This window comes from Zingiber officinale, chromosome 2A, assembly GCF_018446385.1.
Source record: "Zingiber officinale cultivar Zhangliang chromosome 2A, Zo_v1.1, whole genome shotgun sequence".
NCBI classification, from domain to species: Eukaryota; Viridiplantae; Streptophyta; class Magnoliopsida; order Zingiberales; family Zingiberaceae; genus Zingiber; species Zingiber officinale.
Window position 1 is genome coordinate 2,204,527 of NC_055988.1, and position 143,612 is coordinate 2,348,138.

At 37.6% G+C, this 143,612-nt stretch overlaps 8 protein-coding genes and 1 pseudogene across 11 annotated transcripts; 3 read left to right on the forward strand and 6 right to left on the reverse strand.

Moving 5' to 3' along the window:
• Nucleotides 1–13,347: 13,347 nt before the first annotated feature.
• On the reverse strand, nucleotides 13,348–18,459 carry LOC122040510 (probable proline transporter 2). Of its 4 annotated transcripts, none has more exons than XM_042599851.1 (8): nucleotides 18,304–18,459; nucleotides 17,926–18,229; nucleotides 17,285–17,509; nucleotides 16,623–16,717; nucleotides 16,238–16,427; nucleotides 15,000–15,124; nucleotides 14,499–14,714; nucleotides 13,348–13,931 (listed from the first exon to the last, which is right to left on the reverse strand). In XM_042599851.1, exons 1-8 carry the CDS (start codon nucleotides 18,307–18,309, stop codon nucleotides 13,554–13,556), a joined length of 1,539 nt encoding a protein of 512 aa, XP_042455785.1. In that variant the 5' UTR covers nucleotides 18,310–18,459; the 3' UTR covers nucleotides 13,348–13,553. The 4 variants fall into 4 exon arrangements, with proteins under 4 accessions (XP_042455785.1, XP_042455786.1, XP_042455788.1 ...); XM_042599852.1 differs by having other exon boundaries at nucleotides 17,926–18,207; nucleotides 18,304–18,452; XM_042599854.1 differs by having other exon boundaries at nucleotides 17,926–18,207; nucleotides 18,299–18,412.
• Nucleotides 18,460–19,119: 660 nt separating this feature from the next.
• LOC122040512 (reticulon-like protein B12) lies at nucleotides 19,120–23,046 on the reverse strand. The gene is made up of 4 exons (XM_042599855.1): nucleotides 22,633–23,046; nucleotides 22,251–22,431; nucleotides 19,969–20,180; nucleotides 19,120–19,627 (listed from the first exon to the last, which is right to left on the reverse strand). The coding sequence occupies exons 1-4, from the start codon at nucleotides 22,724–22,726 to the stop codon at nucleotides 19,443–19,445; spliced, it is 672 nt and encodes a 223-aa protein (XP_042455789.1). The 5' UTR covers nucleotides 22,727–23,046; the 3' UTR covers nucleotides 19,120–19,442.
• Nucleotides 23,047–24,044: 998 nt separating this feature from the next.
• On the reverse strand, nucleotides 24,045–28,823 carry LOC122040513 (probable anion transporter 3, chloroplastic). The gene is made up of 8 exons (XM_042599856.1): nucleotides 28,233–28,823; nucleotides 26,202–26,428; nucleotides 25,715–26,057; nucleotides 25,239–25,283; nucleotides 25,011–25,157; nucleotides 24,745–24,882; nucleotides 24,627–24,660; nucleotides 24,045–24,455 (listed from the first exon to the last, which is right to left on the reverse strand). The coding sequence occupies exons 1-8, from the start codon at nucleotides 28,692–28,694 to the stop codon at nucleotides 24,283–24,285; spliced, it is 1,569 nt and encodes a 522-aa protein (XP_042455790.1). The 5' UTR covers nucleotides 28,695–28,823; the 3' UTR covers nucleotides 24,045–24,282.
• A 589-nt stretch (nucleotides 28,824–29,412) lies between these two features.
• Nucleotides 29,413–33,273, reverse strand: LOC122040514 (thylakoid ADP,ATP carrier protein, chloroplastic-like). Its single transcript, XM_042599858.1, has 10 exons — nucleotides 32,907–33,273; nucleotides 32,660–32,716; nucleotides 31,585–31,647; nucleotides 31,441–31,497; nucleotides 31,267–31,350; nucleotides 31,048–31,116; nucleotides 30,856–30,968; nucleotides 30,591–30,760; nucleotides 29,907–29,985; nucleotides 29,413–29,817 (listed from the first exon to the last, which is right to left on the reverse strand). The coding sequence occupies exons 1-10, from the start codon at nucleotides 33,222–33,224 to the stop codon at nucleotides 29,715–29,717; spliced, it is 1,113 nt and encodes a 370-aa protein (XP_042455792.1). The 5' UTR covers nucleotides 33,225–33,273; the 3' UTR covers nucleotides 29,413–29,714.
• A 1,161-nt stretch (nucleotides 33,274–34,434) lies between these two features.
• Nucleotides 34,435–38,146, reverse strand: LOC122040515 (serine/threonine-protein kinase BSK5-like). The gene is made up of 10 exons (XM_042599859.1): nucleotides 37,672–38,146; nucleotides 37,375–37,595; nucleotides 37,157–37,292; nucleotides 36,722–36,855; nucleotides 36,541–36,646; nucleotides 35,820–35,905; nucleotides 35,381–35,569; nucleotides 35,153–35,317; nucleotides 34,949–35,062; nucleotides 34,435–34,883 (listed from the first exon to the last, which is right to left on the reverse strand). Exons 1-10 carry the CDS (start codon nucleotides 37,757–37,759, stop codon nucleotides 34,638–34,640), a joined length of 1,485 nt encoding a protein of 494 aa, XP_042455793.1. The 5' UTR covers nucleotides 37,760–38,146; the 3' UTR covers nucleotides 34,435–34,637.
• A 6,537-nt stretch (nucleotides 38,147–44,683) lies between these two features.
• Nucleotides 44,684–47,864, forward strand: LOC122040516. Its single transcript, XM_042599860.1, has 3 exons — nucleotides 44,684–44,809; nucleotides 47,297–47,456; nucleotides 47,547–47,864. Exons 2-3 carry the CDS (start codon nucleotides 47,298–47,300, stop codon nucleotides 47,592–47,594), a joined length of 207 nt encoding a protein of 68 aa, XP_042455794.1. The 5' UTR covers nucleotides 44,684–44,809; nucleotide 47,297; the 3' UTR covers nucleotides 47,595–47,864.
• A 12,350-nt stretch (nucleotides 47,865–60,214) lies between these two features.
• Nucleotides 60,215–60,340, forward strand: LOC122044509 (annotated as a pseudogene).
• A 4,612-nt stretch (nucleotides 60,341–64,952) lies between these two features.
• On the forward strand, nucleotides 64,953–66,756 carry LOC122040375 (tropinone reductase homolog At5g06060-like). The gene is made up of 7 exons (XM_042599691.1): nucleotides 64,953–65,060; nucleotides 65,130–65,337; nucleotides 65,439–65,655; nucleotides 65,736–65,842; nucleotides 65,937–66,068; nucleotides 66,539–66,620; nucleotides 66,701–66,756. The coding sequence occupies exons 1-7, from the start codon at nucleotides 64,990–64,992 to the stop codon at nucleotides 66,754–66,756; spliced, it is 873 nt and encodes a 290-aa protein (XP_042455625.1). The 5' UTR covers nucleotides 64,953–64,989.
• Nucleotides 66,757–108,869: 42,113 nt separating this feature from the next.
• On the reverse strand, nucleotides 108,870–115,074 carry LOC122040376 (tropinone reductase homolog At5g06060-like). Its single transcript, XM_042599692.1, has 5 exons — nucleotides 115,004–115,074; nucleotides 114,730–114,937; nucleotides 114,441–114,657; nucleotides 109,116–109,222; nucleotides 108,870–109,046 (listed from the first exon to the last, which is right to left on the reverse strand). The coding sequence occupies exons 1-5, from the start codon at nucleotides 115,072–115,074 to the stop codon at nucleotides 108,870–108,872; spliced, it is 780 nt and encodes a 259-aa protein (XP_042455626.1).
• Between the last annotated feature and the right edge of the window lie 28,538 nt (nucleotides 115,075–143,612).

Here is a 143,612-nt window from a genome sequence, read left to right on the forward strand (position 1 = left end):
GTAGACACTACTTAGGATATATACTATCAAGGAAAAATATTTTTTTTTATAAAAATACTTCCTATTTTCAAAGATTGACACAAACTTGAAAACTCTTGAAAATTTCAGTATTTTCTTCTAGTTTATGACTAACTTTCCAATGATGATTACTATCAAAAGATAGTCTTCACCAAGGTTTTCCAAAAGTATTTTTAAAATCATTTTCAAAACCAATATCCAACCATGTTCTTTGGACTCAATGCACATGACTTGTACATTAGCTTTCCCAATGATTGGAAATCACATGACTATATGCTTTGATGAACCTAAAACTCAACAAGATGCACTAAATCAACATCTTGAATTTTGTTCACCATTCTAACATCTCACTTATATCTAACGGGTATTAAAACACATTCAAGTCACGTTGTAGTTCTTGTGAGATCTATATTTGGTTTTGCCCTAAACTAAAGGATCATGCATATCTATTGAGGCATTATGAAATTTATGATCATCCACCTAGGATGTCATTTGGTATAATCCCACTTGTTGGGATATTTACCATTCTTAATAAATGCCTTTTGTCCTCAATTATAAGGAAATTGACATAATGCATGAGAATTAATGACATACATCAAAATAAGCAATTTTTAAAAGAAAAACATGTTATAGCTACATGATGTATGTATGACATGACATAATATTTTTGTGTTTTTCATAATCAAAATAAGTGCAATGCATGATGTCATGACATATGATAGACAATCATACATGACATTTTAGCATAAATAAAATATGTCTAGATAGGCTATCTAAGCATCCTTAATCCTATGCTAAACCTTAAAATTTAATCCTAAATTGCCCATTTCTTGAAGAAATGTCAAAACCCAGCTTCACATTTCTTTTACCCTTTTCTATTTGTGCCAATTGAGATTAAAAATTCAATCCTCAAATTTTTGTTTGACATAAATTACTCCTCTTAAGGATTAAACGTTGAGATTTAAGATTTAAGATTTAGATTTGCTCTTAGTTCCTTAAGAACATACTAATATCTCAACTAGACATTTCTTATCATTTCTCCAAGTGTGCCAACTTAGCTTTGATGTGATTCCTCAAGGTTTGGCACAACTTACTCTTCCAAAGAGTAATTAATTTGATTAAGGTTTAAATTTTCCCCTAACCCCTCAATAGAATACCAAATTTTTAACTTGGTATTTCTTTTTGCATTTGTGCCAATTTAAATTTAAGTCTAATTCCTCAAGATTTGACAGATTTTACTCCTCCAAAGAGTAAATGAAATCAAATTAAGGTTTAGGATTCGCCTTTAACCTTCTAAGAAAATGCCAACACCCCAACTTGACATTTCTTATCCTTTTCTAAATGTGTCGATTTAAATTAAATTCAAATCCTCAAGGTTTGACACATTTTACTCTTCTAAAGAGTAAACATCTTATATTAGGACTTAGATTTTCCTTTAATTATCCTAAGAAAATATCAAAACCCCAATTTGGTATTTCTTATGTTTTTCCAATTGTGCCAAGTTAAATTAAATCCAATTTTCTTAGGTTTTGACATATGTTACTCTTTCCAAGAGTAACAATTTGGATTAAGGTTTATATTTCCCTTAATTCCATAAGAAAATGTCAAATTTCCAATTTGACATTTCATTTTGCTTCTCTCAAGTGTGTCAATTTAAATTAGATTCAACTCCTCAACTTTTGACACATTTTACTCTTTCAAACAGTAACTCAATAATCCTTTTCATTTTCAAAGGTTAATAATAACCTTGAAAATGCTCTCAAGTGTCAACTTTAACAAGGTTGGGTTAACTACCATTCCAATTGGAGTTGACACTCTCTAAACCCATCTAGGGTGTAGAGAATATGCTCCTAGGATCTATTGGTGCTCCTTGGGTGCTCTAGGTACTCACTAGGGATAACTTCCCTAGATACCCTCCTAAGGACCTTTCTTGACTTCTTAGAAGCCTTGGTCACTTTCACTAGGTCACTTCTAGGGCTAACTTCCCTTGTGACATTCTTTGTGACTTTGTTAGACTTCGTAGAAGTCTTAGTCACATTGGTCTTGCCAAAAGTACTTTTAGGAATTCTTTCCCTAGTATCTTTGACTAGACCTCTAATCCTAGGGTTGGTTCCATAACTATATGGAACCCTATGAAATGAAGTCACATCCTTCTTGGCTTTAGACTTGTATCCTAAACCTTTATAGCCATTGGATGACTCTTGTTTAGCTTTTCCTAGGTTGTGCACATTTTGACCCCTAAGTATATTTTCCATTCTTGCTAGGGTCCTTTCTAAATTATCAAGTCTTGACCTCAAGACTTGGTTCTCCGTCATTAAATCCATAGATTTGGATTTTTCTTGACCCTTATGAGTATTTTTATATCTAGGCATATATCTATAGTCCTTAGAGTTATTGCCTAACTTGTTATCTACCTTCCTAACCTTAGGTGTGGTAGTTCTAACACGACGAGGAATGTATTTTCTCTTAATACTATCATGCTTTCTCTTTTTATAATAATTTGCATTAAAATGATAAGAATTATTTGTAACATGTGTTTTATCATGACTAAAAGGAATTACACTATTAAAGGTTACCTTTGTTAGGATCCTTCGTACGAAGGCTAGAGAGGGGGGGGGTGTGAATAGCCGACCCCAAATCGTCGTGTTTCTACAAAACGTGTTAGCGCAGCGGAAAATAAACACAGAAACGAAAGGGAAAAAAGACAAACCTCAAACAAACCGATGTAACGAGGTTCGGAGATAAACTCCTACTCCTCGGCGTGTCCGTAAGGTGGACGAAGCCTATCAATCCGTCGGTGGATGAGTCCCCGGAGAACCGGCTAATAAATGCTCCTTGTGGGTGGAGAAACCTCGCCACAATACTTGTAACAACAAGAAAGGAGTACAAGGAAAGCAAGAAGCAAATACAAACAACAATATGAATGCAACACTCGCTTGCCTTCTCTGTCGATCGGAGGCGATGAAGCAGCAACTTCACAACCCAAACGCAGCAGGTGATCCAGTCGGAAGCTCACGCGAAGCTTAAGCGAGCTCAACAAAGCAGAACTCAGAAGCAGAAGCTTCAATCCGAGGAAGAAGAAGAACTAGAAGAAGGGAGGCTCGCGTGACCTCCTTTTATACCGCGGAGAAAGAAGCACGAAGAAATCTAACGTTGCGTCGCAGCAGCTAGTGCCGATCGGTCGTGGACCGATCAGGGAACCTCTGATCGGTCCACGCCGATCGAGGAACTTCCTGATCGATGCGGGGACCGATCGGGCTTTGATCGGTCCCGGACCGATCGGCCCCTCTGCGCCTCGCTCCTGTTCGATCGACTCACGATCGGTCACCGGACCGATCAGTTATCACATAATTTAGCATGCCCGATCGGTCACCGGACCGATCAGAATATTCCGATCTTTGGATCGATCACGGATCGATCCAGCTCATGGTTTTCCCCCAAACCAAGTCCAAACCAACATCCGGTCAACCTTGACATGTTGATTCATCATTCCTAGCATCTGGTCACTCCCTTGACCTGCTAGAATTCTCCACCAAGTGTTCGGTCAATCCCTTTGACCCACTTGGGCTTTCCTCTTCGTGCCAAGTATCCGATCACTCCCTTGATCTACTTGGACTTCCCAACACCAGATGTCCGATCACCTTTGATCCATCTGGATTTTCCCTTGCCCGGCTTCACTCACCAGGACTTTCACCTAGCTTCATTTACTAGGGTTTTTACCTGGCTTCACTCACCAGGATTTCCACAATGCCTGGCTTCACTCACCAGGACTTCCACTTTCACCTAGCTTCACTCACTAGGATTTTCACCTGGCTTCACTTACCAGGATTTCCCGACTGTCTGGCTTCACTCACCAGGACTTCTCCGACTGCCTGGCTTCACTCACCAGGACTTTTCCCCGTGCCAAACTCCCTGTTTGGACTTTCCCCGTGCCAAGTCTCCATACTTGGACTTTTCCGGTGCCAAGTCTCCATACTTGGACTTTTCGCGTGCCAAGCTACCTGCTTGGACTTTTCCCCGTGCCAAGTCTCCGTACTTGGACTTTTCCAGTGCCAAGTCTCCATACTTGGACTTTTCACCGAATCAGGTCAACCAGGTCAACCTTGACCTACGGTTGCACCAACAATCTCCCAAACATCTATTCTTGTCAAACATCAAGAATAGAACTTCTCTTCTCGTCAAATATCGTCAAACATCAAAACACAACTCGAGTCAGGTCAACTCGAGTCAGGTCAATCAGGTCAACCTTGACCTAAGGTTGCACCAACAATCTCTCCCTTTTTGATGTTTGACAAAATCCAAAATCAAGTTAGGTTAACCCGATAACCTAACTTAGGTTTTCCAATGTTCTTTCTTGAACATTCTTCCAAAACCTACACTCTCCCCCTTTGGACATCTCTCCCCCTTTTTGACACACATCAAAAAGAGGGAATCAAGGTCAAGAGTTTCTTCCTAATGAAAGTCCCGTACCTTTCATTGAAACCCTTAATTTCCCCCTTGATACTCAACACTTAACTTAGTGACAATCCCTTATCACTAATCCTCAAAAATCTTAAGGAGTAAAAACTCCCCCTAAAAGTCAACTCCCCATTGACAATTAGTTAAGACTCCCCCTAAAGGTCAACTCTCCCTTGACCATTGCACCAACAATGTCTTGGAGAGTTTCAAACCTTTAGAAACCCGAAACTCAATTCCCACAGCTGAAATTTCAGACCACAGTCGAAATTCAGCAAATTCAGCGCGCCTGATCAGGACCCCTCTGGATCGGTCCCCAGACCGATCCAGCCTTCCCTGGATCGGTCCAGTGACCGATCCAAGTTCAGATCAGGCGGTTTCTGATCTCTTCTCTCCCGAAATTCAGAAACTCACAAAAAAATCCAAAAAATTCGAAAAATTGTGAAATTTTGAGGATACATTCCTCATACCATATACTATCAAGGAAAAATAGTTTTCTATGAAAATAACTTCCATTTTCAAATCTTGATACAAAGTTCAAAAACTTTGAATTAGTTCAAAGTTAAGTCAACTTTGTATCAATTTGCTCAATGATGAATGCTATCACTAAAATAGCTTCATCAAGGTTTTTCAAATCAATTTCAAAATGATTTTAAACTTTTTAATTTAGAACCATAATCTTAGGGCTAAATGTACATGACTTGTACAAAAGCTTTCCCTATGATCCCCAATATCGAATTAGGCTCATCTAGGTACAAGAACTATGCACCTTGATCCTAACTCATGATCCTAATATCTCACACACATCTAAGGTGTATAAAACACATCCAAGTCAATTTTGATGTGAGATATGAGTTTAGGTTATCTTAGGCTAAGTTTTCATGCATTTTCTAAAACAACAACTTGATCTCCATATCAAATTGTGTTGTTTATCCTTAGATCAATTTCATTGATTATACATGCAAGAGATGATGACATGGCATGAAATGATATCATAAATATAAGCATGTGCCAATGTCATGATGTCATGGCATAAAGTTTGGAACTTAAATAAACATGACATAAAACTAACCTAAGCATTATCATGACATTTCAAAAGATAAACTTAAATATGATGTCATGACATGTGAGGGCAAACAATCATGGCAAGATTTAACATGAATAAGACATACCTAGATTATCTATCTAAGTATCCTTAGCCTTAGCTAATACTTAAGCTTTAACCCTTGATTGCCCTAATATGCCAAAATCCTAATTTTGACACTTCTTGAACTCTAGATTCATTCATGCCACTTAAAGATCAAAATTTATCCTCAAATCTTGGCATGTTTCATTTTTCCTCAAGAGTTCTCTAGATTTTCCCAAATTGTGCCAATTGAAATTAACATCATCATTTTCCATGATGGCACATTTTACTCTTCCAAGGAGTAAATATTCCATTTCATTTTCAAAGGTTCCCAAAACCTTGAAAATGCTCCTTGAGCGTCAATTTCCTCAAAGTTGGGTTAACTACCCTTCTAATCGGAGTTGACACTCTCTAACCCATCTATGGGGTAGAGAAGATGCTCCTAGGAACCCAATACCTATTTGAGCTCATTTGGTTCACTAAATATTCACTAGGGATAACTTCCCTAGCAACCCTCCTAATGACCCTCGTAGGCTTTAAAGCCTTGGTCATTTGGGACTCATCAAGATCAACTCTAGGGGTGACTCCCCTTGTGACCTTGGTGTTGGTCTTCCTAGCCCTAGGTGTTGTTCCATAATCGAATGGAACATTATGATAGGTGGGCTTGACCATTTGGGACTTAGGTTTGTGACCCAAACCTTTCTTGTCTTTGGACATTGGTTTTTGACCCTTAAACCCTAGAGATGACTTCTCCAAGTTCTTAAGAGTCTCTTCCAAAGTATCAAGTCTTGACCTCAAGACTTGATTCTCCTTCTCTAATATCTCAAGTTTTAATTTGTCATTGTTCTTTGAGGCATTCCTAGGCATGTGTCTAGTTCATTTGGGATTCCTACCTAGGTTTTCCTTAGCCTTAGATGAGTTAATTTTAGAGTTGGCTTTCCTAGTGTTATCCTTATCTAGGCTCACATGTTTGGCACCTAAGCATATATATTGATTCCTAAGATTATCATGCTTATCATTCTTGACAATTGCAATAAAACTACTAGCATGAGTCTTATTATTATTGCAAGAATGTGCCTTAAATGTTACCTTAGGGTTTGCCTTAGCTCCCCCTATCGACGTGCTCGGTCTCTTGTCCTTGTGAGGTTGCCTCCCCCTCGGACATTGACTCCTATAGTGTCCCCTTCGCTTGCATTGGAAGCACACCACGTGCTCCTTGCCTTTGCGTATCGAGACTCCGGCTTCCTTGACCTTTGGCGCCGATGGAGACTTTCTAATCCTCTTTGGACACTTACTCTTGTAGTGCCCAAACTCCCTACACTCAAAATACATTATGTGTAATTTGCTTGAAATTAAAGTGCTTGAGTTACCTAGGGTTAAGGATGAATGTAGACTCTCTCCTTCATCCCTTCCGGAGGTAGATGCTTCTTCTTACTCCAATCTTGAAGAAGTGCTCTCCTCCTCTTCTTCCTTAGATGTTGAGTAACCCTCAACTTCTAATTCCTCTCTTCCATGGTGTGAGCTACTTAGCTCACTTGACTCTTCTTCATGGCTTGAAGTGGAGCTCTCCTCATGGAACTTGACCAAGTTGTTCCACAACTCCTTGGCATTGTTATAACCACCTACCTTACACAAAATGTCATTAGGTAATGAAAATTCAAGAATTTTCGTTACCTCATCGTTGATTGTAGATTGGTGGATTTGCTCCTTTGTCCACTTTTTCTTCTCTAGGGTTTCTCCGTCTTTATCCACCGGATGAGTAAACCCTACCTGCACACAACTCCAATTTTCAAGGTTAGTCATAAGAAAATACCTCATTCTTACCTTCCAATACTCAAAGTCGCAGCACTCGTAGAATGGTGGAAACGTGATGTCTTCTCCGAGTCGATCCATTCTCTAGCTTGTGCTCCCCCGGGTGTTAATCCGACGAAGAGCAACCTTGCTCTGATACCACTTGTTAGGATCCTTCGTACGGAGGCTAGAGAGGGGAGGTGTGAATAGCTGACCCCAAATCGTCGCGTTTCTACAAAACGTGTTAGCGCAGCGGAAAATAAACACAGAAACGAAAGGGAAAAAAGACAAACCTCAAACAAACCGATGTAACGAGGTTCGGAGATAAACTCCTACTCCTCGGCGTGTCTGTAAGGTGGACGAAGCCTATCAATCCGTCGGTGGATGAGTCCCCGGAGAACCGGCTAATAAATGCTCCTTGTGGGTGGAGAAACCTCGTCACAATACTTGTAACAACAAGAAAGGAGTACAAGGAAAGCAAGAAGCAAATACAAACAACAATATGAATGCAACACTCGCTTGCCTTCTCTGTCGATCGGAGGCGATGAAGCAGCAACTTCACAACCCAAACGCAGCAGCTGATCGACGACTGGAAGCTCACGCGAAGCTTCGGAAGCGAGCTCAACAAAGCTCAGAACCTCAGAGCACAGAAGCAGAAGCTTCAATCCGAGGAAGAAGAAGAACTAGAAGAAGGGAGGCTCGCAGCAGCAGCCCTCCTTTTATACCTGCGGAGAAAGAAGCACAGAAGAAATCTAGCCATTGCGTCGCAATGGCTAGTGCCCTGATCGATCTGTGGACCGATCAGGGAACCTACTGATCGGTCCACAGACCGATCAGGGAACTTCCTGATCGGTCTGGGGACCGATCAGGCTTTGTGCTGATCGGTCCCCAGACCGATCAGCCCCTCTTGCGCCTCGCTCCTGTTCGGCTTCTGATCGACTCCTGATCGGTCACCAGACCGATCAGTTATCACATAGTATGCTACTGATGTGTTACTAATCGGTCACCAGACCGATCAGAATATTCGCGGTATCACTGGATCGATCACCAGATCGATCCAGCTCATGGTTTTCTCCCAAACCAAGTCCAAACCAACATCCAGTCAACCTTGACATGTTGATTCATCATTCCTAGCATCTGGTCACTCCCTTGACCTGCTAGAATTCTCCACCAAGTGTTCGGTCAATCCCTTTGACCCACTTGGGCTTTCCTCTTCGTGCCAAGTATCCGATCACTCCCTTGATCTACTTGGACTTCCCAACACCAGATGTCCGATCACCTTTGATCCATCTGGATTTTCCCTTGCCCGGCTTCACTCACTAGGACTTTCACCTAGCTTCACTTACTAGGGTTTTTACCTGGCTTCACTCACCAGGATTTCCACAATGCCTGGCTTCACTCACCAGGATTTTCACTTTCACCTAGCTTCACTCACTAGGATTTTCACCTGGCTTCACTCACCAGGATTTCCCGACTGCCTGGCTTCACTCACCAGGACTTCTCCGACTGCCTGGCTTCACTCACTAGGACTTTTCCCCGTGCCAAACTCCCTGTTTGGACTTTCCCCGTGCCAAGTCTCCATACTTGGACTTTTCCCGTGCCAAGTCTTCATACTTGGACTTTTCGCGTGCCAAACTACCTGCTTGGACTTTTCCCCGTGCCAAGTCTCCGTACTTGGACTTTTCCAGTGTCAAGTCTCCATACTTGGACTTTTCACCGAATCAGGTCAACCAGGTCAACCTTGACCTACGGTTGCACCAACAATCTCCCAAACATCTATTCTTGTCAAACATCAAGAATAGAACTTCTCTTCTCGTCAAACATCAAAACACAATTCGAGTCAGGTCAACTCGAGTCAGGTCAATCAGGTCAACCTTGACCTAAGGTTGCACCAACAACCTTGAGTTTGCTCTTAAAAGCTCCCCCTTGACTTGTGCTTCCTCCTTTGACTTTGGTTGTTTTCTTCCCTTTAGGACATTGACTTCTATAATGTCCTCTTTGATTGCATAAGAAACACACAATGTGCTCCTTGCTTTTGCGTTCCATGGGATCAACCACCTTAGGCTTCTCCTTAGCCTTTAGTGTCATTTGGCCCTTCTTCTTGGTCAACTTGGGACATTTGCTCTTGTAGTGCCCATGCTCCCTACACTCAAAGCAAATGATATGATTTTTGTTATTTACAATTGAATTTTCTATACCTTTGCTTGTAGGGATGATGCTTGATTCTCCATTTGATGTAGCTTGAATTGTGGAGGTAGCATCATCTTCTAATTCTTCTCCTCTTGAGGGTGTGGGTGCTTCCACCTCTTCAACTCTTGAGGATGTGGATGATCTCTCCTCATCTTCCTCCTCCTCCTCTTCCTTCTTCTCCTCGAATGTTGACCTTGTGTCAACATCGAATTGGTCCTTCTCTTCTTGGACCAATGAGCCCTTCTCCTTGGACTCCTCCACTCCTTGGAGTTGTGTAGGGTTCTCATGATAGACAATGATCTTTTTCCAAAGATCACATGCACTTGTGTATTCACCTACACTCAAAAGGATACTAGAAGGTAATAAATTTAACAAAATTCTCGTTACCTCCTTATCGGTCTCCGCTTGCTCCCTTTGTTCCTCACTCCAATGCCGAGATCGGAGGCACTTCCCCTTTTTGTCCGTTGGAGCTTCAAATGGGTCCTCCAATACCATCCATTGGTTCCAATCCATTTGGAACCAAGTCTCCAATCGGTTCCTCCAAAAATTGAAGTCCTCTTTGTCGTATGGAGGTGGAATCCGGATATCCCATCCGAGCGGTCCTTCGAACTCCATCTTCTTCTTCCTCTAGCTTCTTGCTCTCTTGGCGGTTAGTCCGTAGAAGAGCGATCTCGCTCTGATACCAATTGTTAGGACCTTTGTGCCCTCTAGAGGGGGGTGAATAGTGGCTCGTCGCGCTTGCGTCGATTGCATCTTGATGATGTGCAGCGGAATATAAAATACAAAGACAAAAAAAACGACAATGCTAACACCTAGGATTTACTTGGTATCTACCTCAAGATGAGGTGACTAATCCAAAGATCCACACACTCGAGCACTCTCCACTAGTAAACAACTCCTTCTTGGTCGTAGCCAGAGGCGGAGAAGCCTCGTACAAACACACACAACACTACAACACTCGCACAAGAAGAAAATACACGAATACAACTGAAATACAACTTCTTCTTGCTTACTTGTGTTTGTTGTTGCCTCTTGAACCTTGGGAATGCACCTCAAGAGCTCTCAAGAACTGACGGAGAAGATCGCTGAAAAATCGTTGTGAGCTCGTGGGAGATTGCAAAGATATGCGGAGAAAACGCTCCGTCAAGGCTTTAAACAGTGCTCTCAATCGATCCAATTCAACCTCAATCGATTGTCATGTCAGCACCGCTCCATCCCAGTCGTCCATCGCTCGTTTCCTGCGCAACGGTCACTTCCCAATCGATCGACCGATCGATTGGGACTGCCTGAATCGATCGCCCGGTCGATTCAGAGCCTTTCTGTGCTCTCACGTCCGCACGAGAGCTTCTGCTGCCCAATCGATCGACTGATCGATTGGCAGCTCCTAATCGATCATCCGATCAATTGGGAAAGCCTCTGTGCTGCGATTTCACCTCCCAATCGATTGGGCCTTCCCACAATCACAACACACTCCAATCGATCGACTGATCGATTGGACCATGGTTCAATCGATCGACCGATTGATTGAACAGCCTGGACTTGACTCAAACTCAAGTCCAAAGTTTCCAACCCAACTCTTGGTCAACTGTGACCTGTTGGGTCTCCATGCCTAGCATTTGGCCACACCCGACCAACCTCGAACTAGCCTTCTAGCCTCCTCCATCAGCCTTGCGTCTCTCGAATATCTCCCATCCTTCACGTCTTGCCTTCAGGAGCTTCCTTCGGCCTCATCCTAGTTGTCGAGTTCTCCTTGCCAAGTCACACTAGGACTTACCTTGCCAAGACCACATGCTTGGACTTACACCCTTTGCCAAGATCATACTTGGACTTTCTAATTGTCTTGCTCCTCACTAGGACATTCTCCTTTGCCAAGATCACACTTGGACTTTCCAATTGCCTGGCTCCTCACCAGGACTTTCTCCTTTGCCAAGATCACACTTGGACTTTCTAATTGCCTGGCTCTTCACCAGGACTTTCTTGTGCCTAGCTCATCACTAGGACTTTCCCGTTGCCTGGCTCCTCACCAGGACTTTACCACTGCCTAACCTCTAGTTAGGACTTCCACCACTGCCTAAACTCCAGTTAGGACTTCACTACTGTCTAACCTCTAGTTAGGACTTTCAGACGCCTAACCTCCAGTTAGGACTTATAGACGCCTAACCTCCAGTTAGGACTTACCCAGTCAAGTCTCTTGTCATCCCTGACCTACTTGACTTGTATTCTCATCAACCTGGTCAACCCTTTGACCATCTCCATAATCAACCTGGTCAACCCTTTGACCATCTCCATAACCAGACGATTGCTCCAGCTAAACTCTAACCTCTGTGAGTCTAAGGAATCATATCATATCCATTTTGGGTCTAATACGAAATTATATTAGGGTCACGTTATATATGTATATATATCTAAAAGAGAGAAGAAAGATATATAAAAGAGGAAAGAGAAGAGTAATTATATGTATTGGAGAGGAAAGAGAAAAAAATAATTGAGTAAGAGAAGAGGAAGAATAATAAATTGAGTGTGGCTTGATAAATAATAAAATATAATACGACCAATTTATATTTAAATATGAGTATCTCCTTTAATAAATTACCATTCTTTATATTTAAAAATAGTACTTTTATTGTCTAGACACGGCGCAAGTGGGAAGACATGAACAGTCTAAGTGGGATCAATTTCTAGCAAAGACATTATTAATTCTTAGAAAGTCTGGCCGCAAGTGTCGATACAATTATCGCTTTTTGAATTTACCCTGTGAGTGTCACACCACTCATTGGTTCTCAGATTTATCCTAATGTCATGAGAAATCTCGTAAATTTAACGAGACCTAGAATTAATCAATTCAAAAAATTAGGACATGATTAGTCACATACGAAATCAGGCCCAACAGCCAAGATACCAGAATTAAAAAAAATATATCACATCATCACATTCATAGGGCGTTTTCATGTGATAACTAGATTATTTACAAGGAGTTCTCACTAGATTATTTACCAAGAATTCTCAGAACATAACATATATGATAGATGCATGACATCTCTGATATAATGATCAAGGGTCGATTATCAAAAATTGACGATTAGAGATTTACCCACTATACACCTGATGCCTGTGTACCTGTATGTACCTTCTTCCATATCCGTGGGACTGGTATTAGGGGACCGTTAATATAGTGGATTGTAGGGTGCTTTCATGTGATAACTGGATTGTTTACAAGGAGCTTCAGGGCGTAACACAGACGATAGACGCATAACATCTCTGGTATAATGGTCAAGGATCGACGACATGAGATTTACTCCATCATGCGCCTGATGCATATGTACCTATATGCACCTCCTTTCATATCCATGAGACCGATACTAGAGAACTGTTAATATAGTGGGTGGATTGTAGGGCGCTTTCATGTGATAATTGGATTGCTTACAAGGAGCCTCAGGGCGTAGTATAGACAGTAGACGTATGACATCTTTGGTGTAATGACTAAGGATCGATTCTCAGAAACTAACGATCTAAGATTTACTCTACTATGTACCTAATATATATGTACTTATATATACCTCCTTTCATATCTATGGAACCGATATTAAAGGACTGTTAATATAGTGGATTGCTTATGAGGAGCTGCTTGAGATTTGTTGTCGTTGTTGATCACCATTTCGATCGTGACATTCTGACATTTTCAAATGTAAAATTCAATGCCATTTTGACGTTTTTTCACAAGTTCAAAGAGGAGAGTATTTTTATTAAGCACACAAGAAACATACGAGTAGAAGATGAAGTAACAATTTTAATATACATTGACTAGCTGATGCAAGAGAACCCCTCCAAAAAAACAAGAGGGGTAATTTGCTCAGCGCCCCTGTCAACTCGTCCCATAACAGTTCAATTATGAGGATACATACACTTGCTTTATATTCACATCATAAATACTGAGGACCCGATCACAAGTTATACACTTCTGGATCAAAAATACTCACAGGTCCGCAAAGAAATGATATGTTTTTGAATCGTTCGCAATGAGCCATAGGGCCGCGATTGCTGCAGCAAGGGACATGGCGCTAAACCCCACAATGTTTAGCCAGTGCCAAGACTTCTGAGGCAGGGAGAGCTTGTCCTTCACCTTCAAGTACATGTGGTTTGCGAGAACGAATGTGAGGGGGAACGTGCTGAGCGCGCCCGTGAGGCTCATGAAGTCGCCGAGGAAAGGGAGGAGGGCAGCTACAAATGTGTTTATAGTGAGGTAGCCCCCTCGCACGACGACTCTGAAAGAGACGTTGTAGAAGGAAAAGGGGTTCCCTTTGCCTCTTCCAAACTTTGTGTCCAAGTATTCATACATAGGGCTTGCAAATATCTTGTATAGATCAAGTGGAACAATGCGATAAGAAAAAAGACATTTCAAAAATAAATCGAAGGTAAAATTTTTAGCTCCAAAATGAATGAGGATCAACAATACAAAGAATAGATCTTATCAGTCAATATATAACCTAATAATGCACAGTTAACCAGCTAACTATTCTACCTGTAAAATTTATTAACCCTCTTTGAACATATCTGTATCATAGCAACTTATTTTCTCTCTCATTTAAAAATCTATTGGATTTACACCTGATTTCTCTCAAGTATAGTTCAGTTTTTTTTAATTGTACCCATCCATCATATTTGGAGTGTGACAAAGCCTAATTATGCATATGTAATTAACAAATCTCTTGATAAACTGTAAACATTTGAAGCAGTCTAAACTCTAACGATGATCAGGTGTGAAATGTTTTTCCTTTATGAACTCTAAACAAACTGAAACAAAGAATGGTGTTATTTGTGAACTAATACAGTTGCCTAGGGAAAAACCTGTCAATTTATCTTGGTATCTAAATTAACATGATGTTACTGGAAAGCATCTGGAGTGGTTAGAGTATATTACATGTAAGGCAATCACTGTCTGAAGAAAGGCCGCAGCATTTGCGACCGACTTCACCCAAATTGGGCCATGGACACTACTGAGTAGGTATGTCGAAGATGAAGATCCGTAAGCCCAGTAGCCCGTGAACGTAACAGCATAGAGTGGCAAGCCCCCTATTATAAACTGAAACCAAAGAGCTTTCTCCATGTTTCTGACAACAGGTTGCTTTATTGTTGCCTGAAGAAAAGACAGTGCAAAATTTATACTTATTCTATGATAGAAATCACAAGAAGAAGGGGCATCTCATGATCAAGAAATCTAGAGGCACAGCCATCTTATGACCAATAATTGAAAGAAATAAACTAAGTTCTGAACAGCATAGAGTATTATGAATCACGATTTTGCATCTTAAGATCGCTCATGTTTTCCAGATGAAAACTGTATACAACGAAATCAAGTCTCTATATTGATAAACATAACATGTTCCTATTGCATGAGGTATAAGCATCTTGAACCTCTCACCTGAATCTCTGGCAGCATGCCTGTATTGTAAGCAAAAACAAGACTGGCAGCTGCACCAATGGAACTGAAAATCTTGTTAGTATGTGATCCTGGAGAAGTGTAATCTCGAGGGGGAGAATTAATTCCTGTATTAAGCAAAATTATATAAACAATCTATATCTTTAGCTGGTTTACTTGCACACAAGCTGCACGTATAGAACAGAAAGTATTTTATAAACGCAAAGTGCCTAAAGGAATAATAATAGAAAACACAAGGAGTCATTTCATAAATTAGGAGGCTGTATCAGTATCATGCGCTACAGCAGTTTCTGAACTTTATAAGCATATTCATGCTTGATGGACAGAAGGAGTACCAAAAAGAGAGTACCACTTCATAGTTGCTTTCTGCATCTGATTCTAGGAGTGACATAAATGTAAGTTGGCCATTAGGAATTGAGATTATTTGATAGAGCATATAAAATAACTGCTAATGTTCATTGCATAATGTCATGGGCTTGATTTTCTCCAGGGCTTGAAAATTGATAGGCTGTGACAAGAAGCTCATAGACAGATAATTAAATTAAGTTCTATGGATGTTTATATTCATCATCTTTTTTCCCCTTCACTGTTTTGGTATAAATTTTTTCCTTACAAGGGAGTAATAAATTGATTGGCTAGGAGTTGATTCCCAGTTGGCTTTTCAGAAATGCAGGAAATTAATGGTAAAATACAGTAACATTAAAAAAAAAAATGCAGCCCGGTGCACGAAGCTCCCGCCATGCGGGGTTCTGAGGAAGGATCCATTGTATGCAGTCTTACCCTTTGCAAGAGATTGTTTCCAGGATTCGAACCCGTGACCTTTTGGTCACATGGCAACAATTTTACCGTTGCGCCAAGGCTCCCCTTCTAAAATACAGTAACATTGTGAAATGAAAATATTAACATCACATGGATTCGGTGGAAGTGCATCCAATCAACAAAAAAATCGACTCTGAAATCTTAAGGAATTCCAAGAATGACAGATAAATTCTAAACCTGATTTCCTAATTAACAAGATAAATGATTTTGTATGCAATTACTCCAGCAAATATGGTTACATAATTATTGGCCAGACATTCTTGGTCCTCTTTGCAAACTCTTTAGTCTTTCCCCATGTAATCAGTAGATATAATAATTGAAAGTGTGAAAAACTTTAGAACTATGTTGAACGTATCACTATTGAAAGTTTGAATAAGGGAGTCAAGGTAAATTCATAGTACCATCACTAAGAGACAGCATGAATGCTACAATGATATATATGAGGCTGAAAAATGTTGAAAACCCCAGCCAAACTCTGAGAGCTGACAAATGTGGTGTGCTAAAAGCAAAAAGTGCACAAACAAATCCAGCAATTGTTATACAGTAGGGTAGCTTCAAGATATCATCATCCCTGTAAAGGACATACGTGGCCTGCATAACAAATGAACAATATCAAAATAAGGAGATGCGCAGCAAAGGAGGTACTTTAGTGACATAGGAAATTACGTTTACAATGGACTAGCATCCATACCCTCAAAAAAATAGAAGATAATGGATAAATGATTTTACATAATAACTTGTATCTTGGCAACAAGATTGAGACAATAGCAGGTAAAAAAATCTCACCTTTAAAGCTTGCCCAGCCAGAATGATATATCCCGTGTTGATCATGAAAAGATTAACATATTGTAATGCCCATGTAAGAGAATACATTTTCCTACCTGCGATATGCCACCAAATAAAAGAAATCACTAAAAAGTTGTTCCTGGTGCTCCCCCATGATCAATCATAAGACAAAACAAGAGACGAACATTGGAACATCGAAGGATTAAATGTCTCATGAAGATGGTGATTGCATTCTCTAGATCATTGAAATTACCAAGATCTTAAGATAATAAGGGATTGTGAATTAGTGATATTGATACTTTTGTAAGATTTTATGGAATAGTCATAATAAAAATATTGATTGTGATTGTTAAGTTTACTTAATACATGATTTTTAACATTACATTAGGATGCTTTCATATACTCGAATTTATTTTGCATAGATTTTCTTATTACTGGATAATGTTTAAATGCCATGGTCATGTAATTATATATCATAGATGGAAATCATATACTTAATATTTTGAAAGTAGGTGTCTCACTTTCTTCTAGGCATGGTTTGCACCTTACTTGTAGACCCTATGACTTCTCAGAACCTAATTGCATCTAACGCATTTTAAAATATTAACTAGGACAAGTTAAGAAACAATTGCGAATGAATAAAAAAACGTTGCTGTCAATACCATATATGTGGCCGGCAAGATCTCTGTATCTGATATGTCGTTTCCCACCAATTTCATGGAGGCGTGCTAGAAGAACATTAGCATAGAGAGATATTGCAGCAGCCAAAATTAAGCCGGTCGTACCAGCAATCCAACCCAAAGGAACCATTATCGATCCAGAATAACCTAAGACATAAGCACTGTTTATCCCAGTTGTGAGCACAAAGGCAACTTGGTACCAAGGATCTGAAAATTCATCAGATGAAAAGGAACGGTGGGTGAGTTGTAAATTACAGAAGTAAAGAACAGACAACTTTCCTTGAGTTATGACAGCACATTAAACAAATGATACTCTAGAATAACTGGAATATGAAAACTCCAAACTGAAAAATTCATACTCTATAGACTGCGAAACAAAGTTTTGGGAAATCTAATCACAGAAATGGAGGATAAATTCCTTTAAAATGAGCCATGTTATTGTCAAGACTAGAAACACAACTTGTTTTTTTGATGATGAGTGCAAATTTTTGCACGAAATGTAAAACATAGTCAACTTGAAAGGCACAAATCATCAGAAATGCAACAGTAAAAAAGCAGGCTTTGGAAGGAATGGGAGAAAAGCACCCTGAGTAAATAAGAACGAGCACAAGAAGGCAATTTACCGGTGCTAATCTGATGAGCCGTATCGTCCGACACATCGATCCGCATCTCCGAGTCACACCGGTCCCAGTCTTCCTCTCCGGCCCCGGCCGTCGCCGCCGTCATCGCCTCTTTCCCGGGTTCCTCCCAGTCGCGTCGTGCCACCAACAGCGAGGTTTCCTCTCCCCCCTCGTCCACAGGAATTTCGGAAGAGGTGGTGGCGTGAGAAAAGCAGGAAGATGAGGAGGTGGCGAGGATACCAAGAGCCTCGATTCCTCGAATTCCAGTCCCGGGCAGTCCGGAATCTGCACGAAGAAGGGAGCGGCACTTCCGGAGTAAAAGAATCAGGGACCCTTAGAAAAGAGAGGAAGCAAAAGCGACATATCGAATCGAAACCTTACTCCCATGTCTTGAGCGCGACGTGGATGGAGAATACGGTAGGAAAAGCAGCGGCGGAGCGACGATGGAGCCACCTCGACGCGGTGGCGACAAGGTCGCGGCCGCTGCTTTCCAATAAGAACAGCAGGTAGACCTTAAAATTAAGCAAGGGTCAAATTAAATTTTTGCTAAACTTTGGGTGATTTTTAAAATAGCCCAGGTTTAATAAGGCACTGTGATAGTAAAGGAGCTTTTTCATATTAGCAAAATTTTGGAGGACTTTAAAGATATTGAAGTTGGGGGTATTTAAATGATTTTTGTAAAATTTGTAAAAAATCATAGAGCAAAAATAAAAAGGGAAGAGAGCGCTCTAATTTTAAAATATCAGAACAATATTTTATTACATTTTTATTTTAACTTTTAGCAATTTTAAAAAAAAAACTACTAACATGTCCTTTTTGCAAGAAAAAAAAAAAACCTATTGTAAAAAATATTTTTGAAAAATTAAACCATATCTATAAATTAAGTATAAGTTTTACACTATTATTACTGGTTTATTTAATGACTAATACAAGGTAACTTATGAACTTCTGTTTCTATTTAAATTTTCATAATAACTAAAAAAATCTCTAGTAAATAACTAAAAATTATTAATTAATTCTAGAAAAAAATCTCTAAACTGTAGTTAATTTTATAAAAAAAATGTTAAATTCCCTTCTAAATTAGACACAATAGCGTAAATATTAAATTAATTCAAAATTTATTCATTATTATAAATATTAAATTATAAATTAAAATGTCACTTGCATTCTATGAAATTTAAGAAATTTAGAAACAAATATCTTCCAAGCTTCCGCAAGGTTATGGATGACCTTCAAAAACTTAATAACAATAGTTAGAAATAAGCTAAAGAATACACACACACCAACCAAAAACACAAAACAAACTGCACAAAACTCTGATGTATGCTACAAACTTCGCTCACAATCTTGAATTATGGCAAAATCAAGGGGTGAAATTGATGAAATCATACCGAAAACACTCGTCGGCTAGTAATTTCTTCGCGGCTAGAAGCGAGTGTTAGTTTTGATGAAGCACTGGAGGACACAGTGTATGCTATCATATATCTTTAACTTCCATATGCATGAAATTATACCACAACTCATGCATCGACAAGCAACTTCTTCGTATCGAGAACCCACTTGTTAGCTCTGAAGTACTTGCTGAAACACTGAGTGTATACTCTCTCATACATCTGGACTTCCATATGAAGGAGCTTAAAATATCTGTCAACACCGTCTTCATACTTCTCATACAATGCAGGGACTGTGAGAATGAGTACAAGGCCTGCAGGAAGAAAAGAAGGGATTAAAAAGTTGTATTATTTATGTGGAAGAGAAATGAATCCTATCTATTTTGTTAGTCTACAAGAGTAGGGGAAACCGATGAGCAGTCAGTTTGTTCACATCTTGAGAAGATCAATTCCAGAAGTGATGTTAAAAAACCAATGCTCTTGGAAAAATAATCTATGAAACCATCCAAATAGGCTTGCAAATGCAACATTGCAGTTTTCCAACACTTTCAACCTTGTAATTTCTCACATCTTTAACAAAAATCTATATTAATACGTTGATTTTTCAACTTTCTTTAGCTGATAAAGAAGCATCTATGCCATGAGAAGCACTTACTTGAGTAAGCCAATGTACGAAGATCAACAAAACCACTGATCAGAGAAATCAACCATAAATACAAAGCTACTCTAAAGAAGACTTTGGTATCTCTTTTCTTTACAATGTCGTTAAAAGTTGATAGGATCACATTCACATATAAACCAACAAAAGCTGCAGCTTCATGGGCCATTTCTCCTGTGAGGTGTATTTCCGGAATGGATGGAGGAGGTCTGAATTCATGTCAACAAATAAATGAAGATTGTTAAACATGCACCAAGGTTAGAGTAGAAGTGGGATGGGAAATACAAACTGAAACGAATTTTTCTAAAGTAACCAAATTGCAAATGGAAATAAGAAACCATTTGATTAGCAACTCATTTTATATGTAAAAATTGGTACTCCTAAGATTCAAGTATGGTAAAAATTGGTACTGTTAGAATTCAAACCGTTCCTTATGTGACATCAAAGCCATGGAAAAATTACAAATAGCTTTTGGTAATCAAAAAGATGCCTTTTGATTGGCACTTTTCTAAAAAGAAAACGCACAATTCATGTCATTCAACAAATATATTCATCAGTTTTTATTTATAAAAGCATTGGAATACATGGGAGAATATTCGTCTCAACTAAAGAACCCAAGGAGTTTTTATATGCTTAACTTTACCTGAATTTACCACCACCTCACAATTGACAGATTTGTGTTTTTTCAAGAAAAAATAAAAAATGATATCAAAAGTTGATTTTTTTTTAAAGAAAATGACCTTTTAAAAACAGCAAGTCAATCTTCTTTTCTGGCTCCTAAGTTCCTCGTTTAGCAGAGCAGAATTTATATAAACCCCTGTAAATGAGTGCATATTATCATTCTTGTTTGCTATTTCTCTTCCAGAGAGTTCACATTTGTTTCTGCTGAGATTTATTTTATCAGGGCTGCCATGATTTGTTTCGAAGTGAACAAAGGAGTCCTAATTTTACTGTCCTATTATGCTTAATCTTTACACCAGAACAATTTAGGAGTGCCAAAGTTATACTTTTCCCAATTAATGATTGGTTCTTGAGCAACCCATATTCTTTCACTGTTTTGCAGGATGATTTATCAATAGAGAATTCCTGAACATTCTTCCTGCTAATTCTATCCCAATCTGCCAATCAATTGGTACTGCTAGGATTCAAACCGTTCCTTATGTGACATCAAAGCCGTGGAAAAATTACAAATAGCTTTCGGTAATCAAAGAGATGTCTTTTGATTGGCAGTTTTCTAAAAAGAAAACACACAATTCATGTCATTCAACAAATATATTCATCAGTTTTTATCTATAAAAACTTTGGAATACATGGGAGAATATTCGTCTCAACTAAAGAACCCAAGGAGTTTTTATATGCTTAACTTTACCTGAATTTACCACCACCTCACAATTGACAGATTTGTGTTTTTCAAGAAAAAATAAAAAATGATATCAAAAGTTGATTTTTTTTAAAGAAAATGGCCTTTTAAAAACAGCAAGTCAATCTTCTTTCCTGGTTCTAAGTTCCTCATTTAGCAGAGCAGAATTTATATAAACCCCTGTAAATGAGTGCATATTATCATTCTTGTTTGCTATTTCTCTTCCAGAGAGTTCACATTTGTTTCTGCTGAGATTTATTTTATCAGGGCTGCCATGATTTGTTTCGAAGTGAACAAAGGAGTCCTAATTTTACTGTCCTATTATGCTTAATCTTTACACCAGAACAATTTAGGAGTGCCAAAGTTATACTTTTCCCAATTAATGATTGGTTCTTGAGCAACCCATATTCTTTCACTGTTTTGCAGGATTATTTATCGATAGAGAATTCCTGAACATTCTTCCTATCCCAATCTGCCAATCATACACTGATACACTACAAATGGTCCATACAAATGCAAAATTATGCAGAACTATCAAAAGGAGAATTTTGAAAAATGAATGGTAAGCCAGGTGTCTTCTCGACAGAGAAGTTGAGCTGAATTTTTCCTTACTGATCAAATAGTGTCCTCTAACATAGACACAGATCCTTGCTAATGAAGAATTCTAAGTTCAGAACCCTTTCAGTGTAAGGTTATATTTGTTCCAACCATTAGGCTACATAGATCTTATCCCTCATTGAATTCTAGGCAAGACTGTATTAGTAGTTAGTACACTCATAATAACCAAAATATTTTTACCACATCAACTAGGTCAAGGTCACCATCTACTCTTGACATATTATATCCTAATTGATTCAACCAGTGCACTCATAAATTGAAGGACGAAAGCAACAACTGCGTGAATTGAAGGACAAGTTACCTGTTGACAATTCTTGCAGCCTTCGTCCACACAAATAATATGGAGAACAAGAGTAGCAGAACGTTCGACACAAGCGATACCACAGTGTACCCAGATACGTCAAAGAGCAACCAAGAAGACAGTGCTCCAAGCAGAATCCCTAGCGCGACATCCTTTCTCCTCCAAAGGATCACATCGGCAACTGCCACACATAGTTCCAATAGATCCATTAACCTCCATACAGATGTTAACAGAAAGCCTATGCAACCCTAAAAAAAAGGCACTTGGGGCAAGATCATGCAACCTTCAAAATTAGACTCTACCCAACAAACTTTCTTAGCGATTTGCATTCAACAGCGAATTCCACGAACGAAAGGAAGTAATCGAGGGTGCAGCGACTTACCGATTCCTCCACCAAGAATCTCGTGAACAGGGCGTTGCCTCTGCAAGGATCGAAGCGACGCTTCCAGGGATCGAGGGTACTGAACGAAGACCATGATCGGCGTGCGACGGATCAGGCCAAAAAAAAATCAGTTTTCGGACTTCTTCCTCGTCGTCGTCGCCTTCGCCGCTGCCGACTTCTTCTCTGGATTGGGTGGCTACAGCGGGTCGAAAAAGGAAGGCGGTGGGCCTTAAAAAGGGCAGAACAGCGCCGCCCCATGGTTTCTTTTTTGGATCCCGTCGTTTTCCTTACGTATTTTTATTCGTCGCCCACTGGATATTGGAAGAAGTGGGACAGCGGCGAAACAGCTCAGCCATGGCCACCGCTGCTTCGCTCTTCCGAGCAGAGTAAACACGCCCGCGAAACGGATGGACCGCCGGTTCCGATTCAAGCGAGAGAGGACGGAAAAAATGAGTGTGATTTTCAATCTGCTCCCTGAACTTTATTAATTTATTTTTAAAATTTCCAAACGGATTCATACTTTTATTTTTAGGCCGCCTCTCTGTATGGACTAGAGCGGGTAAACCCGTGGCGGGGCGGGTCAGTCCGTGACGAACTAATCATTTGACAGGATGGGACGGGACGGGCCAACCCGCCAAGTTAGCGGGTCAACTCGTGGACCTATCAAAAAATTTTTAAAAAATAAAAAAATATTTCATATCTTCATCATTTTATTTCGAAAAAATTTTCTACAATTAAATATATACATAAACATTAATTTTAAATATAAATGAACAACGAGTACTTATGTTGGATGAAAAGTATTATTTTTATTTCAAAATTATAACAAAGATAGATAATAAATTGACGTAAAACTTAACTTACATATGTTTATCAACCCGCAGGTCAATCCAAGCCCGAGCGGGCCGACTCACACGGATCGCGGGCCTAGGCGGGTCGGTCCATGGCGAACTTGGGTTGATAAAATTCCAATCTAACCTGCTTAAATTATTTGATGAGGTGAGTCAATCTGACGGGCCCAACCTAAATTGACGGTTCTAGTATGAACTTCAAAACTGAAATGAAATGGACTTCCGTGCAATTAGGGAAACAAAAATTTAACAAAATTGAATTATTTAAATCACTCGAATTAAAAATTTTGATTTTGATTTTATAAATTCGATTGTATTTCCGATTAATTCAATTCGGATTTTAAAATTATTGGATTAAATCGAATAAATTGAATAGACCAAATATAAATATTAATTTAATTATTTTTTATTTAAAAATATAATTAATTAAATAAAATATACAATTAATTAAATAAAATTTTAATTGATTCAGTCTAAATTTGAATTAACTGATATTAATCTATTCAGTTTATTTGATATTAATCGTACTCATGGTGTTCAAATCGATGTTGGACCATCTGCTGAGATTCATCTGCTTCCAAATATACTTTATGAGTATTCAGACTACACTGTAAAATTTAATTTTAGTTGATCATCAACATAAACAATTGATAGATGGATTGGTCGCCTATTATTGGTGCTTGCCATCTATCAATGGCAGACACGAGCGATCAATATCATTCATGATCCATCAAAAATTGCAAATTTATTCGACGAATCTAACAATCACTAGTAAATAAATAAAAATAACTACAAAAATTTAGAAGAATACTTGTTCAGCTGTGGCATGCAGATTGTAGAAAATTGTGGTGGTCAAGTAGACAGCTGCTGTGAGGGTGAGGAAGACATGAAATGATCCAAGCCATTGGACAAAGTAACCTGTTCCTGCTGTACTGATAATTGCTGCGAATGTCCCCGCGGAATTCGTTATTCCTGTTCAGACATATACGTTAGATGTTAGACTATATCGTATTTAAATTCGGAGCTATAAGTTTAAAGCAACACATAGTATCTCAAAAGACTTTAATCGATCAAAATTTTAGTCATTTGAGAGTGGATAGCGAAGAATTCCAAGCGTGAACTTCTCTATCCAAAGAAACTTACCATGTAGAAATCCTGCATACTTTGGAGCAATGTCCTGTGCATACACAAATTAGGAAAAATCTAGTAAGTCAACAATGAGATCAGACCAAGTAACCAAAGAAGTCAATTTAGATGGTACCTGAATATTGAGCATGTAACCAGCTTGACTAAAAGAGCTGAAGCTGAGAGCTAGAGTCATGAGCACTGCTGCTCCTGTTGATGTTTGTGCATACCTCAAGCTCAACAACGACAGAGCTGGTCCGATAAAGCCGATCGACTGTAACATGCCAAGACAAAAGATTTGGTACTAACATTTGGGGTTTGACGGTTTCCCTACTCATGATTTTCTAGATTGACTCAGTAGTTGAAGTGTGATTTAGAGGTGGAAAGAAAAGATGGGGAAACCTGCATGATCTTTCGCACTTTTATTATGCTGCAGCCAGATTTGATCATGAAGTCCGAAGTAGTTCCTGCAACATAACCAGACAGAGCCATTGCCCCCCAAGGTACAGCACTGAACCATGCCGCTTGTTTCAGATTCACATCATAAACCTGTGTGATCAAGAAGAAAATTAAGCAAAGAAATAGGTATAAATATAGGTATCTATATACACAGAGGAAGTTTCGACATACAGTCTTGAAATACATGGGCATCCATGTCAGAAGTACAAAGTAGCCCTGCAGTGGAAGATGGATTAGTTAAAAGTTGCAGCTTGGCCTTGAGATAACAATGATTAAGAGAAAAGCCGAAGAAGATTTTAGTCACTTGAGAGGGAGAAGCTCCTCTAATACATAGATATAAATAGATCACCATACTTAATCCATGTGAGACTAATAGGGTATGGAGCATCCTTGATTCAACACACACCTTTTACGCAAGAATTCATTCCTTCTCAAAATGAATACTCACATTAGAGGACATCATTCTAAATCATCTGATATATAGATATAATGGATCACAGTACATGCCCATGTGGAACAAATTTTTGCTGATTAAAAGAACCCTCATGTTATGTCTTTGAACCGGATTTCAAGGCAAACTTTAATTTGTTTGAGTATGTACAGGGCAATAGAGGAAGTTTAAGAAGAGAAGTAGAGATTGAACTCACCCAATTGTTAGTCATGTTGGCAAAGATGCATGACCAAGCTGGTAACTTGGAGAGTAAGTAGCCAAAAGATGGGATTTTCTCCATCTTCAAGTCCTTCTTCCCGGCCTGAATCAACTGCAGCTCGGCCAGGCTAATATGAGGGCTATCACGAGGATCATTTGTGATTCCAACCAACCATACTAATACCCAGAGGAACCCGAGTGAGGCAAAGAAGGTGAAGGACCCGTTAAGCCCAATGCTTGACAATATAATTGGTGATGCAAGGAAGCTTATTACATTTCCCAGATGGAAACCAGCCATGGAAATGCCAAGTGCACTGGCTCGTTCGTTGCAGGGAAACCATCTGAATCAAAATAACAGTATAGCAATCACTGCTAGATACCAAAAAAACAAATCTAAATGCATTATTTCAGTACAAATGAATCAATGTTTTTTAACAAGGAGACTTGTTCTTCAGAAACAAACTCACGACAGATAGGTGGCTCACCGGAACAAGAGAGTGCTCATGCAAGGAAAGGCAACTCCTTCAGCCAGGCCAAAAAGTGCACGAATGGCCAAAAGCATGGCAGTGGAATGGTTGGCAGCCCAAGGAGTAAGCAAGGTAGCTAGTGACCAGATTGCTGCACCACATGCCAAAACCCGCTTGCCGCCATATCTATCTGCTAGAGCTCCTCCGGCAATGGATGAAATCAGATATCCCCACAAGAATGATGACTGTCAAGCTTATGAAAAGTTTAGCAATGAGATCAAAAGGTGAAGTCATCAACATAGAGATAAAAGAAACAATTAGGGCATTAATGGAGGATCCTCCCTTTCTCTTTCTGAAAGAAAAAAGTAATTCTGAAAGATGCATAAAACAAACCTCACCAAGGCACGCCTAATGGTATGAGTTTCAGATCAATCAACAGAACAGTTTAAGCAGCTGCATTATCCCTCAAACATTTATCACCTCACTTAAAGTTAGTCATATGTTATCACAAGACCTACATTAATATTTTAACAATGTTTTGGGCCAATCCTGATACACCTGATTCCTAGTTTTTCTGACTAAATTTTGGAAATGCATGATAATACTGACGACCATTGACAGTGAGGGTTTAGGCTCTTGGATCAGCTAATCATTCACACTCTACTCAACCAGTTCGACAAGGACGAGAGCACTTTGGCCAGTTTAGCTGATATAATCTGAAAACTCATGTAAATTTCCAGCATGCTTTCCTGATTTGCCATAGCACACTGTAAGCTCAACTCAAACCCTTTCCATTAAATAATGAATTAGGAAGTAGTCACTATAGACAGACGGCCTGAAAAATCCAGCAAGAGTTGGCATTGTGGACGGCGATGGATCTTTCCATGTGGATAGAGACGTCAATTTGGGTTGGGCCCGTCGGGTTGGCCCGCCCCGTCAAACAATTTAAGCGGGTTGGGTTGGAATTTTATCAACCCAAGTCCGCCGTGGGCCGACCCGCCTAGGCCCGCGACTCGTGCGGGTCGGCTCGCTCGGGCTTGGGTTGACCCGCGGGTTGAAAAACACATGTAAGCTAAGTTTTAGGTCAATTTATTATCTTTCTTTGTTATAATTTTGAAATAAAAATAGTACTTTTCATCCAACATAAGTACCTGTTTGTGTTCATTTATATTTAAAATACATGTTTATGTATACATTTAATTGTAGAAATTTTTTTTGAAGTAAAATATTGAAAATATAAAAAAATTTTAAATTTTTTAAAAAATTTTTAATGGGCCCGCCCGCTACGGGCCGACCCGCCCCGTCACGGGTTGGTCCGTCTGACAGCTCTACATGTGGACTTATTGAATCTGCATTTAGAGATCTGGTTAGAGTATTGCCTTCTCAAATCATAAAAATTTAGTAGGTGAGAGGCGACAAACAGCTACCTACCTACCTACCTACTCCAAGTTGCGTGGATCCAACGCCAAAATAAGTCAGCAAGAATTTATTAAGGGCGATTCAGTCTAAAGATGTAGCAATTTTAGGCTGAAGCAGAAAGATGCCTGCCCTCCCCAGATGAAGCGTCAACCATGCGTAGGATCCTAAGAAATTTTCTTTGAATTAGTGCGACGACTGCGGGATCGGGCCGATCGGCGTCCTCCGAATTCCTCTCACTTTAAGTCTCTGACCAAGAAAAGGCCAACAAACTCCTGAAAGGGCTCGCCTCCATGATCCACATGGTGGACCGACGAGATAGAGCGACGGAGGAGCAAAAAAATGGTAGAAAAGGGATTTGGGAATTGGGACTGGAAACATCATGCCAGGAAGTGATTATTTATTTACTATCCTTTTAGAGACTTCTTAGGTCTCCTCACAATGTTCAAGAGTAACATCGATTGATCCAATAAATTTGCAATTTCAAATCATCGATGAGAATCGAATCTGAGACGCGTGCAAGAAAGATTAGCGCTGGAGAGTCGGAACTTGGAAAATGGAAGATAGAAATCATCGCGAACAAAGAGGTTGGGAGAGACCGAGAGAGAGAGAAGAGATCGCAAATTAGGATACCTGTACAATTCCAAAGAAGGAGCTGCTCCAGCCGTAGCGGGAAGCGAGCGGGACGATCGCCACCGACATCACCACCCGATCCGCGTTGCAGAGGCACATGACCATCGCCAGCAGCGCCAGCACTTTGGCCCGCTCCGGGATCTGCGTCGCCTGCTGCTCCGCCCGCTCCACGATCCCCTCGGCACTGCACTTCGCCACCCCGCCCTTCCTCCGCCTCGTCCTCGGCCCCACTCCCTCTCTCCCCCACCGCAACGCCTCTGAATCCGCCACCCTTCTGGCACCAATGACGGCGATCTCGCTGTGATCCTTCGCCTTCGAGTCGAACATTTTCGAGAGGATCTGTAGCTTGGAGCCGCCGCGGGGGCTACGGAACGCGATCGGACCCCATACCGACGGTCTCGGAGGGGCAAGGTAATGCGAGGAACCGACCGAGTTGAGGACAGGGGAGGAGGCGACGGCCATGGGCAGGCGACGGAGGGGTGAACAGAGCGGTGGAGCGCGCGAGAGATTGACAGACGAGAGGGAGGGAATGAGCTTTATAGAGAAAAAAAAATGGACGGCCAGATGGGACTGAGACCGTGAGATGGAGGGAGAGGACGTGATGATGGGAACGTTATGATTCGTGCGAGGACGTGATGATGGGCAATGGACGGATAGGATAGGTTGGATGGAATCAGGAAAGGAACAGAGTCAGCGAAGTCGCCAAACACTTTCCAAGCTAGAAATTGCTATAATATTACATTTTTATTTTATATTTAACACAAATAAATGGAGTTTCACTTACCTTCGTACTCATAAAGGAAGTAATCGTCAGCCTATAAAAAAAAGTGACCTCTTAAAAGGAAGGGATTTTAATCTTTTACGTAAATTAAAGTGACCTCTTTAAAGGAAGGGATTTTAATTCCTAAAGGATTGATCCTAACCGTGGGGAAAAATGAAAAGGATTCATGATGGTAAAAAATGAATATATTCATCCTTAGTGTCTTCATTAATTCATCTCATACGGAGGAGATAAATCATGAACGATTATTAATCTTTGGAATAGTGACTAGCACGTAACGAAAAATGGAAAGAGTTCATGACCTAATATATAGAAGGGTTTAATTAATAGTAAATGAGATATTTACAAGATCAAAATTAAGAAAGAAAAGAGATTGTTCATCTAAACACAAAATAGTCATAATCTCCTGAAAATATGGACTATCCAAACAAGATTTTTAGAATAAAATCAGTAAGTACAATTACATTGGTGATAATATGCAACAGTGTTTCTCATGTAAGAAAGTATCTGAGAAATACATGACGAAGAAAATTTGTGTTCAAACTGCAGACGATCTCTGAGAAAGAAAAGGAAAAAAAACAGCATGCCTTTCATCTAAATCTATCCAAAAGTCAGTCATTCCTAGTTCAGCATCCAACAGCTTGAATCCCCTGTTAGAATATGTAAAAGAGATGACTGAATGAAGTGGCAAGATGACTGAACTAGTTCGCCAATTTTTCCTTGTTGCTTTCAGTAATTTTCTCGAGTTCTTTTCGCCCGGAGGCTATTAGACTCTTCACAATGTCAAATGTAGTGAGCTTAATACTGCAAACAATTACTTGTCTTCATCAACAAAAGGGCTAAGCAAATGGAAAGGTAAATTGCAGAAATATGTCTGGAAAAACAATGACAACCTGCTATTTGGCAGACTTTTCAATGCATTAGGCACAAAACCTCGATATAAGCCGATAATGCCGTCACGTTCCACAATTCCTGAAAGTTTCATGGTTATAGTTAACATCATGTACAATGGTCTGACCACTACAGGGCAGACTAGAAGATAATTTCCACTTGAGCAGTTGGTCCATGAGTGCAATGAGCAACCGCGAAAGCTTTTCAATAGAAGAGGAAAGAACTAACAGATGAATATGAAAAACACAATTCTCAGATGGCAAGACCATAGCACTGTATTTTGGGTTGAGCAGCATACTACTTGATGAAAAGAAAACTTCTGCAGTTCCTTCTTCATTCCACATCGATAACTACCAAATTTATTATAGTAGTGCAGAACTTTTGCTAACGGTTCAAACCCTTGGTAGAAAGTGCTCCAAATAATTTTAACTGAATTCAACACCTGATATAGCATGATTGTTTTTAAGCTTTCTCATGCAATCTAAACATAGTTGTTTTTTGATGGTCAAATCTCTGCTTACATAAGCAACTTTAAGGTGATCCTAACCATCTTCTTACCATCCTAAACTTAGATGTGATCACCATCAGGCAAATCAGAAATGGGCATCATAGATTTCACATTAAAGAAACCAAAGTATTCATCAACCATTTAGCATCAATAAAAAAAATGCAAATAAGTCTATTACCTGGGATAGCATCTAGTATAGTGTTGTAAGGTGAACCTTTCATTTGCATCTGTCTTCTCACAGTGTCCAAAGGATAGCACATAAAGGTAGCAAGTGTTGCTGAGATAAGAGCAGTTGCAAGGGATGTTTCTGGCCTCTTTTGGTACTTTTCTGGAAGTGACTTCTTGAACCTAACAATTGCGATTAATAATAGCAAGATCAACAAGATTAATAGTTGAGTAAGCTTTCACTTAGCAACTAATGGAAATAAAATGAGTAACCTCACAAGTCAAAAACACAGAAGTTAATAGCAATATAAGGTGCTATCGATATGAGAGAAGGACCAAGACCAGCATAAAATGATGCAAACCCTTCTTCTCTTAGCATGTTAAGAGCCATCTGAAAAAAATAAGATTTTTTAGATAGATTTTACACACATAAACTAGTAAACAAAGTAACAAACATTAACAGCCATTACCTGGGACATGGTCTTAGAACCAGGTTCCACCGCAAGCCTAAGCCTTAGGACATCCAGCAGATATGTTACCTAAATTACCAGAAGTTCCAAAACTTTGGCATTATTACAACACATCTCAATAGGCAATATAGTAATTGATCTAGTCATGCAAAATGTAGAAAATTTACACAAGTACAAGCAGTAAACAAAGTGTTACATGTTTTGCCTACAAAAACTCACTAGAGTGGATGTCATCCCAGCACAGGCCCCTGCAACAAGCCTACCAAGAACAGAAAGTTCCCCGTCCTTGTTCCTGAAGAGTCTCTAAAACCAAATGAACAGAAAAATTATCATATGTCAAGAGTAGATTAGATAAGATAGAGCAATGGTAGACAGCCATGCAAGAATCTGTACCTTGTAGATTTCATAAGAAAAGAGTTGAACCGCACTGTATGGTAATATCCGTATCACCTATAACATTTCAAGAATTGAATATTATCAGGAAAAGTAAAATTAATCTTTGATATGCAACATGACTGAGGGAGAGAAAAAAAGTACCTGTGGTAAATTTCCTTTCCAATAGCCTTTAAGCCCCTCCTCCTTCCCTATCAATGTCATAGCCTGAATGAAAACAATAGATTAAACATAAACAACCATATTTTGGTCTCTGAAGAGCTTCAGATGCCATATGATATGTTGTTTTAGCAATAAATGGCAGAGGAAAAAAACAAGGAAAAAAAAGGTTAAAACATGCTAGAATATGTTATCAGTATAAAAAATTACTTTCCAAACCAAAAAAGGAAATAAAGTTGATAACACATGAAGAAAGGAAATGCCCAAAGGAAACTGAAGCACAAAAAATATCAACACAAGTCGGCATCTCAAATCCAACTTGGGGGATTATATGCAAGGATGTTTTTGCTCCATCTCTTCAAACTTCAAACCTAAAACCTTGATTACATATTAGACAAACTCAAAGCAGAGGCCAGTCAAATGACTAGCTATGCACTAAAGATCCATCAGTTAACCATTTACTTTCACTGTCTAATCGGGAAAAACATTTATGAACTTTTCTTGAATTATTAGGAGAGATCATAAGGATAAATAGATTCTTCCAAACTTTTTCTACATTGAAAGCATCACATTGGTTCTTGATAGACACCACATCAGCTATTTTTTAATCTACTCATCAATAGTAGCATGTTGTGAAAAAAAAAGTTCACAAAGTCTATTAGAGCCATGATGCGCTTGTCAAGTAAATTCATTCCCTGTCTAAATAATCATCTTTGCACACTACAAGAAACACCAAGGTTTTCCATATTAAATTAATGCCTATAATGCTTGTTTTTTCTGCTTGTCTTTTCAACAAGTACCCCAATTTCAAGCCTGACATATAAATTTATAAAATTATAATATTAATATTAGAACATAAAATTGGCGCATTCCAAAGATCTAGACAACTCAATCTACTAAAAATATTACTTTTAACACTTAGCTGTTGGAAAATATCCTTCATCGAAAACAATTATCATATTTGCAGTCATAAAGACAGGAGATAACGAAACAAGATGCACAAAGAATAGAGGTAGGGCATAATTGGGATCACAAAATGAAGCAGCATAGAAGTGCATACATCAATGAAGCTAAATGCCTTCTTTCCAGCTCCTTGAGTAACACGCAGTCCATGGGTCTGCAGTAAAGAGGTATGCTCATTAAAATAATTATTCCACCATATTAACAGAAAATCAGGAAGATAAAGCACTGTGTAATCAGGAAACGTGCACGAGATTTGCGTAAGGAAACGATTTTTTTTTTTTTTTTTGGCTTCTGTGATAGGAGAAAACAATTAGGACAGATGCAGAATCAGTCACGGGAGCAACCTGCATGAGGAGCTTGACGCGGTCGAGGGGCGCGGTAACGGTCTTTGCGGCAGCACCGGAGATGGCCCCGGCAGCAAATAGCGACGCCCCATCTGGAACAAGCGCCAGAATCGCCAAAGGATGCCGAAACAGCTGATCCGCGGACGGGAACGCCTCCTTCTCCCGCGCGTCCTTCTTCTCCCTCTCAATCACAGGCGAGGCAGCACCGCCGTTGGACACGGACGCAAACAGAGCGATTCGAGCTGGAGTACGTTCCTTCTCCGCATCACGGAGACCCGGAATGGGACGCCATACGAGCGCCGCCTCCTTCCTCGCCATCGCTATCGCCCTCTTCGTAGAATGGAAAGGAGAAGCAAGCGAACGAGAGCGATGCGATAATAGAACTGGGGTAGTTTCGTCTTTATGGTAATTTTTCGATCTAGCCCATAAATTTTAACTTATTAACATTCAAGTTCTTGACTTTCACAAATTTATTCACGCTACTCGCTACTCGCTAGGCAGCGAATTGTAAATTCGCCTTCTCATCACTTTTTCTAAATTACGCTATTATTTATTATTATTGGCGAATTGCTCCTCATAACATTTAGCTATCTGACAACTACATCAATATGTGAGGATAAGTTTGATACTACCATACAGGCACTATCTGAACCACTCAGGTAGTGCCATGTGTATGCTAAAGACCAACTTATATGTTTTTTTTAAAAAAAAATAAATATGTAAGATATACAGTCTAATATTTATATTGGTGAAAAACAATGACTCCCACCTGCTTAACAGGTAGGGCTCATTGCCTCTCACCTATCCTCCTGTCCTGGTCTAGGAGAGGACTAGGATAGACCGTCCAGAAGATTCGTCCCCTTTTCAAATAATATCTTTACAGATGGGATCAAATTTACTATATATGAGATAACTATAAATATGAGATTCTTTGATCAAACGACTACTATAAATATGAGATATTATATTGTTAGTTGTTGGGCCCCGAACAAAGATGAGCAGATTAGTTTGATCAGAACATAAGACTAGCACTGACATATAACTTTTTCGCTCGGATAATATGGAAGACTTATCTACAATCGAGTCATGCAACTACCTTTTGGATATTGGCACAGAGACATCTCCCTATCCGAAACAAAAAAGATTACTTGGAGGATCGATAGTACATTTTCTATGGTCAGGCGTTAGAGACACAGAAGTCTATTCTTCGAATGTCCTCTTATTACAGGATTACGAAGGAGAATCAGAAAATGACTTCGTATACGATCTGAGATGTCCACCTAGATACGAATGTTAGAGAGTCTTCAAAAGTATTACTATGGGAGCAAATGTTGACAAGGGTTAATCATCTTGCCTTGTAATTTATTTTATATGGAGAGATCGAAATAGAAATTTCTTTACTGAAGAACAGTTAGAAATTGAGAGGATGTATGTACAAATTCATATAAATTGGTCATTGGGTGTTTACTCTGTTCTCATATTTGGTCAGACATGAGTAGTGACGTAAAGCTTGGCTTTTTAACTCTTGACTAGTGCTACAAAATTTTAATTATCCAAAAAAACTACAATCTGTATGCAAGTGTACAGGAAAATTTAGTTTTCTGATATCTTTCCTTTGCTGCTCTACTTGCTAAACATGTAAACTACAACGCAAGTCTGCAAACTCATGAACAAGAGAAGAGTAGACAGCAAAAGCTTAAACACAAGGGAATTGAATCACATTTTCATACATCAGTTTCTGTTGTTCCTTTTGTACTCTATTCTGGAGCCCTTCTTGATCATTTCATCGGCTTCACTACCCATTCCAAGCCTGAAAAGGGCAGCAGCTTGGAGATAGAAGGCGGTAGGCCAGTCGGGTGATAATACTTGTGCTTGCTCAGCATCTCTAGCTGCTTGTTGTAGCAGATTGGTCATTAGGTACGATAAGCAACGGCGCGCCAACACTGTCGGAGAAGTCATTGTGCCTTCGTCAATGAACTGCAAGTCCATAGACATTTGGTCAGTTTACATGAAAGTTAAAAATCTGACCATTTGCTTAAGACCTGTGAGTAGTGAACGATTGCGGTTTCAAAATCTTTTGCATTAAAGGCATTGTCCCCGAGCTTCTTAAAGTTCAAAGTCTCCTGGTTTTGGCTATTCCAGACTCGGAAACAAAACTGCAAAAGAGAAAAAACTAAACCCGTGCATCAACCTCGTCATCCTTGTGTCGTTGATAAAGAGAAGATTAAGAAGAATCACTTGCTTACATCATTGGCTAACCCCTCGTCATCCCTGTATCCAACCTTCTCCATCATTTCATATATAGTGACATAATCCGACTTCGCACAAGCTTCAGCAAAAGGTGATAGTTTGAGCAATTGCTTGGAAGTCACAGAAGAATCGACAAGCCCCATTAGTGTGTATGATGACACCTGCATATGTTACAAAATTTGTCATTTGTTCATAGAATGATTTTATACTACGCAAAGCCTTACGCTTGCATCCTTTTGAAGAAATCCCAAACAAGTGAGGAGCCACTTCAAATTTGGCCTCTCACGAGGTTCGTATTGCAAGCAGCGAGAAATCAATTGAACCAAATCAGTCGCATCATGACTCGAGAAATGCCCCTCCAAGCAAGAGTCCACTAGCGATGAATAATTTTTACCACTAATCATATCAAGTGCCTGCAAAGATGTGAGAACATAAACAGTTAGAAGAAAGAGGAGCCAATCATATGATTTGGCATTGCCATGTGATTTCCGTAGACAAAGGCAATGTGAAAGTTTTTTGAGGGAGATAAACCACAAAAGAACCGGATGATAACATTAGAAGTCAAACATTTCTAGCACTCGATATTTCAGTCCTTAATCAGGGACCATAACAATACTACATCTAGCTCAAAGTGCAAAGAAGCTTGGAAGGGAAAAAAACTACATGGCTCGGAGGAATATGCTTCCCGCTAAGAAGGTCCAGAAGAACAGTTCCAAAGCTATAGACTACACTTTGTGGTGTCACTCTCCCTGCAAAATCAATCCAAGAAATATTGATAGTGACTAAAGAGATAAAATCTTTCTATATATGAATTCAAAAAATAGCTCGTTTAGTATCTTAGAGCACAACAGTGACAATTCATTTTGTAGTGGATACCCTAAGTATGGTCAACATTTAAAAGGAAAGAAAGATATGCAATATCTTGGTTCCCCAGAAGTAATACTAAGTACATTGTGTATCCAAATACTGAAATCCTACATTTAAGATTTGAATAAAAATGTCAAATGCCCTAAATTTTTCTGAGTTTATAATGATAGGAGAGACCATCCAATCTCATTCCGATTATACTCATGACTAATGCTTGAAAATGAACTTGATACAACTTCAAGCCCAGAAATGCTACCTTTGAGGATCAATTGCGTGGAAAGTAAAGCTTGTTTTTATCAACTTGAACCATGACATACTGAAACATCTAGCTGTCCATAAGTTGGAGGTCACAGTTGAAAACATTTTATATTCATACATATTCAACTTAGGACAATGAAACAAGCAATTAGGGCAAGCATTGACTTTTAAAAAACAATAAAAAGTGAATATTTTAAGTTTACTGCCTTGCTTAAACGAGAACATCTAGAACAATCTCAATACTTTAAAGAATTCTAACCCGTCTTAAGATACTCTGGTGGTGTGAAAGCCAAGTTAGTACTGTAACTCTTCCCATCACTACTGTTCTTCATTAGACCAAAACACGACAACCTGGGATTACCATCCTGTCAATGGAGGTGGTGGATGATTACATTCTAAGTGTCAGAACAAAACAACAGGGAGAGTTACGGCAATATCACCTGATCAAAAAGAACCCTGTAGGCATTGAGATCATGATACAAAACACGACCTTTGCTGCTGCAATATTCAAGTGCCTGTGCGAGGTACAGTGCCACCCTTATCCTCATGGGCCAGCACAAAGGTTGCACATCCCCTGTAAAGAGTAGCATGGCAGCTATCAATTATGTTATGATATTAATCAACCTGATGGGAAAATTCAGGAAACGACATTATCCAAATCGAGGCTATGAGGATTGATTTTTGAGTATTATGTATTCATCAATCATAGCATGATGCATAATCCGATGAAGCAGCCGATAATGATCAGAAGGGTCAAAAATAAAACCTTTGTGGTAGCATAGAAGTCAAATTTATAGAAGCAAATGAGAATTAATTTGTTAGACTAGTACTAAAGCTTGAAATGCACGCGTAAATAAAGCAAACATGTCACGTACAATGAAAGAGGTGCTTAGCGAGGGTATCCCGGGGCATGAACTCGGCCACCAGCAGCCTCTCATCGCCCTCGCAGCAACACCCGATGAGATTGGCGAGCCAGCCGCTCCGGAGCTGCCCCACAGTCCTCGCTTCCTCCTACGCCATCGCAACCAAATTCGAATGGGTAATTGAAAAAAATCAACATAGCCAGAGAACAGAGGAGGGCGGACGGACGGACGAGGAACTGGCGGGCGTCCGGCCACGCGAACTTGTTGAAGCGCTTGATGGCCACGTCACGGTCGAGGCGGCCGAGGTAGACGACATTGGGCGCCTTCTGGCCATGCTCCGACACAATGCGATCGGAGGCGAAGCCGTCGGTCGCGACCCGCAGCTCCTCCAAACTGTACTCCCTGAACAAAGGCTTAGACTCGCCACCGGTATCACCTCCGCCAGCAATCTCTGCATTCGCAACGGATGGGAACTCAAAACCCCTCGCTGGGGCAAATCGTCGAACAGTTACACTGCAGCTAAATACCTAGATCGTCGAGCTCCAGCGCGGACGACTTGGAGCGGGCACGAGCGAGCCACCAGCATAACGACCGTCCGGAGCACCGAACTCCCATCGCCGTCGGGCCGAGGCGTCAAAAATCTTCTCAAAAAGCAATCTTTGCCTCCGCATCGACGCCCCTTTATATAGCTAGAGAAACGATCCCGACGAAGGCGTGATTACAACAGCGCGGCGCGAGTTCCTCGTGAACTCCGTTAATGGCGAATGGATGTCACAAGAATTGAGCACTGCATTGAATGCCTACAGAGTTGCAGTAGCGAATTTGAGCGTGCGGCAATTAATGGAGGGATCGAGGACTGGAGTTTGAGCCCGTGCCGGTGCTGCGAATGACGGAGCAGTTCAGTTGGATGGATGGGAAGGATTAGAAGCATGATGACGTAATGCTGGTGTGGCTCTTCTCTAAGCCCTAAACTTCAATAATATTATTGCATTCGCAACTGCTTACTCAAATTGAGTCGCACGTCACGTTATATATTTAAATTGGAGCAAAAAATAATATATCGAGAATTAAATCATGATTGATCGGACACTTTACACCCAAATATATTGGAACAAATTACCAACTGCACCAATTAATGATTCTCTCTGAAATAGAGGAAGTTGGCCTGCTGAACAGGAGGATTCGAGGTGGGTTAAGAGGGGAATAAGAGGGGACTCAGATTAGAAGGAATCTGGTATCCCGCGCGAGCTTGTGTATTAAAGAAGAATGAACGAGGAAGAAAATGTTAGTGATCAGACCAGGAGGTAATAGCGGAGTCAGCCCGGGTAATTTACTCGGGCTGTGCTTCTTGAGCATTGATAGCGACATAAACTAGTCTCCTCTTTCTATCGATGTCGAAACGATCATCTAGCTAATCTCCTATTGACGCGGATATTAACTACAAGTTGGATAGCTATATATATGGCTCTGCCCTTACAGAGAGGGGTCCCTGCATAAGAACTCCGAAGCTCAAGTTTGACAAGAAGTTGAAGAAAATAGTCGAGAACAAGGATGATGAACAGTACATTCTAATAGTAAAGTTTATCGGCACTTGTAGGTGGAGACCTCTTATAATGTTATTTTCTCTCTACACGAATATCAATGTATTTCTAAAATTGGACAAACCAATTTGATACACCACGGTATTTCCTAAATTATGCCCACCATCTCTATATTGTATATAGAAATTTTCGTTGTACGAATCACATAGGGGGAGTGAATTCACTAGAGGGGGAATGAATTATAGTTTATATTTATTTTAAGAATTACAATTTTTAAAAGAAATAATATACTCATAATTAAAAAACAACATTTGACCGTTGACATACTAAATTTAATAAAAATAATATTTTTCCAATAAAAAATAATTTATAAAATATTACTGACAATAAGTCTCAAGATTAATAAAGATTAAAAAAAGAATATTTTAAAATTAAAATTAATAAAATCTCATTTATAAGAAATTTTAAATAATCTAACAATTTTATCATTTTACATTAAAAATTGATTTTTTTTTATTTTTATACATTTATATATATATTTTTTTTAAATATAAAGGTTTTAATAATTTTGTACCTACTGCTATAACTATAACTACATTAACATAATAGCAACAGTTATGAAATTATAATTATTATAATAATACTATTGATAGATGGAACATAATAATACGAAAACAATATATTGGAAGTTAATTAGGTAATTATTGAAGTAAATGTGAAACTGTTACGGCTCCTCTAAAAAGGTAAATCACAAGGATATTTACTTTTTATATAGGAGGTCGAGTATCGATGTATTTTATATCTATTGAAAATTAATAATTCATAATAGATAGGACGGTAAATAAACTAAGTATTTGTAAATAAATTTAGTGTTCGACTTGATAAAAGTTTACTTATATTCATTTAATATATATAAGATTAATTAAACAAATAAACTTGAACAGCTTGTTAAATTAAACAAACAAGTTTGAATATATATGTGTTCAGTTCGTTAACATTCGTGAATAACATTCGTGAATAACGTTCATGAACAATATTCATGAATCATATTTATTAATAAAACTCTTTTCAATATGTTAAATAAATAAAATAAATAAATAAATTTAAATTATGAAGCTCAATAACCAATCAAACAACTAAAAGTTTCAAACAATCAACAAGTTTGAATTGAGAGCTTGATAACTGTTGGATCGTAAATTCGCTAGAGGGGAGTGAATATCGATTAAAATAAAATCATTTATCGAGTTAGAGTGCACAGCGGAAGAATAAAATCAGAGCAAAGCTAACGGGAATCGATTTTACTTGGTTCGGAGCCTCTGTCGACTCCTACTCCAAGGTTCGCACTCGTTGAGTGCTTTCGACGGGCAATCCACTAATAATTTGTTAAAATATTACAAGTGAAAGTACAAGAGTTTTTAAAGAAGAGATATCGACAACAATAAGGAAAAGAAAAAGTAGCGCGTTGTCAGAGAAGTTTCGCAATGTCGCAGGAGCACAGCACAACAGAGCAAGCGTTGGAAGACGTTGTAGTGAATTGATTTTTTCTCCAGGGCTCACTCTCCTTATATAGGAGGCTCCGGGCGCCTGGAGTGTGACGTAGCCCATCTAACCATAGAACTTCACATGACGAAGCGGCGAGAAGGATAAAATTTGCACTCCGGGTGCCCGAACCTCCGGGCACCCGGATCCCTCCCCGAGCGCCCGGACCCCATTTTCCAGCAGCTTCAACTCCCTGCAAGAAAACGTTAGTCCGAAGCATAATGTAAATTATATTACCCTGCAAAACAAAGTGTTAGCACAGTTTTAATAATCAAACATAGTATTAATTAGATTTCGTCTCACCGAGATCGGAATCTAGTCAAGATCTTAACTTAGAGTTCCGAAATGATTCTAAATTGGATCGACACCTAAGTTCCCTTTCCAGGAACGCGTCCTCACAGTCAGCCCTTCGACCCGTCTGGACTTCGTGTCAGACATCCGGTCAGGCCTTCGGCCTGTTTGGATTTCGTGCCAGTTATCTGGTCGGCTCGTTGACCTAGCTAGGCTACGTACCAGACATCCGGTCAGTCCGTCGGCCTGTCTGGACTTTGTGCCAGCTATCTGGTCGGCCCGTCAACCTAGCTGGGCTTCTCCTGCACACTTGGTCAAAAGCGTTAGACCACAATGAAACTAACTTAACCTGCTTTGTCATTCATCAAAATTTGAGTTAGACCGTTAGTGTTAATCGCACCAACAATAACATCTAAACGAACCAAGTTCGAACCAAACTTGAATTGAGAGCTTGATAACATTTAAATAAACCAAGCTCAAGCCAAGCTTCAAACAAGCTTAAGCTTATAAAAAATAAACCAAACCAAGCTTGAACATGCATTTTAGCTTGGATCATTTTAAGCTCGACTTGATTTGACTTAGTTACCTTATCAAACAAGCTTGAACACCCCAAAATTCAGCTCGACTCAGTTTGTTTACAACCTTAGTAATATGGTAACTATTAAAGTAAAAAGGTGATATCACTCCCCCAAAATAATTTAGTATCATCAGTCATACGGTAAAATATGGATAGATAAATAATGGAGGTATTTTATCTTAATACACCGACCCTTTATATTAGGGAGGTGAGGTATCCTATAAGAAATTTTATATCCGTTAAAAATTATTTTGATGATCTATTAAAGTAATATCTATATAAGTAACTCATAGACATATGGTGTCATAAAGGCGACTACGCTCGTCCCAGCGCCCCTGCCAACCCATCCTAGGGTCTGTTGACCTCTAGGGTTTCGATGTTTGACAATATGACCAAGGGTTAACCTAAACAGGACTTGATGTCTGGGAGAAAGAAGTCTAGTCAGGGCTAGATGACTAGCAAAGGTAAGTTCTAACCAAACGCAAGATGGTGGAAGTCTCGATGAGTGAAGCCGGACCTTAGTGAGTGAAGCTAGGTGGTGGAAGTCCCAGTAAGTGAAGCTAGACTCTAGTGAGTGAAGTTAGGTGGTGGAAGTCCTGGTGAGTGAAGTCATGCCCTAGTGAGTGAAGCTAGGTGGAGGAAGTCCTGGTGAGTGAAGTCAGACCCTAGTGAGTGAAGCTAGGTGGAGGAAGTCCTGGTGAGTGAAACTAGACAATGGAAGTCCTAGTGAGTGAAGTTAGACAACCCTAGAGAGGTAACCCTAAGTTTAATTGTACTGTTTCATTTATTGTGCTAACTCAGTGTTGCAGGAGAAGCCCAGACTGGTCGACGGGCTGACCGGATGTTTGACACGAAGTCCAGCTAGGTCGACGGGTTAACCTGATAGCTGGCACGAAGTCCAAACGGGTCGACAGGTTGATCGGACGTTTGTTAGGTAAGTTAAGGTAAGTCACTGGAGGGGAGTGACTTGGTGAGGACGCGTTCCCGGTTAGGGAACTTAAGCGCTGATCCAACTTAGAACCATTTCGAAACTCTAAGTTAAGATCTTGACTAGATTCCAGTCTCGGTGAGACAGAATCTAATTACTACTCTTTTTCTATGACGCTAACTTTTGTTTTGCAGGGTAGTATAACTTTTATTTTAGCTCGGACTAACATTTTCTTGTAGGAGAAGGACTTTCTGGAGAAAAGTGGTCTGGGCGTCCGGAAGGCAAAACTTATCCTCAACAGCTTGGACCTCGCTGATTGATCCGACGACGTCATGGTCCAGGCGTCCGGAAAGGATCCGGGCACCCAGAGCCTCCTATATAAGGAGGGTGAGTCCCAGAGCAAAGAACACAATGACATCTGCTCTACTGCGTTGTGCTCTTGCGACGCTGTGAAGCTTCTCCGACAACGTGCTCTTTTTCCTTTTCTTTATTGTTGTCGGTATTTCTTATTTAAAGTTCTTGTACTCAAATTTGTAATTTTTTTACGAACTATTAGTGATTGCCCAACGAAAGCACTCGACGAGTGCGAATCTTGAAGTAGGAGTCGACCAAGGCTCTGAACCAAGTAAATTGGTTCCTGTTATCATTATTTATTTTCATTTTTCCGCTGTGTACTCTCTATGAACATTTTTTCGATTGATATTCATCCTCCCTCTATCGACTTTCACGATCCAATATGGTCAACATGAAAAAAGTAAATCATGAATGTCTATTAATCTTTAAAATAGCAACTGACGCATAAGAAAGAGATATTTATCTCAACTATATCAAAATTTAAATCTTATATTTTATAATTATAATATTTAATATAATACGTAATATGCTAGCCACTAGTCATTAGATGCTGGTAGAGTTAGATAAACTGTTGTTTAAAAATAAAAGAAGAGACTTTAAAAATATAAAAGAGACATCCATTAAAAAAAAAAAAATGGAAAAAAACACATGGACACCGTTTTTTATTTTTTCCTAATTATTTTCATGAGCTTCTCATATTTGAATTTTATTTGTTAAGATATTACCGAAAATTTTAATTTCACCTTATTTAGTTGTTTAATTTTGTTTATATTTTTAAATTTATTTGATATATTTTGAGAATTTATTTATTTATAATTTTTGAAAAGAATTTTATTGATTAATATTCATATTTTTTATTTATAAATATTAATAAATTAAATATATAAAATATAAATAAGCACTTAGGGCTGTAAATGAACCAAGCGTTCGTGAACAAGCTTGGTGTTCGACTTGGTAAGAGCTTGTTTATGTTCGTTCAACATACATAGGATTAATTAAACAAACAAGCTTGAACAGCTTGTTAAGCTAAACAAACAAGCTTGAATACATATGTGTTCAGCTCGTTAACGTTCGTGAACAACGTTCGTGAACAATGTTCGTGAACAACGTTCGTGAACAATGTTCACGAACCATATTTATTAATAAAACTCTTTTCAATATCCTAAATAAATAATAAAATAAAATAAAATAAATAAATAAATTTAAATTATCAATCTTAATAACCAATCAAACAATTAAAAGTTTCAAACAAGCTTGAGTTGAGAGCTTGATAACATCTAAACGAACCAAGCTCAAGCCAAGCTCGAACCAAGCTCAAGCCAAGCTTGAATTGAGAGCTTGATAACATCTAAACGAACCAAACTCAAGCCAAGCTTCAAACAAGCTCAAGCTCATAAAAAATAAACCAAGCCAAGCTTGAACACTCATTTCAAAAGCTTGGTTCATTTTAAACTCGGCTCGGCTCGGCTCGGTTATCTTATCAAACAAGCTTGAACACCCCAAAGCTCGACTCGGCTCGACTCGTTTACAGCCCTATAAGCACTTACAAAACACTGAATTTCTCAAATGTTTGATTCACTTACAACTTAGCTATTGTTTTTTTTTAAAAGTTAATTTGTATTCTCAATTAATTAGTCTTTAATTTACAAATAGTATATGTATATAAATTAAACATTTGATTTTAAATATCTATTAGGGCATTCACAGTCATAAAATTTCTATCTAAGTTTTTTATTACCATATCTATACCACCTCAAAAATAAAAAATCTCACACATCTCTCCACTATATAAAAGAAAATCTCTAACTAATTTTTTTTATTGGTCTCACACTTTTTTATTATATTTTATTTTATATAAAAATAAAATTTAAATTCATAAATTATCATTAAATAATATTAATAATTACAAAATAAATTACATTGTTTGAAATTAAAGATATTTTTAAAAAAATTTATTAACTATTTGAATTTAAATTAAAATAATTATATTAATTAAAAATTTAAAAAATAAAAAAAAATAAAAAAGAAGAAATTGGGAGTCGTTTCTTTCTGAAAATGAGGGAACTCCTCCCACTCCTTCTCATCATCTACCATGTCTGGACATGGGAGTTCTTATATATCAATTTATCTGTATTTCTCAAAAAATAAATTTTAAAAATTAAAATTATCAATGAAAAATTAATAATTGAGGGACAAAATAAAAAAAAATCGGAGAATAAAAAATTGGAAGGGAGACAAACATGACGGTTCAATTATAACTCTCCCTTTGACTTTTTCAGATACATATCGACGGTCGAGATCATCTTTCGCATTATATCAAGGCTCGGGACTTCCTCTCGCTTAAATACCAGATCGGCATCGCTGAAAACCCTCGTTCTCGACAGCCCGGCCGCAGATTCTCGTCTCCTCATCGCCTTCTGTTTCAGAGATCGCGAGTAATTCTCTTTTCCTTCTCTTTATCTTCGATGCTTTTCCCTAGTTATTGGATCTGTAGATTGGGGTTTTACGCCATCGCAGGAGGCGGTTGGATTTTTGTTTATGTAGTTGTAGATCTGAGCAATATCACTTTGTTTTTTTTTTAATTTTTTTATTTTTATCGACTTTATTGATCATATTTCGCGTGATTCTTGTCCAGATTGTGTGGATCTGATTAGTTGTCTGATTTGTTGGTTTTATCCGTACGTTGTTTTATATATTTTCTCTGTTTTTATATATATTTTCTAGCGATGTGCTATAGGCTAGATTGGTGTTATCAAACAATGAGTTCTGAATATAGTGTATCCAGGAATCTTAAATTTCAGTTGCTTTGCTTAATCTTATCCTTGGCTCACAGTTTAATCGGTGAGAAGAAAAGCTATTGTCATTGATTCAAACCTACGAATCTTTCTTCAGAAATGGCCGTCTAAGTTGAAATTCGGTGTTGTATGATTCGGCAGTTTCTGGTTTGATTTGGAGGTCCAATCAAAAAATTCCCTTTGATACAAAGTCGTCATCCTTTAGTAGAGGCTGCAACAATAATTTCTGATTTGATCCATTTATGCTTATGATTCTGATTTATCATTAGTTACAAAGTTAATGATCGGTGTTATTTAAGGAACAAACAAGTTTGCATTCAGGAGTTAGATTGCTTAGAGCTGGCTATCACCTAATTTTGATTCAGGGAAACTTGGAAGGGTGTATGAAATTATATAATACTATCGCTAGATAAATAATAGACATAATAATATGATATTTATCATACAATTATTTGATAAATAATGCATAATTATTAATGACAATGATATGATCTTAACACCACCCTCTGCAACTTGTTAGCTTATATAATTTTGTTAACTATCTGATTACTATTTGTCTGATGAAAATAATGATATTAATCTGATACTACTTATTAATGGATCTGTTTCTAGTTATCTGATTATAGTTTTCTTGTTATTTTAGTTTTTATCTATTCCAATACATTCATCCTAGTGAATGGCCTGTACCTTTTCAGGGCATTGGGTTGACTTGTCTTAAACTATTTTATAGTCGGACTCTTTATTTTTTTTTGTGGGTTCTAAAAGCCCTTCAAAATAATTATTGTTTTTGCATTATTATAATCGCATAATTGGATGCGAGATCCATCATCCCTACCCAAGATACAACTTCTTTGCTGCTTTATAGGTCATTTGGTTTGGGGTTTATTTGTAGTTCATGGTACGAATTCACCTCTCTTCTATTTTTAATTGCATCAAGTGAGGAGGTCATGAATAGTGGAAGAACTTCTAAACGTGTGATTATAGGTGACAGAAGATATCATTCCCTAGAAGCAATTTGGCTTGTCACAACCTATTCCTACCTGTATTCTGTAATCAAGTCTCCCATCAATCAATGTGGAGGAAACTAGAAAAGGACCTGAAATTTAATCACTGTATTATTTTTTCATCCTTCTGCATTCACTTTTGATAATATATTTCGTCAATCAATTGATATAGTTCTTGTGATCCACCTGTAAGATAGTTTGTACTTTGCATCTCGTCATCTTTCTAGGTCAAGTTGAATTGTTTAATAATATTCAAAGAGTAATCTGACTAAAACGGAAACTTTTTTTTGACTCCGTTGGCCTACAAATTGAGTGCATGTATAGTAATGCACCCTTTATTATTTGAATATTATGTGGCTTATTTTGTTCAACCAAGGTATGCCTAAGTAGTATTCATTTCCAAATTCTTTTGTTTCCATTTCAAACATTTGCAAGTGGAAATTGACCTTTAGATTAACCATTCTGTAGACCTCCTAATACAGATACCCTTTCTTCATTTTGATTCTACTTATCGATTATAGCTTTAGACTTATGTCCTTTTTATGTGCTTCCCTTATTATTCCATTCATTTTTTTTTAAAAAATTCCCTTATTATTCCATTCATTTTTTTTTTAAAAAAAATTCAAACACTTCTCCAGTTCATTCTGAAACACTATTATGCCCTTCCACTTATTGTGATTCTAGGTTTATAAAATGTATTTATCATTTAAAACTGTCCATACCTGTTATGTTGCTTAAGGCACTCTTCCCTCAAGGTTGCATGATGGTGATGGGTTGTTCTGTTTAGTACTACTTCTGTTGCATTAAACTAGTATGTTTATGTAATTCTTTAATTCAGTTGGTGACTAATTTGTTTGCCAAATATCAGTTAAATTGGTTTCCAGTAATCAGTGGTTAAAATTTTATGATTGTGAACTGAAAATATGCACGTTGATTTCTGTGATCCAGTGTTAATGTAGATTTCGGTTGATCTTGCGATCTATCCGACATGTTTTTCCTTTGCCATACCTAATTTGACAGACAATATCCTAGAGGCCCTAACCTCAATTATACCCCTCATATTGGTCATTCAGGTAGCAAAGTCCATGTACCTGCTCATTTATTTGGTCTGGTGATTTTACAGGATGATGACAGAAGCACCTTTCTTGCCGAGGGAGAGGCTGAGGAAGCACCAGGAGTACTTCCAAAATGCTCAGAAACACACATACCTGAAGGGGCGGTACGATAAAATAACTTCGGTTGCGATACCACTGGCACTAGCAAGCACCGTCATTGTCCTCATTGTCCGTCTTTGGTTTCATCTGATCTTTTCTTTTCCATTTGGCAGTGCGTCTTTCAGCTTGTTATTTGAGTAAACCTTGTGTTGTAAACAGGGCCGCGGGATGTACAACATGGCCAACGGGGTCGGGAAGAAACAATGAACCAAGCACTCACAGCATCATGGATTCTATCCTCTTCCTCTTTATTTTCCTCCTCGCAAAGTATGGGTTTTCCATTAGCATCAATAATGAAAACATAGCTTTAACTTTCCATGAGCATGGATGCTCATCTTTCTTTCAAAGTCAATGGGTGACCTTGTGTAGTTGTGCCCAAAACAATTTGTGCAAATGCGACCTTTTGCCCTCTCAAAAGCAACGCTTTTAGTTGTAACTTTTAACTGTTTAATTATATGAGTAAAAATTAAGAAAGAATCTTTAGTTTTTAAAATTTCTTTTGATTTTTGTTTTGGAGGAAGAAGTTGAACTTGTTTGTCTGTGTTGTGGGAGAGACATAAATATCGACATGATAAAATACAAACCTTGATGTCTGTAACTGTAAACAAGAGTCTCTTCCACACTACAAAACAACTTCATCTTCCTCCAACAAAACAGAAACAAAAAAAAAAAAAAAAAAAATAGCTACCATGAACAACACTGCTGCTGGTACCGCCATATAGTCTCTTGTTGGAGCTACGGCTTTTGTCACTGGAGGAACTAAACGAATTGGGTATTTACTTTTGTCATATTACATATATCTTACCCTTTGAGTTTGGCACACACATAAACATTTATTTCGGTTCGCGATGGTTGAGGAGCTAGCTAGACTCGGAGCTAGAGTGCACACTTATTCCTGGACGCAACCTGAGCTCGATTGGTGCCTACAGCAGTGGCGGAGTCGAATCTCAAAGTCACAGGGTCTGTGTGTGATGTATCATCTCCGAGCCAAAGGGAGAAGCTTATGGAGTCCGTCAAGTCGATATTCACTCAAAGCTTAATATTCTAGTAACTACTTGCTCAATCAACATCTTAACTATGCTTGTTGTTATGGCAGAGTGAAGAATGAAAAGTTTGTTAGAGGAGAGACTTATCGCATGCCTCTTGGTTCTCTACGCTACCCAGACGATGTGTCAGGCGTTGTGACATTCCTTTGCCTTCCTGTTCCTTGCTATGTTAATGGTCAAGTCATCGCCGTTGATGGAGGTCGAATTGTGAATGCTAATAATTAGTTAAGTAAACCTTACACCAAAATAATTACTTAGCGTTTAACATCGTCGATTGCAAGAGTTATCGTGTCATTAACTTTTGTGTAATCGATGTATTGTTAGCTGACAAAATGAAGATAACGACTAATTATATGTACATTTACACTAATTATGATCGATACACCTCCTCATCAGCCTCATAACTAATAGTAATTTGGGAGAACACTGGATGATTTTTGAAATTTCTCAGGGGTATTTAAGAAGACAAAAATACAAATGGTAAAATGAAAAAAAAAATCGCTATTGGCGCCTACGGACGAACCGCACGACGCGTTGCATGTAGTGAGGATCCTCTGGACTGTAATTACGGTCCAGAGGATCTTGGCTGGTAGTGGGTTGGGGGTGGCATGAAAGGGAGAAGGATATTGAGAATGAGTTTCTTGCACATAACCTATAGAATTGCTGGTACATGCAACTTCTTCCACTTAACCAATTGTAAGGGCACAAATAAATAACTTGACTGAAGAGATTAGCTATTTGAAGGGGATAATATTACATAGGGAAAAACAAATATTGTAAAGGGAACAAGAAATGTTGCAAAGGAATCAAGAAAGTAGCGATTTGCATGGACAACAAGACTTCTTAATGTGACATCTTCAGTTGAGCTTTGCTCAAAGTTAGATTCTTCTCCGTTTTGGTGATGATGGTGGCAATGACGAAGATGATGGTGGTGATGGTTATTCATGACTTTATTTATGAATGAATGTTATTTGTCTCATAATTAATATTTTTTTAACATTAATTATTTGATTGTGAACTTTTCATTTTTGTATTTTTGATTAATACCGTTAATTTGTTTCAAACAGGATTGGGGAGGCCAAGTAAGCTGTACAAATTAAAAATCCACATAGGAGGAAGTAAGTATTAAGTTTTGTGCTAATTTATAGGTTTTTTTTTATTTATAAATGATACTTTTTGTTTGTTTGTAAGAATAATGGAAAGAGAAGAAAGTGTTTGTCATGAAAGAAGAAGATGATTTAGTGATATAACCTATTGACTTATATGGATTTGATATGTAGGATGTTTGTTTGTATAGATTTGATAATTAACATATTGACTTGTTTATTAGGTTTCATTTTGACAATTTGTGACTTGTATAATTGTAGAATTGGTTTTTAATATAAATAAGATGCTTATGTTGTGAAATATGATATGTCGTTAAATTGGATGGGTTGAATGTATATGTTAAATAGGACGTGTTATATAAACAGGTTTGAAAATGGTTGATGTATTGTATTAATACGATAAAATGGAGAAATTGCTAGGTTTTGACAAAAATTTTAGTATTTTGTGATAAATTTGATGACGAATTATTTTGATCATCAAATTATCATAAATTATCATATCACAAATCTATGACAAATCCATTTTTCCTCACTGATTTAGCCATGAATCCATGAGCTTGTTGCCAAATCTACAACAAATCCAAGGATTCGTCGCCAAATCTACGAGGAAAATAAGATTCATCACAGATTTGACAAATTAGCGGATTGGCAATGAATCCGTATTTGTTACAAATATGTGTAAAAAATAGTATTCGTTGTCAAATCTGGGACACAATGAGGATTTGTTACAAATTAGATTTAGTGACAAATACTATTTTCGTTGCCAAATCTGTGATGAAAATCGGATTAGTCATCAAATTTGGAACAAAAATAAAATTTTGTTGTAGATTTGCATATGGTAATTTTGTGATGAATTTTCATGTTTTCATTGAAACATAAATTGATGATGCCTTATTTGCAACAAAAAAATTTTCTTCACAAACTAAATTTGTGACAATTTTTTTTTTAAAAAATCATCATAAAATTCATCCCCCAAAGCCTATTTTTTGGTAGTGTAGGGACACGTGGAGAATCTTCAATGATTAGATAATGAATCGTTCTTTGATAGGTTAATAGAAAAGAAGCTCAAGCCGCATTTAGCGGACCAGACCCTGGTCCACTGTATTGATATGTGGGATTTAATGGTCCCCACCTATTTAGCAGGTAGGGACCATTAAATTCCACCTATCAATGGCCCTGGTCCAGAAGTAGGGCTGTAAATATATCCATGATCCCCGAGCAGGGCTATAAATATATCCATGATCCCAATAGTCAGAATCACTTATATACGAGTTTCTTTAAGTATTCTACTACTTTGTGTGCTTTCAACGCTTGTAAGAGGTTTTCCCGCCTATGACAAAAGGAGATTTAAGTATTGCTTTAGAGTCTTGGATTAACAACCTTCTCGGTTGTAACCAAGTAAAAATCGGTAGTCTCTTTCTTTTTTTTAGTTTATCAATTCTTTTTATACAAGTATCTTATTATTTCAAAAGATCAAGAAAGGTTTTTATTCATTATTATTGTGCAGGCAATTCACCCCCTCTTGTCGGTCGCACGGGTCTAACAAGCGGTATCAGAGCCAGACTCGCTTCAGTAGGACTAACCGCTATCCGAAGCAAAAGAAATGGTCGGATTCAGCATCTACCCGTCGAAGTTTGAGGGAGACTTCGCAACTTGGAAGAAGCGCATGGAGGTATTCTTTAAAATTGGTTTCGAAATTCTCTTAATTATAAAATACAGTTTTGTAGCACCTACAGATCAACATGGAGCCGAGAAAGAAGATTACACATGGACGAAGAAGGAGCAAGATGACTTCATGGCTAATGGAAAAGCAGAATTCCATCTACTCAGTGTTCTTCTGTCCCAGGAGGTCAGCCGGTTCAGAAGTTACGACTCCACCAAAGATCTCTGGGAGAAATTTCTGGAGCTCTACGAAGGTACTTCGGAAGCCAAACTGGCAAACCGGGACATCCTCCGAAGCCAACTGACGAACCTCCGGATGAACAAGGGAGAGAAGGTAGCCTAACTCCATTCAAGAATCAAAGACCTGATCACTTAGCTTAACAACCTAGAAAAAAGGTAACAAATCGTGACTCCTTAAGGTACACATTTAACTCTTTTCCGAGAACTCAAGAGTGGTCAGTCTTAGTAGATGCTTACTACATCTCTAAGGACCTTGAGGTATGTACTCTTGAAAGCTTATTTTCAACTTTTGAACTTCACGAGTCTCGCTGTATAGATTCTCAGAAAATAGAGAAATCAAATAACATTGCTCTAAAAGTCAAGAAAGATGAATCAGACACTGACAACTCCTTCGACGATGATGAAACAATATACATGGTAAGGAAATTCATTTTTTTTTTAAAACTAATAAGTTTAATCAAGTGCAGGAAAAAAAAAGAAGAGCAAGGAAGATAAGATGCTATAACTGCAATGAAGAGGGGCACATCAAGGATGATTGATCAAAGTTGAAGAAGGACAACAAGAAGGGACCAACCACAACAAAGCACAAAACCCTGAAGGTGACGTGAGACGAGTCATCATCAAAATCAGATCTAGAGGTGTACATTGACTTGTGCTGATGGCAAGCTACTAGGAGGAGAGCATAGATGAAGAGGGAGGCTCCTCAGAAGAAAGTTGCAGCGAGGAGGAAGAAACAAACTTCAGAACAGATCTGGTAAGTGAGACATGTTTACTACCCCTAACCAATTATACTCAGGTATTAAATCCATGACTAGATCACTATGTAAATTAAAAAGAAAAATATTAATTTGAAAAAGGAAGTTTTTGAACTAAGAACAATTCTAGCAAATACATGCCCCCTAGAAATGTATGATAAATTAAAAGATGAAAATAAAAAATTGAAGGACTAAATTGAAAAATTAAGAAACTTTGCATATGATAATCAAAATACCTGGAAAATTATAGAAACCTAAATTGGTATCTTAAATATCATAAAGGTAAAATTAGAAGAATAACATAGAAGTATGTTCCTAAGAAGTTTTTGATAAATTCTGTAGGAATGAATTTGTTTTGGGTTCCAAAGTCATGTTTAAATTAAAATTATCTTTTTGTGCATGACTTGTTTCACATTAGACTTAGGTGTTTCAGAAAGAAAATTAAATATTTAATTTCTTTAAGAGATTTTGTCTAGAAGTGGTTGTTGTTGGAGGATCGCTGGCCGGCTTGAAGGGGGGTTGGATAGCTAGGCCACCCCCAAATCGATTTCTTCTCTACACAAGGGTTAGTTCATAGCGGAATATACTAAAACTAAGGCAATGAAACAAACAAGAATGCAAACACTAACAAACTCGATGTAACGTGGTTCGGAGATGATGCTCCTACTCCACGGCGTGTCCTTGAGGTGGACGATCCCTTGATCCTTCGGTGGATCAGTCCCCGGCAATCTCCGGCTAAAGCTTCTCCTTCTCGGTGGAGCAAACCTCTCACAAGGGCACTCTTCCTCTTTACAAGATGGAGTTAGAATTAGGAGGAAGAGAATTGACTTGGGAGCTTTGGGCACAGAATAGGAGTTAAACTACAAGCATCAGTAACCTCCTTAATGCCCCAAAGCTCTCCTTAAATAAGAGGAGAGAGTTGATCACTAATCAGCTCAAACCCCGACACCATTCGACTGGTCCAAGCACCAGTCGACTGGTGTGCCGTTGGGCCTAGCCAACGGCTCTCTGCAGAAAGTCAAATCCTGCCAACGGCTATGTACCAGTCGACTGGTCTCAGGACCAGTCGACTGGTCCCCGTAGCCGACAAGCACAGAATGCTTTTGTGCATTCTGTGAAGTTGGATCAGTCGACTGGTCCCATTACCAGTCGACTAGTCCCAGTACATTCACTCCTCTCATCCTTTCCGGAGTCGCCTTTGAAGTCCTCTTCCTCGACCTTCGTCCCTCAGATGCACCTGAGCCCGCGGCTCCTCTCCGTGCCATCCTTCACGCTGCCTTGAAGTCCACTTCCCTCGGCTCCACTCCATTGCTCCTCATCCGGCGGTCCCTCGGATGTCTTCCACACCATCCTTCACCGACTCAAGGATCCGAGCCCTTGGATGAGTTTCTCATACTTGGTCGTACCAAGTTCTCATGTGTTCCACCAAGTCCTGCAAGACTCAAACACATATCAAATACATATGAAAGCCTAACTTAAACTCTTTGACACACACATCAAAACCTAGGTCGATTGCACAAACAGTTATTGCTCCAGTAACCAATAAGACCTAGTGCCTCATCATAGCCTGGAAGCCAATTACTGAAATGAATGTTTAATTGACTAACTGTTAAACATTTAACTGTTATAAAACAATCTAATACTTTTAAATAAATTATGTTACAAAATTTCTGATTGAAATTAATCTAATTTTAATTTTTCGGAGAAAGAAGAGTTCAATTTATTTATTTATTCGATTTTTTGATATTTACATTTTCCTAATTTTCTAGATAATTGTCAATTTAGACTTTGTTTCCTTACACTTTGTTTTAGATTTATATTTTAAAGTACCCCATTTTTAATGTGATCAAAGGAAGAGAAGTGAAGATTAAGTTCAGGAGGAGAGTATCATTAGTTTTTGCACATTATTATTTGCAAAATTTACCTTATTATTATTGATTAATATTTTTTTCCCTAGCTTAACTTGAGTTGTTAACATAAAAAAGGGAGACATTGTTGGTACTCCAAGGTAGTTTTGATATAATCAACCAAATCAGGTTAGATCTTGTTGGTATCTAACCTCTGTGTCTAAGTGTGCAAGAACTTAGGAGCATAGTAAGTCGAGTGAAAAATGCAGTTAGTGAGAAGGACGACACTGGAGAGAGCCAATGGGCTTGGCGCGTCTAAGGTACTAGGTGTTGCAGACGAGAAGGAGGCGCGCGATGTTTTCGAGGGACGAGAAGCTGGAGCATAAGGTAGCTCGAGAAGGTCGAAAAATGAGTTTGGGTGAGCCCTATTTTAGATGGACGAAATCACCCAAGCGAGTGGAACCAGAGTAGAAGACCCCGACCCAAGCGAGTGGAACCAAAATGGAAGAGCAGGAACAAAAAGTCAACAGATGCTGACTTTTTGGTTCCGGACATTCGGAGTTGAAAACTTAGCCAAATACGACGTGGCGCGAGCCGTTGTGACAGGGATAAAATTTTATCCCTCACCAGGTGCCTGTAATCCTTCCATGTGCCCCGAGTAGGGCTATTAATATAGCCCTGATCCTAGTAGTCCATAATCACTTGTATACGAGTTTCTTTAAGTGTTTGACTACTTTGTGCGCTTTCAATGCTTGTAAGAGACTTCTCCGCCTATGACGAAAGGAGAATTTGAGTAGTGCTTTAGAGTCTTGGTGAAATGCCACAATTTTTTTTTTGGTGGACGCCCTCATTCGTAAATGCACTTACAACCTTAACATATCTCGATTTAACTGAGATGCTTAGATAGTCCTTAAAACATTTAACTACTAGTTACATTAGGTACTAGTCATATGAATCCAGAATTTATTCTACAAAAGGAAACATTCAACTGATGCAGAAACTAAATTGGAAGGTTTTCGGGTTGTACTGCCATTGTCCTGAGCTGCCTCACTTATTAACACCTCTTATCTTATTCGTCTCATTATCTAAAATAGTTAAAATCTGTGAGTCAAGAGATTCATCACATTTAAACCATACTATGCATTAATTAGTTCTTATATCCATGCATCCTATCGGGAACTTATACTAACTGATTTATCCTCTAGCTACTTGCTTTGCATAACATAAGGGGAGCATAATCGTGAACATACTCTTGCCAAACATAAACATTAACATGCTTTTCACCCTACATAATTAATTGCATCATTAAAGCATAACACAAATATAATCTTAAGCAATTACTAATGCAAAGATTTGAAACCTAACAAGAGCATAACATAAGCCAGGATAAAATTAGGAAACATGAAGCATAAACTTACTTTACAAAAAGGAAAACATATGTATAACTTAACAAGGGATGAACATTACGTAGGTGTGGTACCCATCATTAGAGTCCGTTCATTTGGTCCATGATCATGTAATAAGTTGTGCAACAAGCATATAACTTATGATACAACTCGCACTAGTCGAAACCAATGCGTTGCACCATCATTCATTTTTGGAAAGGCCCTCCCCGGAGATCATCCTGAGGCACCAATCTCATATTGTCACCACATGTGCACATATTCCTCTATTTATCCATATAACTCTTTCATATTCATATATCACAAGTATACATGTATGGTTCTTAAACTGTCTTCGTAAAGAGAACTACTGATAACTTCATATGATATCAGTTACACATTAGAATCACATTTCCCATGCATAATATCATCAATTTCCTAACATATATGTCCCTAAAATAAAAAACTAATCTAACATACTAAGTTATCAGAGAATAATTGAGTGTATATATTAAACCCTAAAAGTCCGACACACATAAAATTAACATGTGATTTATTAGTTAGCATGATTAGAAACAAGAATAAACATAGGCATAACAAAAACTAAATTCCAAAAACCTCATCTACTCCACCATGGCCTCTACACATACATAGCTTATAGGAACTATCACACATATCTCTTGTAATGTTATCACATTAAGAAGTAACGCGAAATATAGGTATAGCTAGAACAAGTTCAAATTACATAAAAGGGTTAACGTGTGACTCTTTATATTATCATGATAAAAACCAAAGAAACTTAGGCATAGAATTTTAACATATGACTCACTAAGTTTTCCTATTGGGAAGCAAGAAGAAACATAGATATAACTAGACTAAAAATTCTAAACACATGGAATTAACGTGTGACTCATTAAATTATCATGATGAAAAGCAAGAAGAAACTCAGGCATACTAGATCCAACATCCAAAATCCCTAACATTAACATGTGACTCATTAGTTAGCATGATAAGAAGCAAGAATAAATGAAGGCATCACAAAACCAAATTCCAAAAATTTACATATATCTTAAGCACAAGATGATTAGTTTCATGGTAACTTAATCCCTAAAATCTGAACCTATACATGACAAAAAAATAATCATAAACTTGGGTTCCATTTTATGATATCAACATTTCTAGGAGCCGAACCTAACTTAAACCTTCACAGGTATCATCAGTGAGGACGATTTCATGGCATGGTAAACTAATAAAACCGAAACTAACAACTCACAAGGTTCCCAAAACATGAGAATTTCCTAGCCTCCTAAAATCCTCAAAATCGAACTACTAAGGGAACTAAAGATGCATGAATTTAAGGAACAACAAAAAAAACATAATATGAGAAGAACATGCCTTCAACTTCTTCTTGCTAGTAAGCCTCTTCTCTTTCTCGCCTTGTATCTTGGTCCAATGGTAGTGGAGGCTAGGGCCGGCGCTATGGCCATCGAAATTTGTGGCCAAAGCTACAATGAAACTGTAGCCCCCTTCATTTCCAACATCCCAATTCATACTCAATGCAACTACATCCAAGAATTCAACCCTAATTCTTAATTCACAACATTTAGCTAACAACTTACCTCCAATTAATCTTCAAATATGGCCAGAACAATGATGTTTGGCCAGTACATGAATTCTGGCTGAGAACTTCACTTCGGAGTAGAGGAGAGCTCCAACGCTAACCCTAAAGGTATAGAGTTAGCCGCAGTGAAGTATCTGATGACTACAGCTAGCCACTGATGACCAAAACTCAACCAAAATCGAGCGCCCAGTGGAGGAGAGGATCTGGAGTAAGGGAGCTCTGTTTCTAGCGAGGATTGGATGGACAAAAGGTTCGGATGGTCGGAGCTATGTCGCATAGGTGCGGCGATAGAGAAATCGGAGCTAGGACTCGGGTCCCCGTTCTTGGTCGAATGGAACTCGGGTGATTGGCAGAGGAGAAGAAAGGCTCAGCTGACGGTGGTATTGCTTCAAGAGGCTGCATTTGGGTGGCACTCGGAGAGCTCACAACGTCGGGCCATAGTGGTCGGTGGCAATGAGGAGAGGAGAAGGGAGATGGGAGAAGGCAGCCCCAGGGGAGAGGGGCTATGCGGTGGTGGGAGGAGGGCGTACTGCGCTGATGATGGAGCTTGGGCGCATCCGATGACGACGACGGATTGCACGAGATCGCGCCACTAATTAACTTTGTCATATTAATTCCGCTTAAGCTCCGAAAACTTCCTAAAAATCTTTAGAGAATTCTATAGGGTAAATCCTCAATTATCATTAGTAATTCTATGCTATTTAGATTAAACATTTTGACTTCCTCTAATTATGCATAGAGTTGGCGTAGGCGGATTACGGACACTACACTTGGATTAACAATCTTCGCGATTGTAACCAAGAAAAAATCGGTAGCCGCTTTCTTCTATTAGTTTATCAATTCTTTTTATATAAGTATCTTATTATTTCAAAAGATCGAGAAAGATTTTTGTTCGTTATTATTGTACAGGCAATTCACTCCCTTTTGCCCCCCGCATGAGTCCTAACAAATTGGTCAATCAGTGAATAAATACCAAAGATGTAAATCCATTTTAATCTTCATTTTTAGCTAAAATATATTCATTCTAATCAGTCACTTTTTTAGTTATGCTTCATAAGCTAAATCATCAATAATTAATAGGATACATGATAAAATAACAGTTACTGATTAGAATTTTAAGTAGACAACTAAATAGTCACTTAAGGTAAAATTGAGATTAACTTATAATCTCAAGAGTCTCATATAGTAAAGAAGTAGAGATCCATTCTCCCGCTACCCTCATCGTCACTATAACACATGTGATATTAATCACATGCTACGATATTTTTCTCTTTACTAATAAAGAGTGAATGCTTTTCTTAATTTTAACATCATAAAAATTTAGATTTAAACATTCCCAATGCCTAATCTTGAATTCAACTCATGAACTCTAATATGACCTCTAACAGGTTCAGTAAATGGTGGGTACATTTACTTCAATCATCATTAATTCACAAATGATCTCATCTTGATACAACTATCAAGGCGACCCCAACTTACAGATATGTCTCCATTCACAGCTTCACAAGCTGTCTCATAAGTAATGATCTTACTTCTATTTATACTTAACAAATAGAGATGATTGTTTATATAATTGAACCAATCTCAACCTGTTAACATATTTACCGAGACTTTATTCAAATGTAACAAATACATATATACTGAATAGATCATGACATTTCATATATTTTATTGTCTTTACAATCTGTTACATTCCTTAAAGTCCCAAAGTCTTTACATGTCCTTGAAATGACATTTTAGTTAATGACTTAGTAAAAAGATCTGCAAACACAACATATGTAAGGATGTACTTAAGAACTATTTTTTTCTTATCAATAATATCCCTTAAAAATTATATTTAATAGCTATGTGCTTGCCCTTACTATGTTAGGATCCTTAGAAAATACTACAATATCTTGATTGTTATAGGATCCTTAGAAAATCCTATAAATCAGATTCCGTCGAATCTCCAAAAAAAATGATAAAAAAACATCTTGATATCTAAATGCAACATGAAATTTTGTTTGTCTTTAGGAGCCATGAACCAACTCCCTAGATGCCTCGCTTGCGAATGGGCTAAGGACAATATTCGTACCAATTGTGTTGTGCCTGGTGCCGTCAATACGCCGATGGCTAAGTGGGTATGTAATTGCTTGTCTTTGTTAACTTAAGTGTTATTTTTTCCATGTAAATTTCATAAAAATTTAAATTGTATAAGAGTATTATGTTTAATAGTTCATGGATAATGAAGAACTGGTAGCAAAGTGGTGTCATCGTACTCAGCTTGGGCGTGTGGGAGAGCCTGAGGAAGTGGCAACTTCGGTTACTTTTCTTTGCCTTCCTTCATCTTTCATCATCGGTCAAGTGATTACTGTCGATGGAGGTAAAACAATATGTGGTGACTATTAAATCTCTATCATATATCTATATGAATTGTATGCACTTTAATAAAAAACGGGCATGTATGTTACACTATGTCTATTAGATCAGACCGGAAAAAAAAGGCTAGATCTTGATACTTAGTGGATTTGAGTAACTGAACCCACTGGACCCAAGTCATGCTCACGCCAACTTGGCAAGCACAGAACCCTGGCCCAGACCAAGCTGGCTGACACCAACCAACCGACTAAGCAAGAGAAAATGTTATGGATTAAACCTGATACAAAAACTAAGACTTTGAACATTGCAAGTATTGTTTAGTGATAATCTTAGCATATCATTCTTGTCTTGGCTACCCGGTTATCTTCTCTATTTAATGCACATGGGTCAACTATGCAAGGTACCATTAACAATTTCTTTTACAATTACGTTGCTAAGAGCTAGTGATAGGAGCAACAAACAATATTTCCCATTAACATTGCCAGCATAGGGCAAGGGCCATAACTGGTTATTTTTGGGTGCGAGGATGGATCAAACCTGTTCGAGGCATTTCATCTCAGCCTATAATTTACTACAGCCATCAATTTTCAGTAAAAATTTAAATCACTAGAGTCGTTGTGGTAAAAAGGCGAATACGTTCGCCCCCAACGTCCCTGCCAATCTGTCCCAGGGCCAACATGGAGGAGGTAAATCACGGGCGGTTACTATCCTTTGGAATAGCGACTAGCACATAAGGGAGGCATTTACCTCGGCTTTGCCGAGATTCGAACCCCAGATCTCATTGTGGCAACACCTCATGTGCTAGCCACTATACTTTTCTCGGCCTTTTGGCTAAGATCAAGTGTAGTATCTGTTCTTATCAGTTTAAATCACTAGAGTCGTGTAATATACTAATAGCGACCAAATTTTCAGTAAAAATTCAAATCAGTATCATTTAAATAAGTCCATCTTGGTCTGCTTTTCCCAGCTTTATATAGGTGCAGCGGAGGCCGGCAAGAGGAGGGGGGTGAATTGCTGAAAACAAAAATAAAACTACCCTCCTCGTTCTTTCAACTCAGTTAATGCAATAGTAAATAAAATAAAGGCAGAAATAAAAGCAGAAATCGAATTTAACCTGGTTACAACCAAGAGGGTTGTTAATCTAGGGCAGTAAGAAAGCACACTAAGAAAATTCTCCTTTGCTGAAGGCGGAGAAGCCTTTTATACTCTAACGACTCAGAACTATTGCTAGAAATTGCTTACAGAGTTGAATGTAGAAGTTGTACTTAATTCCTAACTCCAGGGATCCTTTTATAGCTCATGGAAATTCTATCCTAAAGCTCCAAGGCGCCTCCATTGAGGGTCTAAGGCGCCTCCAAGCTGGGTCAGCGGATAAAACTTTATCCGCGCATGAACGGTCTGTTTGACCAGGTTAAAGGCGCCTTAAACAAGGCTGAAGGCGCCTTCAACCAGCTTGAGGCGCGTTCAACCAGATTGAAGGCGCCTTCAAGCTGGAGGCGCCTTCAACCTTGTTGAAGGCGCCTTGAGCAGTGATTCCAGCACTGCTTCTTTCCGGCTTTGGCTTCCGATGCTCTGAACTTTTGGGTGATAGCGGCCAACCGGAATAGGGCTCACCCGAACCCAATTCCCGACCTTCTCCTCGAGCAGCCTTCCGTCCTGGCTTAACGTCCCTCGAACGCCGCGCACGTTCTTCACGCCCACCGGAGTACTCTTCCGCAGCTCTCTCGTCCTTCGGACGCACCGAGCCCATCGACTCCCTTCCCGTGCCATCCTTCTCGCTAGCTGCGTCTTCCGCTCGACTTCCTGCGCTCCTAAGTTCCTATACACTCAGACACAGAGATCAAACACAGCAGGACCTAACCAACTTGGTTGATCACATCAAAACTATCACGGGGTCCAACAATCTCCCCCTTTTTGATGTGCATCAACTCAAGTTCAAGTTAGGGTAAAAACAGACACAAAAAGTAAATTTAAAGAAAAAATTATTAAACTAGCATGTTAAGCATAAGTTTTGCAATAAATAAAATTGCAACACATTTTAGAAAAATATAAAAATTTTAATTTTTAATTTTCCTAACTCCCTCTAAACTTGTATCTTTCTCTCCCCCTTTGATCACAACAAAAATGGGGTACCAATGAGAGAAGATAAGCAAATTATTAAGGTAGAAAAAATTCTGAGCAAAAATAAATTTTTAGAAAAAATTTCTAAGTTAAATTGAATTTTCAGAAAAATTTTCCAAGCAAAAATGAATATTTTTGGAATTTTATAGAAAAAAAATTTTCTAAGTTAACCTGAATTTTCAAAAAAAATTTCTAAGTCAAAAAAAAAAAAAAAATCTAAGTAAACTAAATTTTTGAATGTTCCCTAAAAAATTTTTAAGTCAAATGAAGTTTTTTTTTTAGGATTTCTCTAAGAAAAAATTTCTAACAAAAAAAGTTTTTAAGTTAGAATTGTCAAGAAAAATTTCTATGTAAAAGAAATTGTTTTGTTTATTTTAAAAAAAATTTGATAAACTTTCAAAGCATTATTTAATTCTAGTTTTTAATGCTTTTTCAGAAAGTTAATTAAACATTTTCTTTCAATATTTTACCTTCCAGGTCGTGGCGAGACACTAGGCCTACTTGGTTATTGGAGCAACAACCACTTCCTTAGACAAAGCTTCCATAAAGAATTTCAATGTTTAATTTTCTCACCGTAAGCTTTTAACTAAAAGAGAAATTTAAACTAGCAGAGATTTTGGAACCCAATAAAGGTTCCTTCCTACAGGGTTGGTCAAAAACTTAGGGGGTACATGATTTTTGGGCACTTTTCTAAGTTGGCCCTGGTGTTTTCTAATGTACCAATTTCAGTTTCCATAAATTCTTAATTTTGATTTAGGAAATTTATTTAAGCATGCATCATGATATTTCAATTTCTCAATTTCTAATTTTAATTTATTATTTTCTGATTTTATACTATCGTACATTTCAAGTGGACATGCTTTTGCTAATTTCATTTTCAATTCTTTATTTTTGTTTTCTAAATCGAATAAGTCTTTAGAAAGCGATTTAATAAAGCGAAAAGACTGAGTCAGGGTTAGATTTCGTACCTGACTTACCTGACTTGGTGACGCTCCCCCTTCACTGTTGCTTTTTTCTTTTGATGTTCCTCCCCCTTCATCAATGCTCATCTCTGAGCTAGACGTTTCTTCTAACTGATTGTTGGCCATCAGTGCTATTCTCGAGAATTCTTCGACTTCTGATTCGGAGGACGACGAATCATCCCACGTGGCCTTTAGATTGTGTTTGGTTCGAGCTGGATTCTTGCTCCTTTCCTTATCCTTCTATTTGCTCCTCAATTTTGGGCAGTCCTCCTTGATGTGCCCTTCTTCGTTGCTGTTGTAGCAACGAATCGTCCTTTTCTTTCGTTGATGCCTCTGCGATCTAAACTTATTAGTATTAAAAAATTTATTGAAGCGCTTTACCAGTAGTGCCGCTTCGGATTCGTCAACCGAGGCTTCTGAGTCACCGTTTATTTTTGCCTTTAAGGCAATGTTCTGACTGGTCTTCTCCACTCCATTGAGCTCTGCAACTCGAGATTCGTGAAGTTCAAAAGTAGAAAACAATTGTTCTAAAATACTTACCTCGAAGTCCTTAGAGATGTAATACACATCTACTAAGGAGGCCCAATCGGAAGTTCTCGAAAAAGTGTTGAGCGCGTACCCGATCGAGTCCCGGTTCGTTACTTCTTCTCCAAGGTTGTTGAGTTGAGTTATCAGCTCTTTGATCCTCGCTTGGAGTTGCGCTACCTTCTCGCCTTGGTTCATCCGGAGGTTCGTCAACTGGGTTCGGAGGATGTCACGCCTCGCTAGTTTTGCGTCGGAGGTACCTTCGTGAAGCTCCAGAAATTTTTCCCAGAGATATTTCGCGGAGTCGTAGCTTTCGATCCGATTTACCTCCTGAGGCAGTAGAACGCTGAGTAGGTGGAACTCAGCCTTCCCGTTGGCGACAAAATCTGCTTGTTCTTTTTTCGTCCAGGTGTTTTCCTCCTTATCTTTCGAAACTGCATATTCATATTTCATTATTAAAAGAATGTCAAATTCAGTTTTAAAAAATACCTCCATTTTGCGCTTCCATATGGCGAAGTCTCCGTCGAACTTCGAGGGATGGATGTTCACTCCGGCCATCGTCTTGATCGTAGTGCTTCAGTTGGCGTTTAGTCCTTCTGAGGTGATCAGGCTCTGATACCACTTGTAGGTGCAACGGAGGCCGGCAAGAGGGGGGGGAGTGAATTGTTGAAAACAAAAATAAAACTACCCTCCTCGTTCTTTCAACTCAATTAATGCAATAGTAAATAAAATAAAGGCAGAAATAAAAGAAGAAATCGAATTTAACCTGGTTACAACCAAGAGGGTTGTTAATCCAGGGCAGTAAGAAAGCACACTAAGAAAATTCTCCTTTGCTGAAGGCGAAGAAGCCTTTTACACTCTAACGGCTCAGAACTATTGCTACGAATTGCTTACAGAGTTGAATGTAGAAGTTGTACTTAATTCCTAGCTCCAAGGGTCCTTTTATAGCTCCTGGAAATTCTATCCCAAAGCTCCAAGGCGTCTCCATTGAGGGTCTAAGGCGCCTCCAAGCTGGGTTAGCGGATAAAACTTTATCCGCGCACGAACGGTCTGTTTGACCAGGTTGAAGGCGCCTTAAACAAGGCTGAAGGCGCCTTCAACCAGCTTGAGGCGCCTTCAAGCTAGAGGCGCCTTCAACCTTGTTGACGGCGCCTTGAGCAGTGATTCCAGCACTGCTTCTTTCCGACTTTGGCTTCCGATGCTTTGAACTTTTGGGTGATAGTGGCCAACCGGAATAGGGCTCACCCGAACCCAATTCCCGACCTTCTCCTCGAGCAGCCTTCCATCATGGCTTAACGTCCCTCGAACGTCGCACACGTTTTTCACGCCCACCGGAGTACTCTTCCGCAGCTCTCTCGTCCTTCGGACGCACCGAGCCCGTCGGCTCCCTTCTCGTGCCGTCCTTCTCGCTAGCTGCGTCTTCCGCTCGATTTTCTGCGCTCCTAAGTTCCTGCAAACTCAGACACAGAGATCAAACACAGCAGGACCTAACCAATTTGGTTGATCATATCAAAATTACCATGGGGTCAACACTTTATTGTCATAAAAATGACGTATACAGAGAAATTGTGTACCAGTTCTTCGCAAAGCATGCAGTATATGCTTGTGACAACATATAAGGTAACGTATATCAAGCTATAGCATATATGACAATATATATCAAACATATATGACAACATATATCAAGCTTTAATTAATAGCTATAAATATATTATAATTGTAACTTCCTTAGCTGTAAATATATTGTAATTAATAGCATAACTATACCTTCCTAATTTAGACCGATTGATTTAGATAGATAACTAGAAATAGCCTATATTTATGGCTGAAAATATCTTTTGTAACTTTCTATATAATGAGAAGAATTCTCATGGTGAGAGCACTACCCTTTTTCTAAATATATATTATATATATAAGAAATATCAGAGTCCATATATAGTCGCTTTTCTCTGAGAATTGATCAGATAGAAGCAATCGATGGAGTTGGGAAACAGATGGTCTCTTCGAGGAGAAACAGCCTTGGTCACTGGTGGATCCAAAGGGATAGGGTAAATATTTTGCGTTTATCTTCTTTTTATAGTTTGTTGTTGTTATTCTTGCTGTTGCTGTTGTTACAGGTGTGCTATTGTGGAAGAACTAGCAAGATTTGGAGCAGCAGTTCATACGTGCGCCAGGAATGAAGCAGAGCTGAAACAGAGTTTGCAGAAATGGAGAGACCTGAAGCTTCAGGTGACTGGTTCGGTCTGTGACGTCTCCTCCTCGGAAGAGAGGGAGAAGCTGATAAAGGAAGTCAGCGCCATCTTCAACGGCAAACTCAATATCCTGGTGATGATTTGCCATTTGTTCTTGTTGTGGTTTTGATAAACTTGTTAGATATATTTTTCTCTAATTGTTAACTGAATTCAGTTGACTGTTGGTTTGTTAAGGTTAATAATGTAGCGTCTGGTCACATTAAACCAGTTTTAGAGGTGACTCAAGAGGAATACAAGCACACCATGAACATCAACTTGGAAGCCGGCTTCCATTTGAGTCAACTCGCTCATCCTCTTCTCAAGACGTCTGGACGGGGCAATATCGTCTTCATTTCTTCAATCACTAGTCTCCAAGGAAACTCTTTTATGTCCGTCTATGGAGCATCTAAGGGTATCCTAATTATTTTCCAAAAAAATGATAATAAATCCAGGTTAATATCTAAATGCAACGTGAATTTGGTTTGTCTTTAGGAGCCATGAATCAACTTACTAGAGGCCTCGCTTGTGAATGGGCGAAGGACAATATTCGTACCAATTGTGTTGCGCCCGGTCTCATCAATACGCCGATGGCTAAGTCGGTATGTAGTTGCTTAGCCTTTGTCTAACTGAATTGTTCCTTTTTATTTAAAAATCATAAAGATTTAAATTGTGTAAGAATTTTATGTTTAATAGTTCATCGAGAATGAAGAATTTGTAGCAAAGTGGTGTGATCATACTCCGGTTGGGCGTGTGGGAGAGCCGGAGGATGTGGCAGCTTCGGTTGCTTTTCTTTGCCTTCCTTCTTCCTCTTTCATCACCGGTCAAGTGATTACTGTCGATGGAGGTAAAATAATATGCGGTGACTATTAAATCTCGACGTGTGTGTATATATATCTACACACACCGCTTTAATAAAAACATGGGCATGTATGTTATACTATGTCTATTAAGTCTGTATCGATGTAATACAATTGGTATATCTTTATACTTGTTTGTATGAATCGAATACACTTTAGTAAACACATGGGCATGGATGCATTATTATTCGGTTATCATACTTTAAGATGGAATCACTGCACAGGCATGTATTATTTTAATCTTGTTATTGAGTTGATTTTTAATATCATATTTATAAATAATTAATTTTTAATTTCTATGACTTTATTTTTACTTTCAAACTGATATACATAATAAAATTTTGTGGTTTCGTCAATATACTAAAGTGAAAGTGACGGATTACTTTTTTTTTTCCATATTTGTATTCCTTTTAGATTGTGTATGTGTGTATGAATTAGGTTGAGTGGTTTATCACTTCATCTTCATTTCCTCAATTGTGGGTCTCTTACTCTTGTATATCCATCTATGGATCATCTAAAGGTATCCTAATTATTCTCAAAATAAATAATCTTAAATCCATGTTAATATCTAAATGCAAGTTGAATTTGGTTTGTCTTTAGGTAGACGGGATCCTCTTCCCATCTACCTTGGTCAACTCCTGGATCAAGGACAATGATTGGAGGGATTCAATGATCCCTACCTATTTAGCAGGTGAGGATCATTAAATCCCTCCAATAACTACAATGGACCAGGATATGGTCCGTTTAAAGCAAACTAGAGGGTCCCTGCACCAAGTGTCATCAATACGTCGATGGCTAAGTGGATATGTAATTGCTTGTCTTTGTCTAATTTAATTGTTCCTTTTCATTTAAATATCATAAAAATTTAAATTGTACAAGAGTAAATGGTGGATTCATTAACTCGAATTATACATAAATTATCTCATTTTGACATAATTATTAAGACACCTCCAACTTATCTCATAAGTTATCCTATAAGTAATTATCTTACATCTATTTATACTTAACAAATAGAGATAATTGTTCTGTGAATGAACTAATCTCAACTTGTCAACTTGCTCACCGAGATTTTTATTCAAAATGTAACAACATATACACTGAATAGATCATGACATTTTCATATATTTATTATGTGTTATGTTTTATGAAGTCCCAAATACTTCATATGTGCTTGAAATACTCTTTAGTTAATGACTCAGTAAAAGGATCTGTAATCATAACACGTGTAGAGATATACTAAAGAATTATCTTTTTCTTATCAACAATATCCCTTACAAAATTATAATTAATTTCTATATGTTTATCCTTCCTGTGATAGTTGGGATCCTTAGAAAAGTTATAGCAGTTTGACTACCATAATACACTATAACAAGACTCTTACTATCCTCAGCAATCTTCAAATGGTTCAAGAACCTTCTCAACCAGACAACTTCTCGCATAGCCATTGTATAAGCCACATACTCAGCTTATATTGTTCACAACGTTATAAACAAGCTTATATAACGCTGTCAACAATATAAGTTTGTTTTTTGTTGTTCCATGAGATGACACCACCATTCAACAAGAAAGTATAAATAGATGTGGATTTTCTATCATCAAGGTCTTCTGCCCTATTTGCATCTATGTAGCCCTTTAGACTCATTTTTGATCCTTGAAAACACAGACAATAATCTACTATTCTTTTGAGATATCTGAATATTTTCTTCATCGTTTTTTAGTGTCTTGATTCTAGGTTTGATTGGAAATGGTTAACTAAGCCAACAACATAACTTATATCAGGACCAGTATACAACATAGTGTACATTAAACTACCAATGATACTGGCATATAATTTTTTCTTCATTTATGCTATTTCTTAAGGAGTCTTGAGATACATACTTTTGCCCAGAATAATACATCTCGCTATAAGTTTTTGTTCAATATTATAATATGACATGTTGAAGTGTTGTATCATCTTAGTGATAGAGACAAATCTAATTTTTAATCAATCTCTAATAATCTTTACTCCTAAGACAAATTAGTCAAGATTACTATTAAGTCAAATCTTAGATTGCTCAAATATGGTTTTCTACTTGTTCAGCGTTCATATGAAGTAGATGAAACAAATTTAGAAGACACTTAGTTAAGTATATAGGTTGCAACTAATAATGCATCTCTCCAATAGGAGTTCAACAAATTAGCTTGAGCCATAATAGACCTAACCATATCTAGAAGAATTCGATTTCTTTTTTCAGCAACTTTATTTTACTGTGGAGTTCCAGAAATAATTAGTTATCTAATAATTAATCCCTTTCTCATTACATATTATCTTGAATTGATCAAACAAATATTCATCTCCATGATCAGTTCATAAGGTTTTAACCTTATGCTTCAATTGATTCTTAATTTCTAAATAATAAATGATGTAATATAATGTTTCAGATTTATGATAGATTAAATATATATGACCAACATATGTGAAGTTATCAATAAATGTAACGAAATAAGAACTTCCATATTTAGTATTCACATTCATTGGACCATAAATATCTGATTAAATTAATTGCAATGGTGATTTAGCTCTAATAGTCTTACTAAATGATTTTCTAGTTGGTTTCTATCAAGACAATGCTCACTTATAAACAAGTTAACTTTAGCATGAGTGCTGAGTAGATCCTCTTTAGCTAATATATTCATTCATTTTGTCCTATATGTCCTAATCTAGCATGCCAAAACTTCATTATTTACATCAAGATCGCTAGTAAGAGCAATGTTTGAAAAATAACCATCATAACCATATCCTATTAACATCGAGTTAATACTTAGTTTCACACAACAACGGTAAAAGTTTACACAATAACCCAAATCAAGAAGATTAGTAATAAAAATCAGATTCCGTCGAATCTCAAAAATATTCTATTTTTACTAATTAATCTTCTGTGTTGACAAAAATCATGTTAGAAACTACTTAAAAAATCTTGAAAATTTTTGTTAACCTCAACCAGAGAATGTTAGAACAGTATAAAAAATTACACAAAGAAATACTTTGTATTTGAAAAGAAATACATTATTTTTGTACAGGAACTAATTTTCAAAAATAAATCTTTAAAAGATATTTTTTCAACTCTAAAAATTCTACTAATTTTCCTAGATGTGTAAAACACATTTTTTAACGGTAGAAAAATATTTTTTTTTAAAAAAAATTAAGTCTAAAATTATTTTAAATTTCAAAATATGATTTTCGTTAATAATTTTATTCCTCAATAGTAAAAAAAATTAAATTTTTTTTGACTGTAGATTAAATCATCACATAACATAGCAAAAATTTTTAACTCGAAATATGAACAGTAAGCATTTAAATAATTTATTAAAACAATATAGATTATAAAACACATTAACATTTCAGGAATGCATAATATTAACTTTAAATTATACTAGGCATGATTTGTGAATCCAATACAAATTATTTTCTATTGGATTAATCAGGAATTTTGGTGGAGCATAATTTCATAGAATTTTTTTAATTTGATACCTATGGTTCCTTATATACCAATTTAGCCATTTATAATTTTTAAAATTTGAATTTCATAAATTTAGAGTTTAACATGCATAGTCATTTTTCGAACATTCTATTTGTTCTTTTAATTTATCATTTTCATTTTTGAGTTTATCAAATAAGTCTAGTGGACATTCATTAGCTAATTTTATTTTCATATCCATATTTTCTTTCTTTAAATTATTATTCTTATATTTTAGTTTATATAAAGATCTAATCATTAGGGTTATTCTTGAATACAATTTATCAGGGGGTAAGAGGCATGCCCCACTTACCATATTATGTTCGAAGTTAGATGCTCCCCCTTCGCTGCTACTTTCTTCAGATGTAGCTTCCCCTTCATCGATACTTTCTTCTTGGTGACTCGCCATGAGTGCTTGTCCAACATACTCCTTTAGTTCGGACTCCATTGATGACCTGCCCCACGTTGCCTTCAGAATTTTGTGCTTTGATTTGCTTGGCCCTATGTTTTTCTCCTTCTTCAGTTTCAGACAATCATCCTTGATGTGTTCTTCTTCTTGACAATTATAGCACCTTACTTTTCGTTTTCCTAGAACAAACTTCTTAGCCGACGACTTTAAACTTATTAGATTTAAAAAACTTGGAGAATTTTCTTACTATGAAGGCCGCTTCGCCTTTGTCAATCAGTGAGTTTGAATCTGGTCCGCTCTTTTGGGCTTGCAATGGTAGGTTCTGACTTGGTCCCTTTCTTTGACCTGCACACTGAGATTCATGTAATTCGAAAGTAGACATTTTTTTTTCTAATATACTTACCTCGAGGTCTTTGGAGATATAGTAGGAGTCTACTATAGATGTCCATTCCGGTGTTCTTGAGAAAGTATTTATAGCATACCTTTACACGTCCTGATTAGTTGCCGTTTCTTCGAGGTTTGTTAATATGGTGATTAGCTCCTTGATTCTATCGTGTAGATGAGCAACCGATTCGCCTTCTTCCATTCAGAGGTTACTGATTTGGTTCTGAAGCAGGTCTTGTCTCACGAGCTTTGCTTTGGACGTTCCTTCGTGTAGCTCTATGAACTTCTCCCAAAGATCTTTTACTAATTCGTGGGTTCCGATTTAATTGACTTCCTGGAGTGGAAGTACGCTTAGTAGGTGGAACTCGGCTTGCCCGTTTGTTACAAAGTCTGCTTGTTCTTTTTTGGTCCACTGATATTCCTCCTTTTTATCTCTGTGTTGGTCTTTGGGAGTTATAAAATCATATTTTATTATTAAAAGTAATTCAAAATCAGTTTTAAAAAATACCTCATGCGTTTGTTCTATATTGCGAACTCCCTCTCGAACTTAGGTGGGTAGATGCTGGGTCCGACCATTGTCTTTGTACTTCAGTCGACAGTTAGTACTTCTAAAGCGGTTGAACTTTGATACCACTTTTAGAGTAGCGGGGCCGACAAGAGGGGGGGGGGGGGGGGGGAATTGCTTGTAAAATAAAAACTAAACCTTTCCCGATCTTTTAACTTAGATTAGTATTACAATTATAATAAAGCAATTGAACAACTAAAAATAAAAGAGGCTAAAAAATTACTTAGTTACAACCTAGGTGGCTGTTAATCCAAGATAAAAGAAAGCACTAAAAAACTCTTTCTTTGAAGGTGGAAAAACCTCTTACACTCATTGGATGCTCATAAAAATACTAAGAAATGAATACAGAAATTGTTGAATATTTTCTAGCTCTAGGGTTTTTTATAGCTCCTGGAAAACTCTATTCGTAGCTTAAAGACACCTTTAAGATGGTCCAAGGCGCCTTCCATTAGATAAGTTTTATCCGTTGAGGATAAAACTCTATTTGCGGCTAACGGCTATTGGAAGACGCCTTCTATAACTAGAAGTCACCTTTGTACTATTCATTGAAGGCACCTTCCAAGCCATGGAAGGTTCCTTCCAAGAGGCAGATCAACCTCTTAGTAGCTGATCTCTTCACCTGGGTGATTCTTTGGCTAACCGTAGTTGAGTTTACCCGAACCCAACTCCGACCTTCTCCTCAAGCAGGCTTCCTCCCCGGCTTCTCATCCCTCGAATGTCGCGCATGTTTTTCTCGTCCACCGATGTACTCTTTCACAGTATCTCGTCCCTTAGATGCACCGAGCCCGTCGACTCCTTTTCCGTGCCATCCTTCTTGTTACCTACATCTTCTTCTTGACTTCTTGTGTTCTTAAGCTCGTGCACACTTAGACACAAGGATTAAATACACATGAGCTAACTTAACTTGGTTGATCACATCAAAACTACCACGGGGTACTTACAGGTTCAATTTAGGTCAATTTCAGAAACTTAAATTGAGATCTTGACTAGATCTTGGTTTGGAGGACAGGGTCGAAGTCATAAATTAATCATATTATTATTATGCTAACATTATTTTATAGGTTAGATATTATCGTGTTGGACTAACCTAACTTGTAGGTAAAAAGGAGTAAAAATGCCTCGGGTGAACAGTACCCGAGGTACCTTCAAGCTTTGGAAGGCGCCTTCATACTATTTATGAAAGGAGCCTTCTAATGGATAAATTTCAGACATCTTCGTAGATAAAAAGCAACGAATTTGAGATAGCATTTGGCCTATGGAAGGTGCCTTTAAGGCTATGGAAGGCGCCTTCCACACCCTATAAATAGGTGTCTCGACAAAGCATTCATACACACGTTCTCTACGAGCTTCTACGTGTCCGATTGACTTTCAGAGTGCTCCGACTTCCTGCTGTTGCTCCACGACGATGTTGCTACGTCTGATGACTACTGAGGATCCACCCAACACTGAGCCTAAGCTGATCATTTGCTAAGAGTGTTAGGTAACTAAGTGTTAAGTTCTGTACTTAATTTCTGCAAACGGAAAGTATAGCTTGTTACACCCTTTTGATTTTTCTTGTACTTGATCCCCTCTTCCGACGATTTTGGAAGAGGTGTTTTAGAGGATTACCCGTCGATAGGTCCGTGGGACCTAGGTCTTAGAGTAGGAGTCACCGAAGGCTCTGAACCAAATAAAATCGAATCTTGTCTTTTACTTGCTTTTGCTTTTGCGTTTTTTTTTTCCGTTGCGTACTTATTTCAAAAAGCAAAATTTTTTTTCAAAACCACGTGATTCACCCCCCCTCTTACGTGCATCTCAATCCAATCCACTAAGGAACATCTTCCTCTCTCAAGCAAGCAAGCGTTAAGCAAACCACTAGGTTTTTGTTGGATCGAAAGCGCTAGAGGGAGGGGGGGGGGGGTGAATAGCGCTCGTGGCTTTTAATCTGTCATTTTCGGAAATCGTTCGTGTAAACACAACGGAAAAGAAAGGAAATAACAAACACAGAAGACACAGTCGTTTACTTGGTTCGGAGCCTGTGGCGACTCCTACTCCAAGGTCCACGCTCGTTGAGCGTTTACGTTGGGCAACAAGTATAATATCGAAAATATTTTACAAGTGAATAAGTACAAGTATTAAACTTTAAAAGATTATACCGACAAATACAAAGATGAATGAAGTGGTTGTCAATTGTCGGAGTAGCAGAGTCTAGTTGATGCTTTCGGAGCAGCGTACAAGATCACACGTTCTTCTATTCGAATTGATGTTTTGAGCTACACCTCGAGGCCTCCTTTTATAGCTCTGCAAAGTTTGATCTAGATCCCCAAGCTTGGGGATCAAGTTTGACCCGAGGCGGATCGGTCGACCGATCCCCTTTTCGGTCGACCGATTAGGTGATCTCTTCCTATCTGATCCGCCCGATCCTCTCGCTCCGCTTTATTCTGGTCAAACTCCATCCGAGGTTCGGTCGACCGATAAACAGGTTCGGTCGACTGATAAGCTCTGACTCAGCCCAGTTAGCCTGATCCAGTCGACACCCAACCCAGTTTCGGTCGACCGATCCCAAGGTTCGGTCGACCGATCCCCTGGTCGAGCCCGGTCCAACCTCTGGAGATCTGATCTGCTAGTTTGTGGGTTCGGTCGACCAATCCCAAGGTTCGGTCGACCGATCCCGGTCACTTCTAACTCTACACAAAAAGGTTAGTCTCCTACAAAATAGAGTTAGAACACAATAGATAATATGTAAACAAATGAATTGGCAGCCTTCGGACTGTCCGGGTCTGATTTCGGGTTTCCGACCGAAAACCCTAGGTCGACCCGATGCCTACTGTTCCCTCTACGGGGAACGCGTCCTCACCTATTCCACTCAGGAGATTTACCTGATGCCAGTGCGATCCTCCAGATCGACTGGACTTTTGCTCAGCGTTCGAAGCTTCCGGACTTTCTGCTGGACTTCTGTTTCCCGGCTGGTCCAGTCTTTCACCTGGTTCGCGACACTAGGACTTTCCACCTAGGGTTACCACCCCCTAGGACTTTTGCCTGAAGTACTCGACCCGCCAAGACTTTCCGCATAGGGTTATCACCCCCTATGACCTAGGGTTACCATTCCCTAGGGTTTTTCCCTTGTCTAACCGCAGCTAGGACTTTCCTGAAACACTCAATCATACACATTAGATAACAATTAAACTTAACTTTGAATCCCTTTGCCGTTATCAAAACTTGAGTTCGATCGTCGGATGCTTCCCGCACTAACAATCTCCCCCTTTTTGATTATAACAACCAAAATTCAAAGTTAAGAAGAAATGCAATAAAGATAAGCATAAATAAAACGAAGCATATTAAAGCTCCCCCTTAATTGAATCTCCCCCTTAACCAAAATTTCTTTAATTTTCTTTGAACTTTCTTTAAATTTTCTTTGAATTTTCCTACTCTCCCCCTTTGCCATTTATCAAAAACATGTTTGAGAATTCAAAAAGATTTGATAATCAGAGAGATAAATTAGGGATAAAAATGTTTGGATAACACTTGGCTTTTTATAATTTACATTGTGTAATTTTTGCTAAGTGAAAAATAGAGTTTAATAGAGAATATTACTAAAGTTTCGAACACCACCTTTACTTAGCTTAATTTTGAATAAAATTTGAAAGATTATTTTTGCTTTGAAAGTTTGAAAATTTTGATATATTTGAAATAAAATTTTCTCAAAAATTGACTAAGTTTAAAAGTATTTGCTAAAATATTTGTAGACAGCTAAAGAGATCACGTAGCTAAGAATTTTGCAAATACTTTAGTTGAAAATATTGAATTTTGAAGGATCCTAAAAGGATATTATAAATTTGATAAGATGTTTTAATATAAAAATATAGCTAAAGTTGCAAAGAGGGAGTAGCTAGACTTATAAAAATTTAAGTAAGGTTATTCATTCAAATTCAGTTGGTCCTTAAGTCCAAACATGAGTCAAGTTAAATATATTTCAAATTATCCAATTTACTTTAGAGTGGTATCAGAGCCCTAAAGTTCATGCCTGAGTGAACTCAAAAAGGTTTAAATATTAAGCACGTAGTTTCGCGGCCACATGTCTAACCATTTAGTTACTAGCTGATTACCTAGAGGGCAACAACTTTCACTTGGTTAGTCAAGTTAAGTCAATAGATCCAGTTAGATTTGACTAGTGCTGGAAGACTTAACTTGATTATTGTTAACTTCGTGTTTAACGCCCAGACTCATATTGATGCACAGATATAAGCATTCTTGAGTCCAGGCTGTACCCTATGCATCTCACGCCGTTCTATGTTTTTCAAACACAAGCAAGGTAAGCCTAGGTGTTTGTGAGATGCTCTGGCTGAAACTTAGGGGAGCAGGATTTCTAGGGTAGAGCCTAAGCTAATTCCATATTTTGAAAATCTAGTAAGATTGGAATTTTAAAAACAATATTTTCCTAGAATGTTTAAAACCTTATTTTGAAAACAAGTACAACATTTAAGAGTGAAGGTAGGAAACTGATTTGAAACTCAATACCTACTCTACCCAACATTCCTATTTGTCTTCTAAGTGAGCTGAACTCAAGTTCAGGTAAGGGCTTTGTGAAGATGTCAGCTAGGTTTGATTTTGACTCAACATAGTTGAGTACAATATCACCCTTAGCTACGTGATCCCTTACAAAATGATGCTTCACTTCTATATGTTTCGTCCTTGAGTGATGAATTGAGTTTTTTGTTAGATTTATTGAACTTATATTAGTAATTGAGATTTTTGTTTTATGATATTCCAGTTGATAGTCTTTAAGAGTATGCATCATCCATAGCAACTGAGATGCGCATTCACCTAAGGCTATATATTCAGCTTCAGTGGTAGATAAAGCAACACATTGTTACTTTCTACTTGACCAACTTACTAGGCATTGTCCTAGAAATTGACAACTACCACTCGTGATTTTTCTATCTAGCTTGCACCCGGCATAGTCTGAGTTAGAGTAGCCAGTTAGGTCAAGGGTGCCAGATCTAGGGTACCATAGTCCTACATTTAGGGTTCCCTTAACATACCTAAGGATTCTTCTGACAAGGGTTAAGTGAGACTCTTTTGCACAAGATTGGTATCGTGCACACATACCTACTGTGAAAATAATATCTGGTCGACTCGTGGTTAGGTACAGTAGACTTCCTATCGCACTTCGATAGTATTTCAAATCTACTGGTTTACCTTCTAAGTCTGAGTTAATTGTTGCATTAGTGGCCATTGGTGTATTAATTATTTTTGAGTTCTCCATGCCAAATTTTCTAATTAATTCCTTAGCATATTTAGTTTGATAAATATAGATCCCATCTTTAGTTTGCTTAATTTGTAAACCTAAGAAGAAATTAAGTTCACTTACCAGACTCATTTCAAATTCATTTTCCATTAGTTTGATGAATTCTTTTAGAAATTTAGAGTTTGTTGAACCGAAAATGATATCGTCGATGTAAATTTGGGCTATGAAAATGTCATTTTCTAAGGTTTTTACGAAGAGGGTTGGATCTATTTGACCTTGGTTAAATCCTTTTGATGTTAGATAATTGGATAGACGTTCATACCAAGCCCTAAGTGCTTGTTTTAGTCCGTATAGGGCCTTTTGTAGTCTGAAAACATAATTTGGTTGTTCTATGTCCTCAAATCCTGGGGGTTGACCTACATATACTTCTTCTTTAATAAATCCATTTAAAAATACGGATTTTACGTCCATTTGAAATAGCTTGAATCCCTTGTGTGCTGCATAGGCCAGCAACATCCTAATGGATTCAAGTCTTGCTACAGGGGCATAGGTCTCATTATAGTCTAACCCTTCTACTTAACTGAACCCTTTAGCTACTAACCTAGCTTTGTTTCTAACTATTTCACCTTGATCATTTAATTTGTTTCTAAAAACCCATTTAGTGTCAATTATGGATTTACTAATGAGTTTAGGCACTAATTCCCAGACCTGATTTCTTTCAAATTGGGCCAATTCTTCTTGCATTGCTAGAGTCCAATCTGGGTCTGGTAGGGCTCCTTCTATGATTTTGGGTTCGATTTTTGTAATCAGGGCTATTTGGCTCTAGTTTCTATAAGATGACCTAGTTTTGACTCCTAAAGTTGGATCACCGAAAATTTGATCAGATGGGTGATTTGTGCTTGTTCTTGTTGGTCGTATGTCATTTGAGTTAGTGTTTTGTTCTTCAGATTCGATAGGTTCAGGTTCAATTTCATCATCTTCTCTGTTTCTTGGGTTAATGTCAACATTTTGATCTATATTTGGTAGATTATTTTCTTCATCAAATATTACATTAGTTGTTTCTTCAACTTTTAGGGTATTTTGATTATAAACTCTATAGGCCCTACTGGTTGTAGAGTACCCTAAAAAGATTCCTTGGTTTGATTTGGGTGTAAACTTTCCTAAGTAGTCTTTAGTGTTTAAAATATGAACTTTACATCCAAATACTTTTAAATAGTTTAAGTTGGGAATTTTATTATAATATATTTCATAAGGGGTTTTATTATAAAGTTTGTTAATTAGAATTCGATTTTGAATATAGTTTGCTGTATTTATTGCTTCAGCCCAAAATTGATGATTTAGATGATATTCGTTTAGCATGGTCCTAGCGGCTTCTTGTAGAGTCCGATTTTTACGTTTTACTAGGCCGTTTTGTTGGGGGGTCCTAGGGCAGGAGTATTTATGTTTATACCTATTGATTTTACAGAATTGGGTAAATTTATGATTTTCAAATTCCCCTCCATGATCACTTCTTATTCTTTTAATTTTAGTATCTTTTTCATTTTCTGTTAATTTGCAAAAATTACTAAATACTTCAAAAGTTTTATCTTTTGTTTTTAGAAATTTTACCCAGGTGAACCTGGAGAAGTCATCAATTATAACTAAGCAATACTGGTTCTTGCTTAGTGACTTGGCTCCATGTGAATCAAATAGGTCTAGGTGAAGGAGCTCAAGTAAACAAATAGTTCTATCTAGATTGGTTGACTTGTGGGTTGACTTGGTTTGTTTTCCTTGTTGGCAAACATTACAGATTGAGTTTTCAATGACTTTTAATTTGGGAAACCCTCTAACTAGTCCATTTTAACTCATTTTTGAAATGAGTCTAGTGTGAGTGTGACCCAATCTCCTGTGCCACAACTTAGTTTCCTCTTGTTGTGTTAGAAAACACTTTATTGAGGGTGTTGGTAGATAAATGGTGTAGACATTATCTTTCCTAGCGCCCTTAAGTATGATTTTTGGATTATCAATATGTTTGACTATACATTCGGACTTGGTAAAATTAACTGAGTAACCAGTATCACATAATTGGCTTATACTTAATAAATTAAAATTGAAATTTTCAACTAATAAAACTTTTCGAATAATAAAATCGGAGTTAAATTCGATATTACCTTTTCCGATTACCTTAAGTTTACTGTCGTTGCCGAATGCAACCGACCCTAGGTTCTTTAGTTTGAGCTTAGTAAATTTCAACCTATCTCCAGTCATATGTCTGAAGCATCCACTGTCCAATATCCATTGATCCAATTCCTACACATAAAGTAGTTGAATTGGATTTTTCCTCTTGGATCAAAAGACAGTTTAATTGAGGTAAGCTCCCTAATTTTCAATCTCACCAAATCTAGGTTAATTATCCGTTAATCCTATGGGGGATTGCTAGATGGTTTGAATAATTAAGACATTAATATTAAAGGTTTTAAGTTAATTAAGTTTTGAAAAATATTTTAAGTTAAATGATTTTGAAAAATATTTTAAGTTAATTAATTTTGAAAAATATTTTAAGTTAATGGATTTTTGAAAAATATTTTAAGTTACATGATTTTTGAAAAAATATTTTAAGTTAATTGATTTTTGAAAAATATTTTAAGTTAATTGAATTTTGAAAAAATATTTTAAGTTAATTGATTTTGAAAAATATTTTAAGTTAAATGATTTTTGAAAAATATTTTAAGTTAATTGAATTTTGAAAAAATATTTTAAGTTAATTAATTTTGAAAAATATTTTAAGTTAATTAATTTTGAAAAATATTTTAAGTTAAATGATTTTTGAAAAATATTTTAAGTTAATTAATTTTGAAAAATATTTTAAGTGAAATGATTTTTGAAAAATATTTTAGGTTAATTAATTTTTGAAAAATATTTTAAGTTAATTAAAATTTGAAAAATATTTTAAGTTAATTAATTTTGAAAATATTTTAAGTTAAATGATTTTTGAAAAAATATTTTAAGTTAATTAAATGTTGAAAAATATTTTAATTACTAATTTACTTTTAAATTTGAATTACTTTTAATTTTAAATTTGAATTAATTGTGGGTTTGAATTAATTTTTAATTAGGAATTTACTTTTAAATTTGAATTTACTTTTAAATTTGAATTAAATTTTAATTTTAATTTGAATTTGAATTAATTGTGAGTTTGAATTAATTTTTAATTACGAATTTACTTTGAAATTGAATTAATTTTAATTACGAATTTATTTTTAAATTTGAATTAATTTTAATTTTAAATTTGAATTAATTGTGGGTTTGAATTAATTTTTATTCCTTAGTCATCTCACCCGATCTAAATTTTTAATCAGGGAATCCTATAATTTTTATGAGATGAATTAGATTCAAATTTAGGGTTTTGATTTAACTTTGTGTTAGATTCAGGTTTAGCTTTGGGTTCAACAAATAGACATTCTTTGGATAAACTTCTGGGCTATGGTGAGTCACAAGGACATCATTAAAGTAACTATGCCTTCGAGGTTTTCCAAATAGTCCTACCCATTGAACTTAATACAAAACCTTTGTCTAACTGGTTAGGATCCATAGAGGGTAGATTCGTTTAGTTTCACTTAGCCAAACGCACCAGGTCGAAGCCATATCTTCCTAGACATGCGATGACTAAGCTTTCCCAACATACTATCATCCAATACTTCACCAGTACCATGGGTCAAGTTAAACCTAGCCCACTTTACTCTAATCTTAATTACCCTGCCAGGGTAGTCTACTCTTGGTTATCCTTATCGGGTGAATTAAGTTAGGAGGTGTCAGTTATTCTGGAGCCTTCCTTTAGATTTTAGTTTGAATTCTAATTTAATTTGGAATTTAATTTTATTTAATTTGAATTTTTATTTAATTTGAGTTTTAATTTAATTTTACTTTTATTATTTTTCTTATAGCTTCCCCTGGATCATAGCCTCGATATGACCTATCAAGGTAGTGTATTTGATCCTTGGGAACCCAATATTGTCCAAGTTCAACTTGATTGATCAGGTTGGACTTGGGGACCCATGCTTGGACCATTTTTCTATTAGTTTTTTGTAAAGTGATAAATATGATTTATATTTCCTTTTTGATTTGAATCCTAGTCCAGTCCTATTGTAGATTGCCCTTTGTGTTCCAAGAATTAAGTCAAGGTTCTTGGAACCCAAAGAGAATCGTTCTAGAGTTTTCTCCAGATCCTTGATCTGAGTTTTCAGGTTGGAATTCTCTTCCTCAAGTTTTAGGACTTGAGTTGAGTTTCCAGTCTGAACTGATTCAGTCAAAGGTTTGGAGTTAGTCACTTTTTTAAGGACAGCTACTTCCTTTAGAAGTGACTTAACTCTAAGATTAGACTTAGCTAATTTTCGTAACAAATAATTGACTAGATTGTTTAGTCGAGTGATACTTACAGAAGGATAGGGCCCTTCAGAAACGGATACGGATCCGTGGCTTCTTTCCGAATCTGCTTCCGACTCGCTGTCGCTCTCGGACAGTTTGATCTGGTCCCAGGCCATCAGTGCAAGAAGACTCGTCTGTTCGAGCTCGTCGTCTGAATCCTCTTCTGAAGATTCATCCCATGTCGCCTTTAGGACCTTTTTCTTCCTTGATTTCTTCGGATCTTTCTGATTTGGGCAGTTCGCCTTGATGTGCCCCTTCTGATTGCATCCGTAGTACGTTACCTCGAACTTCACTTTTGATTGAACTTCCTTGGACTGAACTGCCTTCTTGAGGTCCTTCTTGTTGAATCCCTTCTTCTTCTTGTACAATTTCTTTACAAGATTGACGAGTTCAGTTGTTAGTTCGTCGTCTTCATCGTCTGAGTCTGGTTCTGGTTCCGACTCCGACTCAGTTCTTCGTCGTGATTTTTGTTCCCATGTTCTACTGGTACCTGCAAGCAAGGCTACACCTTTCTCGGGTGGCTGTGTATTAGTCTGCTCATGAAGTTCAAATTCTGAAAATAACTCGTCTAATCTAATGGAAGATAAATCCTTGGAGACTTTGTAGGCATCTACCATTGATGCCCACAATGTGCTCCTCGGAAAAGCATTAAGTGCGTATCTTATGACGTCCCTGTTCTCGACCTTTTGCCCGATTGCGTGGAGGGAGTTTAGGATGCCTTGAATACGAGTGTGAAGTTGACTAGCCGTCTCGTCTTCCTGCATTTTTAGATTATACAGTTTATTAAATAGTAGATCACGCTTACTTACTTTGGTTTTGGAGGAGCCCTCGTGCAGTTCAATTAATTTCTCCCACAACTCCTTTGCAGTTGAGAACGAACCAACTCTGTTAAGTTCTTCCTTGGTCAGTCCACACTAGAGGGTGCAGGTAGCTCTTGCATTGGCTTCCACCTTCTTGATTAGGGTAGGTTCCCATTTTTCGTAGTGTGTTGGTTTGCCATCTTCATCGGTTGGTAGTTGAAGTCCGGTCTTGACGATCATCCAAGTTTCGAATTGGATTTTCAGAAAATTCTCCATCCGTCCCTTCCAGTATCCGAAATCCTCTCCGGTGAAAAGTGGCACATTAAAAGCACACATTAAAAGTACGTCGTTAATAATATTATTAACGGTGTGCATATTGATGTGTACTGTTAATAGTATAAACTTGAGGAAAAAATAGGTATTAACAGTGCACATTAAAAGTATGCCGTTAATATTATTATTAACGGTATGCATGTTAACGTGAGCTGTGAATAGTAAATAATATTAACGGCATAAAAAAATGGCACGCTGTTAATACATCTGTTTATTATCAACGACGCGTGGTACGCCGCAAATGAAATTACAAAAATGTAATGTTTATTTTATCCAGCCTTTTTCTTTTATTTCTGCCTCTTTCTTTTATGTCTTTCCCAAAACCCTCGCGCCTCTACTCTCCGCGCTCCTCGCGCCTCTAATCTTTGCCTCCTCCTCACCGCCTTTCCGCCATCTTCTTCTTCGTGGCTCAACCTCCGAATCATTCAGGCGATTAATCCGTCAGGCGGTGTAATGATCGAGTACCAGACCCTAATCACCTTCCGCCAGACCGACAACACGATGGGGGTGAAGACCTACAACATCACCAAGTACGAACCCATCTCCGAGGGTCCAATCGCGTACGAGACGTCGGATTTGGTGACGGAGTTCGCCGATGGTGTGGTGCGGATGCTCAGGAAGGTGAAGCTACCCAAGGGGACAACGATGGTGAACCAGGTGTGGCAGATGGGGGCAAAGGTCATGGATGGTGTGCCCCAGAAGGACAATTTCAAGCCTTTGAAGTCGATGGGGAAGGTGGATCTCCTCAGTAGAGGAATCTCCGCCACTGGGTCTTCAACATCCAGAAGCAAAATTGTGAGTGAGATTTTAGCGATTTCCATCTTGTTATTTACTCAAAAACTCCTCTCTGGTAGCAAAAATAACTTCTTAGGGTGCATCGTCGCTGTCATCTTGTGCACTGATCTTGGGGGAATTTGTGGGCGAGCTCAGCTATTTCATACCGCCACGACGCCATCCGGAGATCTAAATCTGCAGCTTGGAGATTTCGTTTCAGGCGATGTTTCTTACTCCTTTTCACTTTCTATTTTGATTTCATCCATTCGTTTTGATCCGTGTGCTTTTGATTGAGGAAAGTGGCGATGGGTGCAAGCGAAATGCTTGTCAAAATCTATCCTCAGGAACTCAGGTTCACTTTGGACGTTAATAATATAGAGTACATGTTCTGTTCAACTTGTTAACAATTCCAAAGATTTTATTGCATTCAAGGTTAAAACTACATCTCCTAAGTGATATTGTGTTCGTTCAAATGCAGGAATCATCTACCAAGATCAACATGCGATTTCATAGTTACTACACAAGCATCAAAGGACACCCCATCTAATATGCAGTTAAAAGATAAGTTCCTGATTCAGACCACAGTTGTTCCTATGGTTGTATGGATGAGGACATCATTCCAAGTTTTTTCTGAAAAGAATCTGGCAGGTATATCCAAGAGAACAAGTTGAGAGTTGTTCTTGTCAGTCCACCACATTCTTTAGAGGTAGAAACAAACAAAGTGGTTTTCAAGCAGGATCTGGCCTTTAAAACTCTTGATTCAACTTACCCTATTGTAACTGTCAAGAGTGAGCTAATTAAGGAAGTTCTTATGGCGAGAGAAACTTCTGTTTCCAACTATCAAGAGTGAGCTATTCTGGACTGTACACACTTAAAAATGATAGTTTTTCATTTTGGCTGAAAAGAGAGTCCGCAGACCCTGCATGGTTTACCTCCATGTTTCTTGCCAAATCCTTGGCTATGACATTGGTGTTAGTGGCTGGACTACTGGTCTTGCCCTTGGGAACAAATCCAAGGATATTGTGCACACCACTCACAGGAACATTGGCATCACCCTCTTCACTCTTTGCACTTTACAAGTAAGTTGCAACTCCCATTCCTTTTCCTTATCAAATCAATTAAGTTTTGGCACATATTTTAACTTTAGTGAATGAAATATCTATAAGTTAGCTATTAGTTCTTGTGTTTGAAGAAATAGGGAACTCTTTGGAGTTTCATTTAGTAGTTTTAAATTTTGAGCAACTTGAAGTGCCTCTCTAGAGGTGTTATATTTGCTATTATAAACTCTTCTAGATCTTACAAACGATGTTGCACATTGTTTTAAGTTTATCAAGATAAATGAACAAGATTAGACTATATTGAGCTCACATTATTAATGTTCATGAATATGAATAAGCTTGCATATTTTTAAGTCTACCCTCGTTCCTTCTTTAGTAGCTACCAAATAGATGTACATAGTTAAGGTCTATATCATACTTGCATTATTGCTTTGTCTGATTATTTCCCATGTTCCTGTTTTGAAATTGCTTTGTTTGGTAGTTATTCAAATAGTTTGTTACCTATGTTGAAATTTAACAATTAGATGTACATAGCTACCCTTGTTCCTGTTTTGAAATTGCTTTCTTCGGTAGTTATTCAAATAGTTTGTTAACTATGTTGAAATTTAACAATTAAATAAGATAAAAGTTCTTGCGATACTATGATTTCTAGTTATTTATGTTGTCAAATGGAAAAGAAAGCAATTGCAATTTTGGAAGTATCTCTTTGAATATCAACAAAGTGCTTCATTTTGGAGTTGATTCCTCATGCCAAATCTTAAGCTGAATTGCCTTTTTGTATCAAACATTTTTATACAAACTTTAGATGCAAACTGAGTTGGTTGAATTTGATCCAATCACAAATTAGTTTAAAAATCTTAATGTTACTTTCTTATAAATTAATTCTTGTTATCATTTTATATGACAATTAAATCTTGATGTTGCTTTCTTATGAATTATCATTTTTTTTTACAGAAAGAAATACAAGAATGTCCACCCGAATCTATACTTGTTCTTCCCTGAAGCTAGTTAGAGAGTCCTAATTAGCTTCTTAGTGTTATATTATGATACTTATTCTACAGTACTGAAGGTAGAGAATTTTATTGTATTTTTTCCTACAATTTGTTCATTAATTGTTAGAATTTTGCTGAAAAATATATTCAGGTCGACAATCATGAATTCTGGTTCATGGGGTTTCTGAACTACGACATTGTTGTGCACCATATGTACGAAGCTTTGTGCTATATGCAAAAGGAAGCATCGCCGCAACGATAGATCTAGATGTTTCAACCGTGTAACTTTGGTACTCGGCAATAGACTTAGGGTCTTTCTTTAGTTCATGTCAATATTTATAATGTTGTTTAGAGAAATTGATGAGCTTTGTAAAATGATTATTAGATGAATAAAAATTATGTATTCACATTTTGATTTTATTTTATAATTTTTATTCTATTTTAAGTGGTGTATGAATTGGGATAATGTCTAAATTTTAAATTTGTATTATATATTTTAAATAAATATTAGTGAAAATTATATGTATTTTAACCGCGGTGCGCAATGCATGCTGCAGATATTATTTTCCACGACGTGCATTGCATGCTGCGGATAATAATATTTGCGGCGTGCAACGCATGCTGCGGATATTATTTTTCGCTGCGTGCGTTGCGCGCCGCAAATAATAATATTCGCGGCATGCAAGACACACTGCCAATAACATAGAACTTTTAACAGCTTTCAATTGTGCAGCATGCAATGCGCGCTGCGGAAAGCGAATTTGCGCGCTGCGAAAAGTCATTTTTGTTGTAGTGCGACAAACGGTGCTATAACCCTCTTGTTGGACCATTGAAACCTTGCGTGAAAGAAAAAACAAAGAAAATCTGTTCCAAAACTAAGTCTTGGATTAGTAGTGTGGGAGAAAGAAGAAAGAAAAAAAATATTATGAACTCGATTGGTGTTGCAACTGATTCAAGTAAAACCGATTCGTAAAAAGAATTAGAATGTAGCTACAAAGCTAATTCTAATTGACTCCGAAAAGATTAAAAAGACCACGTAAAATTGCTTTGAATGGTGGTTGCACCAATTCAAAACGACCCCGCTCTGATACCAATTGTTGGATCGAAAGCGTTAGAGGGGGGGGGGGTGAATTGCGCTCGTGGCTTTCACTCTGTCCTTTCGGAAATTGTTCGTGTAAACGCAGCGAAAAAGAAAGGAAATAACAAACACAGAAGACGTAGTCGTTTACTTGGTTTGGAGCCTGTGGCGACTCCTACTCCAAGGCCCATACTCGTTGAGTGTTTACGTTGGACAACAACTATAATATCAAAAATCTTTTACAAGTGAATAAGTACAAGTATTAAACTTTAAAAGATTATACTGACAAATACAAAGATGAATGAAGTGGTTGTCGATTGTCGGAGTAGCAGAGTTTAGTTGAAGCTTTCGGAGCAGCATACAAGATCACACGTTCTTCTGTTCGAATTGATGTTTTGAGCTGCACCTCGAGGCCTCCTTTTATAGCTCTACAAAGTTTGATCTAGATCCCCAAGCTTCGGGATCAAGTTTGACCCGAGGCGGATCGGTCGACCGATCCCCTTTTCGGTCGACCGATCAGGTGATCTCTTCCTATCTGATCCGCCCGATCCTCTCGCTCTGCTTTGTTCTGATCAAACTCCATCCGAGGTTCGGTCAACCGATAAACAGGTTCGGTCGACCGATAAGCTCTGACTCAACCCAGTCAGCCTGATCCAGTCGACACCCAGCCCAGGTTCGGTCGACTGATCCCTTGGTCGAGCCCGGTCCAACCTCTGGAGATCTGATCTGCTGGTTTGTGGGTTCGGTCGACCGATCCCAAGGTTCGGTCGATCGATCCCGGTCACTTCTAACTCAGTACAAAAAGGTTAGTCTCCTGCAAAATAGAGTTAGAACACAATAGATAATATGTAAACAAATGAATTGACAATCTTCGGACTGTTCGGGTCTGACTTCAGGTTTCCGACAGAAACGTAGGTCGACCCGACGTCTACTATTCCCTCTATGGGGAACACATCCTCACCTATTCCACTCAGGAGATTTTCCTGATGCCAGTGCGATCCTCCAGATCGACTGGACTTTTGCTCAGCGTTCGAAGCTTCCGGACTTTCTGCTGGACTTCTGCTTCCCGGCTGGTCCAGTCTTTCACCTGGTTCGCGACACTAGGACTTTCCACCTAGGGTTATCACCCCCTAAGACTTTCACCTGAAACACTCGACTCGCCAAGACTTTCCACATAGGGTTATCACCCCCTACGACCTAGGGTTACCACCACCTAAGATTTTTCCCTTGCCTAATCGCAGCTAGGACTTTTCTGAAACACTCAATTATACACATTAGATAACAATTAAACTTAATCCTGAAACACTCAATCATACACATTAGATAACAATTAAACTTAACTTTGAATCTCTTTGCAGTTATCAAAACTTGAGTTCGATCGTCGGATGTTTCCCGCACCAACAGTTTTCAGTCCAGCCTGTAAGTATGGGTCTTTCCTTTCGTTCATGTAACTAGTCTCAGTTTGTGAATATTTCTGTCAGTCTTGTTCTTATTTGGTTTGTTGGTAATTTCTATGATTATATTGTCTATGTGTACGTTTGTAAATATCGTTGCTATGAAGGCTTAAATAGTGTCATATTTCCTCCATTTTGTTTATTATCTAAGTAACTTAAAGTGAACAGTAATTATATGAGAATTCTTACGTAAAATTTGAACAGACTATCTAAGGTCAGAGGGTCAGTCCTTCACACACCAACAGAGACATCGGGGTTGCAAGTATATTTTTCTCTACAAGTGAGGTTCACTATAAGGAAAAAAAATAAAAAAGAGAAAAAATCATTGTATTGTTCACAATTATTATTCATCTTTTTTCTATCCATAATTACTGTTCATAATTATTATTCATAATTACTGATAATGAAAAGAAAAGTAATTAATAAATAAAAAAAATATTTATTTTGATTTTCCGACCCCCAAAAATAAAGATCATATTTTAATTTTGTGTCATGGATGGAAGGGTGAGTGAGTGACGGGTGCTTGCATTCGATTGGATTGAGAAAAATCATTAAAAGAAAATTTCCTTATTTTGTATGGGTCATAATTGTCTTTTCCTAAAAGGGGGGTTTTCTGTAATTTTATTTTTTAAGTAAATTGGACAAAAATCAATTTAATGTTTACTTTCTTTCCCTATCTATTTTTTCGAGTTTATATTGTTTATTTTTTTTTTAACTTCATATCAAGCATTCAACTTACTACAAGAGTGACTAAGTCGGTTAAAAAAGTGGATAGAGATAGAATGGATGAAATGACAATCATGATAAAAATAATAGTTTCGTGGAGATAAAATAATAATAATAAAAAGTTATGATTATCTGAGATTGAAGTTAGTTGAGTTTTTTTATTTTATTCTCCTCCTCTTCCACATAGAGATTCTCCTCCTCTTCCACATTTTTCTTCTATAATCCTTTTATTTCTTCTCCCACAATTCATTTTTCCAACAAAGTGGTATCAAAGCTATGTCGATGTTTCCTATCCCTCGTCTTGCTGATTTGAAGTATGGTAATTGGAGTATCCAAATAAGTGCCTTACTGGAGAGTGAAGGCTTGTGGATATTGTTGAAAGAGGCTATAAAGCGCCTCAAGAAGGAATTGACCAAATGGAGGCATAGAAGACGACAATGGCTGAACAAAAGAGAAAAGATAAGAAAACTCTTTTCTTTATCTATAAAGCTCTTGATGAAGCTACTTTTGAGAAAGTAGTCGAAGCTACAACTTCCAAAAAGGCATGGGAGATCCTACAAGTAGCATACAAAGGTGATGAAAGAACAAAAAATATTCGCCTTCAAATCTTGAGAGGGGAATTTGAATCGTTGGAGATGAAAGAGTCCGAAAGTGTATCAAACTACTTTACAAGGGTATTGGTTATTGTCAACCAATTGAGAAGAAATGACGATGCCATTGAAGATAGTCGCGTCGTAGAGAAAATTCTATGCTCGTTGGAGTCAAGGTATGACTATGTAGTTGTGGCCATAGAAGAATCAAAAGATGTGAAAGAAATGAAGATGCAAGAACTATTAAGCTCTCTACAAGCTCATGAAGCAAGAATGCAAAGAAGACGGAGAGAGCCTATAGAGCAGGCTCTACAAACCAAGCTCACCATTACCGATCAGAAAGAAGAGTCACAGACCAAAGGTTCGCAAGAAAATGACGGTGGTCGTGATGACTTCCGTGGACATGGCCAAGGTAGAGGCCATGGCAGGGGCTCTACTAGAGGTCGAGGAAGAAGTAAAGACAACAGTCAAGGTAGAGACCAAAGGTATGACAAAAAAATGTAAGATGTTATACTTGCAACAAATTTAGACATTATGCAACAGAATGTCGCTCTAACAATGTGCAAGGGAATGCTAATTATGCATCAAAAGAAGACAATGATAATGATGTAGTTTTGCTAGCAAGAAAGGATGGAGATTCCACAACCAAGAATTTGTGGTATTTAGACTCCGGGGAAAGCAATCATATGTGTGGGCGTAAAGATATGTTTGCCGAGTTGGATGAAACGGTGAATGGACAAGTCTCGTTTGGAGACGCGTCAAAAATCCAAGTAAGAGGTGTTCGTAAGATTCTCATCAAACTTAAAGATGGAGCTCACACATACATCACCACTGTTTATTAGGTGCCCGACATGAAAACAAATATTATTAGTCTTGGACAATTTCTTGAGAAAGGTTTTAATATGCAACTAAAAGATGGTAGTCTTCGTTTGAGAAAGCAAAGAAAACTTATTGCTCATATTCCTGTCTAAAAATAGGATGTTTTCTCTTGATATTAAGCATGTTACTGCAAAATGTTTAAGTGCATGCATAAAGAATAATACATGGCTATGACATATAAGGTACGGGCATGTGAACTTCAGAGCTCTAAAGCTTCTCTCAAGCAAAGGAATGGTGAATGAGCTTCCTCATATTAATGCTCAAGATGATATTTGTGAAGGGTGTGTTCTTGACAAATACCCTAGAGAAAGTTTTCTGAATGAATCACACAACCGAGCTAAGAAGCCTCTTGAACTCATTCATACAAGCATATGTGAGCCAATCACTCCAACCTCCTTTGGAGGTCGTCGATATTTTTTAACTTTTATTGATGATTTCAGCAGAAAAACTTGGGTCTATCTTTTGATGAATAAAGATGATGCTTTTGAGAAGTTCAAAGAATTCAAAGGATTGGTAGAAAATCAATCCGGCTATACTATCAAGGCAATGCAGTTAGATCATGGTGGTGAATTCACCTCAAAAGAATTTGAAAAATTCTACAAAAATCATGGCATCTGGAGGCCTTGAACCGCACCTTACTCCCCTCAACAAAATAGAGTTGCTAAAAGGAAGAACCGAATGATTCTTAACATGGTTCGAAGTACGCTAAAAATGAAAGAAGTACCTAAAGAATTTTGGGCCGAAGTCGTAAATTATGCAGTGTATTTGCTAAATAGATCTCCTACAAGGAATCTAGAAGGAATTACACCTCAAGAAGCATGGGCTGGATACAAGCCATGTGTATCTCATTTGAAGATTTTTGGGTGTATGACCTATGCACACATTCTGGATCAAAGAAGAATGAAGCTTGATGACAAAAGCTTACCTTGCATTTTCATTGGCTACGATGCAAGATCGAAAGCTTACAGACTCTATAATCCAGTGAACAGAATGATTATCATAAGTAGAGATGTTGAATTTCAAAAAGATGGTGCTTGGAATTGGAGCACTAATATGATGATGATTCAAGAAGAAGAACAAGTGAAGGAGAAAGAACCAACTTCACCATTGTCACCTACTTCTTCATCATCCTTGGATGAAGAAAATCCTCCACCATAGAAGATCTCAAGGAGTCTTCAAGAATTATATGAGGCGACAACTCTACTTAATCTCATTTGTCTTTATGCTAATGAAGAGATTGTATCTTTTGAAAAAGCTATTAAAGATAGAAGATGGAAGAAAGCCATGGATGAAGAGATGAAGGCAATTGAGAAGAATGAAACTTGGCATCTTACTACTTTGCTCTCTATATCTCCTTTAAGTTAGGCTAATCTCATAGCCTCAAACTCCTTCATGCCAATATATGAATGAGGATTTCCTTCATTCTCCTCCTTTTCTAGAGGGAGGTAATGAAGGCCTAACTTAACCACACATTTTCCCTCTATTAACACACATCAAAAACTCTCCCCCTGAAGAGTTACCCAACGTTGTTTACAACTTCACTCATTGTTCACAACACAATAACGAAGGTCCTATACCCTTCATTATTCTTAACGCTCATCCTTGAACATATACCACTTGGTATATTCACACACAATTCAAATGAAGGTCCCATACCCTTCATTTTCATCAAATGCTCATTCGTGAGCATACACCACTTGAATAATGAAGATATCCACTCTCCATTATATTCAAATGCCCAACCTTGAGCATTTTCGCTAAAGAAGGTTAACCACCTTCCAAGGTGTATGAAAAATAGATTTTCATGTCCTTAAAGAGTAACTCCCCCTAAAGACATGCACGTAACTTCTGTCATTGCACCAACAATGACTTGGAATCCCTAAACCTTTAGGAAACCCAAAATTTTGAAGTTTTGAGGTTAAAAAATTCAATATTGAAACCAAGCCTCAACCTAAACCTCTACTTAGTCTTCCTTGACCAATCCATCCTTGCTTTCATCATGAAAACTCCTCCTAAATATATACAAATGGGTTTTGAGGGGTTAGGAATGGTTACCTAGACTAAAGATGGTTCAAAATACTGAAATCAAGCTTTCCCAGTCAAAAACAACATTCCCAATCGATTGGAGTTGGGTCACAATCGATTGAACCTGCTTGAATCGATCCACTGATCGATTCAGCTAGTGTGGATCGATCGGTGGATCGATCCAGTGAGCTTCTGTTCGTGAGAAGCTCACTCTCAATCGATCGCCCGATCGATTGAGATCCTTCAATCGATCGGGTGATCGATTGAAGGTATGAAGTTGTTGAAATTTCATTTCAGTCAACTTCAGAAACCCCTAAAAAATTTTACAAAATTCTAAAAATCATGAAAATTCATGTAGACATTATTTAGGGTATATATTATCAAGGAAAAATAGTTTTCTATGAAAATACTTTCTATTTTCAAAGATCGACATAAATTTGAAAACTTGGAAAAACCTTAGTATTTTCTTCAAGTTTGTGTCTAACTATTCAATGATGATCACTATCAAAAGATAGTCTTCATCAAGGTTTTTCAAAAGCATTTTAAAATCATTTTCAAAACTAATTTCCAACCATGTTCTTTGGGCTCAATGCACATAACTTGTACATTATCTTTCCCAATGATTGGAAAACACATAACTATGTGTTTTGATGAACTTAAAACTCAAAAGAATGCATTAAATCAACATCTTGAGTTTTGTTCATCATCCTAACATCTCACTTGTATTCAATGTGTATGAAACCACATACAAGTCACCTTATAGTTCTTAGTGAGATGTAAACTTTGGTTTTGTCCTAATCTAGGAATCATGCATATCTATCTAGGTATTTTGAGGTTAAGAACATCCACCAAGGATTTTACTTGTTAATGAATGTCATTTGTCCTTAGTTTGCAAGAGTTTAAAAATAATGCATGATGTGTTATGGCATACATCAAGAATAAATAATTTTCAAAAGAAAATTTTCTATGACTACATGATGTATGTATGACATGACATGGTATTTTTATATTTTTCATAATAAAACATGAATGTAAAATATGATGTCATGGCATATGATGGGAAGACAACGCATGGTAAATTAGCATAAATGAAATACCTAGATTATCTATCTAAGTATCCTTAATCCTTAGCTAAATTAAAATTTAAACCTTAGATTGCCTACTATTTCCCAAGAAAATGCCAAAATTCAATTTTGACATTTCTTGTGATTTTCCTAATTTTGTGTCAATTTAAATTAAGTAAATTCCTCAAATTTTTGGCATAAATTACTCTTTTAAAGAGTAACAAATTAAGTTAAGGCTTAAGTTGCCTTTAATTCCTAAGAACATACCACAATCCCAACTTGGTAGTTCTTATGATTTTCCTAAATGTGCCAATTTAATTTTAAAATCAAATTTCTCACATTATGACACATCTTACCCTTTTCAAGAGTAACCCATTAATCCTTATCATTTTCAAAGGTTAACAATAACTTTGAAAATGCTCTTAGAGTGCCAACTTCATCATGATTGGGTTAACTACCCTTTCAATTTGAGTTGACACTCTCTAACCCATTTAAGGGGTAGGGAAAATGCTCTTAGGAACCCAAAACCTATTGGTGCTCCTTGGATGCTCTAGGTATTCACTAGGGATAACTTCTCTAGATACTTTCCTAGTGACATTGTTAGACTTCTTGGAGGCCTTGGTCACTTTTTCTAAATCAACTCTAGGGATTTCTTCCCTTGTGACCTTCTTTGTGACTTTCTTGGACTTCTTAGAAGTCTTAGTTACGTTTGTTGCAAAAATACTCTTAGAAATAACCTCCCTAGTATTTTTGACTTGACCATTTGACCTAGGGTTGGTTCCATAATTATATGGAACCATATGGTAAGAAGGCACATCCTTTTTAATTTTAGGTTTGTATCCCAAACTCCTATGGCTCTTGGATGACCCTTGTAGTGCTGATCCTAGGTTTTGCTCATTTTGCCCTTTTAGGATACTTTCCATCCTTTTTAGGGTCTTTTCCATTTTATCAAGCCTTGACCTCAAGACTTGATTTTTTTCCCATAAATCCCTAGATTTTGTTTTTTTGCTTAAATCCTTGAGCATTTTTATTTCTAGGCTTATAACTATTGTCCTTAGTGTTATTTCCTAAACTTTTACCTACCTTCCTAACTCTAGGTGTGGTAGTCTTAGCATGGAGAGCCATATGTTTTTCTTTAATGCTATCATGCTCCCTATTTTTATGGTAAATAGCATTAAATGATAAAAATTAGAATTTACATGCTTTTTATCATTATTTAAAGGGTTATGCTCAACAAATGATACCTTTCGTTTTACCTTGGAGGCTTCCCCTTGAGTTGTGCTTCCTCCTTGAGCCTTGACAGCTTTCTTCCCCTTGGGACATTGACTCCGATAGTGTCCCTTTTGATTGCAAGAGAAGCACACAATGTGCTCGTTGCTCTTCTTTGTTCCGGGAGCGGTCTCTTTAGGCTTCTCCTTGCCCTTTGGTGCCACTTGGCCCTTCTTCTTGGCCAATTTAGGACACTTGCTCTTGTAGTGCCCATGTTCCTTACATTCAAAACATATGATATGTTGTTTATGTAGGACCGTTGGGCCGGCTAGAAGGGGGGGTTGAATAGCCCTGAATAAAACACAACCCTTTCTCGTCCAATTAAGCTAACACTTGAAAAATAGATTAAGCAGAAAAGAAAGCATAAAAACGAGGCACCGGATTTGACTTGGTTACAACCGGGGAGGTTGTTAATCCAACGAAGATGATTGCACTAAGAACTCCTTCAGGCGGAGAAGCCTTGTTTACAGCAGTGTAGGCACAAAAAGAAAGAAGCTAATCAAAACAGTGGAAGCACACAAGTGTTGTTACAATTTCTGAACTAATGATTAGCTTCTGGACCAAGGCTATATTTATAGCCTTGGTCGGGGTGCCTGGAAGGGTTCCGGGCGCCCTGGGGGGATAAAACTTTATCCCCCAACGTTCAGATCGCGTAAATCGCGATCTTGGTCAAAATCAGGGTCCGGGCGCCCGGAAGGGTTCCGGGCGCCCCGGACTGTTCCGGGCGCCCCAGAGCCCAAAGTCAATAGCCGTTGACTTTTTCATCCGGGACCTCTTCTCTGGTTCAGTCCCGCCTCGGTCCGGTTCTTCTCCTCCGGATCCGCTCACTTGGGTGATCTCTGCCATCCGGAAAAGGGCTCACCCGAACCCAACTTCCGGTCTTCTCGAGCGGGCTTCCCTCCGGCTTCTCGTCCCTCGGAATTGCCGCGTGTTTCCTTCTCGTCCGCCAGCGTACTCATCCGCAGTCTTCGTCCCTCGGTCGTCGACCTTCTCGCTAGCTGCGTCTCTTGCTCCTCGAGCAATCTTCCGCTCCGGCCTCGCCCCGCTCCAGCTTTCGTCCCTCGGACCACCGCACTCTTCCTTCTCGTCCGCCGTCCTTCTCGCTAGCTGCGTCTTCCGCTCGACTACCTGTGTTCCTAAGCTCCTGCACGCTTAGACACAAGGTTAGAAACAAATAGGACCTAACTTAACTTGTTGATCACACCAAAACAACCTTGGGGTTCCAACAATCTCCCCCTTTTTGGTGTGATCAACCCAAGTTAAGCTAGGGTTAAAATAGACATTAAATAACATTAAGTAAATTAACTTAATTTCCAATTTAAGTGCAAAAAGATAGAAAAGATAAAATCAAATTAAATCTATCTACCTCCCCCTAGACTTATACTTTCCCTTCTCCCCCTTTGATCACAAAAAAAATGGGGTTCCAAGAAAAACAATCTAAGGGTTAAAGAAAAAATTCCTAAGTTTTTAAGAGATTTAGAAAATTTCTAGTTTCAAGAAAAAGTTCTTAACTTAGGAAAAAATAATTTTTGAGAATATTTCTAAGTACAAAAAAAATCAAAAAAAAATTTGAATTTTAAAAAATCTTAACTTACATTTTTAAATATATATATATATATATTTTAAAATTGACTGAGGAAAAAAATTTCTAAGCAAGTAAATTTCTAATTTGAAATAAAATGTTTTGAGTAACCTTTTTCAAGCACTAATTAATTCTTGTATTAATGCTTCATTAGTAAGTTAATTAAACATTTATTTCAATATTTTGGCTTCCAGGTCGTGGCGAGGCACTAGACCTTCTTGGTTATTGGAACAACAACCACTTCCTTAGACAAAGCCTCATAAAGAAATTCTTTGTTTAATTTTCTCACTTAAGGCGCTATTTTAATTTTAAAATTAATTTAAGCATGATGTAGGAACCCAATATAGGTTCTAACCTACTGGATTAACTAAAAAGTTTTTAGGAACATATTTTCTTGAAATGTTCCTAATTTGTCCAGGGTGATATTTAAAGTACCAATTTAAATTATTAAATCTTCTAACATTGGTTTTAGATGAACATGCATGGTTTTTCAAGTTATTTACTTGAATTTTCAAATCATCATTTTCAAGTTTCAATTTTTCATATGCTAGTTTTAATTTATCTAATTCTTCTAAGGGACAAGACTTAGCTAGAATTACTTTTAAAATTTTATTTTCACTTTCTAATTTGCAGCAATCTTTTGTTAAAAGTTTAACAAACTTAAACATTTTATCGGGAGGAAGAGATCGTACCTGACTTACCTTGTCGATCTCGTTGTCCGTTTCTCCCCCTGAGCTGCTGCTTTTTTCCGACGTGTCTCCCCCTTCATCGATGCTCTCGATGCTCATTTCGGAAGAGCTTGAATCGCAGTCGTCGTCTTGATGACTCGCCATCAGTGCGAGTCCGGAGAAAGCTTCGACTTCCGATTCGGACGATGTATCGTCCCACGTCGCCTTTAGGGCCTTTCGCTTTTGGATAGGCTTCTTACCCTTCTCCTTGTCCTTGTTCTTCAGCTTGGGGTAGTTGTCCTTGACGTGCCCTTCTTCGTCGCAGTGGTAGCAGCGGATCGTTCTTTTCCTCTTTCCCTGCGGATGGTTAGTAGATCTGGATTTACAAAGTTTCTTGAATCTTCTTACCATCATTACCATTTCCTTGTCGTCGAGAGAGGATTCCGATTCTGGTTCGTCTCTCGAGGCTTTGAGGGCGACATTGTTTTTAGGCTCCTTCATTCCTGCACATCTTGACTCATGCACTTCAAATGTTGAAAAGAATTCTTCTAATGAAATCTTTTCTAAATCTTTAGAAATGTAAAATGCATCTACTAATGATGCCCATTTGGTATTTCTAGGAAAGGAGTTTAAAGCGTACCTGAGCGAATCTCGGTTGCTTACCTTTTCTCCGAGATTCGAAAGACCGATGATAATTTCTTTTATTCTCGAGTGTAGATGCGCAACTGACTCGTCTTCCCCAAGTCGCAGGCTGGTGAGCTGATTGCGAAGCAGATCTCTTCTGGCGAGCTTAGCTTCGGACGTTCCTTCATGCAGCTCGAGGAACTTCTCCCAAAGTTCCTTTGCAGAGTTGTATTTACCGATCCTGTTGACTTCTTGAGGCGGAAGAACGCTTAGCAGATGGTACTCTGCTTTGCCGTTCGCTACGAAGTCGGCCTGCTCCTTTTTTGTCCATTTATCTATTTCCTTGTCCTCTGGAGCTTGAAAGCCAAGTTTCATTGTTAAAAATAATTCAATATCTGTTGTAAGAAATACCTGCATATGTTTTTTTCCAAGTGGCGAAATCCCCTTTGAATTTCGGCGGGTGAATGCTTGGTCCGGCCATCTCGTTGCTTCGTTCGACGGTTAGTCCTCCTGAAGCGCCTCGGCTCTGATACCACTTGTAGGACCGTTGGGCCGGCTAGAAGGGGGGGTTGAATAGCTCGGAATAAAACACAACCCTTTCTCGTCCAATTAAGCTAACACTTGAAAAATAGATTAAGCAGAAAAGAAAGCATAAAAACGAGGCACCGGATTTGACTTGGTTACAACCGGGGAGGTTGTTAATCCAAGGAAGATGATTGCACTAAGAACTCCTTCAAGCGGAGAAGCCTCGTTTACAGCAGTGTAGGCACAAAAAGAAAGAAGCTAATCAAAACAGTGGAAGCACACAAGTGTTGTTACAATTTCTGAACTAATGATTAGCTTCTGGACCAAGGCTATATTTATAGCCTTGGTCGGGGCGCCTGGAAGGGTTCCGGGCGCCCTGGGGGGATAAAACTTTATCCCCCAACGTTCAGATCGCGTAAATCGCGATCTTGGTCAAAATCAGGGTCCGGGCGCCCGGAAGGGTTTCGGGCGCCCCGGACTGTTCAGGGCGCCCCGGAGCCCAAAGTCAACAACCGTTGACTTTTTCGTCCGGGAGCTCTTCTCTGGTTCAGTCCCGCCTCGGTCCGGTTCTTCTTCTCCGGATCCGCTCACTTGGGTGATCTCTGCCATCCGGAAAAGGGCTCACCCGAACCCAACTTCCGATCTTCTCGAGCGGGCTTCCCTCCGGCTTCTCGTCCCTCGGAATTGCCGCGTGTTTCCTTCTCGTCCGCCAGTGTACTCATCCGCAGTCTTCGTCCCTCGGTCGTCGACCTTCTCGCTAGCTGCGTCTCTTGCTCCCCGAGCAATCTTCCACTCCGGCTTTCGTCCCTCGGAACCACCACGCGCTTCCTTCTCGTCCGCCAGTGTACTCTTCCGCAGCACCTCGTCCCTCGGACTGCCGTCCTTCTCGCTAGCTGCGTCTTCCGCTCGACTACCTGTGTTCCTAAGCTCCTGCACGCTTAGAGACAAGGTTAGAAACAAACAGGACCTAACTTAACTTGTTGATCACACCAAAACAACCTTGGGGTTCCAACAGTTTATTTTTATTTGAAATATTTATACCTTCATATGTAGGGATGACATCTTTTCCTTTTGACCCGGAGGTAGAAACTTCCTCTTGTTCCGACAATGATGCTCCTCCAATAGATTTGACTCGACTTGTGGAGGTGGAAGCTTCTTCATCCTCTTCTTTTCTTGACCCGGATGTGGAGGCTTCTTTTTCTTCTTGATCCGGTGTCAACGAAAATTGCTCCCCCCTCAATCCTAGAGGTGGAGCCTTCTTCATCTTCATCTTGTACATGGAACAAGGAATATGTTCCCTCTTTGCTCTTTTCATTGCATTCCTTTGGAGATGAGGCTTCTTGGACTTCTTCTTCGGAAGTTGAGCATCTCTCAACTTCGGAGTCCTCTTCCTCTTGATCTGGCCCATGAAGTCGCCCTCTTTGGATTCTTCTTGAATTGGTACAGTGGAGGGGGTCTCATGAATTATTGTCAATTTGCTCCAAAGTTCCTTGACATCTTTGAATTCTCTAACTTGAGCCAAAATATTGCTTGGCAATAAATTGACCAATAGCTTGGTCACTTTGTCATTTGCCTCGCTCCTTGGAATTTGCTCTTGGCTCCACTTGCTCTTCTTGAGAATTTTACCCTTTGAACTTGTTGGAGCTTCGAAGCCTTCCATGAGAGCAAACCATTGCTCTATCTCCACCATCAAGAAATTTTCGATCCTTGATCTCCAAAGATTGAAGCTCATCATTGTGAACGGGGGAGGCACCTTGTATCGAATCCAAGTCCATCTTGGAATTCCATCTTGAAGTTGAGCCCTTTTGAATTCTTTGACTTGATAAATTTGCTTCAACTTCTTCACCCTCTAGCTTTGTTGCCCCTTCCGGCGATAATTTCGATGAAGAGCGGTCTTGCTTTGATACCACTTGTTGGGACCAAAAATATAGCTAGAGGGGGGGGGGGGGGGGAATAGCTTGGCGCGATCTCGTGCTCTTCGTTGCTTGTTTCTTGTGGTGAAATGCAGCGGAAAATATAAAGAAACAACACTCAAAGCTAACACTAGAGATTTACTTGGTATCCACCTCAAGAAGAGGTGACTAATTCAAGGATCCACACACTCACACACCCTCCACTATGTTAACACTCCTTTTCAGTAACTACCGAAGGTGGAGAAGCCCTACAATACTCTCAATACAACAAGAAACAAAGAGAAGCAAATACAAGGGAAAACTTACACAGTTTACACAATAAACCCTAACCCTATCTTCTTCTTCTTGCTGTAGATTCGCCTCTTGACTTGGAAATGCCTCCAAGAACTTTCAAGATCTGGCGTGAGAGTGACTGTGGAGAAGCTCTGTGGTCACTGTTGTCGCTGGAGAAGAAAGCCGAGAGATCTTTGCTGAGAGAAATGCTCGCTAACAGCTAAATACGACGCCAACGGTCGAATTCCAATCGATTGGAATACTCCCAATCGATTGGGGAAGCTTTAGATCGATCAGCTGATCGATCCAGAGCGCCTCTGTGTTCCTGGGAATTGCCTGATCGATCGATCGATCGATCCAGGGCTTATCGCGCAAAATCGCAGCTCCCAATCGATCAACCGATCGATTGGGAGGCATTCTGTGCGATCGACAATTCTCCCCAATCGATCGACTGATCGATTGGGGAAGCCTTTGTCTCGGGGACTCACCCAATCGATCAACCGATCGGTTGATCGATCCAGCTCCTTGTTTTTGCCCAAAACCAAGTCCAAAGTCCCCTAAACCAACGTTCGGTCAACCATGACCTGTTGGTACATCATTCCTAGCATCTAGTTACCCTTGACCTGCCAGGACTCCCTCACCAAGTGTCTGGTCAATTCCTTTGACCCATTTGGACTTTCTCCTCATGCCAAGTGTCCGGTCCTCCATGACCCACTTGGACTTTCACCAGATGTCTGGTCAAATCTTGACCCATCTGGATTTCCTCGTGTCAAGTATCTGGTCAATCCCTTTGACCTACTTGGACTTCCCAACTGTCTGGCTTCACTCACCAGGTCTTTCCTTACTGCCTAGCTTCACTCACTAGGACTTCCCAACTACCTAGCTTCATTCACTAGGTCTTTCACCTCGCTTCACTCACCAGGATTTCCCAACTGCTTAGCTTCACTCACTAGGACTTTCCAACTACCTAACTTCACTCACTAGGTCTTTCACCTGGCTTCACTCACCAGGATTTCCCAACTGCCTAGCTTCACTCACTAGGTCTTTCACCTGGCTTCACTCACCAGGATTTTATCTCTACCTAGCTTCACTCACTAGGTCTTTCACCTGGCTTCACTCACAAGGATTTTCCAGTCTGCCTAACCTCCCAGTTAGGGCTTTCACCTGGCTTCACTCACCAAGATTTTCTAGTCAAGTATCCAGTCAACCTTGACCTACTTGACTCTTCTTCACAATCTCCCCACATAAACAATCACACCTGCAATCTCCATGTGTTGTCTACATGTATTGTCAAACATCTAAACCCAAACATCAAGACTCGAGCTTGACCCAATTCAAGCTCAGTCAACTAGGTCAACCTTGACCTAGGGAATATTGCACCAACAATTAGGTATTAGTTTATCTTGACTAATAAATTACACTAGTACACTCTAAGTGTATTGAGTAGGACCATTTTAGGTAAATTCTTTTTATACTGACTTAATAAAAGAACTAGACCTTAGTTATTATAGAAGTGTGCACTCTTAATCCTAATATAATAACAAGCATATATATTTAATATTTATTTCTTTAACTTATCAAAGGGTGAGATTTAGCTCGATAAATCAATAGGCCCGATAAGTTGGAAAATGATATTACTTATAGTTTGTGTTGTTGATTATAGAAGGAAACTATGTCCTAGTAATCTAGGTTAAGAATGTCCCCAAGAGGAGCTCATAAGGATTGCCATGTTAAACCCTGTAGGTGGACTTAGTCCGACATGACAATAAGGTTGAGTGGTACTACTCTTGGACTAAGACATTAATTAAAGTGAGTTGTCAGTACCTCAATTAAATTAATGGACATTCGATATCTTAAACACAGGGAGACTAACACACTCATAATAAGAAGGAGCCCAAAAATGTAATTTGGGATTGGTGCGGTAGTGCAATAATAACTCTCTAGTGAAATGAATTATTGTCGATGAACTTGAGTTGTGTGTTCAGGGCGAACACGAGATACTCAAGCTTATCGGAAGGCCAAAACCAATTTCTCCTCTAGGTCCCTGTGTAGCCTCATTAAAGCCTTAAATCCTCTCATAAAAAGCCCATCTTGGTGTCCAAAAAGGGGTCGGCCCATGGCTTGGTGACCAAGCCAAAGGGGCCGACCATAAACTCCTTGAGGTGGTCGGTCACAAGCAATTGAAGGGTGCCGACCACATATTTCAAATAAGGAGGGGTGTTTTGAATTTTTAAAATCTTATCTTTGTAGATATCTACAAGTTTTAAAAGAGAGCTTTTAAAATATAAAACTTTCCTTATTTGAATTAGGCCACATGGTTTAAGAGAAAATTTAAAAATTTTAAAAGTTTCATTTTTTAACCATCCTCATGGTTTTTAGAAAAAAGGAAGAGAAGTTTTAAAATTAAAATTTTCTATTTTTGTAATCATGTTAAAAAAGGAAATTTTAGAAGAGAAGTTTTAAATTGTAAAACTTGGTTCTAATTTTTAAAACTTTCCTTTTTTAACATCTACATTAGGAAATTAAAAGAGAGAGCTTGTAAAATTTTATAAGAGGTTTCCTTCTTAGCTTATAAAATTTTTACAAAGTTATTTCTTTCCTTTTAAGGGGCTGACCACCCTTGCTTGGTGCCCAAGCAAGGGGCCGGCCAAATCAAATCATTCAATCAATGATTTGATGATTAATTCAATTAAGAGGAAAGAAAAGAAAAAATAAAAGGGGGAAAGGAAAAACAAGAGGAAGATTTTATTTTTTGTAAAAAGTTTTTCCTTATTTGCCTTGGGCAAGTAATATAAAATAAGGGGAGGGGAGGCCTCATGATACAATTAATTCTTATTCTCGCGGTGGAGCTTCTCATTGTGGCCGACCCTCTCTCCCTCTCCTTTCCCCTTGCTTTCTTTTCCTTGGTGGTGGTGGTGGCCGGATTTTAGAGAAGGAGGAAGAAGGCTTTGAGTGGTGTTCATCTTCGAGGATCGTCGCCCACACGCCATCCAAGGCGAGGCAAGGAATACGACAGAAGATCTCGAGGTGATTAGCATACAAAGAAGAGGTATAACTAGTAATTACTTTTCCGCATCATACTAGTTCTTCTTTGTTAGAATTCCAAACAAAAGAGGCATTAGATTCTAGTTTTTCGGATTTATTTCGAAGTTGTGTTTTTTTTGTTTTTTGAATTTGTATTTCGATTGTTCCTTTTGATTAAACCTAGAGTTATATAAGGAAATTAAATATTAGCTTTCCTTAAAAGGCTTTGTCTAGGCGGTGGTGGATGCTCCCATACCCAAGAAGACCATGTGCCTCACCATGCAGTCCTGGAAGTCAATTTTGGAAATTAATATTTAATTAAATTTATAACATAGGTGGATTTAGATAAATAGTGTTAAGTTTCGCTTGCGATCCAAGTCTTAACCATCAAGAACAGATAAGTTAAATTTGGAATCAATAATGTTAAGTTCCGTTTGCGATTCCTAATTTAACTTCTAAAGAACACAATAGGTTGTTTAGGAAATGTTCGACACTTATACAACATTTTTGTACAGTGGAACCGGTACGATCTTCCTAGGTCCAACCAACAGATTCGTGGTTGCATACTTGGACGACATTCTCTTTTATAGCCCGACACGAGCTTTGCACTTTGATCACCTTCGCATTGTTTTTGAGAAGCTAAAGGCAGAACACTTGTTCATCAACAACAAAAAGTGTTCTTTTTTCACAACCTCAGTTTCGTTTCTTGGATTTATAGTGTCTACCGACGATGTTCGTGCAGATCCATCAAAGATAGATGCAGTTTTAGAGTGGTCGTGTAACACCCCAAATTTCACAATTTGGAGTCCCAAAAGACTTTATTAAAATCTAGAAATGCTTTAGAAAAATTCTAGAGATTTTTAGGAATTTATGGAATATTTTTATGCAATTTTTGGAGGTCGTTTGGTATTTTTACTAAACGAAAGAAGTTTCGACAAAAAAATGTCCAAGATGAGGCTTGAACCGGCAACCCCTGACCCGAGCAAAACCAACTGGGCTAGCAGTTATTACTTAATCAAATAAGGATCGAATTGTATTTAAGTAATAAATAGTTAATAGCAGAATAAAAGGAGAATAAAAGGCTCGGCTGGGGATTTGAACCTGCGGCCTTTGGCTCGGTCAAAACTCGGCTGACCAAGTGTTCACGCGGCCGGTTTTGTTTAAAATGGGTAGCAAATTTATTTGAGTCATAATAGAAATATTGAAGGTTATAAAAAGAGAACTTAGGGCTTGATTATTTTCCCGTGACCTAGCTTTTCCCCTTTCCTCTTCTCCCTCACGCGTGTAACAAATCTGTGCAGGCGGAAAACGCCGCACGAAGCCGAGCTAGGGCTCGACTCCGGCGGCCGGGGAGCACCCTTCTCCGCGGGTTCTTCACAGATCTGAACTCCCCTCGGAGAGGAGAGCGTGTAGACGCTAGGAATCGCCGGATTTGGAGTGTTGCCGAAGCCCTAGAAGCTTCTTCTCCGATGTGAGTCCAAGGAATCGAGGTAAGTCGCTTACTCACTTGCGGTAAGAGTAGTTCCGAATTCGATTGATGTTTCCTTGCGTCTTTTGATTGTTGAAGCATGTTTTGAAGTTTGATGCCATGTTTGCTGCCGTGAGCTTTATTAAGGTTACAAGAGGGGAATTTGTTTTGGTTTAAATCAAGGTTTCTGTTCTTCGAGAAGTTCCTACCTCAGCTTGTAATATTTTTCTTCCGGGATTTCCATGAGTTGGTGATTGAACGAGATTTTGTTTGGATTCTTCTTGAAGGAACGAGTTTCTGGACTCAAACTCTTGCTGGGTAAAATGGGTGAGGATGTTCCTATTCTTCATGGGGATTTCAGGTACTGAATAGTCCTTGTTCATATGGAAACTGTTGCACTTGGTGGATTATGGATGTTTTAATTTGTATCCTCTGTGTCATTTTAAGTTCTGTTAGTAAGGCATGGATTTCTGGTTTACCAGTCCTGTTCCTTTTTCTTAGTAGCTTGGGTTCGGAACCAAGGTCGTGATGTTTTTGGTAGGTTTGTGTTACCCATGAAGTTCGTGTTTTGATTTGGGATTTATGTGATATTCTTACTGCCATTAGTGTCTCCTATAGGTTTTTCGTATGAATTTTTGAACATCTATGGGTTGAATTTGAGGAGTTTTGGAGTTCATTGATTGGCTCGAATTTTTGGACAAAATTGAGTGAGTTGACTTCTGATTTTCTATCCTGTGTATCAGTTCATATGGAGTTTATAGGAATTCGGATGTTGATTTAAATCCTTTTGTTCATGAATTTTTATAGGCATGATCAGTTAATTTAAAGGGTTATAAATTTTGGATTCCTGTTGATGAGCAAGGAACAAGAAAGAGTTTAGTTTTCTTCTAGAGTATGTAGGTTTGTAACAAATTAAGGTGGTCAGAGCTTTATATTGAGTTACATGCATTGGAAAAGTTTAAGTTATGTTATATGTTGTTGCTCATCACCTTTTATGTAGTTAGTACAGATTCTGTTCTAAAAGCGAGCATAAGGTAAATTAAATGATGATATAGCAGAAATGTAAGAGAGTATATCCTGAATATTTTAAATTTCGTATTATAGACTTGATAGTAGTAACGTTGGCAGAGAAAAAGATACATTATTGCAGATTTAATGGTTTAGCATCGGAAGATCCAATTAGATCTCTAGTAGCTTAATTAGATTTGCAGAATTTTGATTGAGTTAGTATGCAGCTTTTGTTGAGCTTAGTATGCAGATTTTGTTAAGCCTAGTATGCAGATTTTAGATAAGCTTAGTATGCAGATTTTAGATAAGCTGAGTATACATATTTTATTAAGATTATAATGCAGATTTTTACTAAGCTTGAATGCGGATTTTGATTAAGCTTATATGCAGATTTTTGTTTAAGCATTACAATGTTAGAAATTATTTAAACATTTCAATTATTAAAGAAGCATTCTTTTATTAGAAGTATTGACAAGTATAAGCAAGATAAAGAAAAGAAAGAAAAAGGCCAAGGCCTTAAGTAGATCCCAAAGTCAAGACTTTAGGGATTTTGGCACACAAGGTGCTAAAGAAAATGCCGAAGCATTATATAGAAGTATTAAAAGATAACAAGTATTTTACTTTTATTAGTGGCACTGTGCTGGACTCTCAGTTGTCCTTGGGTTGGGCTCCCATAGTCGTCCCTAGGTTTAGATAACCTAATAGTAACGGCTCGGCCGACGGTCGACGATCATAGGGTCGCCAAATGGGCCGCCGAATGGGTTGGGTCGTTACAAAAGAAAAAGCACAGTTGTCGGGCCCAAGAAGAAGATGATTATTATTTTGAAGTATTATAAGTATAAGTTTTTGAACAAGTAAAGCAAGTTTTACATAAGTATAAAGTATTTAAAGAATAAGTCTTTAAACAAGTGAAATAAGATTCAGAAGGTGTTTAGAATTCAGTAAGCTCAGTTCTTTATGCTAGCATGATTGTATAGATTTACTTTACATGTTTAGCCTTTCAGTATATTTCTTTCACTAGTAGATGAGCATGAGTAGATTTCCTTTTGAGCATTTAGTTTTAGATTTCAGTATATCCTCATGCATATCGAGATTTTGTGAGTTAGATAGCGCTTACTAAGCAAATTTTGCTTATAGACTACACTTCCTCTTACTGCAGATACAGGAAAGGAAAAGATATAGAAAGGAAGGCGACAAGGAGGTGTTCGAAGGATGTGTGATGCCAGGACTATGGAAGCCTTGGGACTAGGAAAGAAGTTTTAGTTTAGTTTTTATTGTCTTTTGCTATGTTAGGAGTATTTGAGATAATATTTGTTATTTTGATATGATTAGGACGTAGTAGAAGAATTGTAATCTTGTGTGATGATTTCTTGTGTTGTTTTCTTTATTTTGGATTTATTATACTGCGTGGTTGATTGATATGTGTTCCAGCCGCTTGTGGCTGAGTATATATTGCATGTATTGTTGAATAAGGTCACCGGAACAGGGGAGATTCTGTCGAAATTTTTCGGTAGGTTTTCCATGTGATTTTTAATCATACCGATTAAGTAGAGTTAGTAGTTAAGTAACGGTCATCCTTAGAGAGTAGTAGTAGTAAGAAGGGTGGTCGTTACAGGTCGCAGCCAAAAATCATTCACGACATTCGAAATTTTCATGGATTGACCTCTTTCTAACGTCGATTCATCCAGAATTTGCACCTTAATTGCTTTTATCACTGAGTATCTCAAGGGGCATGAGTTCAAGTGGACTGAAGCGGCTATAACTAGTTTTCAACTGGTGAAGGAAAAGATGACTGAAGCATCGGTTCTAGCACTTCCAGAGTTCACATTCACGCTGAAGCATCAATCTAGGAGTCTTAATTGTGTTGCAGATGCTCTAAGCTGTCATTCTTCCCTGCTTACTACCATGAGCATTAAGGATATTGGCTTTGGATCTTTCTTAGATATACAACACATTATCAGTGAATTGCATAATGAAGGACACTTTGACCGAGATAAGACATTAGCCCTCATATCTTCTGACTTCTATTGGACCAAGCTAACCAGTGACATAGCTCATTTCGTGGACCATTGCTTGTTTGTCAGCAATCTAAAGGAACCCTCACCAATGCCGATTCTATTCTAGTTGTGGTGGACCGATTCTCCAAGATGACTCACTTTGTGGCGTGCAGAAAAATCATAGATGCTTTTCGGATTGCCACCCTCTTCTTTAAAGAGATTGTGTGTTTACACAGTATTTCTTGAATTATTACTTCGGATAGTGATACTAAATTTGTCAGTCAATTTTGGAAGACTTTATAGGAAAAGCTAGGGATGAAGCAAAACTTCAACAACGCCTATCACCCTCAGACGGATGGTCAAACCGAGGTAGTGAATCAGAGCTTAGGAAGTCTTTTGAGATGTCTCATAGAAACCAAATCGAAGTAATGTGATCTGGTTTTACCACAAGCAGAATTCATATACAACAAATCAAAGAACATGACCATTGGTTTGAGTCCTTTCAAAATTGTTGATGGACGAAACTGATCTGGGGTACTGGATTTAGTCTCTATTTCGTGTCCCGGACAAACTAACCCCAAGGATGAGGAGATGGTCGAGCATCTTCGAGTGATTCATGAGAAGGTTAAGCAATCTATTCAAGAAAGCAACACCAAATACAAGATCATGGCAGATCGGCATCGGCGTTAGGTTCTTTTTGACATTGGTGATATGGTTTGGGCTGCATTAACTTGTGACTGTTTCCCTGTTGGTGAATACAACAAGCTCAAAGATCGAAGGATTGGACCTTGCGAAATACTAGAAAAAGATTAATGACAATGCCTACAGGTTGTGACTTCCTAGTCATTTAAAAACTTCTGATCTTTTTAATATAAAACACCTAAGTCATTGTACTCTGGAGCCGGATACACCCACTCTAAACTCGAGGATAAGTTCTCTTCAACTCCAAGTGACTGATGCAGGAGAGAATCCAAAATTGAGTTTTTTTTAACTAGTTATTTGTTAATTAAGTTTAGTTTATTTTTTTTATATTTAATTTTATCCTAAATCTTAGGAACCGAGTTTTGATAGTTAATTTATCTTAAATCTTAGGGAATAAGTCTAGTAGGTTATTTTTCTGTTTAGATTTTTTTGAGGATTTTGAGAGCTATAAAAACTTATGCTTAGATGATGTTTGAGGACAAGTTATTTTGATATTGAATAAATTAGTTTCGCTTAAGTCATGTTACAGCTACATATTTTTTGTTATTTATTTTCCACTCTTAGTTTTTCAAGAAGTTTTTTTTTAATCAGGTTTAATCTTGAGCTTCTTGACTTGAGCTAATTTTGTGTTGGCATTGACACATAGTACGAGTTTGCATGTTTCAAGCGTACATAGCGATAGGAGGGTGCACTAAAATGAGAGAACAAGAGGGCAATGGTCGGAGGGTTCCGAAGAAGACGTCTTAACTTGTGTCATGTCTCAGTGTGAGAACAAAGTTACCTACATGACACATCATTGTGATATGTGAATAAGTCTCCATTTGAATATGGGTTAAGATTAACTACTCAACAATAATTATCCATTTAAATCCATGTGTCTCTTATATATTTTTTTTTATGTTCACTAGAAAATCTAACAAAGTTCCAAAAAACTAAAAAAAAAATCTAATAAAATAAGTTGTTGCCAAAAGAAATATTACAAAGTGAATCAAATATTTAATTACCTTTAAATTTTAGGACAGAATACAATTCATGGAACATAGCATGGTAATGATGGCCATGCGCAAGTACCTTGTTTTTTCTAAAGGCTTATAGGAAGATCCAACTCCTTGTTGTCTTTATCCCTTTTAGAAAAACTCTTCCTATATATATTTTTATACAGCAATACAAAACATCACAATAGGAAGGAATGAAATTCTTATAAATAAAATCACATGGACACAAAGTACTTTTCAAAATTTGCTTTTGTTTGTACAAAACATCACAATAGGAATACTTTCTAAAATTGTAGACATTGAGCCAGATTTAGCTAACATTGAATTTCTTGAGTCATTTGAACATGTCCATGTGTTTATTTAAGTGTTCGATTCATATAAGTATAATAAAGATACCATTTGTATTGCATCGATACAGATTTATTAAAGCGTACCCAATTCATATAGATATACGCTAGAGATTTAATAGTCACCGCATATTGTTTTACCTCCATCGACAGTAATCACTTGACCGGTGATGAAAGAGGAAGAAGGAAGGCAAAGAAAAGCCACCGAAGCTGCCACTTCCTCAGGCTCCCCCACACGCCCAAGCGGCGTATGATGACACCACTGTGCTACCAGTTCTTCATTCTCCATGCACTATTAGACATAGACCTCTTATACAATTTAAGAAACAATTAAGTTAGACAAAGTTAAGCAATTATATACCGATTTAACCATAGGTGTCTTGATGAAACCCGGCGCAACACAATTGGCACGAATATTGTCCTTAGCCCATTCGCAAGCGAGGCCTCTAGTGAGTTGGTTCATGGCTCCTAAAGATAAACCAAATTTCATGTTGCATTTAATAGAGATAAAAGATAATTACCTACATTGACCGGATCAAATTACCAAGTCAAATCAAATTAAGTATTAGGGTTATTCTAATAATTCAGTTATAATTATTAGAATAATTCTCAGAATAATTTTTAGAATTATTCTATTATTTGTTAATTGGTTAATTGACCGAGTACTTGTTTAAACCCTATATATTGTATTGTTCTTAGGACAAATTTCAATGAACAAGATTTATTATTACTCTTATCTCTTCCTATTATTACTTTATCATGGTATCAGAGCCAACATCTTATCCCACCTATTCTTTTCTAAAATAAACCTCTATTTCTCCACCCTCCCTCTCTGCATTGCCTTGTGCGAGAACTTCCTCGACCAGCAATATATGCATGTTTTCTCTTCTTTTGTCCTTAGAATAATTCTCTTCTTTGCTGCTGCTCCTGAAGATCTCAATAGCTGTGGATTTTCCTTCTTCTGCCGCTGCATAAGAAGAAGCTGCCGCCAAGGAGTTCTCAATTGTGGTGACACAAAAGTCCTGCCCACGCCAAGGAGTTCCAAAGGAGATAAGTCTTTTAATCTTTTTTTGAGAGCACCTCTCTCCACCATCCACCATCCCAAATAAGCTATCATTACATAACTCACTATTTTATAATGTCAGAACTTTCATCTCCATCATCTACCACAGAAACAAACCTTGGAACACAACTCTCTTCCTTACCCCTAAATGCCATGTCTTATTTACCCATCAAACTCACCAATGATAACTATATGCTTTGGAAGATGTAATTTATTTCGCTACTTCGTGTTCATGATTTACTCGGAATTGTTGATGGTACATCTCTTAAACCGCAAGAGGATGATTCAGGCTATACTATATGGAGTAAGAAGGATCAACTAATTATGACATGGCTGATTTCAACGATTAGTGAGCCTATACTTCCTACAATTGTAGGACTTGTTAGTTCTCATCAAATATGGGAAGCTCTTGCCCGAACCTTTGCTTCACACTCTCAAGCACGTGTTCTTCAACTTCGCATGCAGTTACAGTCGGTGCACCGAGGAGACAAGTCCATCAATGAATATATGCAATTAATCAGAACCATTGTCAATAATTTAGCTGCGATTGGCCATCCGATTTCAGATTCAGATTTACTAATACATGTTCTTGCAGGATTGGGACCTCAATATGATAGTTTTATTCCTAGCATAACTACTCGCATCGATCAAGTGTCACTTGATACCCTTCATGGCTTGCTCTCTTCGCATGACATACTTCTACAATTACAATCTCAAAGGGTTTCAGATTCTCTTGTTCTTTCGACACGCAAGACTGATAGTACTATCCCTCAAGGAAATCAAGGTGGTCGAGGACGAGGACAAGGCCGAGGACAAGGTCGAGGACGAGGTCAAGGACGAGGACGTTGTCAGATTTACTTCAAGATTGGTCACTTTGCTCATCAATGTTATAAGAGATATGATCGAAATTTTAATGGAGGTTTTCCATCCACACCTCAAGCATCAACCTCAACTCCATCATATCACTCAGGGGCATTTTCTCTTGCAAGCAATCCTTATATACCTATGACAAATTCTTCAGTCTCAGGATGGCATCCAGATTCTGGAGCAACTCATCACGTTACATCAGATTATGACATTCTTGCAGAGGCCTCCTCCTATCATGGTCCTGACACTGTAGAAGTAGGCAACGGTTCAGGTTTGCAAATTGCTCATCTTGGAAACACATTTTTCCATTCATCTGGTCGACTCTTTTCCATGCGCAATACACTTCATGTTCCTTCTATCACTAAAAATTTACTCTCAGTTCGTCAATTTGCTCTTGATAATAATGTGTTTTTTGAATTTCACCCTCACTATTGTCTTGTGAAGGATCCCATAACCAAAACCACCCTGCTCAGAGGAGGAATTAGAGATGGTCTCTACTATCTTCAACCTACATCTGCCAAAGCTCTAGTTGGAGAACACACAAATAAAACCTCCTGGCATGCACGACTTGGTCATCCATCTCTACGTCTTGTTCAAGGAATCATTAATCGGTTTGGCTTACCGACATCTTTATCATCCTCATCTCATTCTTGTGAAGCATGTTTGAAAGCAAAAAGTCATAAATTGCCCTTTGTTTCTTCTTCTCATATGTCTAATTTTCCTTTAGAACTTATCCACTCTGATGTTTGGGGTCCTGCTCCTATTTTGTCAAATCAAGGTTTCCTCTATTATGTAATTTTTATTGATGACTTCAGCAAGTTTACTTGGGTATTTTTTATGAAACGGAAATCTGATCTTTTTGATATCTTTTGTCAATTCCAAAAACACGTAGAACGTTTCTTTGACCGAAAAATACTCTCTCTCCACTCTGATTGGGGTGGAGAATATCAAGCGCTTAATCGTCATCTGGGCTCTTTGGGAATTCTTCATCGAGTCTCATGTCCTCACACTCCCGAACAAAATGGCTCTGCAGAAAGGAAACATCGTCATATAATCGAAACTGCCTTAGCTCTTCTCAATCATGCATCAGTTCCACTCAAATTTTGGGATGCCGCAGTTCAAACTGCTGTTTATCTTATTAATCGTCTACCTACTCCATTACTTCACCATAAAAGCCCCTTGGAAAAACTCCACAATCAGTCTCCTAACTATACCTTCTTACGTATTTTTCGGTTGTGCATGTTATCCATGGCTACGACCTTATTCTAAACATAAACTTAATCCTCGTTCTCAACAGTGTGTTTTCCTTGGTTACAGTAATTTGCACCATGGGTATCGTTGCCTACATATACCGACAGGGCGTATATATATATCTCGGCATGTTATTTTTGATGAATCTCTATTTCCTTTTGCAGCGACAACAACAACTCTATCCTCAAGCAGTGGTACTTTCTTACCCCCACCTGATATCCCATCTGAATTACCACAGGTTGCTCATCCAATTAGACACACTGGAAATGCAAGAAGAGATGACATCCTGGGTTCTGCTCTAGAATTCTCTGCAAATTCTCCAAGATCACCAGAATTTACCCAAGTGGCTACTCCATTAAGAGCAGGGCATACTGATGAGAGGAATAATGTTGTGGAACCTATTCTGTGTCCAATCTTGGAAGCCTCACCAGCTATGGATAATATGCTCTCTAACTCTGGATCGTCAAATAATACAAGTCCGTCATCGGAATCGCCATGTCAGTTTCCTTCCTCCTCCTCGTCAACAAGTGATTCAAATGATGGTCCTCCTCGTCGCATGCTTCCCTTAAGTGACATATATGCACGATGCCCTCAAATAACAACTCGACATCCCCTTCCTCGAGCTCTATTGGTTTCTTCAAAGTCTATTGAACCAACTTGTTTTACACAAGCAAACAAGGATCCAAATTGGTGTAATGCAATGGCTATAGAATTTGATGCACTTCTTCGTAATGGAACATGGAACCTAGTTCCGCGTACTCCCTCCATGAATATGGTGGGCTCTAAATGGGTATTTCGTCTTAAGCATCGAGCTGATGGTTCTCTTGAACGACACAAAGCTCGACTCGTAGCCAAAGGATTTAGTCAACAACCAGGTATTGACTTCAATGACACTTTTAGCCCAGTTATCAAAATTACATCTGTCAGACTATTGTTATCAATAGCTGTTAGTTCTAATTGGCCCGTACGACAATTAGACATTTCAAATGCGTTTCTCCATGGTCATCTTGAGGAAACTATTTTTATGGAGCAACCACCTGGGTTCATTCATCCACAATTTCCATCTCATGTTTGTCAACTCAAGAAATCATTATACGGTCTTCGACAAGCTCCTCGTGCATGGTTTCATCGATTATCTAATTGGTTACAAACTCAAGGATTTTCTGGATCAAAGACTGACTCGTCTTTATTTTACAAAAATAATGATGGATTTATGATATTTTTTCTTATTTATGTGGATGACATTCTGATAACTGGTAATGGTCACAAGGGTATCACAACTTTATTAAGTCTTCTCAATCAAGAATTTCCTACTCGAGATTTGGGCATTGCTCGATTTTTTCTTGGCATTGAGCTTATTCCACATGAGGATGGATATCTTCTCTCTCAGAGCAATACATTACTGAACTTCTTCAAAAAGCTAAAATGGATGGGGCACGTCCGGTCTCTACACCAATTGCTGTAAACAACTCTCTATCTTCATCTTCTCCTGCTCTGTCTGATCCACAGATTTATCGAAGCATTGTTGGAGCCTTACAATATGTCACTATCACACGACCTGATATTACTTTTGCAGTAAATCGTGCCTGTCAATTTATGCATGCTCCGACGGAACAAAATTGGGATAATGTAAAAAGAATACTTCGCTATCTCAAAGGTTCTATTCTACATGGTCTTCTTCTATATCACCAATCGTCTCGAGATTTACATGCTTATAGTGATGCGGATTGGGCTAGTTCTCCTGAAGATAGACGCTCTACTAGTGGATATGCGATATTTCTTGGACGAAATCTTATCGCATGGAATTTGAAAAAGCAACCTACGGTATCTCGTTCAAGCACTGAGGCAGAATATAAAGCTATAGCAAATACAACGTCTGAGATTATTTGGCTTCAATCACTTCTTTCTGAACTTCATCTTGCATCAAATATTACACCAAAAATTTGGTGCGATAATATTGGAGCAACATATCTCTCAGCAAATCCGGTCTTCCATGCTCGTACAAAACATGTAGAAATTGACTTTCATTTTGTTCGTGAACGTGTGGCAACTCAACGGTTATCTGTCTCTTATATCTCTGCTGAAGATCAAATTGCTGATATATTTACTAAGCCATTATCCAAACACCGTTTCAACAAGTTAGCAAGCAAACTCAACGTTAAAGATCTCCCGTTAAGTTTGTCGGGGGTAATAGAGATAAAAGATAATTACCCACATTGACCGGATCAAATTACCAAGTCAAATCAAATTAAGTATTAGGGTTATTCTAATAATTCAGTTATAATTATTAGAATAATTCTCAGAATAATTTTTAGAATTATTCAATTATTTATTAATTGGTTAATTGACCGAGTACTTGTTTAAACCCTATATATTGTATTGTTCTTAGGACAAATTTCAATGAACAAGATTTATTATTACTCTTATCTCTTCCTATTATTACTTTATCAGCATTTAGATATTAACATAGTTTTTTATTATATTTTTTGAGAATAATTAGGATACCCTTAGTTGCTCCATAGACGGACATAAAAGAGGTTCCTTCGATACTAGCAATCGACGAAACGAAGACGATATTGCTCCGTCCAGATGCCTTAAGAAGGGGATGAGCAAGTTGACTCAAATGGAAACCGGCTTCCAAGTTGGTGTTCATCATGTGCTTGTATTCCTCTCGAGTCACCTCTAAAACTGGTTTAATATAACCAAACCCTACATTATTAACCTTCACAGACAGTCAGTTAACAATTAGAGAATTAAAAAATATTTAACAATTTTACAAATGTCAAATCATCACCAGGATATTGAGTTTGCCGTTGAAGATGGCGCTTACTTCCTTTATCAGCTTCTCCCTTTCCTCCGAGGAGGAGACGTCACAGACCGAACCAGTCACCTGAAGCTTCAGGTCTCTCCATTTCTGCAAACTCTGTTTCAGCTCTGCTTCATTCCTGGCGCACGTATGAACTGCTGCACCAAATCTTGCTAGTTCTTCCACAATAGCACACCTGCAACAACAGCAGCAGCAACAACAACAACAAATTATAAAAAGAAGAGAAAAGCAAAATATTTACCCTATTCCTTTGGATCCACCAGTGACCAAGGCTGTTTCTCCTCGGAGAGACCATCTGTTTCCCAACTCCATCGATTGCTTCTATCTGATCAATTCTCAGAGAAAAGTGACTATATATAGACTCTGTTATTGCTTATATATATAATATATAGATAAAAGAGAAGTGCACAAATAAAAAATTAATATTTATTTTAAAATGTGTTTTTTTCTTTCTTTTTCCTATGACCACACGTACAAATAAACATAAAAGTTTACTTTGGTGTCGTTGTGTATTTCATTGGATGGATGGGTGGGTGGGGTTGCTTGAATTGGATAGAGAAAATTCATTAAAAAAAAAAAAAAATTCTGTTTTGCTTTTTTTTGCCACTGCTGTAATTATCTTTTCTTGATGATAAAAAAATAAATATATTCGTCCTAACGCTCCGGTCGATCTGTCTTAAAGTTAACACAGAGAAAATAAATCACGAATAACTATTAGTCTTTGGAATAATGACTAACTTATAAAGAAGGTATTTATCTTGATTTTATCGAAATTCGAATCCTAGACTTTATGATAACAACCTCTCATATGCTAATCACTAGATTTATCCGAGGAGATTATAATTATCTTTTCTTGAAGTACCAAATAGATGATGATTGATGAGGTTTTTTTTTTTTTTGGAAACAATAAAAGACACCTTACATTTTACCAATCATGGATTTTTTTTTCTAAAAAATAAATAAAATCAAATGGGTATCTGTCTCAGGAATTTTTCGCAAATTGGATGGAGAAAATTCATTAATTTTTTTTTTGCTTCGGCCATAATTGTCTTTTCTTGATGTACCACGTAGGTGATGATTGATGACGCTTTTTTTTTTTTTTTTGGAAACAATGAAGGACGCCTTAAATTTTACTAATCATGGATTTTTTTTTTTCTAAAAAAAGAATCAAAATCAAATGGGTATCTGTCTCATGAATTTTTTCCAAATGGATAGAGAAAGTTCATAAAAAAAAATCTTTTTTTTTTTTTGCTTCTGTCATAATTCTCTTTTTTTGAAGTACCACGTAGGTGATGATTGATGACGTTTTTTTTTTGGAAACAATAAAAGGACGCCTTAAATTTTACCAATCATGGATTTTTTTTTTCAAAAAAAAAATCAAAATCAAATGGGTAAGTGAAGCAAACTTTGATTCGGCAAAGGTTTGATAAAGATGTCAATAAATTTAGACTTAGAATCAATATAAATAATGTCTCCTTTTGTCATATAATTTCTAATAAAATGATACTCATATTCTCAAGATAATATAATGATTAAGACATGAGATGTTGTCATATGAAATTTTAGAGTTAAAATTCAGTGTGTCCGAGCATGCCTCCCCTCTATATCTTTCCACATGCACTAATGGCTAATAGTCACCCGTGATTTACCTCCTTCGTATTGGCCTAGAGACAGATTGACGGGGGTGTTCGGGGCGAGCGAATCATCTTTGTCATATCTAATAAAATGATACTTTACTCCAATGTACTTTGTCCTAGAGTAATGAACCATATTTTTGATCAAATTTATTGTGCTCACATTATCACACAAACTCTTGACTTTTGAGTAATGAACTGCATAATTTTCTAGGGTATGTATCATCCAAAATAATTGAGTCACACAACCATCTATAGCTACATACTCAGTCTCAATTGTGGACAAGACAACACAATGTTACTTTTTACTACTTCAACTCACTAGGGAGGATCCAAGAAATTGGCATCCACCCCTACTACTTTTACTATCCAATTTGTAACTCGTATAATCGGAATCGGTGTACCATATCAAATCAAAGTTTTTAGTCTTAGGATACCAAAGACCTACATTAAGAGTACCTTTAATGTATCTCAATATACTTTTAGCAGCTATTGAATGAGATTCTTTGGTACAACTTTAGTATCTTGCACATATCCCTACCACAAATAGAATATTTGGTCTACTAGAGGTTAGATACAATAAACTACCAATCATACTCATATATTGCTTCAGTTCTATCAATTTTCCTTCTAGATCACTATCTACCTTAGTGTTGGTTCCCATAGGGGTAGATAATGTTTTAGCATTTTTCAAACCAAATTTCTTAATAATTTCCTTAGTATATTTAGTTTGATAAACATGAGTACCATCACTAGTTTATTTTACTTGTAATCCTAAGAAGAAGGTCAATTCTCTTACTAGACTTATCTCAAATTCATTCTCCATGTGTCTGATGAAGTCTTCAAGGAGCTCATCATTTGTTGATCCAAAGATAATATCATCAACATATACTTGGACAACAAATATATCCTTATCTTTAGACTTTAGAAATAAGATTGGATCAATTTGTCCTTTTCTAAAGTTTTTAGAGATTAGGAAGGTTAAGAGTCTTTTATACCAATCTCGGGGAGTTTGTTTTAACTCATATAAGACTTTCTTAAGCTTATAAAGATGAGATGGATAATCTAAATCGTCAAATCCGGGTGGTTGCTCTATATATACTTCTTCCTTAATAAATCCATTAAGGAATGCAGATTTCACATCCATTTAATGAAGTTTAAAATCCATGTGAGCGACATATCCCAATAAGATCCGGATGGACTTTAACCTAGCTACCGAAGCATAGATTTCATCGTAATCAAGTCCTTCAACTTGATTGAACCCCCTAGCCACTAGCCTAGTCTTATTTCTAGTGACTCTACCTTGATCATCCAATTTGTTCCTAAAGATCCATTTTGTTATAACAATTGTACTATCATTGGGTCTTGGAACCAACTCCCATACTTCATTTCTCTCAAATTGGTTCAACCATTCTTGCATTGTTAAGATCCAATCAGTATCAAATAAGACTTCATCAACATATTTTGGCTCAATTTGGGAGATTAGGAAAATTTGACTAGTATGATCTCTAAAGTAGGATCTAGTCTTTACTCCTTATATAGCATCTCTAACTACTTATTCAATAGGATGATTTCGATGAGTCCTTACGGTCCTAGGAATTATGGGTACATCACATTCAGGATGATTGTTGTTTGTATTGATTCTTTCATTATCGGAACCATCTCTACCTCCTCCTTGATCAATACTCTCTAAATGTAGATCGTGAATTCCTTGGGTAATGTTTTGATTTCTTTCCTTTATATCCTTATCAATGGAAAATTTTCTAGGATAGGTACTAGTGGATCCATCAAATTCAACTCAATATTAGATGATTCCTCAATTATTTGAGTCCTTTATTGTATACACTATATCTAATAGATGAGTATCCAATGAGGATTCCCTCATCTGACTTAGACTCAAATTTTCCTAAGTTACCTTCAGTATTTAAGATGTGAACCTTGCAACCAAAAACTTTGAAATAATGAATGGTAGGAATAGTTTCACTCAATAATTCAAAAGATATTTTTCCTAAAAACTTATGAATCGAGACACGATTTTGAATATAGCATGCGGTATTTATTATTTCTACCCAAAAATAGCTAGGTAAAGAGTATGCATTAAGCATAGTCCTAGCCGTCTCTTGTAGTGCACGATTTTTTCTTTCCACTACACTATTTTATTGAGGTGTTTTTGGACAAGAATATTCATGTCTATATCTATTTTCTAAACAAAAACTAGAAAATTTAAGATTCTCAAACTCTCCACTATAATCACTTCAAATTCTATTGATTTTGAGATTCTTTTCATTTTCTACCCTTCTGCTAAATCCTATGATTATTTCTAGAGTTTTATCCTTATGTTTCATGAAGTAAACTCAAGCATATCTAGAAAAATCATCAACTATCACTAAGTAATATTTGTTACCTACCAACGAAGAAGTATTATGACAATCAAAAAGATCTAAATGTAATAGTTCTAATGGTAATGAAGTATTAGTTAGAGTTTTACCTTTATGTGATGACCTAGATTGTTTGCCCTCTTGGCATGTATCGCACATCTTGTCCTTGACATACTTGATTTTAGGTAGTCCCTTTACTAGCTCCATTTTGGCTACCTTGCTATATTCTTCATGTTAATGTGCCCAAGTCTTCTATGCCATAGTCATCCCTCTTCTTCTTTTGATATTAGACACTTAATGGAAATGTTAGAAGCATAGGAAATATTAACATAATAGAGATTTGTTTTCCTATATCCTTCTAACACAAAATTTTCTAGGTCATTGTGTTTAATCAAGCAATCATTGGAATGAAACTCTATACTATATCCGACATCATATAATTAGCTAACACTAAGCAAATTAAACTCTATATTCGTAACCAGTAGGACTTTTATGAATGATGATTGTAGGTGATACATCAATTATACCTCTACCTATAATCTTGAGCTCCCCACTATTCCCAAATGATATCATTCTCTTCTTTATATAATTAATTATGGAAAACTTACTCACATCACCGGTCATATGTCTTGAGCAACCACTATCTACAATCCACATACTTGAATATTCTTCTCTTCTACCTAAGCGACACGAAAATACAACTCTTTGGTACCCATGCACTTAATCCGAAAATATCATGCAAATATGTCTTAGGTACCCAAGCTTGCTGTTCTTCTTGATCCTTTTTCTTCTTCCTTCTCTTCTTGATCCTTCTCCTTCACTTGTGACTAGTACCTTCCGAAGGTGAAGCCTATTCTCTTAGAGTTGTCTTGAAGAGTTTAGTGTGGATGCGAATAGAGGCGAGATTCGATAATGTCATAAAAGATTGATGCCCTTATCGTTACAGGTCATCCGTAAGATATACCTAGAGTAATTATTTTTAATTTCATTTTTATTTTATGATCTTGTCCACATGATTGTATCTTGCATGCGTGTAGTGTGTGAAATGTAATAAATTAGTTTATATATCGTCAAGTCTTCCGCTGTGTATATTTATGAAATATGTTTTTAGCACATACCGCATCGAACATATCCTAACAGTAAGTTGATCTAACTGTATATGTAAATTCTGACTTGATTCCTCAGCTCGTTGTTGGGCCTAGAGCATATAGTTTTCATGTTGATGTTGGGACTGGAGCATAGAATCTTTGTTGATACCCCAAGGTAGTTTTGATATGATCAAACAAGTTAAGTTAGGTCCTGTTGTATTTAACCTTGTATCTAAGTGTGCAAGAACTTAGGAGCACAGAGAGTCGAGCAAAAGATGTAACTAGTGAGAAGGACGACACGGGAGAGAGCCGACGCGCTCGGTGCGTCTGAGGGGCGAGGTGTTGCAAAAGAGTACGCGGGTGGACGAGAAGGAGGCATGCGACATTTTTGAGGGATGAGAAGCCGAAGCGGAAGGTTGCTCGAGAAGGCCGAAAGTTGGGTTCGGGTGAGCCCTATTCCGGATGGTCGAAATCACTCAAGCGAGCGAAAAAACTCGAATCGAAGCAAGCGGAGTCGAAGCTGGACGCCCGGAGAGACAGTCAACACAATGTTGACTTTCCCCCTTCAAGGCGTCCGAAATGATTCCAGGCGCCCGGAGCAATCTGGGGTGCCCGGAACGATTTCGGGAGCTCGAAACCCAAGTTTTAGCCATTTTGATGTGGTTTTTGACTGTTACGTCGGGGATAAGTTTTTATCCCACTCCAGGCACCTGGAACCCTTCCAGGCGCCTCGACCAAGGCTATAAATACAACCTTGGTCCCAGAAGCTATGAACAACAAGCATTCTTGCAACAACACTTGTACACATCTTAGTTTTTGTTTAACTGCTTATTTTCTATGCGTTCACTGCTGTAAAGAGGCTTCTCCGCCTAAAGGAGAAACTAGTGCTACTCTATTCCTTGGATTAATAATCTCTCCGGTTGTAACCAAGTAAAACCTCTAAGCATCTGCTTTTTAGTTTATTTATTATTTAATGCAAGTGTTTTTTAATTAAGTTATTTGTCCGAGAAAGGTTCTATTGTTTGATTTTATGTAGAGGCTATTCAACGCCCTTTTTAGTTGGCCGCCAATGGTCCTACAAGTGGTATCAGAGACAGGATGCTTTAGGAGGACTAACTGTCGATCAAAGCACCGAATTGATGGCCGGACCGAGCATATACCCACAAAAATTCGAGAGGGGGGGGGGGGGGGGGTCGCGAGATGGAAAAAGAGAATGCAGGTATTCTTTAAAACCGATTTTGAATTTCTTTTAATAATGAAGTTCGATTTTGTAGCACTCGAAGGTAAGGAAGAATGCCAGTGGACGAAAAAGAAGCAGGTCGACTACGTAGAAAACGATAAAGTAGAGTTCCATCAACTGAGCATCCTACTGCCACAAGAAGTCAACCAAATCAGCGTCTACAACTCAACAAAGGAGTTTTGGGAGAAGTTCCTTAAGCTACACAAAGGGACGTCCGAAGCCAAGCTCGCAAGATGGGACTTATTTCGTAACCAGCTCACCAACTTTCGATTTGAAGAAGACGAATCCATTGCACACCATCACTCGAGGATTAAGGACTTTCAAATCTCGGAGAAAAGGTAAGCAACCGAGATTCGCTAAGGTACGCTCTAAATGCTTTCCCTATAAATATGAAATGAGCATCATTAGTAGATGCCTACTATATCTCTAAGGACTTAGAATCTGTTACCTTAGAAGAGTTATTTTCAACGTTTGAAGTCCATGAATCGAGATGTGTAGATTTAAAGAAGGAGCCAAAGCACAATATTACTCTCAAGGCGAAGATGGATGAACAAGAGTTAGAATCTTCTTTCGACGATAAAGAAACGGCGATGATGGTAAATCTCAATTTAAAAAGTTATTTAAATCTAGAAAAACTAACTATCTGCAAGGTAGAAAGAGAAGAAAAATCAGATGCTATTACTGCAATGAAGAAGGGCACGTTAAAGACAACTATCCTAAATTGAAGAACAAGGACAAAGGCAAGAACAAGAAACCCGTCCAAACGAACAAACAAAAAAACCTGAAGGTGACGTGGGGTGAAACGTCGTCCGAATCAGAGATTGAGGCATTCTCCGGACTCGTGTTAATGGCAAGCTATCAAGATGATGAAAATGAAGCAAGCTCGTTCGAAATGAACATCAAGAGCATCAATGAAGGGGGAGCGACATCAGAAGAAAACAGCACTTCAGGGGGAGCTATGGATAACGGGATTGACAAGGTAAGTCAGGTACAATCTCTTTCTCCTGATAAGTTGTTTAAGTTTATAAAATATTTATCAAAAAATTATTGTAAGCTAGAAAAAGAGATTAAAGAGTTAAAATTAATTCTAGCAAAATCATGTCCATCAGAAGAATTTGATAAAATAAAATTGGAGAATGATAATTTACAAAAAGAAACACATACTTGAAAATCGTGCATACTCATATAATATAAGTATTAGAAAATTTAATGGTCTAAATTGGTATTTTAATTACCACAAAGGACAAATTAGAAAAAAAAATTTAGAAATATATTCCAAAGAAATTTCTAATTAATCAAGTTGGAAGGAACCTATATTGGGTTCCAAAGACTTGTTTAAATTAAAGTTTAATTGGACTTAGGATTTTCAGAAAGTACATTAAATATTTGATTTCCTTATGAGGCTTTGTCTAGAAAGTGGTTATTGCTCCAATAACCAAGAAGATCTAGTGCCTCGCCACAGCTTGGAAGCCAATTAACGAAATAAAATGTTTAATTGACTAACTGATAAAACATTGAATAATGATTATATAATGTTTTACATAATTGTTAGTATTTTTAATTTGTAATTTTTTTAAAAAAAAAAACTTAGAAAGTTAAAGTTTTTATAAATATACTATGCTTTTACCAAATTTCTTAAAAAAATTATCAAAGTTTTTTTTGGAAGTGTCAACCTTACTCTACTAACAACTTTTTCACTATAACTACTCAAATATTTTTTTCAAATTTGTTTAACTTAAGAAATTGTGTTTGCAAAACTTAAAGTTTCTAAAATTATTTATATTACAAATTATTCTCAAAACTTTTTCAAAATTGTTGAAAATCAAAGTTTTTTTTTTAAAAAAAAAAACTTGACTTTCTCTTTTGTTTGAAAAGTTACCCTTAGATTTTTTTTAGTACCCCATTTTTTATGTGATCAAAGGGGGAGAAGGGATAAGTCTAGGGGGAGGTAGGCAAAATTTCAAATTTCAAATTTTGGCACTTTAATTATAAATTTATTACTTTAACTTTATGTTGGTTTACCCTAACTTAACTTGGGTTGCTCACATCAAAAAGGAGGAGATTGTTGGTACCCCAAGGTAGTTTTGATGTGATTAAACAAGTTAAGTTAGGTCATGTTGTGTTTAACCTTGTGTCTAAGTGTGCATGAACTTAGGAGCACAGGGAGTTAAGCAAAAGACGCAACTAATGAGAAGGACGCCATGAGAGAGAGCCGACGGGCTCGGTGTGTCTGAGGGACGAGGTGCTGCGAAAGAGTGAGCGGGTGGACGAGGAGGAGGCGCGCGACCTTTCTGAGGGACGAGAAGTCGGAGTGGAAGGTTGCTTGAGAAGGCCGAAAATTGGGTTCGGGTGAGCCTTATTCTGGATGGTCGAAATCATCCAAGCGAACGGGAAAACCTCGACCGAAGCAAGCGAAGCCGAAGCTGGAGGCTGGGAGAGAAAGTCAACAAAATGTTGACTTTCCCCCTTTGGGGTACCCGGAACCCAAATTTTATCCATTTCGACGTGGTCTTTGATCGTTGCATCAGGGATAAGTTTTTATCCCACTCCAGGCACCTGGAACCCTTCCAAGCGCCCCGACCAAGGCTATAAATATAGCCTTGGTCCCAGAAGCTATGAACAACAAGCATTCTTGCAACAACACTTGTACACATCCCAGTTATTGTTTAGCTTCTTATTATCTATGCTTTCACTGTTGTAAAGAGGCTTCTTCACCTAAACAAGAAACTAGTGCTACTCTATTCTTTGGATTAACAACTTTCTCGGTTGTAACCAAGTAAACCTCTGAGCCTCTACTTTTCAGTTTATTTATTATTTAATGTAAGTGTTCTTTAATTAAGTTATTTGTCCGAGAAAGGTTCTTTTGATTGATTTTGTGCAGGGGCTATTCAACACCCTTCAAGCCGGCCGCCAACGGTCCTACAATCTTCATGTTGTTGCTGCATTTGCAATGTTAATTTTTGCATAATCTCTTCACATTCTTCCACAAGGATTTCTTCATTAGAGCCCTTGAATGTATCAGAGTCATCTTGAAAGCCATGTGGACCTTGATATGCTGGGAGAGGTTGAATACTCTATTGTTGTGTGCCCCCATATATGAAATCTGAATGATCTCTCTAATCATGCATATACATATTAGGAACTAGCGTGGGTAGTGCTAAGGTTGCTCAGAAACATACTGATGTGTGTTCTCATACCTGAAATCCGGAAACCCGTTCTAATTAGAATTATAGGAATTCAAAAATGAATCATACTTGTCCTACTAATAGGCTAATGGTATTGAGAATCAGGCTGATAATATGAAGGCTCGTGCTGATAATACTGAGGGTCAGGTTGGTAACACTAAGGCTCGCTAGGAAAAGCATTCGCTTTCGAGTACATGATGGGGCATTGATCAAATGAATGAGCTAGACTACCACACATTCGACAAGTGCTCATTTATGGAATTGATTACATTTGTTGAGAATTATTCCTGATGTATTATCCGACAAGAAGGTCTATCTCATCCAATTGATTTGTATTGCTCTGTTACCGAGTACCCAAATTATAAGCTGAATTAACTCCTCTAAATTGCTGAAAATATGGATCCATGTTATTAAAATAATGTCCTGGTCTTATTTGAAACACTAAAACAAACAAAATCACCAAACATGAGAAGCTTAAAAGATAAAACACACAGATACAATTGAATTAAGCTCTAAACAATTTTTGGATTTTTATAAAAGAATATAAAACAATCCTATTGCACAAAGAGGGGCAACACCTCTCAACCTCTAACATGGAAGAAGAGGAAAAGAAAAAGAGATTGTTCTAACGCGGAAGAAGAGGAAGAGAGAAAGAGATTGCGTGGTGCAACGAGACGAAGAAGAAGAAGACTTATCGTGGTTCAGTGGTGTATCTACTGCACAAAACGGTCGAATATTTATTATAATTTCTCTAGAAAAAAAAATCACATTTAATGATTCTCATAATATAATAGGTTTACAATGATCCCTATAAATAATACCTAAACCCTAGATCCAGTAAAATCATAATAAAATTCTATTATAAAAAGTTATAATTGAATTATTATGAAAAATCATAATATAATTCTGTTAGAAAAATCGTAACGGAATTCTATTAGAAAAATCTTAATAGATTTTCTTCCATGACGCCCCTCGTATTGATCTTCATTTAGATATGAGCTATTCATCAATAATCTCTACCTTGGCGAATATCCATCCCTTCAAAGAACATGAGTATCTGAGTAAAACTCCACCTGAATCTCTAGGTCAGAAATTCCTTCCTCTAGCATCTAGAGTTATGAATCAAGTTTAAACAATGCTTGAATTTCCTTTGCAGTCACTGACTTTGTCAACATATCTGCAACATTATCTGCAGTGTGAATCTTCTCAAGTTGAATTTCCCAGGAAGCAATCAACTTTTTGATCCTGTGAAATCTCCCATCAATGTGCTTGGTTCTCACATAATACATTTGATTCTTCGCCAAATAGATAGCATTCTAACTATCGCATAACAACTTGACTCCACGTTGTTGAACACCCAGTTCTCTGACTAATCCTGTAAGTTATAAAGCTTCCTTTACTGCTTTAGCTGCTGCCATGTATTTCAACTTTGTAGTAGACAATGCAACAATAGCTTGAATCATAGACTTCCAATAGATAGGTTCTCCTGCCACATGAACATGTATCCTATAGTAGACCTCGTATCATCTAAACCTTTTGCATAGTTTGCATCCATGTACCCAGCAACTAAAGGATCTTCCGATTGTCTATTGAACATGATGTCATAATCAGTTGTATTTCTCAAGTATCTGAAAATCTACTTCACTGCATCCCAATGCGGTCAATCAGAGCATAAGATACCACCTCCTAAAAATTCACTTGTCATTCTCAGAGTTGTGTATCACCTCCTAAAAAGATATAGAGTCTCAATTATTTGTGAGAAGTGCATAAGATACCAATTCTTTGAATCTATATATGGTGGGTGACTTTACGACTCGTCTCATTCTGCCACCAGCTATAGTATGATATTTCATGTGCTTTGAGCTAGAATTATCAGTCATGAGTCTCTAGCTCCACCTGCATAACATATTTCTCCTTGTTACTCTGTAATATTTCCTTTCCTTCTTCCTGAGTATGTTGTAACATGACCTTCTAGTTAAACACCACATCTCTACTGATCACCATTGTGTTTGCCTTAAGATCCTAAAGCTTGAAGCCTTTAACATATTTTGATACCCAAGAAAAATACACTGTTTTGACTTTACATCTAGTTTTGATCTTTTCTCACTAGATATGTATATATAAGTTAGAAATCCAAAAACTCAAAGATGAGAGTAATCTACTGGATTCCCTGTGTATACTTCCTCTGATACTTTGCTTTCTAGTGTTGTTCCTGGTGATCTATTAATGATATAACATGTCATGTTAACTGCTTCCATCCATAAATTCTTTGTTAGCTTTGTATTTAACTTGAGACATCTTGCCTTCTCAATGATTGTCCTATTCGACCTTTTCACCACATCATTTTGATGTGGTGTCCTTTAAACCAAGAGATGTGTTATAATCTCATGTTACTCACAAAATTCCTAAAACATTGAATGCATGTACTTAGTCCCATTGTCTGACCTAAGACAGATCCCCTTTCCGATCTGGTTCTCCACTTCAGTTTTTCATAGTTTAAACTTTGTAAAAGTTTTTGACTTGTGACTCATAAAGTATACCCAGACCATTCATGAATAATTATTAGTAAAACTCATAAAATATAAGTGCTCTCCTAGTGATGCTACATTAGCTAGTCCCCAGAGATTTGTATATATATAGTCCAGAATCCCTTCTGTCTTATGTGTTGCCGTCTTGAATTGTACTTTGCTCTATTTCCCAAGAACATAGAATTTATAGAATTTAAGCTTGTACATCTTAACATTTTAAAAAAAATATCTTTGTAAAGCTATAGCATCCCACGTTCATCCATATACCCTAGTCGTATATGCCACAAGATTGTATGGTCTGATTCAAACTCTATCAATGTGACTTCACCTACAACTGTAGTCCCTATCAACTTATAGATGTTCCATGCTAACTTTTATCCTTTCATTATCGTCAGAGCTCCCTTGCTGACTTTCATCACACCGCTCATTGATTTGTAATTGCAACCAATATCATCTAATGTGCCTAGTGAGATCAAATTTTTCCTTAGATCTGGTATGTGTTTGACATTACATAAAATTCTGATCACACCATCAAATATATTGATTTTGATGTTCCCTATGCTAATGACTGTGCAAGATGCATCCTTTCTCATTAATATTAAACCAAAATCCACTATCCTATAGATGTCAAATCATTCCTTGTTTGTTTGGACTCATGTGATATGAACATGCATAATCTAAGATCCATGCATCCGTCAATTGCTCCGAACTCAACATAATTGATAACATATCTCTATCACTGCTCTCTAAATTTTATTTTTCAACTATATTTGCAGATTTTACCGAACTACCTTTGTTCTCTGTAACGTATTTCTTTATCTCTAGACAATCTCTTTTCATATGACCTTTGCCTCCACACTTGTAGCACGTGATTACCTTATTTCTTCTCGACTTAGAATGAGTCTTATTGTCGCTACTCGATCCATACCAAGTTTTGCTCCTACCGTGCTCTTAATCGCTATTTATCACAAGTTCTTCTCCTTGAGAATCATCATCGTTTGTTTTCTTCCTTTGCTGAAAACCTAGCAATGCATTTGTGATCTCCTCCAATTTAAGAGTTTTCTTACCTCATATTAAAGTAGTTAAATTCTCGTACATAGGAGATGAATGTAGAGAATTTAGCAACATCAGCGCCTTATCTTCGTCTTTGATCTTCATATCAATCCGCTTCAGATAGCTCACAATCTGGTTAAATATGTTGAAGTGATGGCTCAAATTAGTTTCCTCTATCATCTTCAACTCTAATAATTACTACTTAAGGTATAGCTTGTTTGTCAATGACTTTGACATGTACCGACTTTCCAACTTTTGCCAAATTACCACTGGTGACTCCTCGTCCATGACATAGTACATCACATCATCGATAAGACAAATCCTGATTGTTGCCACTGCCTTCACCTAAAGTTCTTCCTAATCTGATCTCTCAATGCTTTTTGATTTTCTTTCTCCTAGCCCTTTCACCATGCCTTGTTGTACCAATAATTCCTTGACCTTTCTCTACCATAATCCAAAGTTCCCAGTTTCATCAAACTTCACCATATCCAACTTCGAAGAAGACGTCCCCAAAATGTTGAAGAAATCTGCGACAATCTCGCTCTGATATCAATTATTGAGCAAAGAGGGGGCAACACTTCTTAATCTCTAATGCGGAAGAAGAGGAAGAGAGAAAAAGATCGTGTAGAGCAATGAGATAAAGACACACAAGAAAGAGCAAACATGAGTAAGAAGAAGAAGAGTTATCGTGGTTAGCCGACATGTCTACTCCATAAAAATGGCCGAAGTTCTATTAGAATTCTCTCTAAACAAGAGAATCACATTTAATTATTCTCATGATACAATAGGTTTACAATGATCTCTATAAATAATGTCTAAATTCGAGATCCAGTAAAGCCATAATAGAATTCTGTTATGAAAATTTGTAACAGAATTCTATTACGAAAAAACTTTAGTAGATTTTTCTTCCATGACATCCCTCGCATTGGCTATCATTCATATATGAGCTACTCGTCATCAAATAATAAGTTATCAAATACCATACAGTCCCTGACAATGACACCAAAATTTGATATGAGCACCCCAGATGTCGTACTACGGATGTATCAAATCACAATTAAAGTTATCGAACCCTCTACACTAATCTAGTATAGAGATGATTCGGATTATCTATCACAAGGAATGTAACGATAGGATGATAGCTCTAGGATTGCTTTGCCATTGCTCAGAATTTCTTATCTAAAAATGGGGGGTTGAGTTTAAGTTCTAAGACTGATATGAAATAGAAAAGCAAGTAATGAAATCTAATTCTAATTAATGAAAGACTGTGCAAGTAGAGGAAACCTACTCTAACCTCAACTACGATTGCAAGGAAATTAAAAGGAATATAAAGTAAGATATTCAACGAAATTAAGCATAGAACGAAACCTAGTATTAAAGAAACCTAATCTAATATAACCTAATAGCATTTAAATGAAGACATAAATATAAGAGAATTATGAAACATTTAATTAACAAAGCATTGAAAGAATCTAAGCTAAGAAAAATAAAAAATTAGAATGACAAAAATGGTTAAGGTATTTCAACGAACACTTGGTGAGCATTAAGCAAATTAAGCAAAGTACGTGCAAATTGAACATGCGAGATAAGCAAGTGATACAAGCATTCAACACATGATTGAAACATATCAACTCAACATAAAAACAATAATAGACAAGTAATACATAACTAAAGAAAAGGAACAACTCAACACATCCTACAAATGAACACAAGCTTGTTGACGGAGCTTCTCTTCTTTGGTGCCACCGTCTTTAGGCCAATATGAAAGAGATAAATCCTAGATAGCTTCTCTTCCTTGGTGGAAAAAGGTGAATATGCTCGTCTCCAGTGCCCCTGCCAACCCGTCTCAGGGTCAACACGGAGGAGATAAATCACAAACGGCTACTAGCCTTTGGAATAGTGACTAGCACATAAGGGAGACATTTACCTCGACTTTGCCGAGATTTGAACCCCAGACCTCATGATGACAACACCACATGCACTAGTTACTAGACCGTCCTGAGAGGACTAGATAGCTTCTCTTCCTTGATTAGAGTGGAGGTGGAGAAGCACCTCTTCTCTTCTAACCCGAATAGAAGAGGGTTGTGGAAGCGGAAAGGGAACCTGAAGAGGGAGATGACTAATTGGATGGATGAAGGGGGGCCGCTGTGTGAGGAAGAAAGTGGACTCTCCTCTTCTAACCTGAAGAGGAAATGGGAGAGGGATGATGCTCTGGTTCCTCCTCTGGTAACCCGAAGGGGAGGTGGCCGGAGGTGAGGAAAGGAGGAAGACGGAACTAACGGTTGTCAAAAAGGTGGCCACTGGCCTTGGTGGAGCTTGGGCGTCTGATGGAACCTCTCCCAATCGGGAGAGGGGGAGGAGGATAAGATGGAGTGGAGAGGTATGGATGGCCAGTCGATAGCGGTGAAGGATGGAACCAGTCGGCAAATGGAGGAGAGGAAGATAGTGGTGTGCGTCAGGCTTGTGCGTTGGGGAACTTTGTGCATGGATGAAGAAGATGGGATGGGAGTTCCAACCGGCGATGGAGATAGGGATAGTCGGAGCTCTTGTTGGTGGTGAAGGTGGCATGGCGGCAGCGAGATCCAGAAGAAGATGGTGCCTTTGGGGGAAGCAGAATTGTTCTCCCCTCCGGTCCTCCGGGTCAAGATGAGGTCACGTGAGGGGTGCTGCGCAAGATTAGTAAACCAGTGGGTAGAGGAGATGAACCAGTCCATCTCTTCTTCATTGAACTAAACCCATCAAATCTTGAACCAACTCTTTTCAAGTTGTGAATCTCCTTTGGATGGTGAACCGCTTCAAGTGAACCTGTCAAATCTTGGACCAATTCTCATCAACCCTAGCATCAAGTCCATTTGATGTTATTCAAGCCTTAGTCCATGGTTCATCTTCATTTTCCTACAAATTCATAAAATAATATAAAAAATTAGGGAAAACTTATAATGAGCTCAAAAATATATCATACTCATAAAATATGATATAAAACATAATTTAAGAATACGACAGGATAAAAATACTAAGAGCCAAAATAATACGTCAAAATGCTCATTATCAAGAGACAATTTCTCAATGATAGCAACCACCTAGAAGATTTCACTCAAGACCATACCTTCCGAATAGATCTCGTGTAGGATCACCTAAACCATCTAGACTTGGTTGATCATCATCTTGGAGTTAACTATCTTGTAGTTCAAGAATCGACCCACAATGAATTTTATGGATCCCGTGATGAGCGTATTTCATATAAGATTTTTATTGTAATTTGACGCACATCTTGTCCCATTTTATATACATATATTTCATGTTTTCATCTCTGTGTGCTTTATTTTATTATTATTAGTTCAGAGAATTGCTCTTTACTTGTTTTTATTAATAGGTTGTGTTTTCGAAACAAAAATGAAATATAAACCTCTTAGAATGTGGAGCTGGAGTAAGGAGCACGCTTTGACCATGTCTCATGACACAAGCGTGCTCCTACGACCAATAACGATAAAGAATGTGGTGGGAAAAAGCTCAATACATGCTAGCCATAACTCATCATTAAGCCTCATCATCGAGCCAACATATGAATCGTTTGGAAGAAAAAGGGATTTAAAAGACTATCAAAATGAAACTTTAATCAAGTAACATGTTCTGACCTTCGTATGAAAGAAATCGAGCATAAAATAGTACTAAAAAGCCTCCCTGCACATCCCACTATAGGGGGTCGTGCTGGTGGGCATGACCAATGTTGAATTTAGCCATTTTTATAGCCAAACATGGGTGCCCATGTTGGAGGACATGGGCTGTGTCAACCTCTAGGCTGCTCTGCAAACTAAAAGTAAAACGACCATAACTTTCGACTTAGTTGGATCTAAGAATCTTGACACAAATTGAGAATTTCAAGACCTACAATTTTAATTCAGGGTTAAACTCGAGGAAACCAGATCAAATTATCGAAAAAGTCATTTTGGCGGAGCCTTGTAAATCTAGCAGATCTATCCTGCCCGACCCAAACTGTAGACAAAATTTTGAAGTACCATATCTTTTGGCTTAGTTAGAGCTAGGGGTTAATTCACCTATCAAAATATAGATAATTTCAATCTCTACAAGTTTTCTTCAGGGTCCAATCCAAGACAATCTGGTCTAAGGGGTGAAAATTTAATTTTAGTGGAGCCATGTAAATCTGCAAATCTCAACAGCTTGGGGGAAGTATTAAAGGGTCAAATAAACCCTTGCTTGACTCATCTTGGACAAGGGGACTTCATCTCCTTCCTTAGGAGAGGGTTTTCCCTTCTTGGGGAAATCTCAGAGTTATCATTCGAGGAGTCATCACTATGATCCATCCACAACCGGAGTGAGGAATTCATTCGAAGACACCGGGAACGCATTGATAAGCATTTTCTTCTCTTTTATTTCCAATTCAAGTTAAAGCTTGCTATTTTCTATGTCTTGTGGTTGTATTTCATTCTCTATGGAGTGATCCTCTGAATTATAGGATATAGGGAGTAACTATGATGTGATATTGATGTATGGACTATGTATTTGGTCATTTCTTTATTCTATAATATATTTATGTCTTGTTTTTATTTGATTGAATGTATGTGATGTGTGTGCAATTGGATGTGGGGGTTTGGTCACTATGAAAGGGAAATGCTCTAGATTGTATAACTATTGGTCCTCATGTGATAGGGGGTATATATCCTTTTAAACGGACTTTTTAGAGTCGTTATCTTAAAGACGGGTTAATTCTTTGCAAGGAATAGCTAACTATTGATTAATGGGTTTTCTCCAACTTAGTGTTAGGAAGTGGATTGAGTAATCTAGACTGTATTACTGTTGGTCCTAAAGTTACAGAGGGTAACCTTTTAAGCGGAATTTCTAGTGTTACCTCTTTACTTAATAGCATTGAAATTGGGGTAAACACTTTGATACTACTTTCATGGGATCGTATCGGTAATTTGGTTGGAATCTCTATAAGTATATAAACATAAAGGTAGGAAAGTCAACAATACTAGGAGACATCAACTAGTATTATAGTGAAATCGAAGTCCTAAAATTGTTCCCTCTAATTCCAACTTCTCCCTTTAACCACTTGCCTTCTCTTGACTCCTTCTGCTCTAGGCCATCTCTCAAATTTTCTCCTCTTGCTCTCTCAACTCTCTCTCCTTCTCTTTCAATCTTTTGTTCTCTTGATCAAGCACAACTCCAATCTTCTAGATAACTAGTTTTGCAAACTTAACTAGTGCTTACAATTCCTATGGATTCAATATTTATTACTTGATGATATAATTGTACACTTGCGATTACCGACATCACACCTTATTTTTCATCTTGTACTTCTTGTCTAAGGACTCCCACAGCATCTCAGTCATTCTCTTCATGTTGTACACAATATATAATAAGTCGGCAAGGTGGTTGAGGATATAATTTCAAGAAAAGAATTCAGAATGAGTCCATGCCTCCACTGCACTGATGGTATAAATATTAGCATTCTCAGTATGCTTGGGAGGGTCCTTGGTCAAGAACTGAGAAAGATTTAGCTTGGTCAAGTAAAAGAGCATCTTCTACTGCCACCTCTTGAAGTTCAACCTAGTGAACTTCTTTAGCCTTTCACCATGGTTGATTGGAACATTTCCAATTGTGGCGAAGGGAGTCTTCACGTGATGAGTCTGTTGTACCTCAACACTTTCTGTGGCATTCTCAACAAATCAAATTTTGTTTTAAGATTATTGGACAATCTTGTTGGAGATAGAGGAGTAGTCTAAATTGAAATTATGAATCAAATCAGACTTATCTATTGAGTTGACCCAAGCTGATAATTTCAGGCTGCCAAGTAAGGAAAGAAGAGCTTCTTGGGATGGCTGAGTTGGTCGGAAAACTAGGTTACATTGTATGTCAGAGTGCAGACTCCCGAGTGTAGAGTCCAAGTGCAGACTCCCAACTTCTCGAGTGCAGACTCCCGATTATAGAGTCCTAGTTGCAGACTCTCGACTCCCAAGAGCAGACTCCAAAGTCTGAGTCCTGAGTATAGAGTCTTGACTCTTGAGTGCAGACTCCCAAATGCAGAGTCCCGAGTTATAGACTCCCGACACTCGAATACAGACTCTCGACTGGAGAGTCTGAGTTACAGAAGATTATAGAGTCCGAGTTACAGACTCCCGAGTGCACTCCCGACACCCGAATCGCCGGAATGGCTTTAATAGCCAAGTACTTGCCAGAAGATGAAGCAAGCTCTTCCGAAAAGAGCATCGAGAACATCGATGAAAGGGGAGCATCAACAAAAGAAAGTAGCAGTTTAGGGGGAGCTACGGACAACGAGATCGACAAGGTAAGTCAGGTACGATATCTTCCACCTAATAAGTTGTTTAAATGTGTTAAATTATTAACTAAAAACTATTGCAAACTTGAAAAAGAAAATAAAGAGTTGAAATTAATTCTAGCTAAATTTTGTCCATTAGAAGAATTTGACAAAAATAAAATTGGAAAATGATATTTTGCAAAAAGAAATAAAGAACTTAAAAAATCATGCATGGTCATATAATACAAGTAGTAGAAAATTTAATGGTCTAAATTGGTATTTTTATTACCATAAAGGACAAGTTAGAAAAATTACTCAGAAATATATACCAAACAAATTTCTAATTAACCTAGTTGGAAGGAACCTATATTGGGTTCCAAAGATTTGTCTAAATTAAAAGTTTAATTAGACTTAGGGCTTTCAGAGAGTAAATTAAATATTTAATTTCATTATGAGACTTTGTCTAGAAGTGGTTGATGATCCAATTACCAAGAAGACCTAGTGCCTCGCCATAGTCTGGAAGCCAATTAACAAAATAAAATATTTAATTGACTAACTGATAAAACATTGAATAATGATTAGATAATGCTTTACATAGTTGTCAGCATTTCTCAAATTTTTTCCTTAGAATTTTTTTTTGTAAATTCCTTTTGCAAAACTTAAAGTTTTTAAATTATTTACATTGCAAATTTTTCTAAGTGATATCAAACTTTTATTTCAAAGTTTTTTTTACAATTTTCAAAACACTTGATAAGTTTTTTAAAATTATTAAAAAATTAATGTTTTTTCTTAAAAACTCACTTATTTAAATTACCCTTAGATTGTTTTTACCCCATTTTTTATGTGATCAAAGGAGGAGAAGGGAAGATTAAGTCTAAGGGGATGTAGTTCAATTCAAATTTTAAAATTGAAAATCTTTTTACACTTTATTGCATACTTGTAATTTTATTGCTTTAACCTTATATTTGTTTACTCTAACTTAACTTGGGTTATTCAAATAAAAAAGGAGGAGATTGTTGGTATCCCAAGGTTATTTTGATGTGATCAAACAAGTTAAGTTAGGTCCTGTTATGGTTTGATCCCTATGTCTAAGTGTGTAGGAGCTTAGGAGCATAGGAAGTCGAACGGAAGATGCGGCTAGCGAGAAGGACGGCACGGGAGAGAGCCGATAGGCTCGGTGCGTCTGAGGGACGAGGTGACACAGAAGACTTCACCGGTGGACGAGAAGGACGTGCACGACGTTCAAGGGACGAGAAGCCGGAGCGGAAGCTTGCTCGAGGAGAAGGCCGAAATTGGATTCGGGTGAGCCTTATTTCGGTTGGCCGAAATTGTTGGTTGCTACTCAGAAAACCTAATGGTTCCACTGTACAAAAATTTTGTACAAAGGTCTGAACCTTTTCCTAGCTACCATGTGTTCTTTTAAATTAAACTCGGATCACCTACGGAACTTAACACGTTTGATCCTAAGTTTAATTTATTTATTCTTTTAGGTTTAGACTTGGATCTCCTGCGGAACTTAACACATTCGATCCAAATCACCTAGGTTATTAATTTCATTAAATATTAATTTCCAAAATTGGCTTCCAGGACTGCATGGCGAGGCACATGACCTTCTTGGATATGGGAACAACCACCACCGCCTAGACAAAGCCTTTTAAGGAAAGCTAATATTTAATTTCCTTAAATAACTTTAGGTCAACCAAAAAGAACAATCAAATCACAAGGAAAAGAAAAATAAAAGAACACAACTTCGAAAACTAATTCGAAATACTAGAATCGCATGCCTCTTGTATTTGATATTTTTACATGGAGATAAAACTAACATGATGCAGAAAACTATATTAGTTATACCTTACTTAGTAGATAATGACCTCTTGATCTTCTACCGTATTCCTCTTCTAATCCCGGACGTTGTGTGGGCAACGATCTTCCGAGACGAGAACCACCAAGGCTCCTTCTTCTTCTTTGCAAGGTTCAGCCACCACATGACTCCAAGAAAGGATGAGGTTCGGCCACCACCACCAAGCTCCAAGGGATGCAAGAGCGAAGCCTCCTTTCTCTCCTTTTCTCCAAGCTAGATCCGACCACCACAAGGACTCCAAGAGAACAAGATGGTTCAGCCACAAGAAGGAGAAGAGAGAGAGAGGAAGAGGCCAGCCACCAAGGAAGAGAGGGAGGAAAAGAATTATAGAGTCGTTCGCCATGAAGACACCTCTACCCCCTCTTTTATAATCCTTGATCTTGGCAAATAAGGAAATTTAAATAAAAACTTCCTTAATTCTTTTACCATGAAAAGGAAAATTTTATTTAATTAAAAACAATTTTTCTTTTCATTATAACATGGCCGACCACTTATTTCCCCAAATCAAGGAGAGTTTTAATTAAACAAGAATTAAAACTTCCTAATTTATTTTTGGAAATTTATAAAAATTTCTCCAATAATTTTTATCCCTTCATGATTGGTTTATAAAAAGGAAATTTAATAAATTAAAATCTTTCTTTTAAACATATGGATAAAAAGAAAGTTATCTCTAAAAATTAAAATATTTTTTAATCTACAAATAAGGAAAGATATCAAATCTTTTCTTAATCTCTTGTAGAAACTTATAAAAGAGAATATTTAATTTTTAAACTCTCTTTTAAATCATGAACATGGTTAAAAAGGAAAGTTTTCTTAAAATTTAAAATCCACCTTTTAATCAACAAATATGGAAAGATTTTAAATTTTAAACTCTCTTTTAAACATGTAGATGATTTACAAATAAGGAAAGTTTTTACCAAAAATTAAAACCATCCTTTTAATCTACAAATAAGGAAAGAGATTAATCTCTTCTCTTAATCTTTTGTAGAAAGCTATAAAAGGAAATTTTTAATTTTTAAACTCTCTTTTAAAACCATGATATCCACATAAGAAATAATTTTAATAAAAATTCTTTTTAATATTCTAGTGGCCGGTCACCTAAGCTTGGGACCCAAGCTTTGGCCGACCATTAACTTGGCTCATCCACTTGGTCTTGGCCGGCCCTAGCTTGGGTTCCAAGCTAGCTTGGCCGGCCCCATTGGATGGGTAAGAAGGTGAGTATGTGGTGGGTATAAATCTCTATATACAAGAGGCTACGATAGGGACCGAGAGGAGGAATTAGTTTTGGTCTCCCGATAAAATTAAGCATCCCGTGTTCGACCCGAACACACAACTTAATTTTATCAATAATAATTCATTCCACTAGAGAACTATTATTAAACTACCGCACTAATCCCAAATTACATTTTGGGCTCCTTCTTATTATGAGTATGTTAGTCTCCCTGTGTTTAAGATGTCGAATGTCCACTAATTAAGTGAGTTGCTGACAACTCATTTAATTAATATCTTAGTCCAAAAGTAGTACCACTCAACCTTATCGTCATGTCGGACTAAGTCCACCTGTAGGGTTTAACATGACAATCCTTATGAGCTCCTCTTGGGGACATTCTCAACCTATATTACTAGGACACAGTTTCCTTCTATAATCAACAACACACACTATAAGTGATATCATTTCCCAACTTATCAGGCTTATTGATTTATCGAACTAAATCTCACCCATTGATAAATTAAAGAAATAAATATCAAATATATGTGCTTGTTATTATATTAGGATTAAGAGCACACACTTCCATAATAACTGAGGTCTTTGTTCCTTTATAAAGTCAGTATAAAAGAAACGACCTTTAATGGTCCTACTCAATACACTCTAAGTGTACTAGTGTAATTATATAGTTAAGATAAACTAATACTTAATTACACTACGACCTTCCAATGGTTTATTCCTTTCCATTTTGGTCGTGAGCTACTGTTTATAATTTATAAGGTACTGATAACATGATCCTCTGTGTGTGACACCACACACCATGTTATCTACAATATAAATTAATTTAACAACTACATTTATCATAAATGTAGACATTTGACCAATGTGATTCTTATTTCTAGATAAATGTTTATACCAAAAGCTAGACTTTTAGTATACATCCTAACAGAAATCACCCAGACGATCGGAGCAGCGGAAGAGCTAGAGTGGAACTATGGAGCTGCTAGAGGCACCTTCAACAGGAGTTGAAGGCGCCTCCACGACCTTCAGGCTGAAGGAGCCTTCAACCAGCCATAGAAGGCGCCTTCCATGGCCATGGAAGACGCCTTCGACCAGGCAATTTGGTCGTTGTTAGAAAGGATAAAGTTTTATCCTTTACCTCGCTGGAGGCACCTTCCAACCCTATGGAAGTCGCCTTCAGCCTGATGATAAGTTTTTCTAGGGACTATAAAAGACCCCTGGATCTAAGAAAGAGATAACAACTTGTGTATTCATTTCCTAACAATAGTCTGAGCTGTTAACGAGTGTAAGAGGTTTCTCCGCCTTCACCGAAGGAGACTTTTTAAGAGCTTTCATTTGTCTTGGATTAACAACCATTTAGGTTGTAACCAAGTAAATTCTGGTGCCTCTTTTTTTAGTTTCTTATTGTTTAATTTTATTTGCTATTGCTGCTAACCTGAGTTGAAAGATTGAGAAGGTGTTTAGTTTTTCTGTTTCAGGCAACTCAATCCTCTCCAGTCGGCCTACCCAGTCCAACAAGTGGTATCAAAGCTAGGCCGCCTTAGAAGGACTAACCACCAACAAAAACAAACAAGAAATGGCCGGAGCTAGTATCTACCCACCAACGTTCGAGGGGGAGTTCATGTTTTGGAAGCGACGAATGAAGGTATTTCTCAAAATAGATTTTAATATTTTATTAATAATGAAATATGGTTATGAAACACCGAAGAACACGAATGGAGAAGAAATTGAAAAATGCCTCTGGTCTAAAAAGCAGCATGACGATTTTACGTCAAATGGTAAGGCTGAATTTCATCTTTTAAGTGTACTATCAGTTGAAGATCTCGAAAAAATCAATGACTACCAAAGTGTAAAAGAACTTTGGGAAAAGTTCTTGAAGCTCCATGAAGAACCAAAAGAAACTGAATCCAACTCCTCGATGGAGACCAAGTCATCATTAGAAGAATCTGAAACCGAAGAAATCACTGGAACAACTCTAATAGCCGAGTACCTACCAGAAGACGAAGCAAGCTCTTCTGAAATGAGCATCGAGAGCATCGATGAAGGGGGAACATTGACAGAAGAAAGCATCAATTCAGGGGGAGCTACGGACAACGAGATCGACAAGGTAAGTCAGGTACGATCTCTTCCACCTGATAAATTGTTTAAATGTGTTAAATTATTAACTAAAGACTGTTGCAAACTTGAAAAAGAAAATAAAGAGTTGAAATTAATTCTAGCTAAATCTTCTCCATTAGAAGAATTTGACAAAATAAAATTGGAAAATGATATTTTGCAAAAAGAAATAAAGAACTTGAAAAATCATGCATGCTCATATAATACATGTAATAGAAATTTAATGGTCTAAATTAGTATTTTTATTACCATAAAGGACAAGTTAGAAAATTTTCTCAGAAATATATACCAAAGAAATTTCTAATTAACTGAGTTGGAAGGAATATATATTGAGTTCCAAAGACTTATCTAAATTAAAAGTTTAATTAGACTAAGGGCTTTCAGAGGGTACATTAAATATTTAATTTCATTATGAGACTTTGTCTAGAAGTGATTGATGGTCCAATAACCAAAAAGGCCTAGTACCTCGTCACAGCTTGGAAGTCAATTAATGAAATAAAATATTTAATTGACTAACTGATAAAGCATAAATAACGATTAGATAATGCTTTACATAGTTGTCAGCATTTCTCAAATTTTTTCCTTAGATTTTTTTTTTTTGTAAATTCCTTTTGCAAAACTTAAAGTTTCTAAATTATTTATGTTGCAAATTTTTCTAAGTGATATCAAACTTATTTTTTTTAAAGTTTTTTTTTACAATTTTCAAAACACTTGATAAGTTTTTTAAAATTATTGGAAAATCAGTATTTTTTTTAAAAAAAACTCTCTTATTTAAATTACCCTTAGATTGTTTTACCCCATTTTTTATGTGATCAAAGGGGGAGAAGAGAAGATTAAGTCTAGGGGAAGGTAGTTCAATTCAAATTTTAAAATTGAAATTTTTTTTTCACTTTATTGCATACTTGTAATTTTATTGCTTTAACCTTATATTTGTTTACTCTAACTTAACTTGGGTTGCTCACATAAAAAAGGGGGAGATTGTTGGTACCCCAAGGTTATTTTGATGTGATCAAACAAGTTAAATTAGGTCCTGTTATGGTTTGATCCCTGTGTCTAAGTGTGCAGGAGTTTAGGAGCACAAAAAGTCTAACGGAAGACGCGACTAGCGAGAAGGATGGTACGGGAGAGAGCCGACGGGTTCGGTGCGTCCGAGAGACGAGGTGCCACGGAAGACTACACCGGTGGACGAGAAGGACGTGCATGATGTTCGAGGGACGAGAAGCCTGAGCGAAAGCTTGATCGAGGAGAAGGCCAAAATTAGGTTCGGGTGAGCCTTATTTCCGTTAGCCGAAATCACCCAGGCGATTGGAGTAATGGAAGAGCTAGAGTGGAGCTATGGAGCTGCTAGAGGCGCCTTTAATAGGAGTTGAAGGCGCCTTCGCGACCTTCAGGCAGAAGGCGCCTTCAACCAGCTATGGAAGGCGCCTTCGACAAGGCAATTTGGTTGTTGGCAAAAAGGATAAAGTTTTATCCTTTGCCTCACTGGAGGCGCCTTCCAACCCTATGGAAGGTGCTTTCAACCTGAGGATAAGTTTTTCTAGGGGCTATAAAAAGACCCCTGGAACTAGGAAAGAGATAACAATTTGTATATTCATTTCCTAGCAATAGTTTGAGCTATTAATAAGTGTAAGAGGTTTCTCCACCTTCACCAAAGGAGACTTTTTAAGAGCTTTCATTTATCTTGGATTAACAATCATCTAGGTTGTAATCAAGTAAATTTTAATACCTCTTTCTTTAGTTTCTTATTGTTTAATTTTATTTGCTATTGCTGCTAACCTGAGTTGAAAGATCGAGAAGGTGTTTAGTTTTTCTGTTTAAGGCAACTCAACCCTCTCCAGCTGATCTACCCGGTCCAACAACAACCTCCTTATATAGGAGATTAGACCCTTGCAGTATTCAATGGTCAAATTAAAGTCTTTTACTACCCATTAATCTGTCCAGCTCAAACACCTCGAGGTTACAGATTCTTCATTAATCATTGATTAATTCATTTGTTACATTTGAGCAACAAGTAAAAATATTCAAGTGGCAAAACACTATTCATTCACTTGGACAAATTTTGACCCAACCGGTCTGGCATTCAACACGTGTAGGTCATGCTTGCACAACATTCAACCCGTGTAGGTCGTGCTAGCACACGAGTCAACTTAGTTCAGTGTAATCCAAGCACTAGATTTGTACCCTCTCTTGCACACCCACATGTGAGAGAGAGTCTCTCCCCATGCATTTGTTCACATCATTAATACATGTGCAATAATATAAACCAATCATAGTGCCTTGAAACTTCCTATGTGAGACTAAACTCATACATAAAGGAGTCTCCTTCCTCCTTTTCCATTTACATATATCCAACAGAAACTAGAGAAGTTCAATAGATTGAACTTCAAGTGGTGGCAACATAAGATGCTTTTCGGTTTGACCACACTTAATTTGATTTGATTTTTGACAAAAGAAACTCCTAAGCTGAGTAAGAATGACATTAATATCCAAACTGTGAGTGCTATGAAAGTATGAAACCACTCAGCGTCCCTATATTGAAATTACATCCTCAATTATCTTGTTGATTCATTATACATTATGTATAACATGAAGAGAACGATGAAGGAACTATGCATTGAAAGATAGAGGATGTAGGACCTAAGAAATTCGTTGTTGGTGGATTCTTGAATTACAAAATGATTGACTCCAGAACAATGACCAACGAAATTCAAGAGTTTGGTGATCCTGCATAAGACTTGCCAAGATGACATAATGTTAAGTTAAATATTTTAGACTGTGGTGATATCATTGGAAAGTTGCTACTAACTAAAAAGACTTCAAAAATTAGTTGAAATACAAGCGAGAGAATATGAATGTTGAGGAACTCACTCTTTCAAGATCATCTTGGCAAACCAAATAAATTTGAAATTTAAAATTTAATAAATTTTCATTTACTCTGGCAACCAATAATCGTAAAATAGATTTATTCGGTTGAGATGATAAATGAATATGTTGACAAGCAAGTTGCTCAACAATTGCAAGCCTCCTTTGATCTAGCTATGACTATTCTAATCAATTATGGGGAGAAATTAGAGTATCAATTATGACTATGGCTATTCTAATCAATAGTCGCCGAATATTGTTTTAATTTACCTCCATCGACAGTAATCACTGGACTGGTGATGAAAGATGAGTATCAAGATCTACGTTGCAACTCAAGGAACTTATTGTCTGTGCAGTGATTCCATCCTAAAGTATGATATATACTTGAATAATAATGCATACATCTCCATGTGTTTAATAAAGCGTATCGATTCATACAAGTATAAAGATATACCAATTGTATTACAACGATACAGACTTAATAGACATAGTCTAATGGTGCAACCTATTTTGCAGGCCACTTTGTACATCAAATTAAATTAGAACTCATTGAAATTAAAGACAAGAATTGTAGTAAAGAATCCCAAGTCAGAATACTTCCAAGGGCAACTAGTAAAGACATGAATGATCTAAATGTGATATTTTTTTCTTTTGGATTTTCTAATGGAATTGAAATTTCGGTTATTACAAAGATGAGAATTGAGATGACAAGTTTTTCTACCAAATGCAATGAATTGGAGTAAATTTTACCGCCGTAACTTGATCTAGTTAAACATATTATTAAATGGCATTAAAACGAACCGAAAATGTCAAGCTAACTACTAGCTGACTTCACATGAACCTCCTCTGTGTTGGCCTTGGGACGGGTTGACGGAGGCGAGCGTATTCACCTTTTGCCACAATGAACTCAATTTAACTGAATGGAATCAATTCAAGAAAACAGATCTTCAAAGCAAACTAATCCATTGGAAATATAAAAATCAGTGAAGCATCATTCCAAAACTGAACTAGTTATGAATTGAAATCCCTCAACTCTTTTCTTCTTCTTTATTGAACACAACTAAAAACTGTAAATAGAACTAGGACTATGTACTTCTGATGCTATCAATTAAAGCAGTAAGAACTTAACTAGGCATCAAAACTAGTTAAAACTACCAAAATCTAGGTACAAATACTTCTCAAATCTCAGTTCAAAATCTATCTGTAACGAAAACATGTGTCATTAGAATCAGTAATCAAGAAAGGAAATCAACAGAGCTAAATTTGCAGTTCTTCCTAAACTAAAATGTAGAATTCGAGTTTGGATTTGTGTGCGTCGAAAAGGAAAACAAATTAAAGCATAGATCTAACAATTGAATCTAAAATCTAGATAACGAGACATCCACAAACTCAAATCAATGC

Bases quoted from the DNA above. Each gene is read 5' to 3' on its own strand.
- LOC122040514 (XM_042599858.1), bottom strand. From the start codon at position 33,224: ATGGCGAGGAAGGAGGCGGCGCTCGTATGGCGTCCCATTCCGGGTCTC. The intron at 31,351-31,440 runs GTACAGATTCTT...ATTTGGTTTTAG, and splicing joins TTTCTTATGAAATCTACAAG to AGACTCTTCAGGAACAAGGA. The intron at 29,986-30,590 runs GTAATAGACTTA...TGAAACTTTCAG, and splicing joins TATACTAGATGCTATCCCAG to GAATTGTGGAACGTGACGGC.
- LOC122040376 (XM_042599692.1), bottom strand. From the start codon at position 115,074: ATGGAGTTGGGAAACAGATGGTCTCTCCGAGGAGAAACAGCCTTGGTC. The intron at 114,938-115,003 runs GTAAATATTTTG...CTGTTGTTGCAG, and splicing joins GGTGGATCCAAAGGAATAGG to GTGTGCTATTGTGGAAGAAC. The intron at 109,223-114,440 runs GTATCCTAATTA...GTTTATCTTTAG, and splicing joins CGTCTATGGAGCAACTAAGG to GAGCCATGAACCAACTCACT.
- LOC122040510 (XM_042599851.1), bottom strand. The intron at 16,718-17,284 runs GTATTGACAGCA...GGCATATCGCAG, and splicing joins TCTTGCCGGCCACATATATG to GTAGGAAAATGTATTCTCTT. The intron at 13,932-14,498 runs GTAATATACTCT...GATCTATACAAG, and splicing joins AGACAGTGATTGCCTTACAT to ATATTTGCAAGCCCTATGTA.
- LOC122040516 (XM_042599860.1), top strand. From the start codon at position 47,298: ATGATGACAGAAGCACCTTTCTTGCCGAGGGAGAGGCTGAGGAAGCAC. The intron at 47,457-47,546 runs GTCCGTCTTTGG...TGTTGTAAACAG, and splicing joins GCACCGTCATTGTCCTCATT to GGCCGCGGGATGTACAACAT.
- LOC122040513 (XM_042599856.1), bottom strand. From the start codon at position 28,694: ATGGCCGTCGCCTCCTCCCCTGTCCTCAACTCGGTCGGTTCCTCGCAT. The intron at 25,158-25,238 runs GTATGTCGAAAC...TTGATCACACAG, and splicing joins TGCCCATGTATTTCAAGACT to GTTTATGATGTGAATCTGAA. The intron at 24,456-24,626 runs GTAAGTTTCTTT...ATGTCTGAACAG, and splicing joins GTATGCAGGATTTCTACATG to GAATAACGAATTCCGCGGGG.
- LOC122040515 (XM_042599859.1), bottom strand. From the start codon at position 37,759: ATGGGAGTTCGGTGCTCCGGACGGTCGTTATGCTGGTGGCTCGCTCGT. The intron at 35,318-35,380 runs GTAAGGCTTTGC...TAACATATGCAG, and splicing joins TTCTTCAAAAGGATGCAAGC to GTGTCATCATACACACTAAT. The intron at 35,063-35,152 runs GTAAGCAAGTGA...TCTCTTTTGCAG, and splicing joins ACGAGGGGTTAGCCAATGAT to TTTTGTTTCCGAGTCTGGAA.
- LOC122040512 (XM_042599855.1), bottom strand. From the start codon at position 22,726: ATGGTCTTCGTTCAGTACCCTCGATCCCTGGAAGCGTCGCTTCGATCC. The intron at 20,181-22,250 runs GTAACTTGTCCT...ACATGAATTCAG, and splicing joins GCTGCAAGAATTGTCAACAG to ACCTCCTCCATCCATTCCGG. The intron at 19,628-19,968 runs GTAAGTGCTTCT...TTCTTCCTGCAG, and splicing joins TCGTACATTGGCTTACTCAA to GCCTTGTACTCATTCTCACA.
- LOC122040375 (XM_042599691.1), top strand. From the start codon at position 64,990: ATGGAGTTGGGAAACAGATGGTCTCTTCGAGGAGAAACAGCCTTGGTC. The intron at 65,061-65,129 runs GTAAATATTTTG...CTGTTGTTACAG, and splicing joins GGTGGATCCAAAGGGATAGG to GTGTGCTATTGTGGAAGAAC. The intron at 65,843-65,936 runs GTATGTAGTTGC...TATGTTTAATAG, and splicing joins ATACGCCGATGGCTAAGTCG to TTCATCGAGAATGAAGAATT.